Source organism: Carcharodon carcharias, chromosome 32 (genome assembly GCF_017639515.1).
Source record: "Carcharodon carcharias isolate sCarCar2 chromosome 32, sCarCar2.pri, whole genome shotgun sequence".
Taxonomy (NCBI): domain Eukaryota; kingdom Metazoa; phylum Chordata; class Chondrichthyes; order Lamniformes; family Lamnidae; genus Carcharodon; species Carcharodon carcharias.
In genome coordinates this window covers 18,119,326-18,263,504 of record NC_054498.1, presented here as the reverse complement: position 1 = coordinate 18,263,504, position 144,179 = coordinate 18,119,326, and the positions used below count along the sequence as shown (strand labels likewise).

Genomic DNA, 144,179 nt, shown 5'->3' with positions numbered 1-144,179 from the left:
AATTTTGATTGGCTTTGCTACATTTTACAGCCCCGCCCCTGCCCGACGGGGCCATGAAATTCCACCCATAGATTATTCATTCATTGCGATCTGGGGGGGGGGTGGGGGGGGGTGATGGAGGTTCCTCAGCAGTGCACCCCTGGAGAAGCATTGAATCACTCACATCAGTTTCTTAACTTCCACCCTGACAGAGAGGGTTCTGCCACTCCACTGCAGTCCACCTCCCCCCCACAACTACCCCCCCCCCCCCACCCCCCCACCCCCCCACCCCCCCCCCCCCACCGGCACTCCCCACTTTGCACAGTGGTGGCCTAGCCCAAAACTCATTCTTTAGTTTAAATTTTAGAAAGTGGGAGGGCACCTCCATTTTGAAGCGTCCTTCCCTCCCTCTCTCTCTCTCTCTCTCACTCCCTCTCTCCCTCTCTCACTCACCGTCCGTTCCACCCTGTTGGTGATGCCGCTGCTTTGACAATGGGAGGCCTCTGGTTTGCCCTCCAGCTTTGACAGCCCATCCGCTGTCTTTCATTGGACAGCGGGCCTGCCCTCCAGCCACTGATTGGCCATCCCGCTGAAAATAACGAGTGACAAGGATTCCCGCCCTCTTTTGAGCCTGATGGTGGGTTGAGAGGAATTCTCGTGAATTCTAATGAGAAATTCTCATCTCCATCTTAAAAGGGAGACATCTTATTTTTAAAATAGCTCTAGCCTCCCCCACAAGAGGAAACATCCTCCCAATATCCACCCTATCAACTCCCCTGAGGATCTTATATGTTTCAATAAGTTCACCTCTCATCCTTCTAAACTCCTGTGGGTATAGGCCCAACCTGTTCAGCCTTTCTTCATAAGATAAGCCCTTCATCACGGGAATGAGTCACGTGAACCTTTTCTGAATTGCTTCTAACACAATTATATCCTTATTCAAATAAGGAGACCAAAACTGTACACAGTGCTCCAGATTTGGTCTCACCAATGCCCTGTACAACTGCAGTAAAACTTCCTTACTTTTATATTTCATTCCCCTCGCAATAAACACCAGCATTCCATTTGCCTTCCTAAATCACTTTTTTGTGATTCTTGGACCAGGACACCCAGATCTCTCTGTACCAAGTTCTGCAATCTCTCTCCATTTAGATAGTATACTGCTTTCCTATTCTTCCTGCCAAAGTGAATAAGTTCACACTTTTCCACATTATGCTCCATCTGATAACATTTTTTGCCTATTCGCTTAGCCCTATATCCCTTTGTAGATTCTTTACCTCCCCTTGACAATTTACATTCCTACCAATCTTGGCACCATCAGCAAAATTAGCCACCATACATTTAGTGTCTTTATCCAAGTCATTGATGTAGATTGATCCCTGCGGCACTCCACAAGTTACTGCTTGCCAACCTGAAAAAGACCTACTCTCGCTCCCTGTTAGCTAACCAGTCCTTTGTCCTTGCTAATGTGTTACCCCCCTCCCCCGCAACAGCATGAGTTCATGTTAAATTAAAGGTGAGTTGGGGACAGCCATTCAACCTTACAGCTCTATTAATGCTCGTTGAACATAATTATTGTGGCTTATGCAGTCATCAGAGAAACGTAACTGTGTTAATACCAAGCACTTATTTTCCTTGCTTTGTGCAATGATTCATCAGACAGAGGAACATGAATGACAATAGACCTGGGAAACATCATTTACTCGTGGATATGGAATGAGTAATATACTTTGTAATATACAACCTCATGGTCGCAGGATGATGAAGTCCCAGGATAGTGTGAATACTCAACTGACACTAGTTCCAAGTGAATGGAACATGTGGTGCAATAGAGCTGGCCATATCATTCCCAGGGACAATCATGTTTTAGTGAGCCACAGAAGCTGGTATGAATTCTTAATTTGTGGCTCAATATGAAATATAATGGGTCATATTTGTTCGGACATTTCATCGCCCATAGAACAGAAATAAAACCCTTGAGTTACTAGTTCCTTTCCAGGGAGCAGGAGGTTATTGGGTTACACCAGCGACTGACATTTTCATAGCACCTTCAACATCCCAAAGCACTTCACAACGGCCTCATCAAAGAAAATGTTGAAATGTTAGAACAGGAGACCAAAAGCTTGCTCGAAGAAGTAGGGTCTTGAGGGGGAGAGTGAAATAGAGAAGCAGAGAGTTTTGGAGTTTGTAGGAGGAAGATGGGTGGGGACTCTGGAGTTTAGGGTTTGGGCAGCTGAATGCATGGCCATCAATTGTGCAGTGATGGAAATTGGGCCAGAATTGGAGGAGCACAGCAATCCTGAAGACATAGGAGCAAAAATTAGGCCATTCAGCCCATCGAGTCTGCTCCACCATTCAATCTTAGCTGATAAGTTTCTCAACCCCTTTCTACCGCCTTCTCCCCATAACCTTTGATCCCCTTACCAATCAAGAACCTATCTATCTTGGTCTTAAATACATTCAATGACCTGGCCTCCACAGCCTTCTGTGGCAATGAATTCCATAGATTCACCACTCTCTGGCTAAAGAAGTTTCTCCTCATCTCTGTTCTAAAAGGTCTTCCCTTTACTCTGAGGCTGTGCCCTCAGGTCCTAGTCTCTCCTACTAATGGAAACATCTTCCCCACGTCCACTCTGTCCAGGCCTTTCAGTATTCTGTAAGTTTCAATCAGATCCCCCCTCATCCTTCTAAACTCCATCGAGTATAGACCCAGAGTCCTCAAATGTTCCTCATATGTTAAGCCTTTCATTCCTGGGATCATTCTCATGAACCCCCTCTGGACCCTCTCCAGGGCCAGAACATCCTTCCTGAGATATGGGGCCCAAAATTGCTCACAATATTCTAAATGTGGTCTGACCAGAGCCTTATAAAGCCTCAGCAGCATATCCCTGCTTTTATATTCTAGTCCTCTCAAAATAAATGCCAACATTGCATTTGCCTTCCTAACTACCGATTCAACCTGCAAGTTAACCTTAAGAGAATCCTGGACTAGGACTCCCAAGTCCCTTTGCACTCCAGATTTCTGAATTCTCTCCCCATTTAGAAAATAGTCTATGCCTCTATTCTTCCTACCAAAGTACATGACCTCACACTTCCCCACATTGTATTCCATCTGGCACTTCTTTGCCCATTCTCCTAACCTGTCCAAATCCTTCTGCAGCCTCCCCGCCTCCTCAATACCACCTGTCCCTCCACCCATCTTTGTACCATCTGCAAACTTAGCCAGAATACCCTCAGTTCCTTCATCTAGATCATTAATGTATAAAGTGAAAAGTTGTGGTCCCAACACTGACCCCTGCGGAACTCCACTAGTCACTGGCCGCCATCCTGAGAAGGACCCCCTTATCCCCACTCTCTGCCTCCTGCCAGACTGCCAATCTTCTATCCATGCTACTACCTTGCCTCTAACACCATGGGTTCTTATCTTACTGAGCAGCCTCCTGTGCGGCACCTTGTCAAAGGCCTTCTGGAATACCAAGTAGATAACATCCATTGGCTCTCCTTTGTCTAACCTACTCGTTACCTCCTTAAAGAATTCTAACAGATTTGTCAGGCATGACCTCCCCTTGATGAAACCATGCTGACTTTGCCCTACTTTACCATGCATTTCCAAGTATTCTGAAATCTCATCCTTAATAATGGACTCTAAAATCTTACCAACGACCAAGGTCAGGCTAATCGGCCTGTAATTTCCCATCTTTTGCCTCACTCCCTTCTTAAACAGGGGGGTTACATTAGCGATTTTCCAGTCCTCTGGAACCCTCCCTGATTCGAGTGATTCCTGAAAGATCACCACTAATGCCTCCACTATCTCTTCAGCTATCTCCTTCAGAACTCTGGGATGTAATCCATCTGGTCCAGGTGATTTATCCACCTTCAGACCTTTCAGTTTTCCTAGCACCTTCTCCTTGGTAATGGCCACCATACTCACCTCTGCCCCCCCGACTCTCTTGAACTTTGGGGATGTTACTCGTGTCTTCCATTGTGAAGACTGACGCAAAGTACTTATTCAGTTCCTCCACCATTTCTTTGTTCCCCACTACTACTTCTCCAGCGTCATTTTCCAGCGGCCCAATGTCCACTTTTGCCTCTCTCTTACCCTTTATATATCTAAAAAAACTCTTGCAATCTTCTTTTATACTACTGGCTAGTTTACCATCATATTTAATCGTCTCCCTCCTTATTTCTTTTTTAGTTGTCCTCTGTTGGTCTTTGTAGGCTTCCCAATCCCCTGGTTTCCCACTGCTCTTCGCCACATTGTATGCTTTCTCTTTAGCTTTTATGCTGTTCCTGACTTCCCTTGTCAGCCATGGTTGCCTCGTCCTCCCTTTAGAATGCTTCTTCTTCCTAGGGATGAATTTTTGCTGTGTCTCCCAAATTACTCCCAGAAACTCCTGCCATTGCTGTTCCACTGTCTTTCCTGCTAGGCTCATCTCCCAGTCAATTCTGGCCAGCTCCTCCCTCATGCCTCTGTAGTTGCCTTTATTCAACTGTAATACCGTTACATCTGATTCCAGCTTTTACCTCTCAAATTGCAGGGTAGATTCTATCATATTATGGTCACTTCTTCCTAAGGGTTCCTTCACTTTAAGCTCCCTTATCAAATCTGCCTCATTACACATCACTAAATCTAGAATTGCCTGTTCCCTAGTGGCTCCACCACAAGCTGCTCCAAAAAGCCATCTCGTAGACATTCCACAAATTCCTTTTCTTGGGATCCACTATCCACCTGATTTTCCCAGTCTACCTGCATATTGAAATCCCCCATGGTCACTGTAACCTTGCCTTTCTTACACACCTTTTCTATCTCCTGGTGTATCTTGTGCCCCACATCCTGACTACTGTTCGGAGGCCTGTACGTAACTCCCATTATGGTTTTTTTACCTTTGCGGTTCCTCAACTCAACCCACACAGATTCTACATCATCTGACCCTACATCATTTCTTGCTATCGATTTAATTTCATTTCTTACTAACAAAGCAACCCCACCCCCTCTGCCAACCTGCCTACCTTTTCGATAGGATGTATATCCTTGGATATTTAGCTCCCAGTCCTGATCCCCTTGCAGCCATGTCTCCATAATGCCCACCACATCATACCTGCCAATTTCAATCTGCACCACAAGCTCATTTACCTTATTTCTTATACTGCGCGCATTCAGATACCACACCTTCAGTCCTGTATTTCCCGTCCCTTTTCTCATTGTCGGCCCTTTATCTGATGCGCTTGAAGTTAGATTCCTAGCCCTTTCCAAACACTCTGTCCTATTTTGTGTTCTGGGGACTTTAATAGCCTCTCCTGGGCTCTCCTTTCTTTTCAGTTTTTTCATAATTTTCCATGAAGTTGAATCCACCCCCCCCACACATGGGTTATAGGGCTGAGGGGGGTGACAAATAGTATATTAGCTCAGGTTTGTTGATGGTGAGTTGTAAACACAAAAAATCCTGGCTCGTGCTAGCTTTGTAAGCGAACTGGGGTTTAACAGTCAACATCCAAGATTGCAAACTTGTCTGTAATTTGTCCTACATGCTAGAAACACTGATTGATTAACCCATCTTGAATGTCACCTAAGTGCAATCGCTCATGGGAAACATCAGTTTGTTTATAATTATAGGGCACAAGTCTTCATAATTAGGAGAATCAATGAACAGAATCTCCTTTAAAAAGGCAGGGAAGCCAGATGCAGTAAGTTGGAACTCGATTTCACCATTGTAGCAACTTGGTGTATTGTCCCGCTCTCCTGGCAATCACTCATTGTGTGATGGGATTGGTGGGGGGGGGTTGGCTTCGACCAATGAGCTTATTGCGCGGGTAATCCAGTGGGCGGGGATTCTGACACAGAGGACCACGTCTAAGGTGCAAGGACCTCTGCACATCTCCTCAATGAAGTTTAGCCTTTTCTTCACCAAACCTGCCACTCCATCAAGTTATTACATTCGGCAACGAGGAAAAAGTATTTTGCCTTGGCTGATGGGAGTAAAACAAAATTGGACAATACTCACCAGCTGTTTGGAAGAATCAATTCATACGATGCTAACGTTGAAGGTTGGAGTCCGTACGTCGAGCGACTCGGGTCCTATTTCGTGGCGAAGGAGATTACTGCTGAAAAATAAACGTCAAGCTATCCTGCTGAGTGCATGTGGAGGCAAAACGTGTCACCTGATTCGAAAGCGGCCAGTTCCAAGTCGTACGGTGAGTGACCGGAACTCGTGAAATCAGCCTACACCGCCTGCGCATCACGCAGCGCTTCAAGTTCAATTCGAGAGCTCGTGCTCCAGGAGAGTCCGTTGCCGCCTTCGGCGCGAATCTGAAACAGTTAACCGAATACTGCGAGTTTGGAGATGCCGTGGATGATGTGGTGTGGGACAGACGTGTAGGCGGAGCCAAGGATGGGGCCATACAGCGCCGCTTGCTAGCCAAATCCCACATCGGTTTCAAGCGCGCCCTGGTAGCTTTCTCTCGCTACGGAAAGCGCCGCAAACGACTTGCAGTCTTTGCAGTGTGCGGATAGTGGCGCCGCACTCCGTGTTGGGTGGGAACCTGCCACTGAGCCTGGTGTGAAAAACAGAACAGCAGATTTCAAAGACAATTCAATGCCCACCACACGAAACCTTAGGAAGCCCAAGGGTAACACGTCGGCCAATAAGATACGTATCTGCTACAGATGTGGAGGAAATCATGGACCTGAATTTTTTGTTCATCGGGTGCCTGTGTCCAGGAAACGGACCCCCCACCCCCACCCACGATCAGCCCCCGACTGCGATTTCACCCTGACCGGCCAATGAACGGACAGCTAGCGGGAAAGGCGTACTGAAAAGCTCAGCGCTGCTGGGGTGGGGGTTGGGTGAGAAGGCGGGCGGTGACATCACTGCGGGCATGGGTGAGCGCTGCGTGAGAGAGAGAGAGAGAGCTCCCCGAAGGTAGGCAGCTGCCTCAGGGAGCTGCAGGGCTGCAAATAATGAAATGAAGCTCTAAAAAAAGCTGGGAAAAAAAATGTCCACCCATCGCAACCGAGCACCTGAAAGCACACCTCATCAAAATGCTGCCCCCAGATGTTTATTTTGATTTTATTTGTGACGGAGGTCTCACCCCAGCCTGGGATGAGATTTGATGAACAACGTAAAGGCCTCCCGGCCGATTCGCCCATCCGCCAACCATAAGGTTGGACCATGAAAGATCACAGACAATTGCGCCATCAATGGGCATCGTTGTCGGCGGGCGCGCTTCCGAATTTTGTGCGCCCCCACCAAACGAAATGTCATGCGAGTGCCCGATGGCGTCGGGACGCTCGCCCGGTATCATCTCGCGTGATTTTGTGCCCGCCCGCAGGGCGTAAAATTCTGCCCATGGAGCAGACATTTCTAGATCCAAAGAGGCAAAATGTAATTATTGCCACCGGAAAGGACACCTGGTTAGGCAGTTCAGAACAAAGTATAGGGCAGAATTTTCCCCTCCTTGGGGGGTGTGACCGGGGGGTGGGGTGGGGGGGGGTGGGTGGGTAGGGAGGGGATGTTTAGGAGCAGGCGGGTGGAGGTGCGCCTCCGATCGGGGGTGCGCCACCATTTTACATAGGTGGGCCAATTAAGGCACGCCCAGCGTGACGTCCGCCAGGCAGCGCTGTGCACTCCCTCTGCAGGCGGTGGGGGGGGTGGGGTATCTCTGAGCCGGGTGTGTGCTCTTTCACGCATGCACACAAAATAGCGCCCTCATCTCCCTGAGGCTAAGTGCAGCCTCAGGGAGATTGGCTCCACGTGAAAGAATTTTAAAAACAGAAGAAATAAATTCCCCTGACATGTCCCCTCTTGTGACACTGTCACATGAGCTGGGAATGTCCATCACTTTTATTGACAATTTTATTAAAAATGTTAAAACCTACATGAAACCCCATCCTGTCCGTGGATGAGGTTTTCACGCTTTCTCTGAAGCCCACCAGGGCTCCGGGCCTGTCCGACAACCTTAAGGTTGGACGGGCAGGTCCATTAATCACTTTAGCTACTTTGTCAATGGCCTCAATTGGCCATTGACAGGTCGGCGGGTGCACAGCTGATTCAGCTGAACCCCCACTGTCCTGAAAATTGAAATGAGGCGGGGTGACGTCGGGAGTTCCGTCCGAGAACATCCTGCGTCATTTTACGCGTTGGCGAGCGGACACTGGGAAATCCTGGCCATAGTGTAATAAACTTGGAGAGTGCAGGATGAGTGCAGACTTCGGGGGAGACGACATGCTTATTCCAAGACCAAGGCTAAAAAGCTCCACCCCTAAGATTGTCTGATTGGTCAATACAGTCACATGATCCCCATAAGAGTAAGAAATGGTTTAACTTACAATTATTACATTCCTCCCCCTTTGCTGTCTTATTTACAAAGTTTTACCATCTTATTTACAAAACATCAGAATCCATATTATGTACAATTACATATAGCTCATGCCATTCTAAATTTAGCCTTTGAGGGGGTTTTCAGATTCTGGTGGAGCGACGCTACTCTCCAACAGGAGGTTCTTCCATTGGATCGACAGGCACAGGAACTGCAGCCACAGGGATATCCCTAGACACTGGCAGGTCAGAATGATTTACTTCAGCAGAGATATCCGGTACGTTTATTGTTTGTCGATCCGGCACCTCACGTGTCAAAGCTTCAACTTTGATTTCAGGTGGACTAACTGGCTTTTGGAGGGTTTCTGGACTTCTGAGATAATCCACGTGTCTTCTAACAATCCCCTTTTCCACTTTGACTTGATAAGATAAAGGTCCTGTTTCAGAGACGATTGGACCAGGGACCCATCTCGGTCCAGTTGCAAAATTTTGTACGAAAACTGTCTCTCTCTTTTCAGACTTGTTAATGAAGCGCTGACTTCATACGAGATTGTGTCTAGTATTCCCTAATACCACAGGGATAACTGGCTCATGGGGGCAGCCACACATTCATAGCAATGTTGCTTTTTGCTCCTTCGGTGTCGGCTCTTCCTATCGTTGTGAGGCAGAATTCACCAAGTGTTGGGCTGTTCACCCACTAATAGGGAACGTGAGCTGTTCGACCTTTACTGTGCATGTCATGATTCACTTTCTGACTCCCCTGGTTTCTCTCCACCTTCCCTCTCTCTCCACCTTCCCTTTCTCTCCACCTGCAGTTCCTCTCGCGCTGAGCAGGATTACCGGTGCGACTTTTAGGCAGGATTCTGACTTAGAGGCATTCAGTCATAATCCCACAGATGGTAGCTTCACACCATTGGCTCCTCAGCCAAGCACATGCATCAAATATCCGAACCTGCAGCTCCTCACGTACTGAGCAGGATTACTATTGCAACGACACCATCGTCAGTAGAGTGAGACTAACCTGCATCAAGACAATCTGAACCCAGTTCACATTCCCTATTAGTGGGTGAACAGCCCAACGCTTGGTGAATTCTAGCTTCACAACGATAGGAAGGGCTGACATCGAAGGAGCAAAAAGCAACATCACTATGAACACTTGGCTGCCCCTAAGCCAGTTATCCCTGTGGTATTAAGGAATACTAGATTCAATCTGGTATTGTCGGCACTTCATTAACAATTCTGAAGGTGTTAAACCAGTGGTCACATGAGGAGTTGTGTGATTGCTGAACAGGTATCTTGATATTTGAGTCTCTGATGTTCCCTCTCATTGTTTCTTCATACCTGTTTTAAAGGTTTGTAACCGTTCTTTCCACCAAGTCATTAGAAGAGGGATGATACGGTGCTGTTCTGACGTGTTTAATCCCATTTAGGTTCTCGAATCTTAGGAATTCAGTGCCAGCGAAAGCCATGCCATTGTCTGACACAATAACTTCAGGTAACCATGAACGCTGAAACTCTGGCGCAGTTTTTCAATGGTTGCAGAGTGGGTGATCTCACTTCAAACACGTACATCCATTTGGAATGTGCCTCGATAATCACCAGAAATATGGTACCTAGAAATGGACCGACATAATCCATACGTTGTCTAACCCAGGGTTGACCAGGCCACTCCCACAGATGCAGTGGAGCTGAAACAGACAACTTCTGCTATTGCTGACACTGGAGACAGTGTTTCACCATCTTTTCTATATCACTGTCTATACCTGGCCACCATAAATAACTTCATGTGAGCATCTTCATTTTTGAAATGCCAGGGTGCGCACCATGCAGTTCTTCTAAGAATGGCTCTCTTCCTTGGACAGGGATGATGACTCTCGCTCCCATAATAAGATACCATCCTGACAACTCAGTTCAGATCTGTGCAAAGAATGGTTTCAATTCTTCAAGGACTTGTGCATTTGACCATTCTTGTAACACTTGTTCACGGACTCTTGCTAAAATTGGATCCTGATTTATCCAATTCTTTATCTGTCTCGTGTAGACTGGTGAGGAGTCCAGGAAATTTAATCCAAGTGCTACTTCTCGAGGTACTGGTATGTGTGTAATACTACTGGGAAAAGGGAGATGACTGAGGGTGTCTGCATTTGCTATCTGCACACCAGGAAGGTGCATAAAACTGTAATCATATGCCAGCAAAATTAAAGCCCATCTTTGAATTCTAGCAGAACCTATAGGTGGGATGGTCTTATCTTCACTAAACAACCCTAACAATGGTTTGTGATCTAACGCTATGGTGAAGTGTAAATATTGATGGAACTTCTTTACTCCATATACGATAGATAAGCCCTTTTTTTCAATTGGCAAGTAACCTTTCTTGGCTGCAGAAAAGGTTCTGGATACGTATCCTACTGGTCTTTCAGATCCATCATCCATCGTGTGTGACAATATTGCTCCTATTCCATAGGGAGGTGCATCACAAGTAGGCATCAATTCCTTAGACAGGTCATAGTGCATGAGCAGACACGACCGGTGTAAAAGTTTCTTGACTCTTGTGAAGGTTTCCTCCTGCTGTGCCTTCCAGGACCATCTGTGATTCTTCTCCAATAATAAATGCAAAGGGGCTAATACTGTAGATAGACTGGGCAAAGTTCGACTGTATTAGTTTATCATGCCCAAAGAAGACTTGATCTCTGTGACGTTGATAGGAGAGGGAGCTTCCTTGATTGCCCTGACTTTCTCCTCTAGTAGATGCATTCCTTGGGCATCCACTCGATGAACCAGATACCCAACTTCCTTTGCTTGGAAGGTGCACTTTTCCTTTCATAAATGAACGCCAGCCCCTAAAAATCTCTTGCTCCTGTGGATCCTGTGATTAAGACGTTGTCCAGGTACACAATGGAAAAATATTCCCCCCCAACCCTGTTGGGTGGTGGGGGGAGGGGGGGGGGTCATGCGGGGTCGTGCGGGAGGGGCAGGGGCGGGGGCCGGCGCGAACCCGATCGGCGCTGCGCCACCATTTTATGTGGGCGGGCCAATTAAGGCCCGCCCATTGTGATGCTCGCCCAGAAGTGCTGTGCGCTCCCTGTGTGGGTGGGGGTAGAATTCCCTGAGTCGTTACCTGGGCTCTTTCACACATGCGCGTGGAAGCGCACAGAAATCTCCCTGCATTTTACATGCGTTACTTTAAATAAAGGTGAAAAAAAAGCTTTTAAACACTGTCACACGAGCTGGGACATGTCAAAGAAGCAAAGTTAACATTTTTATTAAATTTTTAAAATACTTCATGAAACCTCATCCCGCCCGTGGATGAGGCTTCATGAAAAATGCGAAGGCCCCTTGTGCTCTTCACCTGCCCCCCACCAACCTTAAGTTTGGATGGGCAGCTCATTTAACTAAGTTAATGAGGTTTTGAATGGCCTTAATAGGCCTTTGACAGTTCAGCGGGTGCGTAGCCAAATTGGGACGCGCGTTAAGTTTGAGACGCATGCCCGACATCACCGCGCGTCATTTTACGTGTCGGCCAGCAAGCCCCGCCCCTCGCTCGCCGACCGGAGAATCCAGCCCTATAACTCGGGGGAGTCCTTGTAATGAGCTTTCCATGGTTCTCTGGAAAATCACACAGGCTGAGGACACACCGAGGGGTAGGTGTGTATACTGGACCAGGCCCTTGTGTGTGTTTATGGAGACAACACTTCTTGAGGTGTTGTCCAGCTCGAGCTGCTGATGGCTCATATCCAGTTTGGCATAGAATCTTCCTCCCGTGAGTTTAGCATACAGATCTTCAATCTTTGGGATTGGGTATTTGTCTAATTTTGCAGCCTTGATAACCATTAATTTATAATCATCACAGATGCGAATGGTTCGGTCTGGCTTTAGCACAGGGACTATGGGTGCATCCCGTACTGAAAACCGGACTAACTGTATTATCCCTAACTTCTCCAAACGACAGAATTCCGTATCAATCTTTTCTCTCAGAGTGTAAGGCACAGGTCTTGCTTTAAAAAGCCGAGGTGTTGCTTCACAGTCCATGTTTATCTTAGCTTGCAGACCTTTGATTTTTCCCAACTCCCCCCATGAATACCCTGTCATTTTTTTTTTAGCAACTCTGGTATTCCTCCTGACCTGAAAAATTTTGGACCAACTTAGTTTGATTTCCTTCAACCAATCATGACCCAGAAGGCTCAGTACTTCCCCTGTTGCAGCAATCATTGGGAGCTAAGCCATCTGTTTGTCTGTATGATACAGGCACAGAGGTGATGCCTTTCACCTGTATTGCTTCTCCTCAATATGTTTTTGCAGGAAGGATGTTCCCGATGGTGGGGGGGAGTCCAGAACCAGGGGTCACAGTCTGAGGAGATGGCGAAGGCCATTTAGGACTGAGATGAGGAGAAATTTCTTCACCCTGAGAGTGGTGAGCCTGTGGAACTTGTTACCACAGAAAGTAGTTGAGACCAAAACATTGTATCCTTTCAAGAAGGAGTTAGATATAGCTCTTGGGGTGAAAGGGAACAAAGGGTATGGGGAGAAAGCGGGAGCAGGCCATTGAGTTGGATGATCAGCCATGATCATAATGAATGGTGGAGCAGGCTCGAAGGGCCGAATGGCCTACTCCTGCTCCTAGTTTCTATGTTTCTATGTAACTGAGCAGCGGTTTCTCCAAACTCAATGGCTGGGTACCTTCTCTGAGGTATTTAAAGATGTGTTATGCCACCACTATGGTCGATGCTCCTGTGTCCACCTCCATGAGCAGAGGCTTCCCATTCACTTGAAGTGTAAGAGTGATTGGTTCGGTGTTCCTGGCCTTCAGATTGTGTAGGGAATAAACATTAGCCTCAGTAACTTCTGGCTCATCTACATTGTGCATTTCACTTAATGTGACCTGATGTCTGAATGGCTGCCTGGATCGAGTCCTGCATTGTTTAACAACATGCCCTTTTTTTTGTGGCACTAGTGATATTCTGCCTCTTTAAATCTGCAGACCTCGGCTGCATGATTTCCCCCCCACAACGGTAACGCTTTAACTTCTGGGTTACTGGTGAGCTGCTTCCAGCATTTCTTTTTATTTTTCTAGCGCTGGGGACCGTGTCCTGCTTCGCAGTAACCTCCCTGATCTTGGCAGGTTCCCACCCTAACTGTGAAACAGTTAGTGTTTGCACACTCTGCAAAGCCTGTGAGGCCCTCTCAGCGCCCTCCATTGCTAGCGCTCTCTCCATGGTGCGCTTCAGGTCTATCTCAACCCCTGCAAGCAAATGAGCACTGAATGGCATCGTCATTTATCCCACAAATTAAACGACATCGCATCATGTCGTTTGAAGTATCGCCGAAGTCCCTCTGCTCCGTTAACTGTTTTAACTTCCTGATGTGCGTTGCAATCGACTCATCGGGAGCCCTTACTCGAGAGTTAAACTTGAATCTTTGCACGATCACCGAGGATTTAAGATCATAAGACATAGGAGCAGAAATTAGGCCACTCAGCCCATCAAGTCTGCTCCACCATTCAATCATGGCTGATAATTTTCTCAACCCATTCTCCCGCCTTCTCCCCATGACCTTTGATCCCCTTACCAATCAAGAACCTATCTATCTCGGTCTTAAATACACTCAATGACCTGGCCTCCACAGCTTTCTGTTGCAATGAATTCCATAGATTCACCACTCTCTGGCTAAAGAAGTTTCTGCTGAAAATGTTCCTTTCACGAGGTTGACTAGCTCAGTGAAGGATTTGGAATTTGGCGCATTCGGAGCCGTCAGATTACGGGTTAGGTTACAGGTTTTGCTCCCGCGGACAGTCAGGAGAATTGCCCTTTGTTTCTCCTTTGCTGTTATTTCATTGGCTACAAAATAGAATCCTAATCACTCAAAGTGCTGACTCCAGTCCTCAATGGGTGAGTCGTACGGGTCAATTCTGCCAAAGAGAGACATCGCTGGTGAGTATACTTCCTTTCGGTTCTTCCCTTAAAATATCGGAATACTCACAGTCACGGGGTGAGGTGCTGCACCGGTGCTATACATAATCAGCACCAGCTGGAATAAACTTGGAGAGCGCAGGACGGGTTTCTTGTAAGAAATAGTAAACTTCATTAACAGACTGCGGAGGAGACTACATACTTGCTCCAAGACCAAGGCTAAAAAGCTCCGGCCCTAAGATTGGCTGATTGGTCAATACAGTCGCATGATCCCCATAACAGTAAGAAATGGTTTAACTTACAATCATTACAGATAGGCAAACAGAAAAACAACAAATATATCTGATTGAGCTAACTGAGACAGCAAAGGTTGAGGCTGCTACTACTGACGTATATTCTCTGTAACATGTGACTGCTGTTAAATCTGGGCCCATTACAGTGATAGTGCAAGTGAATGGCAAGCAGCCGCAGATGGAGCTGGATACTGGTTCTTCAGCTACTGTAGTTGGGGAGCAGACGTTCAAGTACCTCAGTGAAGGGATTCGGCCATTGACATTGGAGCGGACCTCTGCCAAGCTGAGAACTCACACTGGAGAATCCATTCAGGTCAAAGGTGTTGCTGCTGCCCCAGTCTGCTGCACACAACAGACAGCCTGTGATAAGCTTAACGGGGGAGGGACCTGGTCTTCTGGGTCGAGACTTGGCTGCAGGAGATAAAACCTGACTGGTCAGAAATGTTCCACTTGAAGTCCGATGGAATTCCAGAGGCTCTTGAAGAAGTGACACTGTTTTTCAAGAGGAATTGGGGAAAACTGAAGGACATGCAAGCAGAAACGCACCTCGATCCCCAGGCAACACCACACTTCATCCAGGCCCAGTCCAGTGCCTTGCTCACTAAAAGAAAAAGTGGAAGCAGAGTTGTGTAGGTTGGAAAACCTGGGAATAATTCAGCCTGTCCAGTTTTTGGAGTCGGCCGCACCCATAGTCCCGGTTGTCAAGCCAGACCAGACTATACGTATGTGCAGTGACTACAAACTGAAGGTCAACAAAGCACAAAGTTAGATAAATACCCCATTCCTAGAATTGATGACTTGTACCCCAAGACAAGTCATGTACAAAGCTAGACATGAGTCATGCCCATCAATAATTGGGATTGGATAGCACATCAAGAGAATAGATGACAATTAATACACATAAAGACCTCTCCCAGTACACCCAGTTGCCTTTTGGAGTTTCATCAGCACGCGCTATTTTTCAGCGCACCATGGAGAGTCTCCTGCAAGGACTTCCATATGTGGTTGTGTACTTAGATGACATCCTCATCACTGGACTGATGGAAGCTGAACATTTAGCCAACCTTGAGGAAGTGCTGAGTAGATTTATGGAAGCAGGTGTGTGTTTGAAGTAAGAAGAATGCACATTTCAAGAATCGGAGGTAACCTACCCGGGTCACAGAGTGGATGCTATGGGGTTGCATCCTGTTGAAGATAAGGTCCAAGCAATTAAAGATGCACCATCACCCTGTAATGTGACGGAGCTTAAATCTTTCCTAGCTATGATTAATTACTACAGCCGTTTTTGACCTGATCCATCCACTGTACTGGCACCACTACACTTGTTGAGGAAGAGCCACCGCTAGTTATGGGGTTCAAAGTAAGAAGAAGCCTTTGTAACAGCTAAGAAACTGCTTCATTCATCAGGCTTGTTGGAACATTATGACCCACTTAAAGAGCTGGTGTTGATGTGTGGTTCTTCTCCATATGGAGTAGGAGCCGTTTGATCACATCAAATGGAAGATGGATCAGAAAGACCCATTGGCTATGTTTCAAGAACACTTTCCCAAACTGAAAAGGGGCCGCTCTTAGGTGGAAAAAGAAGGATTGTCGGTTGTATTTCACATCAAGAAATTTCACCAATACCCACTCGGACGACATTTTACGATTGTGTCTGACCATAAGCCGCTGACAGGGTTGTTCAGTGAAGACAAAGCTATTCGGCCGACAGCTCCAGCGAGAATCCAATGCTGGGCTTTGACGCTATCAGCTTATGAATACACATTCATGTACTGCTCTGGCTCACGTATAGCCAATGCAGATGCACTTAATCATCTTCCATTACCAGGTAGTCATGTCAAACACCCGTTCCACCTACTGCCTCATCAAGTTATTACAACCGTGATGCCCTTTTGCTAAATAGACTGATTCCTGGGATGGCGGGAATGTCTTATGAGGAGAGGTTGAGGGGATTGGGCCTGTCTTCTCTAGAGTTTAGACAAATGAGAGATAGGCTCAGTGAAACAGGCTAAATTCTCATAGGGCTCGAAAGGGTAGAAGGGTAGACGCAGCTGTAATGAACTCCAATGCTTACCTCAAGTTTAGATCGGGACTTTGGGAACCACAGTTCCCATCGGCCCTCTGGACTTCTGTGCAGGAAAGGGCTGCACATGCACAGTTTGTCCCTTTTCACGCCTTCAGGCCAGGAACCAGCCCTGCACGCGCAGAAATAAAAGGAGAAAAGTGAAACAGCGCAAAACTGCAGGTCAGGTGACCTGAACAGGAGCGTCATTAGAAGGAAGGTGTCCAAGGGAACAAGGACACGGGGAAGGGGACAAGAGGTCCCAAACAAAGGTGAAGATCCAAGACCAGGGAGTGGGGCAGAAACCAGGGGCAGAATTTTACAGCAGGGGGATTTTACGTTCCCGCTGAAGTCAATGGGGTTTAGAATGTCTCGCCGCATTTTACAGCCCTGTCCCCAATGAAACAGGGCTGTAAAATTCTGCCCCAGGTCCCAGAAGACAGTCCCATGTAAGGGACAAGGACAGAGATCAGAAACATACCCTGTTGGGCAAAGTTGAGAGAAAGCAGCAGAGCAATAGGCTCCAAATTAAAGAGGGCACTGCGGGTAGCAGACTTGAAGCAAAGCGGTCTTGAGAGAAGCCTGAAGATCCAAGAGGACAGCTGAAGATTGGTGATGCTGTGCTGCGGGCCTTAAGAACAAAGGTACCCCTTTGGAGCATTGGTGCTCTGCTTGGCACAGCGGAAACTCTGAAAGTGTGCTTGGAAGGTGAAGCTTGAGTGTATGTGGAGATCCAGGAGGAAAGAATCTCAGGAGGCGAGATTGAAACCCTAGGGGTGGGTCCTTGATGAAGCCGTCCATGTGGGAGTGACGTTTGAGAGAGAATTCCAAGGCAAGTTCTTTGAACATGGAGAGATCAGAAATCCTCATGAGAAAGACAGAGTTTCAGTGAGACTGGTTGGTTCTCAATGTGACAAGCGTCTGGATGGGTTGATGAGAAATCCATGGAATCTGTTTTGGTTGCGTCTGTCACTTGTTTTGGGGCTGGGATGCCCAACCATATTTCATCTGTTAATTCACATGCACCATGTACTTAACCTGAATATTAGAGTATAAGATAAATATGATAAATTGTTTTATCTTTCCAAATTTGTATGTGTTTATAAAGCAAAAGAGAGGGTGAAGGAATAATGGATATTTGAATCATTTTCTTGTGTTTGGATTGAGATCTTTCCAATCTATTTGTCTGGTGTAATATCATTCATTTTTTTTTGTCTAATAAATGATTTGTTCTTTGTGTTGAAGATTCATGTGCAGACTCCTGTGAACGTGTTCATTAGCTACCTCCACAGTTTCTACAAAAATATAAAAGTTAGGATCTACCAAGCCCGGTTTCATTCTGGGATCTGACTTGTCTAGTGTTGACATCAGCTGGGATTATGGCACAGGAAGGATGTTTCCCTTGGCTGGGGGGGGTCTAGAACCAAGGAACACAGTCTCAGGGTAAGGGGCAGGTCATTTAGGACTAAGATGAGGAGGAATTTCTTCACTCAGAAGGTGGTAAATCTTTGGAATTCTCTCACCCAGAGGGCTGCAAAGTCTCAGTCATTGAGTATATTCAAGACTGTCATTGATATATTTCTAGATAGTAAAGACATCAAGGTATATGGGATAGTGTGCAAGCGGACGTTGAGGTAGATGATTAACCATGATCTAATTGATTGTTGAAGCAGGCTCGAGGGGTCAAATGGCCTACCCCTGCTCCTATTTCTTATGTTCCTATGGATACAAAGGTGCACCAATGTAATCCTAAAACCAGATAATGGGAATGATGGAGTATCATAAAATTGTGTGGAGTAAATCTGATAATATGCCCATTATAAATGAACAACATTACCTGGTCATTCAAAGTCTTTTCTTACCCGTTCATGGGATGTGGGTGTCGCTGGCTGGACCAGCATTTATTGCCCATATCTAATTGCCCTTGAGAATGTGGTGGTGAGTCACCTTCTTGGACCGCTGAAGTTCGTGTGGTGTAGGTACACCCAGGTTGCTGCTAGGGAGGGAGTTCCAGGATTTTGAACAAGCGGCAGTGAAGGAACGGCGATATATTTCCAAGTCAGGATGGTGTGTGGCTTGGAGGGGAACTTGCAGGTGGTGGTATTCCCATGTATCTGCTGCCCTTGTCCTTCTTTGGAAGGGATGTCTACATCATGGAGGACACTCATGTTTGGTCTTTTGTCCTCCCAATTGACTCACAAGATCTTTCTAAGATAGCGTTGGTGATGTTTTCTAGGGCCCATGGGCGTGTATAAGTTGTCCAGTCTTCAGTACTGTGAGGGGCATCAGGAGAACCATGCCCAATAGACTTTTGAGTATTGTGTCGGGTCTGATACCATGATTCTCGAAAGTGAAAGTACATATTTTACCATAGGCTGAGTTAACACGCTGGATTTGGTGGTGTATCTCTTCGTCAATGTCAGCTTTTCAGGATGGATAGCTTCTGCAATCTGGGGATTTTAGAACATTCCTAACACCTCACCATGAATCTTAATTGAAGGTGTTGAATTTGATACATTTGGCATAGGTTGGTCAGAAACTTTGGTCACCCTGGTGGGAAGTCCCATACCCTCGTAGGCTTCGGAAAATATACCAACTGTTATTCAGACTAAACACTACCTTGTGCATCATTACCATACTGCAGTTCTACTGCAGACACAGTCATCCTGCTTTTTGGCCTTCAGCCAATTGAGAAAGACTTACTAATGTTTTATGTACTAGGCTGTGCAATTTCAATCAGTTAAACTTCCTGTGCCCACTTGAGGATCCCTAATCCTTGGCCGTAGCCAATTTGTATCTCTTCTCTCCAGATTTGGTAAATCACTTGTGTTCCAATAGCTAAACAGGGACTCTATCTGAAATTCCAATTTACTTAAGTTTGGAGGCTTCTTTAGCGTGGGAACAGGTTTTGAAGTGATTCAGTAGTCTAGCCGACCAAAAAAAAGGTTAAGTTTCAATTCACCAGGAGCTGGAATCTTCTGAAATGAGTTTTGGCAGAGTCAAAACAGCTGTGAAGGCACAAGTTCACAGAGACACAATTTAGCGTTAACATGCATCAAATTGAAGTCCCGACAAGAAAGGCAACAGTGGCAGCTGGTTCACCGAAATGGGAAAATATCACACCGATGCAGCATGGAGTTGGGCTTGGCTCAGTGGCAGCATTCTGCATCAGAGTCAGCGAGTTGTGGGTTCAAGCCATACTTTAGCACACTGCGCAATCTAGGTTGACACTTCTGTGCAGCACCCAGGAGGTAGGGTTGCCAACTGCGATTTAATGCATTCCTGGAGGTTTTATCACACGCTCCAGCCATTAGTCAGCCACACGTCCATCCTTGTGACGCACTGCTTTCCTACACCAATTGGAAAGCAAAAAGACTCATTGCCCAGTTGGATGGATGATGCTTGACTCAGCCAAACAGCCTTTATTTTTACCCCCATTTTCAATATTTCTATATCTGGTAAAGAGAAGCATTCAAAGAAAAATTTTAAAAAGAACAATCTTTTTTAATATCCAAATGACTTTTCTCCAGGGCTTCACACATCCATGTCCTGGAGATTGATCTTCAATTCCTGGAGACTCCAGGCCAATCCTGGAAGGGTGGCAACCTTAAATAGCCCTCATGATGTTTATCTAAGTGAACACTGAACTCCTCCCCAGCACCCATGTGGTTCAAATCACACATGCTGGACAGTGTTGAATGCTGCTGATCAATCAAAAGGGAAAACAATATTGGCCAATTGATTTAACAATATGGCTTATCATAGTGTGTGTGATTTTATAAGCCACTGGCTCTTATACACACATGGAATTACTAACCAAACTTCTACACTGACTTCAATAAATGCCACAGAGATTTATAGAGGAAGCCCCATTGACTTATATTAGTCTTACTCAGAAATGCTGTCCTTGGCCCCAGTATTTGACCATCCGTTCAGATTACACTGTTTAATATGTAGCAATACAGGGGGAGATTAAGGCAAGTTAAAGAAGGACTTGCATTTATATAGCAATTTCCATGACCACCAGGCATTTCCAAGCACTTTACAGCCAATGAAGATCTTTTTGAAGTCACTGCTGCAATTTAGCAAGTGTGGCAGCCACTTTGCACACAGCAAGCTCCCACAAACAGCAAAGTGATAATGACAAGATCATGTTCTCTTGTGATGTTGATTGGGGGGTGAATACTGGCTAAGACACCCGGGATAATGCCACTGCTCTTCTGTGAAATAATGGTATGGAATTTTATACATCCACCTGAGCAAGCAGATTAAGTTTAATGTCTCATCCAAAAGGGAACGCCTGCTTCAGTGTAGCATTCCCTCGGTGCTGCCTTGACTTTGTGGTCAAGCCCTAGAGTTGGAGTTGGATTTGAACCCAAAACCTTGTGACTCAGAGGTAAAGATGCTGCCAACTGAGCTTAAACTAACATTCAACATAGTGATTTCTTTTCAGAGTTGCTTGTTGTATACTTGGGAAATTCCACTTCTTACAATATTTATTAGACAATTGTGGAACTGCCGATCTGTCGTAATCCTCCCACATTGTGTCATTAAGTTGCTTATAGAAGAGCGTTATTGTGAAATCAGAATACAAAAGTCAGATTGTCTTTCTAATAATTTTAAATTACTCAATATGTTTGTGTTGTGGGGGTAGTTTGTTATGACACTCTCCCAGTCAGATGAGCCTAAGTTTGCGCATTCATCCAATCCCTAAATGATCTATGGACAGCATTTGTGCAATCCGTCTACCATCTTTGTCTAAGTGAGTATATTTCCGAAGTAATTTGAAGGTTGTGAAGTGATTTAGAACACCCCAATTTATAGGTTTGGTGTCAGTCTAATTTCTTTCCTCATTAAGAAAGAAAAGATAAAAATGTACATTTCTATAGCACCTTTCATGACCACAGGATGAGCCAAAGTGCTTTACAGCCAATGAAATACTTTTGAAGTGCAATCCCTTTTGTAATGAAACTCAGCAGCCAATTTGTGCACAGCAAACTCCCACTATCAGCAATGTGATAATGGCCAGGTTTGTGTGATGTTGTTTGAGGGATAAATATTGGCCAGGACACTGGGGAGAACTCTCCTGCTCTTCTTCAAAATAGTGCCATGGAATCTTTTATATCCACCTGTGATGACAGGCTGGACCTTGGCTTAATATCCAATCCAAAAATGGTGCTTCCACCACTGTGGCATTCTTTCAATATGGCATTGAAGTGTTGGCTTTGATTTTTGTGCTCAAGTCTTTAGAATAGGTCTTGAATCCACCTCTGATTCAGAGGCGAGTGCTGCCAACTGAGGTCAATGTACAGGACATAAAGGCTGAATTATTGGTTAGTAAAGACAATGATAACTTGCATTTATATTGCACCTCTGACAAAGTAAAACATCCTAAGGCACTTCACAGGAATGTGAGCGGATAAAAATTGACACTAAAACACGTAAACCACTGTGGGCTGACAAGTGGCAAATAACATTCGTGCCACACAAGTGCCAGGCAATGACCATCTCCAACAAGAGAGAATCTAGCCATCGTCCCTTGATGTTCAATGGCATTACCATCACTGAATCATCACTTCAACATCGTGGGGGTTACCATTGACCAGAAACTGAACTAGACTAGCCTTATAAATGAGTTCTGTTGAAGGGTCATGAGGAATCAAAACGTCAACTCTTTTCTTCTCCGCCGATGCTGCCAGACCTGCTGAGTTTTTCCAGGTAATTCTGTTTTTGTTTTGGATTTCCAGCATCTGCAGTTATTTTGTTTTTAGCCTTATAAATACTGTAGTTGCAAGACCAGGTCAGAGGCTAGGAACCTTGCAATGAGTAACTCACCTCCTGACTCCCCAAAGCCTGTCCACCACCTACAAAGCACAAGTCAGGAGTGTGATGGAATATTCCCCATTTAACTGAACGAATGCAGCTCCAACAACGCTCAAGAAGCTTGACACCATCCAGGACAAAGCAGCCGCTTGACTGGCACCCCTTCCGCAAGCATTCACTCCTTTCACCACTGACAAACAGTAGCAACAGTGTGTATCATCTACAAGATGCACTGCAGAAATTTTCTAAGGTTCCTTATGTAGCACTTTCCAAACCCATGACTGCCACCACCTAGAAGGACAAGGGCAGTAGATAGATGGGAACACCACCACCATCCTGGTTTGGAAATATATCAACGTTCCTTCACTGTCATTGGGTCAAAATCCTGGAACTTCATCCCTAACAGCACTGTGGGTGTACCTACACTACACGGACTGCAGCCTATGGTTATTCTTGAGTGTTGTTGGAGCTGCACTCATCCAGGCAAGTGAGAATTATTCCATCACACTCTTGACATGTGCCTTGTAGGTGGTGGACAGGCTTTGGGGAGTCAGGAGGTGAGTTACTCATTGCAAGGTTCCTAGCCTCTGATCTACTCTTGTAGCCACAGTATTTATACAGCTAGTCCAGTTCAGATTCTGGTCAATGGTTCAAGAAGGCAGCTCACCACCACCTTCTCAAGGGCAATTAGGGATGGGCAATAAAAGCTGGCCTAGCCAACAATGGCTACATTCCATGAACAAATAAATAAAAAGGAGGCAATTAATGTTATTGTGGTTATTTTGTTATACACTCCAGGTTTACACCATGTCACATGGCCAAACAGACCAGACCTAATAGACAGGTCCTGTTGAATAATACTGTATCAAAATTATGACTCCTTCTGTCATTCATGGGCCAAAATAACTTGGTTTCAAATCCCTCCATGACTTCAGCCCTCCCTATCTCTGTAATCTCTTCCAGTCCCACAACTCTCTGAGATATCGGATTAGATATCCTCTAATCCTGGTCTCTTGTGCATCCCCAACTGGAACTGTTCGACCACTGGTGGCCGTGCCTTCAATTGCCTAGGCCCCAAGCTCCGGAATTCCCTCCCTACACCTCTCCACTTCCCGACATCACATTCCTCCTTAAACATCTTCCTCTTTGCCAAAGCTTTTGGTCATCTAACCTGATACCTCCTTATGGTGACTCGGAGTCATACTTCATTTTATAATGTTCCTGTGAAACACTATGGGATGTTTTGGTGTATTAAAGGCGCTATATAAATGTAAGTAGTTGTGGGGCAGGAGGAGGCTATGGTGAGTTATGACAGAGTTTGACAAAATGGCAGATTCGGGATTAAGGAACAAAGTGAGCAAGAATCACTCTGGCAATGTGGGGCATTATCAGTTTTTAACTATTTTGACTACAATGCAAGCAGAGAGAGAGAAAAAATACATCGTATCCTGTGTATATTGGGAATAGTGTTTCGCTTCAGTTGTTACTGGACTTTGGGCTTTTAATGGTTAATGATTTGTACTTGGGGAGATACCCAACAGTGGTCAACAGAACAGGTTTCCATAGGAAAGAACCGTGTGGGGCGATTTTCGCCCTACTCTTTTTCCATTAATTATTTATTTGCATTTAAGTACTTAGGTAAGCACTTGTGCAGTGGACTGTACCGTCAGAGATTGTGCAGGAGCCCATTGCACGGCTGCATCATTTTAAGACATTCCGAAACAAGTCGGGGACCAATTTGGCGAGAGCTACGATTAAGGCGATTTTCGTTAAGTATGAAATAGTAACTAAAAATACTTGATTTCGTTCGAAAGCTTTGTATACAAACAGGTTCAATCTCACATTTTCCTTTAGTAACAGAAGTAACAGCGTTTAGGGAAATTAAAAAATATATATATATATAATCCTGTCAGTTGCAATGATTTTCCCTGGTTAATTTTGAAAATACTGTTCCACGTAGTCGCATAATTTGATTATATCTTTTAATTGTCAGGAATAAGTGTGGAATATTGTATAATCGCCAATACTTTAAAATACATATATATATATATATACACCGGCGAGATGTAAAAAAGGCAGCTGTTGACTAGGGAGTATAAAACTGTGGAGTGGTTCTCTTTAATATCTCAGCCCTAAAGGTTACCATACAGCCGGCTCCACGCCTAACACCTTATCTTGTCTCCTTGTGTTAATGTGCCCCGTCTAGAAAGCGGGGAAAACTTTCAAATGATGCAACCCCCCTCCCCCCAGCCCCGTTTCCAATATTGCTCCATTAGGATTTGAGAGTGTAGAAGAGAAAGTGGGACTAGGCTTGCCAACCCTCCAGGGTGGCCCTGTGGAGTCTCCAAGAAACTGGTGTGGGAAAGAGTCAAAGGAGTATTAGAAATTACATTCTTTTAAAAAAAAACATATTTGAACACTTTCGACGATTAGATATAAGAATGTTGGAGAATGGGAAAATGGGTGTTTGACTGGACAAGGCGGGAGTTCATCCGATGAAACCTCCAGGAATACGTCCAAGCAAGAGTTGGCAACCCTAGACGGGTCCTTCTCTAGTTTGTTATTGGCCACATTTCACACAGGCCCTTTGAACCTCACCGCCCCTGCTCCGATGATTATGATGGAAGGAAGTGAAATACAGACCGAGGACACAATTAACTTGGAACATTGACTATCCAATTAGGACTCCCATTCCTTTACAACATTGCTGTCCAGTTCTCTCGATGGTTTTATTTTCTGTTATTGCCCTCCCAGAGGCGCCCAGCCTTTTACTTCAATATTCAGTCGCTTGGACCTAATGTTAGGGCAGCTTTTGTTGGCAAGGACAGCGTTTTTTTTGATCTGAACAGATAAGGTATCTTTGAAGAACTTCCATGAATTTATAAAGTACAAGATGGAACCCTCAGCGGCCGTCTAAAAATAGGCAGACCACGCAATAACATTTTTTTTTGCTATTTCAAACTTCTAAATGGTACAAATTATTCGTGACCTCTTTGCTTTTCAATGACGCATTTTCTCTCCAGTGTTGATATTTACAACATAGTTTAGATCCCATGTTGAGTGGGTCACTATTATTTTTCTCAGCCTCCCTTTCCCCAATATTGCTTCTATTTTTTAACTGTTTCGGCTATTGTTCTCCCGCTGGGTTGCTCTCTCATCCCAATTCCACATTAAATGCCTATATTTGTCTCGCTGTGTGTTGCCACTACTCTCCTGGGATTAATCCAGACAGAAACAACGAGCTGTCAGGTCCAGAGCTTTAATTACACCTATATATGGACCTGGAGACTGAATTTTACTGTTTAATTAATCACGCGTGATCCAGGCATTCGTCTGGCAATCTAGAAACTTTTCTCCCCCTCAAATCTCCCAATGCCACTTTCTTTCTGAGGGATGAGAAACTAAACAGAAATCCAAACAGTCGGATTTGACTTTTTCTTAACGCATTGCAAACCGACTGAAGGTCAGAGAGAGAGAGAGAGAGAGAGACAATTAAAACATTTCGGTGTCTGTGAATCATTAGCCAGCGCAAACCTCGGGTTAAAGGGAACAGTTTGCAACCCTGTTTGAATAAGACCCTTATTTCTTAACTTTACTGGCCTCCACAGGAGTGACTTTAAATGTTCTTGCAGCAAAGATGGCATCTTACAAGCTTATTCCCGTATTCTTAACCCTTTTAGTTTGGCCCCGAGTTGCTATATTGGACACCCCTCCCTCTTAAATTATTTGGAAAATATTTTTATAGGTGACAATTATTAAACCAACACCATTTTATTTTTACATAAAATATCTTCCAGTGAATTAATCGCACTTAATGCACTTCATGTCATTTACCATAAACTGTGTAAACCCTGTATTTTTGCAAGTGCCTTGTGTAAATCTCTGACTATAATACTTACACTGCAACAGTTAAACCATTGATAAGCTGATGAGGGAGACAGTATACGGATTGCAGGTAACTGCAACATGACTGGATACAGCTTCAGAAAAAATGCCTCTGTCACTTATGGTCACCTTGGCAGGCTTGGACAGGGATGCGTTTGAAGCGTTGTGCACCCAGACATTCCCAGCACACTCCCCCTTTTCCCCAAAACCATTTTTTTTTCACCCAAAGTCCATGGGAAGGACGATTCGTGGATGGCGAGGGTTAACCCGATGACACCGGGAGTCGACATTCTCCCCTCCTTGTTTCATGTTATTCCCCGACAGGCGGTGTGTGTGTGTGTGTTGGGATGTGCGAGAGGGGGAAAAGGGAGAGGGAGGGAGGGAGAGAGAGAGACAGCGGCAGCCAACGAGTTAAACCAGGTGAGATACATTGGAAGTGATTACAATCGGTTTAATGGTTTAGCAGCATCTCTGCTAACAAAGTTGCCTCGCTTGGTTGAGGGGAGGAGGAGGAGGAGGAGGGGGGGGGGTAGAAAGTTCAGGCAGAAAAGCACATCAAAGTTAACTTTTTTTTGAAAAAAAGAGGTCCAGGACGCGGTCTGATTGGCGCCGGGTTTCCAATGGAGACCATGACGCAGGCGGTTTGGATAGCCTCCCAGCTGGAGTACATTGTTCCATTGAAATCCTGCTCTCTGCCCTAATTGATGATCAAATTGGAGAGGAGCCTCGCTGGGATCAGAGCTGATCGTCTCCCACCCCCCTCCCCACACCACCACCACCACCACCACCACCCCACCTTGTCCAAAACCAGCTTCCCAGCTCCCGCTGGCTTTTGTTTTAATTTTTTTGCCCCCTCCCCACCCCCCCCACCCCTATTTTTCCCCTCCCCTTTTCTTAAAACTGCGAAACACGTGGAACAAGGTTTGAGGTGAAGGAAAAGCAACGGGTGGCGGTGGTTGGCTGGAGAGACGGATAAAGCGGCCACTTCTTGCTTGTAGCCCCTCCATCGCGCACCTACAAATGCACTCCCAACACCTTTAGTCCCCCTTTTTTTTTTACATTTCTTTCTTTTTTAAAAAAATATATGGTGTTTATTTTTTTAAAAAAATACAACATTCCGCCCTTCCCCCTTTTTCCCCACTTCCCAGCACCAGCTTCACCAAGGACACTGGTCTAACTGTTTCGCCTGGACAGCAGTAGCGGCGGCAGCAGCAGCTCTGACCTTTCGCACTGCGGAGAGAGAGAGAGAGAGACCCCCCCCCCACTTGCCTCTTGGTAAGCGAGCGAGAGAAAGCGTCCAGCCCCTGAAGGAGGAACCCGAGCCATGAGTACGAAAAGTGATGAACCCAATAATAATAACAACGAGGAAGAGGTAAGAACTAACAAGGGGAGAGAGGAGGGGGGGTCTGTTTCAGAGGGCCCCTCTGTCCATTTCCACTCTTAATCCATCTCGTTATTAAATGCAATGGCCCTAAAAGTTTGTGTTCGACTCAAATCTACTGGAATATTCTTCACCAAAGCTCAAACGAATGAGGAGGGAGAGGGGAGGGGGGCAGAGAATCATGAAGAGTACAATTGTTCTGAAGTTCCACTTTCTTGAGGGCTCCCATTTCCTGGTGAGAGAGTTGTTTCTCTGACCCTGCCCCATTTAAAAGCCTATTTTCTTACCTATTTAATACGGAAGTTCTTTAATACTGGGGGGGGGGGCTAACGCGGTCTGTGAAAGGACGTGTAGTTATTAACTGAGCAGCTTAAATGCAGGCACTAGTTAAAGCTGCGATTGTAGATGCGATGGGGACACATGTATCGGAGCCTCATGTTGCTTTTTCTCTCTTTCTCACTTTCTTCCCCCCCCCCCCCCACACACACACACACACACACAAACACATACCCCCGGGCCACCCTCTGTCACTCTCTTCAGAGCGAGAATTTAGTTCGTGTCCCGAATTATTTTGTCATGGGATAAACGTCTCTTAAACTGGGACTGTCCCGGGCAGTTGAATTCTTCAGCTTCTGAGACCCCCCCGAGTTTGTTTCTGGGATGAGGAGGGTGAGAAAGACTCTGTATCCCAGATGTTTGGGGCCGGGAGGCTGGCATTCCCAGGCTTGCTAGAATGAGGCGGGCATGACCACTTTTGCCACTGTTTGGCATTCCCGTCCTCCTTGAGGAAGCGCTACACAATTTTGGTTGTCAAAGTGTGCCAACCTGGGTAACCTGGGCCAAGGGAGGGACGCCTGCATCCTCACTGCAGCCCTGGTGGGGCAAATCCATGTGGAGGAGCAAGAAGGGGTGGGAGTTAGTTCGCCAGAGCATGCAAGCAACTGAAAAACGTGCCCTAACCCCCTCCAAAGTATCCTGGAGCAACACACACACACACACACACACACACACACACACACACACACACACACACACACACAGAGTCTATCTTTACAGCTCGTGGCTTCTGGCTATAATATCGTCTCGTCCCTGCCCCAGCTGAAGTTATATCTCCATGATGTGGTGGGGCTTAAACTCCTGGGCTAAATTTCTCACCTCCATTGGGGTGGTGGGAGGGGGGAGAGAGTGGCATAGATGGTTATGGTGACTGGGGGCAGAGCTTGTGTTGAAGCCCTGTTTTTTTTTCGAATTCATAGAATTATGCAGGGCAGAAAGAGGCTATTTGGCCCGTCATACCTGTGCCAGTTCTGAAAAAGCTATCCCAATTGGTCCCACTCCACTGCTCTCTTACCCACCCAGTCCTGCATTTGTGTTTCTTTCCGAGCGTCTATGCAGTTTTGCCCCTTTCTGAATCTGCTCTCACCCACCATGGTAACTCGCTGTGTGACCTGCTCTCATGTGCCCTCTGGTTCTTGAGTGAATTATCTGGAGTTTGTGTCCTGCGGTTATCCCTCTTGCTGTTGGGAAAACTTTTTTCCCCCCCTCCTTGTCCTATCGCTTTTAATTCTCCAATTGATCCTGTTCAATGCCTTTTTAAAAAGACCACATACATTTTTTTTTGGAAGGGAAAAAAAACTTGCATTTCAAGCCTGCCTCTGTCTAAATTATTCCAATGTCTATCGCAATTAATTCAAGTCTGGACACACAAGTTGTCAGAATAATGATTAGTTGCTAGCTTCCATTTGAATTGATGGAAACTAAATCTAGATTGCAATCTTTAAACAACTTCCCCTTCCCTTGCTGTGAGAGGAGTCTGTAGGGATGGCGGAGAACTATTGTTGCCTGACCAAAGTGCTCTGGTTCATAGCAAGGGCTTGATTGGACATGTTAGCAAACTTTTAAAACCGGTGCCTGAAAGCTTTATGCTGCAAGTATGCTTAATGTCACCTTCCAAGGGCTTTTGATTCCGACTTTTAATTGCAGCAAGTTAGTAACTCATAATTGGTCTTGTACGGCAGGGTATTTGCACGGACCAGCTACCTGATCAGAGGGCATCAAACAAACCTCTCCACCCTGCATCGCGTGTTTTTCCTGGCTGGTTTGTTACTACCTTAGACTCGTAGTAGCTGAGGCAAATCGAGTCCAGAGCTGTTCAAAAGCGAGTGTTGAGGGCAGTGGACTCTGGAATGGTTCCGCTGTACAGATCTGGGAATACAGTTGTCTGTATGCAAACTCTCTCATTGTTTCCAGGGCAGGTTTTGAAGGTTCCTCTTCAATTGGGCCCTGTGTCACTCAGAACATTCAGCAAGAGTGTATAACCTCGAGCTGTGAGTGCAGCTGCATTGTAACAGTAATATTGGGATGAAAAGAATCTACTGTTGGAATTTCATTAGCAAACATGCCAGAGTTGTCATTCCCTAGAGGACCTCTTTCAATGACTGCCTCTACAGATGGCCCTCTAACGTACGCACTTAAAAATGCTTCTATTACTATCCTTCCCTTTCTCTGAAGGCCTCACTAGAATTAGTGAGAGTTTGTTTTTAATCTCCCAAGTATATGATACTAGCTTTAAGCTCTTAGCTGACCTCTGCATGTGTTTTAAAAAGTAGGACTTTTAAAGGTAGTAATCTCTGGATTACTCTTAGTGCCCCCCTCTCACTCACACACACACACGCTAGTGCAAGTAGAAATAGAAAGGTGGGAGGGTCAATGCCTGGTACAGGAGAGGGGGCTTCAGATTCTTGGAGCTTTGGGATCAGGTCTGGGGCAGCTATAAAGGGGTGGGTTGTACTGTACTAGACTGGGGCCAATATTCTTGTGGGGAGATGGGCACTGGCCTGTAGAAATAGAGAGGAGGAGTAAGGTGCACATTCTAACTTTGGAACACTAGGCAGTGCTAGGGAAGGGAATAGTTCCATATTAGACAGGATTGGACTAAGAGGAAATAGGAAGTTTTTAGGTGGGTTCAGTGTACCAGAGGAAAAGAAGCCTTAAGTTAGGGTTACAGTGCATGTATGTGAATGCGCGGAGTGTAGTAAATAAGATTGGTGAGTTACTGGCGCAGATTGACATGTGGGAATATGATACGACTATAACAGTGACCCGGCTTAAAGAAGGGCTAGTATTAAATATTCCTGGATGCAAGATATTCAGGAAAGGTAAGGAAGAAACAAAAGTGGGAGGGGTGGCATTATTGATTAAGGAGGACGTTACAGTGCTGGAGAGGGAGGGGGCCCCAGAGGAGTCAAGGGCAGAATCTATTTGGTTATTAGAGTGAAGGGGAAAAGAAAAGTAGCGATTACATGATCTGTATAGCTGAAAGGCCACCAACTAGTGGGAAGGATGTAGGGAAACAAAATTGCAAGGAAACGAGGTGCAAGAATTGTAGAGTAGTAATAATGAGGCACTTTCATTATTTGAATATAGACAGGGTTACTTTAGTCATCCAAAGAGTAGAGAGAGGCAAGAGTTTCGAGTATAGTTCATGAGAATTTTCTATAGTGTGCTTCCAGACCAATGAGAATTGAGGCACTGCTAGACCTGGTTTTGGGAATATTGTGGATCAAGTGTCAGTAAACAAACAGATAGGAGACAATCATTAGAGTTTATGTTGGCTAGGAAAAAGAACAAGGAACAATCCAGAGTAAGAATAACGTAACTATGGGAAATCCAACTTCTGTGGGTTAAGAATGGATCTGACCCAGATTAATTGGAATCACAGATTGACAGACAAAATAGTATCTGCACAATGGGCTGCTTTTAGAGAAGTGTGTGTTCAGGTACAGCCTAGGTATGTTTCTATAAAAGTGGAAAGGCAGGGTAAACAAATCCAGAGCTCCTTGCATGAGGAAAAAGAGATTAAGATGAAGCAGAAAAAGTGTGCTCATGAAAGATGTCAGGTGGACAATACAATTGGGAACAGGAATATAGAACGTTTAGAGTGGAATTGAAAAAGCAAATAAAAGGAGCAAAGAGAGAATATGAAATGAGACTGGCAGCTACTAGAAAAGGGAATCAAAAAGTCTTCTATAGGTTTTGAATAAATAGTGAAAGGGTGGTAAAAGGAGTGGGGCCCATTTGGGGCCAAAGAGGGAATTTACACGGGGAGGCAGAGAGCATTGCTGATGTATTAAATGCTGGCCTAGCTAGCGATGCCACATCCTATGAATGAATACTTTGTATCTGTCTTTACCAAGGAACAAGATGCTGCGCAGGTCATAGTGAAAGAGGAGCTAATTCAGACACCTTGAAGAGTTTAAAATTAGTAAGGAGGACATGTTGGATAGGCTGTCTGTATAAAGCACCAGGACCAGATGTGATGCTTCTAAGGATATTGAGGAAAGTGAGTGTGGAAATTAGAGGCACTGGCCATAATTTCCCAGTCATCCTTAGACTCAGGTAGCCTAAGAGGATGGAAGAATTTCAAATATTATACTCTCCTTCAATAAAAGTAAAGATAAGCTCAGCAACTGCAGGCCAGCCAGTTTAGCATTGGTGGAGAGTCTTCCAGAAATGATGATTCAGGACAAAATTGATAGTTGTTTGGGAGAATGCAGGTTAATTAAGGAAAATCAGCACTGATTTGAGGGGAAATTGTGTTTAACTAACTTGTTGGAGTTATGTGAAGAGGTAACAGTGGGTTGATGAGGGTAATGCTGTTGATGTACTGTGTGTGGACTTCCAAAAGGCATTTGATAGTGTCACACAACTGGCGAGCAAAATTATAGCTCATGGAATAAAAGGGATAGTAGAGACATGGATATGAAATTGGCTGAGTGACAGGAAACAGTAGTGATTAATGGATGTGTTTTGGACTGGAGGAAGGTTTGTATTGGAGTTTCCTAGAAGTCGGTGAAGGGACTTTCTTTTCCGGATGTATATTAATGACCTGGACCTTGGTTTACAGGGCACAATTTCAAAATTTGCAGATGATATGGAACTTAGAGGCATTGTGAATCATGAGGAGGATATTGTAGAACTTCAAAAAGATACAGTCAGGTTAGTGGAATGGGCAGACAAGTGGGTGAAATTGAATGCAGAGAAGTGTGAAGTGATTCATTTTGGTAGGAAGAATGTGGAGAGACAGTACAAAATAGAGGCTACAATTCGAAAGTGGGTACAGGAGTGAAGGGACATGGGTGTATGTCTTTGAAGGTAGCAGGTCAGGTTAATAAAGCTTATAACACCCTAGGCTTTCTTAATTGTGGTGTAGAGTATAAAGGCAAGGAGGTGATGTTAAACTTGTATAGAAGACTGGTTCTGCCTCAACTGGAGTATTGTTTCCAGTCCTGGGCGTCACATTTTTTTAAGAGGGATGTGAAGGCATTAGGGAGGTTGTAGGAAAGGTTCATGAGTGGCCCCAGGGATGAGGAGTTTTAATTATGTAGAAAGATTGTAGAAGTTGGGACTGTTTTCTTTGAAGAGGGGATTTGATAGAGGTATTCAAAATCACGAGGGGCCTGAGCAGAGTAGATAGGGACAAACTGTTCCCATTGGTAGAAGGATCAAGAACAGAGCACAGATTTAAGGTAATAAAAATAAAACTCTGGAGAAGATCAAGTCAGGCAGCATCTGTGGAGAGAGAAACAGTTAATGTTTTAAGTCCATATGACTCTTCCTTGGAACTTTTCAGATTTGAGGTAATCGGCAAAAGCAGGGACATGAGGAAATTCCTTTTCACGCCTAAGCTCTGGAATGCCTGTTGGATGTGGGAGTCCAGGCACTCGAGGGAATTGGGATTGTTATCTGAAAAGGAAGAACGTGCAGGGTTAAGAGAAGGCGGTGGCAATGTGGTATTGTTGCTGCACAATCCAGAGACCTAGGGTAATGTCCTGGGTTCAAATCCCACCATGGCAGATGGTGAAAATGGTAGAACCCTGGCAAGTAATGGTAGGACCCTGGGAAGTACCGAGAGTCAGATGGACCTTGGTGTACATGTCCACGGGTCCCTTAAGGTAGCGGGACAGATAGATAAGGTGGTAAAGAAGGCATATTGGATACTTGCTTTTATTAGTCGAGGCATAGAATATAAGAGTAGGAATGTTATGCTGGAACTGTATAAAACACTGGTTAGGCCACAGCTAGAGTACTGCGTGCAGCTCTGGAAACTGCATTATAGGAAGGATGTGATTGCACTAGAGAGAGTGCAGAGGAGATTTAACAGAATGTTGTCTGGGCTAGAGAGTTTTAGTTATGAGGAGAGATTGGATGCACTGGGGTTATTTCTCCTTGAGTAGAGGAGATTGAGGGGGACATGATTGAGGTGTATAAAATTGAGGGGCATAGATAGGGTAGACAGGAAGGAATTTTTCCCCTTGGTGGATGGATCAACAACCAGGGGGGCATAGATTTAAGGTAAGGGGCAGGAGGTTTAGAGGGGATGTGAGGAAGAATTTTTTCACCCAGAGGGTGGTGGGAATCTGGAACTCACTGCCTGAAAGGGTGGTTGAGGCAGAAACCCTCAACATTTAGGAAGTATTTGGATGTGCACTTGCGATGCCATGACATACAAGGCTATGGGTCTAGTGCTGGAAAATGGTATTAGAATAGTTAGATACTCGTTTAGCTGGTGCAGACTCAATGGGCCGAAGGGCTGCCTTCTGTGCTTAGACCTCTATGACTCTAAGGCAGAGTGGCGGCTACGGGCTTCAGAGAGCCAGCACAGACAGATGGGCTGACTGGCCTTCTGTGTTGTGACCTAATGCAATTCCTGTGCACAAAGGCCATCGATTATCTACCTCTCGCTTAGGTCTTGAGAGCATTTCAACGTAATCTGGAGAGTGTAATTGTTTCCACGTGTCAAGTGAGTGGACTGGCTGAGCTGACAGCTAGTGTTGGGAACGTGGACCTGTCTCCAATAACAACACTCGCAGGGATGTGGGGTTAGAGCGACCTGCACAGCAAGTGTACGTAGCCGGCTTCTATTAGACTAGGGGACATTTTCTAAGTCGAAAGCACGATGTAGAAGAAGCAGAGAAATTTTAACTCGAGTACAGGAGAGGTTATGTTTTTGCCTCCTTGGGGTTTGGCCAAGGAAAGAACATGGGTCGTTTTCCCTCGAGTGTCACTGAAGTGAGGAATTCCAGCAATCCATTTGTTTTGGGCTGGTATGGAACTGGAAAGGTTCCAACCTCTGTTCCTAGCAGGAAACAATTCATCAAGCATTAGTTCAGGTCTGTTCTGCTACATAAAGAGCTCCTTGGGCGGGCACTTACAATCCCTGCTTTGGGAGTTTAACACCAGTCCCTGGAAGGACTGATTCGAATTAAAGTTGAATCAATGGATCAGTTGTAAATCGGAGGGCCTGGGGCACAAAGCAAAGATTTCCACTTCGTAAACTTTTGATTTTCCATTGAAAGTTACTGCTTAAAGTAAGTTGCAACAGTAAATACTGGGTTTTGCATATGACCCGTCTGCATCTGATAAGATGATTAACATTTAAAGTAGTGATCTATTTATTATTAATATTTTGGCTAATTTTGACAATATTTTGGGATTTGGGACTCTTGAACATCGAGGGAGGAGCAGATCAGCTTAAACTGAAGTCCACCGACCTTGATGGCTGACTACTGTTGTTAAATTATTTCTGTGTGTCCTTGCACGTTTTTGGTTTTCCCACCTATTCAAAGAATATCCAAGGCTATCCATAATCTTTAACCGGAGGTTTACTGAGGGCGTACACAGGTAACCTGTGATACTTGCTACAAATAACACGCGTCCTCCCTGAACACTTGGAGGTGATGGGACAAGATTATACAGCTACAAGCTTTGTCACAATATCAACTATTTAACACCAGTTGCTTGTTCCCTGAAATAGAAGCTTGCTGAGACTGGAGGAAGCTTAAATTTGCTTCCAATTTTGTCAGGGGGTCTCTTTCTTCCCAGCCTCTGCACATTCTTGGTGGCTGGAAATGTGCGCAAGTACTCCGAGATGATCCCCTTTAAACTCTGAGTGGCCTCAGAGTGGTGTGTGAGTAGCTCAGCTGGTAAAGGGTGCCTCCTAAAGAGTTTTTTTTCATCACACTAGAAAAGAACACCATTAAACGTCAATATCTGTAAATACTGCACTGCGAAATACACACCTCCAAATGCACTTTGTTGGCGAGATTCCACAAAACACTTTGGTCCACTTGACCAAGTGGACTCAAATGACTCAGGTAGATTTTTGCAGCAACCAGATGTGTTTTGCTCTTGGTATTAATGTCCCACTAGGTGCCAGTATAACTGCCTCTTAAATCTACATATGGATTTCCAGCCAGACCCAGTTTTGACCCTTTGAATTGTTTTCAATAATCTGCTACAAAATGCCCCATTAATGGCTAGCATTTTTTTTATTGAGACAGACGGACTGCTATTGTTGTGACAGCTGGCAGACTTGGATGCGCTTGCCCAGTCAAAAAAACTGAGCTTGACATGTATGTGCAGAGCTCTGCACACCCCACATCCAGATGCGATGCTGATTTATATTTTTATTTCTGGCCAGGAACCAATGGGACGTTTGCTGTTGTCCACACACAGCTTTAAAGCCCAATGCTTCTGGTCTTTGGAACCTGAAGCTGCTGTAACCTGGAAAGCAGTGAATCTTGCCTCCATTGCAGATGGTCTTGCTGTCTAACTCCGAAATGATCCAAAAAGCCAAAACTAAGTTGCGCTGTTACAAACTGGTTTAGAACTGTCCTGTAATGCTTTAAACTTTTAGTTGTTGGTCCAATTAACAATGCAACATGCTCATTTACCACTCTGCTCTGCAAGATCTGTACTTGCTGGAAATCCTATAATCTAGGCAAATTTGCCAAGTGGTCTTGGTATTTATGTTAACCTTGTACATGTGCACGACCTGCTGTCTGAATAAAGATGCTGAGTAACTGTGGAAACACAACTGCTAATAGCAGAATATCTTTGGCCAGGAATTTAACAATGATTGGGGTTTTATATTTATAATATTGGAGTTTTATCTTTCGAGAGGATTAAAGGTCACTTTTTGGAAGGAGATTGAGCTGACTGTTACCAGTGATCTGCATTCCTTAAATGATTCCATTTCATTTAACGAAGCCTCTGAAATAACCTCCTGGTAAAATTTTGGAGCAACTTAAACCCAGTTTGACCTCCTACTGACTGACTGACTGAATAAGGTGCACTGCACGTTTTAAATCCTATCTGATTTTAGACTCCATGAAGTCAGTTAAGAGGCTTTGGCATGTTTTTAAATAAAAAAACATTCCACCCAATCCTGTGGGCTTTGTACCTTTCCTCCACCCGCTCCCCCCCACCCAGTGAATTGGGTTAAAACCATCCCTTCACACTGGACGTAGCATTATCATCGGATTCCAGCATGTTTTGTTTGCCTTTTAGTTGTGCAGACTTCATTCTCTGAAGTATCAGTACTGGGGAAATTAAATACTTTTGTCTTAATGAGCATACTAGCCTGTTCTTGTGGCCTCACTCCAGTTTCATACCAAATTTGCTATAAACGTGGTTCACTAGAAACTCACTTGAATGTTGGTTTGTTTTTTGACACATTCACCTTTGAAGTATCTTGACTCTCATTTTGAAGAATACATGATGTTGAAACCTATCATCACTTCAGTAACCTTCTTAAACTTGAGCTCATCCAGAACCCTGTTGTCCTTGTCCAGAGTCCCCCATTGCCTCTGTGCTTCAGATTTCTATTGGTTCTTTGTTTGACACCACCTCAACTCTTGTGCATTCCTAGATTTTCATTGCTCCACTATTGGTGAACTTGTCCTTCAGCTGCCTAGGCCTTAAACTCAGTATTTCCATCCCTCAACCACTCCACTTAATTTTTTAAAGCCACTTCTTAAAATCTAAAGTTATATCTGATTTTTTTTTAATGATATAAATAAAACATTTTCAAAATGCATGCATCTGGAGATTCTCTATTTCCCAGCAAGCTGGTAAATTCTCATTCCTAGGCAAGTTCAGATTAACTCTTAATTGTATTTCTCCCCCACCCCCCACCCCCCTCCCCTTATTGGAAGCTCTTACCACCAACCTTTGAAATGTTTCAATTGATAAAGCACATTATACTGATGCAGAGCTGAACAGCGTCTTTGCACTCTACCACAGTAAGTTTCCACTTCAATAGCTGGATCGAGTCACATGCTGCAGAAAAGGTCAGCTGAGAAGTTCAAGGGAGTGGAAGGTACATTCCGAAGGTGAGCTCTGTTGCTACAGAGCCAGCTGACATTTCAGTCTAGTGCACTGGTGCGCGCTGTTCACGTGGGAGTCACTCTCTGGTGCAGAGACTGACTTTTTTTATTGTTTAATTGGTGTACAAGGGTGGTTAACTGTCAGCCTGATGAAGTTTTGGATCCTTATAGCCCAGAGTCAGCACATGCAATGGGCCACATGGCTTCATTCTGTGCTGCTAGCCAGCTATATTGGAATTTCAATGCTGAATGTCCCTTCCATTTCATTTGTTCATCCTCCATTGCCCAGAAATGCAGTAAACAGTTTTAAGATTGCATACAGAAGACTTGTCTGCTCTGCTTTTGAAAAGAAAGCTAATGCTTAAGGTCCAGATTTTGATGCCAGTACTACCATAACTGGTAATGTTTTGGATCTTTAAGTCTTATCTACCAAACCTCCTTGTGTAACTGAAAGATCCATACATGGCTATATCTAGTGTGCATGTAAACTTGGCTGGGACTAGGCTGTCTGCTTATCGAGCAGAATAAGACTGGTACAGATGATTCACAGGAGATTTAAGCTACGCTGCCAAAAATGCTATTTTTGGATCAGAACTTCCATAAATTGACTTGCAAGTCTTAGCAGCTTTTTGAACTGTTGATTTAATCTAAATACTTGTACACTCAAAATGAAATAACATTTTCTGTTTTGGGTAAAATCCATATTGGGCTATTTAACATCTTGCATTGGCTGATTTTTGTTTTGAGCTGGAGTTGTGGCGTTACGCTGGATAATAGCATACGATTGCGCTTCACATTGTATGTGGGTGTGTTGAAAAGAAGTTGCATTTCTATGGCACCTTTTTATGAATTGGATGCCCAAAGCATTTTACAATGTCACAAGCAAAACAACCAATTTTAGCATAAACAGCAGCAAGTATAATTACCAGATAATGTAGCGAGTTGACTCAGGGAAATATAGCATAAATGTATTTCAGGGAAAGCTAGATAAACACATGAAGAAAGGAAGAGAAGGAAATGTTGATAGGGTTGGGCGATGATTTGGAGTTTAGACTGGTTCGGCTGAATAGCCTATTTCTGTGATGTGTAAGCCACAAACAACAATTGATAGCATTAGATCATGTGAAATAGGGGCAGCATTTGACCCATCAAGCCTGCTCTATCCATTAAGATCTTGGCTGATCTGGTAGTGACCTCTAACTCCCCTTTCCTGCCTGTCCCCATAACCCTTGACTCCATTGTAGATCAATACTTTGCCTAACTTGGCCTGAAATATATTCATTGACCCAGCCTCCACTGCTCTCTGGGGAAGATAATTTCAAACACTAATGACCCTCAGAGAAGAAATTCCTCCTAATCTGTCTTAAATAGGGGACCTCTTATTTTGAAATTTGTACCCCCTAGTTTTAGATTCTCCCACGAAGGGAAACCTCCTCTCCTCATTTCCACTGCACCCCCCCCTCCCCCAACCCACCCCCCCCCCCCCACCCCCCAAACCAACCTTCAAAACCTTCAATAAGATCACTTCTTATTCTTCTAAACTGAGTTTAGGCCCATTCTGCTCAACCTTTTCTCGTGAGACAAACACCTTCATCCCAGAAATCAGCTTAGTGAGCCTTCTCTGAACTGCCTCCAATGCAAGTATATTCCTCAAGTAAGGAGACTAAAACTATCTACAGTACTTCACCAGAACCTCTCACTTTCCCATATTATACTCCATCTGCCAATTTTTTTGCACACTCACTTAAAACTTATGTCCCTACACTGACTGTGTCCTCCTCAACTTGCTTGCCAATCTCTCTATGTATCATCAAATTTGGCTACAATACAGTCTGTCCCTTTGTCCAATTCATTAATCTAGGTTGTAAATAGTTGAGGTACCAGCACTGACCCCGTGACACCCCACTAGTTAGTTTGCCAACCTGAAAATGGCCTATTTATCCTGACTGTTTCCAGTCAGGTGCCAATCCTCTATCCATGCTAATATATTACCCCAACACCATGCACTCTTAACCTTGTGTAGTAATCTTTCATGTGGCACTTACAAAATTTTAATCAAATGCCTTTTGGAAATCCAAATACACTACATCTACTGGTTCCTCTTTATACATCTTACATCCTCAAAGAAATCTACATTTATCAAACACTATCATTCCTTTTAGTCTTTCTAAAGTTCAGTTAAATTTCATCTGTTATTCTCATTCTGTGAGCTGACTATCAAACAGGACCTATAGGATCTTTGTATTAAAAGATCTTAACTTCCTAACTGGAGGAGTTATTCTACAATATCTTGCAGTGCAGGATAGATTAATCTGTAGACTGCCATCCAGCCTGGTTCATTCAATCACTGCCAATTTAACAAATGCCTCTAGAATATCTGGCTACATTTGGTCATATGTTACAGTAATTGTGGAATTGAAGAATTCTTTTTGGCCTGCAGAATTACCAGTGTCGATATCCAGACTTATGTTTAGATAGTTGATGAATTTATTTCTCCCCAAGTCAATGTAACTTATTTATTACACATAGCAAGAACCAGAAAGATTAGTTATGTAAAGACATGGGTATGAGTTGGTTGACCACATGCTTAAATTCATTGCTACCATTTCCGAACTGCAACATCTGGTGCAGCACTGGATAGACAGTATACCCAATGTTTAGCATTCATTCTTCAAAAGTAAATGAAGCTAATGTGGTTAGCTTTTCATAAAACTCTGCTTTCCTCCTTTAGAGAAAGAGGCTTGATCTTTCTCTGAAATTTAGTCTATTTGGCGATGTTTAATCGACATTAAAAAAAAAAGGTTCATGGCACTGAATCCTCACTGCAACTCTTTTGTCAATCTATTAAAAATTAGCAATTACTCCTTGGCTTCCTTTTTTTTCTAATCTTATCAGTTAAAAAGCCATAGACAAACTTGCCGTCAAGATTAAAAGTAGCTTTAAGCTTCTAATATGTCTCTGATTTTGTTTCACTATGCACAATAATTGGCCTAGTTCACAACAGGAGTTAGTCTCTAACTTTAGTAGAAAATAAGTAAAACTGCATTTAATAGTTAAAGGGCAACACCTGAAATGTTTGACCCACCCCCATGAACATTCTAACCCAAGGAAGCAAGCTTGTTTAAGACAGCCTCTGCACTTCGTACCAAACCTTGATCTGAATGGTGAACCTGTTCTGAGTGCGGGCCGTATTCTCTTGTAAACTATTTAATCAGTGAGGCCGAACAGGAATTGTTCAAGTTATTGGATGGAATGATTCAAAGTACAGTTGGATATTGCCATGCGGCCTGAATGTAGGACTTTATTCTAACCCGTTTGTAGAATTAAAACCTCCTCTTGAAACTGGTGTGGCTTATTTAGACATTTTCGTTCCTTTGTGTTAAGTGATTCTTCACTGATCTCTGGTTCCAGGTTGATCACCCTTCAATATGTCATGCAAGTTGCATTTTAAGCCACATTCCCATAACCTCTGTTGGGTTTTAGGCTAGTGAGCTGGCAATCTCAAAGTTTTTGTTTTCACTTTCACCTCCTCTCCCCTTGTCTGTTGGATGCTACGGCAAATTAACGTTCCAACTGCTACCCTAGCTAAAATCAACTGGTGCAGAGCAAAGCTGGGACAATAATATAGAAGCTACACAAGTTGATTACTGGCAGATTGTGGCATTAGTTGGTGCAATAACTGCTTTCACCTAAAGTGTATTCAATTGTTTGCATTATATAATGTGCAAAGTGATTCTCAAACTTGATCATGTTCAAAAATACTACCAATGTGGATGTCCTTAACACTTTTGCATTCTGAACATGAAATAGCCTATTGGCTATAAACATCTTTTTCTTTTAATATTCGTTCAAGGGATGTGGGCATTGCTGGCTAGGATGGCATTTATTGCCCATCCCTAATTGCCCTTGAGAATTCCATAACGCCATTCGGCAATACTGTATTGAGCCCTTGGCTGATTTCAACAATGAACACTTCTGATTTTATGTTCACTGGATGTGGACATTGCTGGCAAGGGCAACATTTGTTATCCATTCCTGATTGCCCTTTGGTGAGCTGCTGCAGCCCCTGGTGTAGGTACACCCACAGGGATTTCCGGGATTTTGACCCAAGTGCGAAAGTAACCTAGTATAAAGCAGTTGATTAAAAGTGAGGTACAAATTTACTAATGTAGGCCATTGCTTGTACAGAGTGAAAGTTGATTTTAAGAATGCATGTCATTCTGCTCATGGATTGGTAGTTTAAAACATTGCACATTCCAATGTGGTCCTAAATTTGTTTGTATTAGTGATTGAGATGAAGACTTAAATGTCGTGACACTTAATTGAGGCAGAAGTGAACAGGGATGAGTAACTTCGATCGAAGGTTGCAAGTTATGTAAGGCGATTTGGGAGAGTGGACCTGTGGTTGGCAGTAAATTTGCTGCCTTAAATGGTATCATGCATTAGGAGCTGGAGAAATTCCAGGCTTCTTTGTATCATGCAGGGATGTCCATTTAAGGGTAATGATCAGGGGATTAATAGTCAGTCAAATACACAAGCAGCCTGAGGGCCCTATTGGATTTTGGGTTGTGTAACTAGGGCTATCAAGTAGAAAATGGATTGCTATAGTTAAGATCTTTTGGCAAGGCTGAACTGTTCGTAGTTTTGTTAGAGGTTAAAGCTCTGTAGAAGGTGCAGGAGGTGGTGAAAGCACTAAACTAAAGGCTTTAGTTATGAGGATAGGCTAAATAAGTTGGTACTCCAAAATGAAGATTTGGATGCAAGATTGAACATGCCGTTTGAAAGGGCTCATGGATATACCAGAGGTTTTTTGGACAGTTATCTTTTGAGCAGTCTACCTGAATATATTGTTGATAAACATTTTCATTGTTAAAACTCCTTGCCAGAGTGAACCACGACATTTCCAGTTACCAGTTGGGATGGGTGTAGCTATGAGTGACGTGTATGGACTGGAGCTTGGTTTGTCTGGAGTCTGCAGGAAGTTTCCAGATTATTTATTTTAATCCTGAATGGGCTTTGGGTTTCCATGTTGTGGCTGACGATTCCCCTTTGCTGCTGCCTTTGTTGAAGGGAGCAGGAGCCTGTATTTCTACACTCATGCCTTTTGGGAGTAGGGGGGGCTGGCGGTGGGAGATAAAGGAGAAAGATGCCTTTCGGTGACCGGGCACTTGGTCTGCCTTGAGACACCTTGAAGGTAGTCGCTTAGGTGAGTAAAGAACTGGAGTCTAAGTAAATAGCTATCAAAGCATAGTTCTGCACCCAACAGCTCGGTGCTACTTTAACCAAAAAAACATCATTATAGCACCATGACATCTAGCCAATTGCACTCGGGCAGCTTTATGCAGTTTGTACATTTGTGGTCCAATTGGGCATTCAAGATGCAGAATGAAAAGGAAATGTTACTTCATCTCTTTAGACGTAGATGCAACCTTTCAGTTTTTTAAATCTTGCATAAACATTGTTTACCTGTTACCCTATCCCTCCATACCTTTGAACCATGTTTCTCTCATATTCCTCCAATGCAAACTTTGTTGACTCGATGTCTATAAAATTGACATGTTTTCTTCCATTCAGAAATGTTGCCTTGTCATACTTACCAACTGGCATCGTTGTCTAATTGGCACAGCTAGGCCCCCATCTGGTCCTTCAGAGTCAAGTGGCCAAACCCATTCGCTTGGTGCCAATGACCCAGATAGTTCTGTACACTAGGACTAAAATGAGGTGGAATTTTATGCCCCCACCTCTAAACTGGTGGGGAGGGGCATGAAATCGGGTGCCATGGTAGCACTAAGCTGACCTGACTCTAATATTTTGTTAGTACCAGGTTGTCCACAAGCCGCGTGGTGAAGCCACAAGCTGAACACCGCCCCCCCGCCCCCACCCCCACCTCTAATCTGGCCTCCGCACTCCTTGTGCTGGACGGTCTGCGTCCCCAGCCGTGAACACTATTCCTGGTGGTCTGGCTGAGACTAGAGAGCTGACTGCCATCCGATTGGCTGGCAGCTCTCTTGAGGCAGTATATGCTCCCTAATGAGAGTGGAAGACCCCTGAGCCCATTAACTCCTGAGCCAATTAACAATCAGCCCTTTAAAACAGGCTTGGGTTGACCCAGCCAAGCAGATGTGGGCTTGACCCATGACCAAGGTCACCACATTCATGTAAACTCCAGCCCAGGGGGTGCCCACCTTCACAAAATAAGTCTGAGCAATCAGTGTGTTATGAGTCAGGTGGGGTAGAGAAATGAACCTTGGAAAACGAAAGAAGGCAGAATGTGAGCAAAGGGGTAAAAATGGCGAGAATTCTCAACTGGCGTGGAAGACAAAAACCTAGGGAAATGGGTGGCAATAGAGAAGTGTCAGTTTGAACAGGGGAAATGAATCAACTAAGCTGCGGGGTAAGTAGGAAAGCAGAAGAGCCAAGAGGTTTGATGAAGCTATGCTGTGGTTTAATGGCTATCCCGATCAGATGTTTGTGTACAATACGCAGCAAGCGGGCACAAATGGGGCTAAGGCCATTTTCTGCTGAACTACCCAGCCTACCTCAAATGAAGGGAAAGGCATCTTAAGTATTTGAGCAACAGGAGAAGCTAGTCTTTTCACACTGCTACAATGTAGTAGCAGCACCAGTGGTGTTTTCCGCTTCAAGGATGCTGCGTACTGCACATACTAAAACATTGTATGTCCTCATGAAGGAATTAGATATAGCTCTTGGGGCGAAAGGGATCAAAGGGTATGGGGAGAAAGTGGGAGCAGGCTTTTGAGTTGGATGATCAGCCATGATCATGATGAATGGTGGAGCAGGCTCGAAGGGCCGAACTCCTATTTTCTATGTTAAGTGAGTAATGTGGTATATGAATTTTGGTGGCACTGCGATGCAGGGTGGATAATTTGTGCGTCTCTATGACTGGCGGATCGTACCAAACAGCATTTCTCTTCGGCTGTTCACACTAGGCCGAGTGCTGACTGCATTCAAACAGCCCGTGCTTACAAAACTCCGAACACGTCTAACGTTACGACGTGTTTTTGTAATTTGCCAGCATTTGCTGAACATTGTGTGCTAAGAATTACACTAACAACCGATTTAAGATTCAGTCATGCTCACTTGTGCTTGCTGGGAGTTACGTATATTCATGCACGGGGGCCTGTCCCCTGCAGAAAAAGGAACTTGTCCGGATATTGCGCCCTTTTTGTTTGAATAATACAAGTGTGGAAGACAATAGCTCCTGGTGCATTGGCTGAGGCGTTGCCATGGAGAATTGACCAACTTGCCAACCAACCAATCGGCACTTTTTTTCTCTCGTGCAGCATATATTGTTGATCCCTTTGAAATTTGGCATTCTTCTGTTTGTCCTGATGAGTGCAAGACAAAAAAAAAAGCTTTTGACAGCGTGCCTCTGATTAGAGAATATGCCAAAAATGTGCTTCAATAAGTGAGAAAGTGATGGCACAGCTTTTTGTATATTGTGCCTTTTTTGGTTTGATCATCCCATTATGTTTCGTACTTTTTAATGGGAGACTGGGAGAAAGAAATGTCTTGGGTTTGGTCAGGTGGAGTGGAGGGAAGGATTTGAAGTGTGGGGCCTCGGTGTTGCAAGTTGTAGCTGCCAATGGTAAGGTAGAGGGCGGGAAATGGAAAGCACAGATTTAGGCAGGAATTTGGGGGTTATACAAACCAACATTGAGCAGGATAGGATGTCCCACACTGTTGGTTGCCAACTAGACCTGGGGCTCTGAGCTCTGAGGCAGCAATGGCTGCTGTGGAGCTCTGACTGGATGTTAACAGCTGCGAGACCCCTTTTTAAACCCCCCCACAGTTTTGTTAGTGCTGGGTTTGGCCTAACAGACTGATGTTTGTTTGAGGCCTGATTAATGCTCCCAATAATCCAGTGTAACGGTAGGTTTTTTAAAATTGGTCTGAAGATTAAACACTCTGTCCCTTTCTCCCCCTTTCCCAGTGCTCTCGGCTCCCGCTGACGGATTGTGTTCATTTTCAAGCCTCAGTGGGGTCACCAGTGGAGAAAAGGTTTGGGAAGCAGTGCAGTCGGATGCTTTATAAAAGTCAAATATATTTCTAGAATTACTTGTGCAGAAACAGGTCATATGGCTCAACAAACCCATGTTGACGTTTATACCCCCTCCCATCCTCCCTCATCTAACTCAACCGGCATAACATTCCATTCCCTTCTCCCTCTTGCGCTTAATCAGCTTCCCCCTCAAATGCAACCATGTTATTTGTCTCAACTGTTCCCTGTAGTAGCACAAGAATGAAACCTGTGCTGTGACTAACATGGCTTAATTCTAGTGCTAGGCTCTCTAACTCATGTCTAGTATAATAGCTAGCCAGACTGAGTCTCCAACAAAACTGCTAACCTTTCTAACCTGGAATATAAGATCAGGAATAGGCCATTGAGCCTACTCCACCATTCAGTAAGATCATGGCTGACCTGATTGTGGGCCTTAACTTCACTTTGCTGCATGTCCTTCATAATCCTTGACTCTCTCGTCAATCAAAAATCTTTCTTCACCCGGCCTTGTATTCAGCGGCCCAATCTTCATTGCTCTCTGCGGAAGGGAATTCCAAATGCCAACGACCATCAGAATAAATTCCTCCTCATTCCCATCTTAAATGGGAGGGCCTTTATTTTTAAACTGTTCCCCTCATTCTAGATTTTCCACCCACAAGGGGAAACATCATCTCAGCTTCTACCCTGTCAATTCCCCTGTTTGAATAAGATCATCTCTCATTCTTCTAAACTCCATACAGGCCCAACCTGTTCAACCTTTCCTCAAAGGCAGCCCCTTCACCTCAGGAACTGGCCTAGAAGTCTTCTCTGAACTGCTTCCAATTCAAGTATACCCACCACCCCATCTCAAGTAAGCAGACTAAAACTGTACACAGTACTCTAGGTGTAGTCTCACCAAAAACCCTGTACTGGTGTAGCAAAGCATTCCTACTGCATTCCCCTTGCAATAAAGGCCAATGTTCCACTTGCTTTCTTAACTGCTTGCTGCACCTGCATACTAACTTTTTTGTGATTGGTGTACTGGGATGCCTAGATGTCTCTCTACTAGTATCTTCATTTAAATGATGTGCTGCTTTCCTATTCTTCCTGCCAAAGTGGGAAACCAACCTCTCATATTCCCACATTAAAGTCCCATCTGTCAAACTTTTGCCCACTCACTTAACCTATCTATATCCCTTCATAGATTCTTTGTATCCTCCACACATCTTGCTCTTCTGTCTATCTTTGAATCATCATCAAAAAATTTGGCTACAACTTTGCTGGTTCCTTCATCCAAGCCATTAATATAGATTGCAAAATGGGTGAGGCTGAGCCTCAGCCTTCCTTGAAAGAGTTACAAATTTTGGTCTGGCACATCCCAAGCCCATTTTCCAGTAGGTAGTGACCAACCCAATTGTTGCATCCGTGTCTGTCTGAGTTCATTCTACTGTCCATGGTGCATCCCCACCCTCATGATGACTAAATCTAAGCTGTGCCTAGTCTACTCTCAGCTGCATGCGGTGTGAACAAGCCAAATCTCTCTCCTTCAAAAAAGTTGGCAATCAGTGAAGTAAACAGCCATTCTCCATTGCTTAAGTTATTTTCATCATCTGGAATAGCAGAGCTCATAGCTGTTATTTTATAGTGCAGCTGAATAAAAATTTGGAGGCTTGCCTCAATTTCCTTGATGCTCAAGTATAGGATTCTGAAATAACTTGCTTGACAAATGAAGGGTAAGAATGTTACAACCTGCAATGTACATTTAGAGCACACTTCTGGTAGCTTCATACTGAAACCAGTTAAAGGTTTTCTGGATGTTACTGCTCTAGAGAGTATTTCATGAGGGGTGATGTTGCACAAACTGTTTCTCGTTTGAGTCTTGTTGCACGTCCAGCTTGATCTGCCCTGCTTGAAATACTAACTTGTGTTGCATCTTGCTTGTATAGTTCATGCTTGGTGTGATCGCTACAGTTTTAGTCTGCTTACTTGAGATGGGGTGGTGGGTATACTTGAATTGGAAGCAGTTCAGAGAAGACTCTCTAGGCAAGTACCTGAGGTGAAGGGGCTGCCTTTGAGGAAAGGTTGAACAGGTTGGGCCTATATGGAGTTTAGAAGAATGAGAGATGATCTTATTCAAAGAGATGTGACCTCCCCCTGAAACTTTTATATGGTCCTTTTTGGCCCTGAAGGTACTTTAAATCTGATTATTGGCATTCCATTGTGTATTGGCATTGCTGTAACCATACAACCACAATGAATAAAGGTAACTCTGAAAGAGAGACATGCAGTCGAAGGTGATCCTCTTGCACCCATCTGGACAGATGCAAGAGTACTGAATTTCAAAGGGAACCACAATTTATATTGCATGAGAAGAGGGTGCTGATTAGTTGGCAAGTTGACTCCTGGTCAAGCCGTTGCCGTGGAGAATACAATCAAAGCCTACCTACCAACCAATCGGCACCCTCTTCTCATGATTGTTGCTCCTTTTGAAATTTGGCATTCTTGCATCTGTCCTGATGAGTGCCAGATTAAAACTTCAACAGCAGGCCTCCTTTTCAGCAATATTCAAGTTCTGTGCTACCCAGCAAATCTTTGAATAAAGGTATCTCTATATTGCTTTTACAATGCGTTCTCAATAGGATATAGTCACATGGTAAGTTTAATGCCTGTTCATAGTGGCTTCAATACTCTGACTGTAAATTGGGAGTTTTGGCTTGAATCGACTTGAAGTGTAGCTTCCAAGGAATTTTCTTCCAGTGAGGCCAGGACTGCACACCAGATTTTGGGCTGTATTCTCAATACTGCAGTAAACTGCTTAACACCTCTTGTAATCAAACTTTCATTTTGATAATCTTGTAATATTTCAATTGGCTACCAGACAGCAGGGTAGATATGAATCTGTTGCAAATGGATCAAGGAAAAAATTTCCCTTGCAAAGGTAACACTTTCACATAAGGCGTCTCGCCCATTTGCTTTTCCAGAAATGTCCTGGTTAAAGATGAATGTATCTTTCAGGCAGTTGAAGTTGAACTGGTGAAAACCACCTGCTGAGATGCTTGACCGAGCCTGACTGTGTTTCAGAGTAAACCCTACTGGAGTGACCTGGTTAGAAATGTCACATGTAACACAATGGACATGATATCATCAGAATGTTGACTACACGTGCTCCAACTAGTATTATCACCATCTGACTTACCACATCGTGATGAACTTCCCTGGAGATGTGCAAATTAGTTTGAAGGGCACTGTTGTGGGTAAATTGGTATTGAAAGCACTGTTGTGGGTAAAGTTAATCAAGTTGATGTGTTGTCCTTCTGCTAAGTGGCAGTTCATGCTTTTATAATCCGCTTGCATCAGGTTGAATGCTTCATAGAATTCTCACATAACACTACAGATGCGAAACTCAATTTTTCACGTTTTTAGAGAACACCAGAATTGGGAGCAGGAGTGGACCGCTGGGGCCCCTTTCTCCTGCTCCGCCAATCCAATAAGATCATGGCTGATCTGATTGTGGCCTCAACTTCTCTTCCCAGCATGCACCCTGTCTCCCACGCCCACAAAGACTCATTTGATCAAAAATCTATCTAACTCTGCCTTGAATAGGTTCAATGACCCAGCCCCTATCCACTCCCACCATTTTCTGGGGAAGAGAATTCCACAAAGTTATGACCCTCGGGGTGGGGAACTCCTCATCTGTCTTTCAGAGACCCCCCCCCCCCCCTTAATTTCGTAGTTCTAGACTTCTCGCCACAAGGGGAAATTTCCTCTCAGCATCCACCCTGTCAAGTCCTCTTGGGAGCTTTTATATTTCAATAAAATTAGCAATCATTCTCCTAAAATTCCAACGGGTATAGGGTCAACCTTCCTTCAAATGAAAACCTCTTCATCCCAGGAATCAGCTGAGTGAACCTTCTGACTCTGAACTTCTAATGCAATTTTATCCTTTTTTTTTTAATAAGGAAACCAAAACTGTACACAGTACTCCAGGTCTATTCTCGCCAACGCCCTGTACAACTGTAGCACAACTTCCTACTTTTATATTCCATTCCCCTTGTAATAAACAACATTCCATTTGCCTTCCTAATCACTTGCTATCCCTACTAACTTCTGAGTCATGTACCAGGACAAGCAGATCCCTCTGTGCCATAGCGTTCTGCAATCTCTCTCCATTTAAATCATATATTGCTTTTCTATTCTTCCTGCTAAAGTGAACAAGGTCACATTTTCCCACATTATAGTCCCCACCCACTTAACCTATCTATATCCCTTTGTAAATGTTTTATGTCCCCATGACAACTTAGTTTCCTACCTATCTTTGTCATCAGCCAATTTAGTTACCATACATCTGATCCCTTCATTCAAGTTGTTGATATAGATTGTAAATAGTTGAGGCTCCGGTACTGATCCCTGTGATGATCCACTAGTTACAGCTTGCTGACCTGAAAATTTATGTCTACTCTCTGCTCCCTGTTAGCTAATCAATCCTCTATGGATGCTAATAGGCCACTCCCTACACCATGAGCTCTTATTTGGTGCAGTAACCTTTTTGAGGCAACTTTTCAAATGCCTTTTGGAAATCAAAGTGCACCACATCTACAGGTTCCCCTTTATCCACCTTGCGAGAACTCTTAATTAGTCCAAGGCAAACCATGTTGACTCTGCCTTGTGTTGTGATATTTCTAAAGGTCCTGTTATTACCTCCCTTAATAATGGATTCTAGCATTTTCCCAACCATAGATATTTGGATAGTTGGCCTACAGTTTTCTGCTCTGCGAGTCTCCTTTCTTGAATACAGACAGGTGTTGCGTTAGCGATCTTTCTAATCCTCATGGACATTTCCAGAGTCTAGGGAATTTCAGAAGATCACGACCAATGCTCCCGCTATCTCCTGCAGCCACTTCTGCATCCTAGGGTCCTTAAAAGGCCATCAGGTCCAGGGGACCTGTCATTTTTTTTTATTTCTAGTAGTTTTCTCAGTACCTTTTTTTATTTCTAGTAGTTTTCTCAGTACCTTTTTCTCTAATAATGATTTGATGATTCTCCCTTTGTGAAAACAAACACTACGTACCTGTTCAACACTTCTGCCATTTCCTTGTTTCCCATAGTAATTCCCCAGTCTTGGCTTCTAAGGGACCAATGCCTCTTTTCCTTTTTAAATACTTACAAAAGCAGCAAGAGTTTCTACATTTCTAGCTAGCTTTCTTGCATACACTTAATTTCTCACTCATTTTTAAAATCATTCTTTGCTGGTTTCTAAAACCTGTCCAATCTTCTGACCACCTGCTAATCTTTGCAGAATTGTGCACTTCCTTTCAATTTGATACTATCCTTAATTTGTATCCTTTTAGTTAGCCATGGATAGTGCATCCTTCTCATATTTCATGTATCTTTTGACTTATAAAATACCCCCTTAAATATCTGCCATTGCTCCTCTACTGCCCTACCTTTTAAACCTATTTTCTCAGTTAACTTCAGCCAACTCCACATACTCTTACAATTGCCTTTATTTACTTTTAAGGCACTAGTCTTAGACCCACATTTCTCATCCCCAACTGAACATGAAATTGTGCCATGCCATATTGATATACACACTTTTCAAAGCATTTGTGAAGCTTCTGCTAAGAAAAAAACATCTCAGCTCCACTCCATACATGACAATGGGTTGCTGTGTTGTGCGCCCAATCGTTGAACTCCTTGTCTATTGTTATCCTCCTCTAAACCTCCCTGGTTATAAGGAGAGAAAAAATAACCCGAGCCCTGAGCTTGTTTGCTGCTCAGCACATTTCCTCACCTTCCTGCAAGGATGTTAGAGTTGTACCTCTCCTGTACCTCTCCTGTACCTCTCCTGTACCTCTCCTGTACCTCTCCTGTACCTCTCCTGTACCTCTCCTGTACCTCTCCTGTACCTCTCCTGTACCTCTCCTGTACCTCTCCTGTACCTCTCCTGTACCTCTCCTGTACCTCTCCTGTACCTCTCCTGTACCTCTCCTGTACCTCTCCTGTACCTCTCCTGTACCTCTCCTGTACCTCTCCTGTACCTCTCCTGTACCTCTCCTGTACCTCTCCTGTACCTCTCCTGTACCTCTCCTGTACCTCTCCTGTACCTCTCCTGTACCTCTCCTGTACCTCTCCTGTACCTCTCCTGTACCTCTCCTGTACCTCTCCTGTACCTCTCCTGTACCTCTCCTGTACCTCTCCTGTACCTCTCCTGTACCTCTCCTGTACCTCTCCTGTACCTCTCCTGTACCTCTCCTGTACCTCTCCTGTACCTCTCCTGTACCTCTCCTGTACCTCTCCTGTACCTCTCCTGTATTTCGGGTGAATACACCTTTAGAATAAAGTGTAATTTGGGTTTAGACTGGACTGATGAATTATTCCATCATTTCTCCCTCCTGTGTTGATAGGCAAGACTGCCGATAAATTGCAGTTCATAACATTGTCTAATCCTGCAGCCAATTAGAGCTCAGCTTTCTGGTTGACTGTTTACAATATCCGACTTAAAACAAGTAATCTTAGCACAATGTGTCTCAGTATGATAACTGAAAGAGGACAACTGTTTTAATAATTCCACTGGGTCTGACTTAGACCAAGTTCATGACTATTTATGCTTTAGTGTGCATCAGTCATAATGACTGAATTCTGCCATAGATTTCAATAGCATATGTACACCATGCGATCCTTTTTCACTCTGCATACCAGATTGGTGGTGATATTCTTTGGAAAGCTTAACATGGCCCTTGGGTTCACAGAAACTTACTTTATTCTGGCCATGAAGGTTTGACTGTGTTCCAGAGCTATCCAATGTTCAGGGCTGTTCATAATATTGATTCAGCCTCTGCAAATTGGCTAAATGACGTAGAACATGGTTGTCAGAATATTTGAGTAAACTGTACCAGTTTTTAAAAAAATTCTCAACCATTTTAAATAGCTTACTAATATAGAAATGATTTTTCAGATCAACAATTTGGATGAATGTTCCTTATTGCAAAATGCTGTCATAACCTTCAGTATAAATAATAATCAGATTGTTTGTTTTGGGTGTGAATTATCCAAAATTGGACAATGGATAGTGAAGGGGAGATTTGTGTTCCCTGGTAGCAGTTAAGAACCTTTGCTTCCCTATAGATAACACTCTTTTACTTGGCTGGCAGGTTAGCCTGCTCACTTGACAGCTCCGTTTGGGTTCTGCCAAGGCTACTCAGATCCTGACCTCATCACTAGTAGTGATCCAGACGTGGACAAAAGAGTTGAACTCGAGGGGAGGTGAGTGACTGCCATTCTTGTCATCAGGGCAGCATTTGACCTGAGTAGCATCAAGGAGTCCTAGCAAAACTGAAACCAATGGAAATTGGGTGGGGGGGGCGGTTGGTGAAATCTCCCACTTGGTTGTAGTCACACCTAGCACAAAAGGAAGATGTTGGAGGTCAATCACCTCAGTTCCAGGGCATTGTTGCAGGAGTTCCTCTAGGTTGGCTACTGTTTCAATTGCTTTGTCTCCATCATAATGTCAGAAGTAGGGATGTTTTGCTGATTGCAGTGTTCAGCACCATTGTGACTTCTCAGATATTGAAGCAGTCCCTGTCTATACGCAGTAAGACCTGGACTTATCTAGTTGGACTGATAAGTGGCAAGTAACATCTGTGACATGCCAGGCAATGACCATCTCCAGTAAGAGAATATCTAACCATCTCCTCCTTGACATCCAATGATATTACCATTGCTGAATCCCCCACTGTTAACACCCCACGGGTTACTATTGACCAGCAACTGAACTGGACTAGCCATATAAATACTGTGGCTACAAGACCAGGTCAAAGTCTAGGAATCCAGTGATGAGTAACTCACCTCCTGATTCCCCAAAGCCTGTTCATGATCTACAAGGCACAAGTCAGGAGTCTGATGGAATACTCTCCACTTGCCTGGATGAGTGCAGCTCCTGCAACACTCAAGCTTGACACCATCCAGGAAAGGGCAGCCTGCTCGATTGGCATCCCATGCACCACCTTAAACGTTCACTCCCTTCACTGCTGGCACACAGTAGCAGCAGTGTGCCATCTACAAGACGCACTGCAGTGACTTACCAAGGCTCCTTTGACAGTGCCTTCCAAACTCACAACCTCTACCACCTAAAAGAACAAGGGCAGCAGAACGCCACCACCTGCAAGTTCTGCTCCAAGCTTGGAACTATATCACTGTTCCTTCGCTATCACTGGGTCAAAATCCAGGAGCTCCCTAACAGCACTGTGGGTGTACCTACATCACATGGACTGCAGCGGTTCAAGAAGGTGGCTCACCACCACCTTCTCAAGGGCAATTGGGGATGGGCAGCAAACACTGGCCTAGCCAGTGATGTCCATATCCTGTGAGAGTGGGGGAAAAAAATTGCCCATCTCTAGCTGCCCTGAGGGCATTAGGTGGCATGAACCAGACTTGATGGATGACCATATTTCTCTCTCAACCAGAGTAAACCAGCTGGGGTTTTACATTTTGTTTGTTGGTCCACATGACCAGATTTTTAATTGATTTTCAATTGTTATGACCTCTTGGCTGCTAGTCCAATATCCTAAACAGAGAAGGCTGGCCGTACTTCCTGTACATGTGGACTTTCTTACCCTGGTGAGGCTGCCAGTGTAATTTGAGAAGCATTGCATGACTCCAAATGGGACAAGCATGGCTTTAAGTTGCTGCGAACCTAATTTCAAAGCTGCTTCCTGAATGGCGAACAAAAACGTGATTTCAGCAGTGTCCACCGAATGCAACAATCTTGTGGATAAAATGCAGTAGCTTATTATCCAATGCTGAACTTGTAACCTCCAGGCATTGACCCTGAGTGTATGTCATGATCTCTGTCCAGGCTGGTAAATTTTGAAAAGAAATTTTGAATTCCTTGTGTTCCTTATGTTCTATACAAACCAACATTTGGCTTATTACAAAGTTGATCCTTGACAGTTCTTTAAATTTTTTTAAAGACATTAAAAAGTAAATGCCACTTTGCTTCACGCAAGAGATGGTCATCAACCATACGGATATTTTAAAACCTACCTTTGTTAACCAGCTGCCTTAACCTTTGACCTGGAGAAATTACGCTAATTTGTGGGTGGCAGTTAGCTCAGTTGACTAGCGAATGATGCAAACAGAATGGGTTCAATGCCCATGCCAACTCGTGTCCCTGGAGGCCTGCTTCTTGTCTTACCCACACTGGATGTGAAGTGGTGTCCCTCAGACTATGTAATCAATTGTGCCTCTTATGGGGAGAGAGAGGGAGGTGCCTGTAATCCTTTGTAGATTATGGTTGATTATGGTTAATTACATGAATAACTTAAACCCCTTAATTTTATCATTTAACTTCAAACCCTCTGCTGAAATGCCAACAGACAGCTTGTCTCCTTGAACTATTCAGAAAGGCCACTCTAACCTTTGGTGTGAATACCTCTTGCCACCATCCCAGCAACACACTGAGTCTTCCCCTTTTTGATCTGCAACTCCTGGCCTATCTAATGAACTACAAACTGCTTTCCTTTCATCTATCCCATGTTTAAAATTAGTCTCTTGAACCAGAACAATATCTTACAAACCAAAAGTTAAACAATCCTAAAACATTTCGATCCTAATTATGCATTTGTAGCACATAATATTGCTATTGTAACTTGGTACTGCTAATCTTGGGTCTCAATCGAATTAGGGCTAATGAATTTAATACCGAAACACTCTATTGTAGTGCTTTGGGGCTTGGCTTTTTTTTTTTCTAACATGCTTTCAAAGTGTGGATCAACGTTTTGGTAAGTTACTGGATATGAGCAGATTTGTCCTTTTGGCATTAGAATTAAATACTCAATTACTCATTCTCAGCCTGTAAAGATTCAGTTGGACTATTTTTCTGTAGTAAACCTGCTCAAAAAATGTTACGATTAACTGTCCAAGCAGTAACAAGCTATTGCTATTGCCTTTTGATTTTCCTCACTGTAATGCATTCCAACTGCACAGATGGGCAAGCAATCTGAATCTCTATACAAGCCAAAACAGTGTTGAAAGTGACACTGGCTTTAGCTGAGCATTCAATCGAGCCTTTATCTTGGAAGGTTTTAAGTTTGGATATGGCTGCCTTTGCAATGACCTTTTTTAGAGCTTTTAAAAAGGAGAGGGTAGAAATAAGTTAGATTGAAGTTTTAATTGCATTATGTAGACTAAAGAGCAATTTAGTGTAAGTGAGCTTCTTTGACACCTTTCACAGTGTTGTTTTCAATGTACTGTGTTTCTAGGTGAGTGGTGGGAGCAACCTGTCTGCTCTGAAAGGAAGAATGGTGCAACCTGGTAGTGTTCAGGCCACATCAGGCCACTTTTTGTAGCCTGCCTTTTATAGATTCTCGTTTCAGCCACAACCTTGACGGTTCAAAGCTATTCATTGTCCTCGATAGCCAGCTGCAAGGATTGTGGCTATTAACCTGAATCGAGAGGTGAAATCTGCTAACCCACTCAAATCCAAGACAGTACGTGAGATTGGTCTTTCAGGTTCATTCTACTGGTCTTCACTGACTGGGATGGCCAGGGTATCCAAGTTATACTTGCGTTTACAAAGTGGTGGTAACTTGACCCAGTTGGGTACTGTTCGTGGGAACTCTGCACAACTTGGCTGTGCAGTTGCTAGTCATCTCGAATATGTTGGTTGTAATGCATTTTGTGATATGCTAAACAGATGGGTGCTTTTCTGGCCTACTTGATGGTGTTGGCTGTCTAATCTTGCTTTCGTCTTGACCCAGATTCAAGCATCCTGTGCAGAATGCAGTAAATTACGTTTTGTGGCTAATGAATCTTGTGACTTCCAGACATCGGTATCAGAAGTTTTCAGCACATTTTGAATCCACTGCTTTGTTGCATTTGAACAGTAGAGGATGACCTTGTACTCACCCTTGCCTGGTGGCTATGACTGGGGAAGGTGGCGATGCACTTTTACTCAGCTTTGCTTTGTTTAAATTTGCAGGTCCGCACCCTTTTTGTGAGTGGGCTTCCCATGGATATTAAACCCCGTGAGCTTTATCTTCTCTTTCGGCCATTTAAGGTAAGGACTTGTTATGATTGCAGGCTGGTGTCTAGCTTGGGATATATAAATGCCTCACTGGGTTCTGTGTTTGAGCAGTGCAGCCCTGTAGTTTGAGTTTTTGTAATTAATAAGAGGCTATGCATATTGATCTACATATGTTTTTTCTCCATTTTCTTGCAGTTTTGTGCAATGGCTCCTCAGGTGATGATCAAAGTTTAACCCCAACTTCCAGCTGTCTGTGTTTTTTTTTCCAGGGAGATGGTGTTGATGTGGCTGTGACATTCTTTTTAAAAAGAAAAAAATCCACACTTCTAATTTGCTCCTTAATGTGACCATCTCCCTTTGCGTTTCTTAAACCATTGCTCATAAACTTTGTCAGTAGGTAGCTCTCTCTCCCCTCTCCCGCTCGCTCGGTCTCTCTCCCCTCTCCCGCTCGCTCGGTCTCTCTCCCCTCTCCCGCTCGCTCGGTCTCTCTCCCCTCTCCCGCTCGCTCGGTCTCTCTCCCCTCTCCCGCTCGCTCGGTCTCTCTCCCCTCTCCCGCTCGCTCGGTCTCTCTCCCCTCTCCCGCTCGCTCGGTCTCTCTCCCCTCTCCCGCTCGCTCGGTCTCTCTCCCCTCTCCCGCTCGCTCGGTCTCTCTCCCCTCTCCCGCTCGCTCGGTCTCTCTCCCCTCTCCCGCTCGCTCGGTCTCTCTCCCCTCTCCCGCTCGCTCGGTCTCTCTCCCCTCTCCCGCTCGCTCGGTCTCTCTCCCCTCTCCCGCTCGCTCGGTCTCTCTCCCCTCTCCCGCTCGCTCGGTCTCTCTCCCCTCTCCCGCTCGCTCGGTCTCTCTCCCCTCTCCCGCTCGCTCGGTCTCTCTCCCCTCTCCCGCTCGCTCGGTCTCTCTCCCCTCTCCCGCTCGCTCGGTCTCTCTCCCCTCTCCCGCTCGCTCGGTCTCTCTCCCCTCTCCCGCTCGCTCGGTCTCTCTCCCCTCTCCCGCTCGCTCGGTCTCTCTCCCCTCTCCCGCTCGCTCGGTCTCTCTCCCCTCTCCCGCTCGCTCGGTCTCTCTCCCCTCTCCCGCTCGCTCGGTCTCTCTCCCCTCTCCCGCTCGCTCGGTCTCTCTCCCCTCTCCCGCTCGCTCGGTCTCTCTCCCCTCTCCCGCTCGCTCGGTCTCTCTCCCCTCTCCCGCTCGCTCGGTCTCTCTCCCCTCTCCCGCTCGCTCGGTCTCTCTCCCCTCTCCCGCTCGCTCGGTCTCTCTCCCCTCTCCCGCTCGCTCGGTCTCTCTCCCCTCTCCCGCTCGCTCGGTCTCTCTCCCCTCTCCCGCTCGCTCGGTCTCTCTCCCCTCTCCCGCTCGCTCGGTCTCTCTCCCCTCTCCCGCTCGCTCGGTCTCTCTCCCCTCTCCCGCTCGCTCGGTCTCTCTCCCCTCTCCCGCTCGCTCGGTCTCTCTCCCCTCTCCCGCTCGCTCGGTCTCTCTCCCCTCTCCCGCTCGCTCGGTCTCTCTCCCCTCTCCCGCTCGCTCGGTCTCTCTCCCCTCTCCCGCTCGCTCGGTCTCTCTCCCCTCTCCCGCTCGCTCGGTCTCTCTCCCCTCTCCCGCTCGCTCGGTCTCTCTCCCCTCTCCCGCTCGCTCGGTCTCTCTCCCCTCTCCCGCTCGCTCGGTCTCTCTCCCCTCTCCCGCTCGCTCGGTCTCTCTCCCCTCTCCCGCTCGCTCGGTCTCTCTCCCCTCTCCCGCTCGCTCGGTCTCTCTCCCCTCTCCCGCTCGCTCGGTCTCTCTCCCCTCTCCCGCTCGCTCGGTCTCTCTCCCCTCTCCCGCTCGCTCGGTCTCTCTCCCCTCTCCCGCTCGCTCGGTCTCTCTCCCCTCTCCCGCTCGCTCGGTCTCTCTCCCCTCTCCCGCTCGCTCGGTCTCTCTCCCCTCTCCCGCTCGCTCGGTCTCTCTCCCCTCTCCCGCTCGCTCGGTCTCTCTCCCCTCTCCCGCTCGCTCGGTCTCTCTCCCCTCTCCCGCTCGCTCGGTCTCTCTCCCCTCTCCCGCTCGCTCGGTCTCTCTCCCCTCTCCCGCTCGCTCGGTCTCTCTCCCCTCTCCCGCTCGCTCGGTCTCTCTCCCCTCTCCCGCTCGCTCGGTCTCTCTCCCCTCTCCCGCTCGCTCGGTCTCTCTCCCCTCTCCCGCTCGCTCGGTCTCTCTCCCCTCTCCCGCTCGCTCGGTCTCTCTCCCCTCTCCCGCTCGCTCGGTCTCTCTCCCCTCTCCCGCTCGCTCGGTCTCTCTCCCCTCTCCCGCTCGCTCGGTCTCTCTCCCCTCTCCCGCTCGCTCGGTCTCTCTCCCCTCTCCCGCTCGCTCGGTCTCTCTCCCCTCTCCCGCTCGCTCGGTCTCTCTCCCCTCTCCCGCTCGCTCGGTCTCTCTCCCCTCTCCCGCTCGCTCGGTCTCTCTCCCCTCTCCCGCTCGCTCGGTCTCTCTCCCCTCTCCCGCTCGCTCGGTCTCTCTCCCCTCTCCCGCTCGCTCGGTCTCTCTCCCCTCTCCCGCTCGCTCGGTCTCTCTCCCCTCTCCCGCTCGCTCGGTCTCTCTCCCCTCTCCCGCTCGCTCGGTCTCTCTCCCCTCTCCCGCTCGCTCGGTCTCTCTCCCCTCTCCCGCTCGCTCGGTCTCTCTCCCCTCTCCCGCTCGCTCGGTCTCTCTCCCCTCTCCCGCTCGCTCGGTCTCTCTCCCCTCTCCCGCTCGCTCGGTCTCTCTCCCCTCTCCCGCTCGCTCGGTCTCTCTCCCCTCTCCCGCTCGCTCGGTCTCTCTCCCCTCTCCCGCTCGCTCGGTCTCTCTCCCCTCTCCCGCTCGCTCGGTCTCTCTCCCCTCTCCCGCTCGCTCGGTCTCTCTCCCCTCTCCCGCTCGCTCGGTCTCTCTCCCCTCTCCCGCTCGCTCGGTCTCTCTCCCCTCTCCCGCTCGCTCGGTCTCTCTCCCCTCTCCCGCTCGCTCGGTGTCTCTCCCCTCTCCCGCTCGCTCGGTGTCTCTCCCCTCTCCCGCTCGCTCGGTGTCTCTCCCCTCTCCCGCTCGCTCGGTGTCTCTCCCCTCTCCCGCTCGCTCGGTGTCTCTCCCCTCTCCCGCTCGCTCGGTGTCTCTCCCCTCTCCCGCTCGCTCGGTGTCTCTCCCCTCTCCCGCTCGCTCGGTGTCTCTCCCCTCTCCCGCTCGCTCGGTGTCTCTCCCCTCTCCCGCTCGCTCGGTGTCTCTCCCCTCTCCCGCTCGCTCGGTGTCTCTCCCCTCTCCCGCTCGCTCGGTGTCTCTCCCCTCTCCCGCTCGCTCGGTGTCTCTCCCCTCTCCCGCTCGCTCGGTGTCTCTCCCCTCTCCCGCTCGCTCGGTGTCTCTCCCCTCTCCCGCTCGCTCGGTGTCTCTCCCCTCTCCCGCTCGCTCGGTGTCTCTCCCCTCTCCCGCTCGCTCGGTGTCTCTCCCCTCTCCCGCTCGCTCGGTGTCTCTCCCCTCTCCCGCTCGCTCGGTGTCTCTCCCCTCTCCCGCTCGCTCGGTGTCTCTCCCCTCTCCCGCTCGCTCGGTGTCTCTCCCCTCTCCCGCTCGCTCGGTGTCTCTCCCCTCTCCCGCTCGCTCGGTGTCTCTCCCCTCTCCCGCTCGCTCGGTGTCTCTCCCCTCTCCCGCTCGCTCGGTGTCTCTCCCCTCTCCCGCTCGCTCGGTGTCTCTCCCCTCTCCCGCTCGCTCGGTGTCTCTCCCCTCTCCCGCTCGCTCGGTGTCTCTCCCCTCTCCCGCTCGCTCGGTGTCTCTCCCCTCTCCCGCTCGCTCGGTGTCTCTCCCCTCTCCCGCTCGCTCGGTGTCTCTCCCCTCTCCCGCTCGCTCGGTGTCTCTCCCCTCTCCCGCTCGCTCGGTGTCTCTCCCCTCTCCCGCTCGCTCGGTGTCTCTCCCCTCTCCCGCTCGCTCGGTGTCTCTCCCCTCTCCCGCTCGCTCGGTGTCTCTCCCCTCTCCCGCTCGCTCGGTGTCTCTCCCCTCTCCCGCTCGCTCGGTGTCTCTCCCCTCTCCCGCTCGCTCGGTGTCTCTCCCCTCTCCCGCTCGCTCGGTGTCTCTCCCCTCTCCCGCTCGCTCGGTGTCTCTCCCCTCTCCCGCTCGCTCGGTGTCTCTCCCCTCTCCCGCTCGCTCGGTGTCTCTCCCCTCTCCCGCTCGCTCGGTGTCTCTCCCCTCTCCCGCTCGCTCGGTGTCTCTCCCCTCTCCCGCTCGCTCGGTGTCTCTCCCCTCTCCCGCTCGCTCGGTGTCTCTCCCCTCTCCCGCTCGCTCGGTGTCTCTCCCCTCTCCCGCTCGCTCGGTGTCTCTCCCCTCTCCCGCTCGCTCGGTGTCTCTCCCCTCTCCCGCTCGCTCGGTGTCTCTCCCCTCTCCCGCTCGCTCGGTGTCTCTCCCCTCTCCCGCTCGCTCGGTGTCTCTCCCCTCTCCCGCTCGCTCGGTGTCTCTCCCCTCTCCCGCTCGCTCGGTGTCTCTCCCCTCTCCCGCTCGCTCGGTGTCTCTCCCCTCTCCCGCTCGCTCGGTGTCTCTCCCCTCTCCCGCTCGCTCGGTGTCTCTCCCCTCTCCCGCTCGCTCGGTGTCTCTCCCCTCTCCCGCTCGCTCGGTGTCTCTCTCCCCTCTCCCGCTCGCTCGGTGTCTCTCTCCCCTCTCCCGCTCGCTCGGTGTCTCTCTCCCCTCTCCCGCTCGCTCGGTGTCTCTCTCCCCTCTCCCGCTCGCTCGGTGTCTCTCTCCCCTCTCCCGCTCGCTCGGTGTCTCTCTCCCCTCTCCCGCTCGCTCGGTGTCTCTCTCCCCTCTCCCGCTCGCTCGGTGTCTCTCTCCCCTCTCCCGCTCGCTCGGTCTCTCTCTCCCCTCTCCCGCTCGCTCGGTCTCGAACCTAGGCTGATGTTTTCAATGCCAGTGTAGGAGTGCTGCAACATCAGAGTTGCTGTCTTTCAGATGATTAGTAAATTAAGGCCCCATATGCCCCCTAGATTGCATGGCATTATTATTGAAGAGGAGGCGGGGCGTTCTGAGGTCCCTGGCCAAAATTAATACCCAAATTTGCTTTGCAAAAAAACAGGTTATTACGTTGCTGTTTTGGAAGCTTGCTCTGCACAAATTAGCTGCCAAAAATATGTCCGTGGCTGTAAAGTGCTTTGGGACGTGCTATGGTTGTGAAAGGCATTACATAAATGCAAGTTCTTTTTCCAAACATCTTACTAACATCTGGGAGCTTGTGCGGACATTGAGTAATCTCACAGATGAGTCAAGCAACAACCTGACGCAGCCATACTCACGGAATCGTACCTTGCAGATAATGTCCCAGATACCACGAGAACACGTTCTGGCCCACTGGCAGGACACCCCCATCAGAAGTGGCACCAAGATGGTATATAGTCGGGAGGGAGTTGCCCTGGGAGTACTTAACATCGACTCCAGACCCTATGAAGTCTCATGGCATCAAGTCAAACATGGGCAAGAAAACCTCCTGATTATCACCTCCCCCCCCCACCCCCGGCCTTGGCTAATGAAGCAGTGCTCCTCCATGTTGAACACCACTTGGTGTTCACTGAGGTTGGCAATGGTACAGAATGTACTCTGGGTGAAGGAATTCAATGTCCATCACCAAAAGTGGCTCTGTAGCACTATGACTGACCGAGCTGGCCGAGTCCTAAAGAGCATGACTGCTGGTCTGGGTCTGTTATAAGCAGTGAGGGGACCAACAAGAGGGGAAAATCTTACTTCACCTCGTGCTCATCAGTCTACCTGTCACAGATGTTTGTCCATGATGGCATTGGTAGGAGTGACCACTGTACAGCTCTTGTGGAAACTAAGTGCCACCTTCACATTGAGGATACCCTCCATCGTGTATTGCGGTACTACCACCATATTAAATGTGATAAATAGCAACTCCAAACTGGGCATCCATGAAATGCTGTGGGGCAGCCACGGAATTGTATGTAGCCACGATCTGTAACCTCATGGCCTGACATGTTCCCCACTCTACCATTAGCACCAAGCCAGGGATCAACCCTGGTTCAATGAAGAGTGCAGGAGGGCATGCCAGGAGCAGCACCAGGCATACTTAAAACCTGGTGAAGCTACAACACAGGACTACATGCGTGCCAAGAGCAAGTGATAGACAGAGCTAAGTGATCCCATAACCAATGGTTCAGACCTAAGCTCTGCAGTCCTACCACATCCAGTCATGAATGGTGGTGGACAATTAAACTCACTGTAGGAGGAAGCTCCACAAATACCCCATCCTCGATAATGAGGGAGCCCAGCATATCAGTGCAAAAGATAAGGCTGAAACGCTCACAACCATCTTCAGCCAGATGTGCTGAGCAGATGATCCATCTCGGCCTCCTCCGGAGGTCCCCAGCATCATAGATGCCAGTCTTCAGCCAATTCAATTCACTCTGTGATTTCAAGAAATGGCAGAAGGTTCTGGATATTGCAAAGGCTATGGCCCTGATAACATTCCAGCAATAGCACTGAAGACTTGTGCTCCAGAACTAGCCACGCCCCTAACCAAGATGTTCCAGTGCAACTACAATATTGACATCTTCCTGGCAATGTGGAAATTTTCCCAGGTACATCCTGTCCACCTAAAGCAGGACACATCCAACCTGGCCAACTACTGTCCCATCCGTAAAGTGATGGCGGGGTCATTGACTGCTATTGAGTGGCACTCACAGTGATAACCTGCTTGTTGATGCTCCATTTTGCACATGCCGGGATCACTCAGCTCTTGACCTCATTACAGCCTTGTTCCAAACATGGACAGAAGGTCTGAACTCCAGAGATGAGAGTGACTGCCCTTGACAAAGCAGCAAAGTGGCATCAAGGAGCCCTGGCAGAAGTGGAGTAAATGGGCATCAGGGAAAACTCTTTGCTGATTAGTGTCATACCTAGCACAAAGGAAGATGGTTGTGGCTGTTGGAGGTCAATCATCTCCATTTTGGGACATCACTGCAGGAGTTCCTCAGGATAGTGTCCTAGGCACAACCATATCCAGCTGCTCCATCAATGATCTTCCTTCCACCATGAGAGGTCAGAAGTGCAGATGTTCACTGATTACAGTGCTCAGCACCATTTGCAACTCCTCATACTGTAGCAGTTCATGTCTTTACACAGCAAGACTTGGACAACATTCAAGCTTGGGCTTATGTGACAAGTAACATTTATGCCAAACAAGTGCAAGTACTATCTCCCAACAAGAGAGGATCTAACCATCTCCCCTTGACATTCAATGCCATTGCCGAATCTCCTATAATCCAACATCCCTGGGGGTTACCATTGAACAGGAGCTGAACTGGACTAGCCATATAAATACTGTGGCTACAAGAGCAGGTCAGAGGCTAGGAATCATGCAATGAATAACTCATCTCCTAACTCTCCAAAGCCTGTCCACCATTTAATAAGGCACAAGTCAGGAGTGTGATGGAATACTCCCCACTTGCCTGGATGAGTGCAGCTCCAACAACACCAGCTTGATGCCATCCAGGACAAAGCAGCCCACTTCATTGGTACCCCATCCACTAAAATAACATCAACTCCCTCTGCCACTGACACAGTGGAACACCGCCAGCTGGAAGTTCCCCTCCAAGCCATCACCATCCTGACTTGGAAATATATCGCCGTTCCTTCACTGTCGCCGGGTCAAAATCCTGGAATTCCTTCCCTAACAGCACCATGGGTGTACCTACACCACATGGTCTACAGCAGTTCGAGAAGACAGCTCACCAACACATCGAGGGCAATTGGGGAAGGGTTATAAATGCTGGCCCAGCCAGCGAGGCCCATGTCATGTGAATAAAAAAAAAACTTTCTAGGATGACAGCCTACCACCATTACTCTGTAGGACCTCCAGGTCACCAATTCTTTGAACTGCACCCAAAAGGAGTTTGTAGTTTTTAAGTGAGGGGAGAGTTCCATTACTTCCGTTTAATGAGGTTGTATTGACATGGAGCTGCATTTAATATATTGTATCAACTAGATAACCAGGTACCTAATTTAATGCAAATACTTTTTATTTTAAAAAATCTTGTTTGCAAAAATACAATTGTAAAGTCTGCAGAATAACGATATGAATCCTTGGATAACTGACAGAACCTCAAATTTTACATATTGCAGGGGACCCTGCTAGGGGAATAGTTTCCTTCACTTTGAACAATGTTAGAATGACATGTTATTCAAGTGAATTACACTCCATGCACCTGGCTGTTTGTCCTTCTTCAATGGGATGCTTTTTGAGCCTGTTTTTCTGAAGACTGGTTCTGGTTTATAAGGCCACCCTCGAAAGATGTCTTTTTCTCACTGGTGTGTAAGAGTTCAGTCCGTTTGGCTGATCAGCGCGCAAGTGTTCTTGAAATTGGATAAAATGTTGAACATGGTTTGCTTCTAGCAATTAACATTTGAGTCTGAGGTGCTAATTTTTGTTTTGAAAGAATTACTGCTCAGCTTGGACTATGGCTTCCGGTAACAACTGCCGATCTTGCACCAGAGTTTGTGTATAAAGTGTGTTTTGATACTTGGACAAATTAGGTGCTGCTTGGTTTTATGGAATTTGATAAGCACTTAACAACCTTCAAGTGTGGTCCATAGACTCAATTTGGTTTGCTTAAGGCAGTTAGTGGATTGTGTGCGCCCATCTCTTTATTTTGGAAAGGAAGACTCCTCCCTAACAGCACCATGGGGTGTACCTGCGCCCCATGGATTGTAGCGGCTCGAGCAGGGTGCTCGCCACTGCCACCTTATGGGCAATTAGGGATGGGCAACAAATGCCTACATCCTGTGACAGAATTTATTTTGTGTGTGTGTGCTGTTAGCATCCATCATCGTTATTGTTTTGAATCTTCAGGATTTAGCCAAATCGCAGGCTATTGTAGAAATCCTGAATTGCTGGGTGTCTTACTCATGGCCCCATCACAGGCTGTGCTGCGGAACCTGGAACCCACCCCAGGCTGGTAAAATCAATCGACCTGGTGAAATTCCTCTTTTTCCACACCCCCCTGCCCCCAATATCGCTGTTAGAAACCCCATCAACAGTTAAGCCTGCTTGATTAGGTATAACCATTTCAAACAGTGATTGGAGTAATATCACTGCTGAACAATTTGAGCTGGTCTTGGAAAAGCTCATTTTTACATTTGGCTGTTAAGTGTTTCTTATGATTAATTGCTCACATCAAATTTATAGCACAGGAGGAGGCCATTCAGCTCATGCCTGCAGCAGCCAAAAATGTGTTATCCAGCCTAATCCTACTCTCCAGCCCTGTAGTTTACAGCCCTTCCCAAGTGCGTAGCCAAGTGGTTTTCTGCCTCTATGACCCTTTCAGGCAGTGGGTTCCAGACTCTCTCCACCCTCCGGGTGAAAAGAATTCTCCTCAACTCCCCTCTAATCCTTCTACCACTTACTTAAAAACAAAACTCTGCACCCCCCCCCCCCCACCCCCCCCAAGGTTATTGACTTCCCCCTCTGTTGAGGGAAATGGGACCTTCTGCTGTATCCAGGCCTCTCGTCATTTTTTTACACTTCCAATTAAATCTCCCCTCAACCATCCCTGCTCCAAAAAAAAGCCCTCGGCCCCTCTGATCTTTCCTGATAGCTAACTTTCTCCTGGATTATTAAATTGCTAGATTATTAAGTTTTTAATGTTCATGATGTGCCATCTATATGTATGGGCAATCTTTGCTTTTATTTTGGAGAGCATAATACAATTTTCGTTTCTTCTGGTTTGCGGATTCACAAGGATTAATTTTTTTTGATGTAAGTGGTCACCCTGGGCGATTTGAGCATCGCTACAGCTCAACGCCAAGAATTCCCAATAAGAAATACTCTACAATTGCTTGCGGAGAATGCTTTTAGTTTGCTTTTCCCCCACAAGTCACTAGATCTCTCCGCTCCCTTCAAGGGCAGCAGCAAGCACTCTTCCTTTACTACTGACTGCAAAGTCCCAGCCATTAAGTTTAGTATTGTAGACTAACAATACACAGACCGGTAATGTATCCTTGGGTTAATCCGTCAGCTGTTTGGCTGCAGTAGCAACGCATACATAAGTAAATTGATAGACTTGGGCCCAGCAGCTTTTGTGGGCAGGTTGACGAATGCTCTTGCGCAAGATAAATTCCTGATGAACAATGTAATGTAATGCTCTGTGAGCAATATCAACTTTGCAGGCAGGCACAATAAATGTGCTCTAAACTGAGCATTCAGTCTAATTGGCCTTTTTTCAAATTGCATTTTATCTTTTGACTTGAGTGACTCTTCATTCTAATGAGTCTCCTCAGCAACCCTGGTGCTGTTAAATCACTGGGTTTTATTTTAAGAAGAACAATAGTCTTGGTGCCTTTCACAGCTTCAGGGCACTCAGAAGCACTCTGCAGCCATTCAAGTGCTTTTAGGAGTATCGTCTTTGTTGTAATGCAGGGATAAGTGGCAGTCAATTGGCACACAAGGTCTCTCAAATAGCAATATGATCAGATACTAATTTGGGATGTTGCTTAAGGGATAAATTTTGACCAGGACATCAGGCTGAATTCTCACTCCCTCCTTCAAATTGTGCCAGGGGATGCTTTTCTGCTCACCTGAGAGCCAGTGAGTCCTCAACTTAACATCTTATCCAAAAAATTGCACCTCCAACTGTGTGCAGCACTTCCTTTAGCGCGGTGCTGATATGTTGGCCTGGATTTTTGTGCTCAAGTCTCTGGATTGGGATTTCCCAGAACTTAGTGACGCTTGAAGCACAAACACTATTCACTGAACCACATTAGCTCTCCTCTTACCTGGGCCTTGTAAAAGGATATGCTGCCAAAGTTGAGGACCCCTTCCACGTCTACCCCTTTAAAAATAGGAGGGGACAGGAGAGAAGCCTTGGGTGACCTACAAAGACCTTGACCTTAAAACATTGATATTGCAATCAACAGGCCCACAAATTTTTGTCAATCTCACAGCCTCACTTTAGGTCTCTGCATTGAAGTTTTGTACCCACTGGGTGAGACTTGTGCAAAAATCAAGATGTTTGTTTATAAACTTGAGACAATATGTTCAATTTAGTTGTACTTGTCCAAAGTGGTTTCCACTTTTTAAAATCTAGAAGTGTGCTTTTAGCATTTTAAATTCAAGGCTAGCTTAATTATAATCTCTCTACCATATGCCTTCGCTTTCAGTTGTAGTTTTTCCTTTTAGAGATTGAAACATGTCTTTTGGAAACCTGGTATTGAATTTGCCTATTTAATCTCACCTGGCATTGAACTGATTTAATTCAACCAGTTCAAACTGCGCGCTTCGTTTTGAGAAGTACTAACACCTTTTAATTGTAAAAATTCCATTATTGTAATGTATTTTTCCCCTACAGGGTTATGAAGGGTCACTGATCAAGCTAACATCAAAACAGGTAATTATTATTTTTATTTAACCATAAGTTAGCCAGATGTGGAATTTTCTGCATGTCCACTACTTCTAACTTGAGACACAACTTGAGACCTTTTCACATAAAATGGGGAATCTGGATCATGCAGATACTCTGACACGAGTTGCTAGCCTGCTTGGATGTATCAAGCTTGGGGGGTGGTAGTGCCACTTGAAGCAGGTTTTAATGTAGCAGGATTTGTATAACCTGCCACTCCAAACTGAATTTGACCTCTACCAAATTTTATAAGGGACAGTAGGTTGATTGTGAAAATCCAAGATGTACACGTAATATCGCTCAGTACGGCTTCCCTTTCCCACTTGGAGAGGGATGGAAGGTTGTGCTGGGCGGAGGGAGGTGTGAATGATATTTTGTGATTTTTTTTCCCTGCATGTTGTGTTAATAAATGTTAAGACTTGCCAGCAGGATGGGGGTGGGGGGGGAAGTTCATTTAGAGGTTTATGGACAAGGATTTTTGAATTTATGGGGAACTGATTGTATTTTTTTTTCCAAAACGTCAATTGGGGAGTGGGAGAGTTGGGTTTGAGTGGGATGGTATTGGGTAAGTTGGGAGTTTGTGTGAATGGGCTGCAGATGAGTTGTTGTTGTAGCGGTGAAGAATCTTTAACCATAAGAAGTAATTCTTGGAAAGGTTCTACCATTTTCTATTTCACTTAAGGAATATCTCACTACTTACAAACCTCAAATTGAGTGGTGTTGAAAGCAAGATCTTTCTAGATAGTAAAGACATGGAGAGCTATGAGGATAGTGTGGGAAAATGTGTTTAAGGTAGATCAGCCATGCTCTAGTTGAATGGCAGATCAGACTAGAGGGGTCGAAATGGCTTGCTCCTATATGTTTGCAAGTGCTTTTTAAAAGTTATTTAAAAAGCTGAGATGAATTGTACCTTTTTAAAATTGGCTTCAAGTTGAACTTCTTTGCCAATGACCAAACTAAAGCTACACTTATTCTCACCAATTATAAATGTTTGCCTTTTCAATTGGCAGATAGTCAATATGTTCAACTATTAAACCGCAGGATTGAATTCAAAAGTATTTATATTTAACATGGTTTTGTCAAACGTAGCTTAGCCTCATGATCTTCAAAAGCTAGTGCAACCAAATATTTATCTCTTGGTAATTCTTTCTTAGATGTAATTACTTAAGGTTTGGACTGTACATGGACTCCTACTCCTAACTTGGATGGTTTAGTGGACCTCTGTGTAATGCATCAAAGTTAATGAATGTATAACCTTTTCATTGACCCCAGAAATCTGCAGGGGGTTTCTGGCACTCATTTACAACCCTGGCCAACAGGGCAGTTCAGCAATAGAATTGTGCAAGTTTTAAAATCTGGCAATGATTTCTTGGGAGTTTATGTTCTTAATATTGGACGTAGTCTTCAGTCCAGAAACATCTACTGAACCGATCACTTGTGTAATTGGACTAGTTGCATTTAAGGCCTGGACCTTCTGCTAGGCTGTGCTGATTTTTATTTTTATTTTTTTGGGGGAACAATTCAACCAATCCAATGCATAAGGTTGGGGGTCGGTTGGGTGGGGGGGGGGGTGGGATTTCGAGAACAAATCTAGTTTTTTGCAAGCTTTTGTGGAAGTTTCCAAAAGTTTGGGAGCCGGACCCCCTCACACCTGGGCACTGCCTCGGATTAAATTGTCAACGTTTTCTGCTAATTGAGCATGTTTGAAGACCTTGGCTCTAAAAGTTGAGCTCCTAATAATGCAAGAACACTATAGGTACCCTATTTTATTTATTTTCTATAATGCACAATGTAACTTGTAAATGGTTCTGTTGTAGGGTGGCCGAGTTGTGCTGTTAGTGATAGAGTTGATCAGTCGCTTCTTGGGTGGAAACATTAAGTTTATTTACAATATACTCAGCAGCAACTACACGCATGCTTTCAACTCCAACTCTATCTCTACACTGACTGCTTAAGTAGCCTGCGCTACTCTATTGGTTATGTGATCTTTCCTAACAAGTATTATTCTTAAAGGTACATTACACACTAAATAAAATCACAATTCTGTCGGTTTAAAGTTATCTTCACTTAACTAAAATTGGGCGAATCATATTGGACTAGACTCTGATTAAAAAATGCTTTTGTGCTTAACCCATATATTTTTAATTCAAAACTTCAAAAACTACATTCTCACATTACCCAGTTGCACTTGTTCATGGCGAATTTTGTATGTGGCAATATGTAAATGAGCGAGCAGAAACTTGATCAAACACCTCTGTAAACAAGTGCCCTTTGTGCCCAAACCGGAAACTCGGGGCCTGTGTTTATAGATATCAACTGAATATCGTAGAGTTTTATAAAAAAAAATCCTTGATGTGCACCCCCCACCTCCCTGTGCAATTGTGATTATGATGTCCAGCAATGTTGGCTTACGCAACATTCTTAGCAACATGCTCTGCTTCCCACGAACGGGCATATAAATTTTAATCACCCTTGTAGTTTGCAAGAAGCATCAAACTTTTTATTTGGTTTTCGGATTTTGCTTCTCCTCCTTATCGCCTGAACAGAAGGAGCAAATAGCATTTCACCATCTATTGGCTGACTTTCCAGCTCACGTTCTATCTCCCATCTTTTAGGCAGCACACTGATAGTTCTGCGCTGAAGCATTGTGTGGGACAGGGACTTTAGAGATTTCGGTGTTAACTCACTGTATTCTGACTTGAGTACCACTGACCCCTGCTCTATAATGCTTCAGATTGATGAGGGCCAGAAGGTTGAAAAGCACCTTGAATATGTTAGCCTGAAGGGAATTGAGTTGAGATTGATCTCGGACTTTTAACACTGGTCACTTTGTCTTCACAAATACATAAATGAAAAATAATTATGTTTAGCCCTGGAGCAAACTGATAATTCATTTTGTAAAACTGGTCTTTTAAAGCAGAAATGCTAGAAGCATCCAGGGTAGCCACCCGAGTGCTTTCTATTTTTTTTCTTATTTCCAGCCTCCAACAGTATTTTGTGGGTTTTTCTTGTATTTAAACCACATTCTAACGTGACAAATATTGTTACTAGCTCATTATGCTTTTTAACCATAAGCTATTGATGGTGGCTAAATTCCAGCTGGACCTTCTTTCACAACGCTTTACCTCAATTAAGAGTCACCTCCTTGTCCTGGTTTCTGGCTCCAACTCCAAACTCAGGTGATATTTTGCACCAAAACTGCAGGACCTGACATGAGGCAAGTCCTATACCAACCAAACTGCTGCATTTCCCTTTCAAAGAAGCGTCACTACCTTTTTGTAAAATTCTAAAATGCAACACCGAATTTTGAGTATGATTGTTTCACCCCCAGCGATTGAGAAATTTGAAATAAAAAAAACAGGAAATGCTGGGGGCGGGGGGGTGAAAAAATTCAGACCTGGCAGCACCTGTGGAGAGAGAAACAAAAGAGTTTGTGTTTCGAGTCTATTTATCATTTACTACATTTCGGTGTGGTGAAATCTGTTTGGCCCTCCTAATTGAATGGGGAAAGTTACCTTGCTGTAGCGCCTAGCCTCCAAACAATGGTCATAGTTTCAGTCAGTGGCTTATGTTGATTGGAGTTGCTTTTCTGGTTGGGGAGATATCTCGAGCAAGAGCTCCTGGTTGCTATTTAGAAAAGCTCTGATAATTTATTGCAAAACATTGATTTCTAGGACACGTCTGTACCTGGGATTTATGTCCTTTGATCTGAAAGGAGCAATCCTTAATTTGAAATTTTGTTAAGAGTTTGTAGCATTGGTCGACCTTCCTTTTAGAAGGTTTCTGTATTGCAAAGATCAATCAAAATGGGCACAAGATTTACAGAAGTGTATAAGAAACAGTGTTGGAAATCAGAGCTTGTTGAATGAGCACTCGCTCCAAGCAAACCAGACTGTCTTGTTTTGTGCTGTCATATCCCGTGGGAGAGCAGAAGTGAGTCAGTTGGTAACCTTAACACAAGGGGTAGGATTCCACTTTGATCTAAAAGCAGCTGCCTTTTTTTTGGGGGGGGGGGGGGCGGGATACAATTCTTAGCAACTTGCAAAGTGAGTGCACTATTTACTGAACCATCCAAGGTACAGCCTGGCACAGGCAACTGATGGGTGAGTCATAGGTTAAGCAGGAAGCATTGCAGTAGAACAATCTACTTGCAATCTCCCTTCAAGGAACAGAAACCACTAAAGTAGATAAGTATGCATCCAAGAACATAGTGACCTTTTTTTTTAAAAAGTAATGGTATGAGCAAAACCCCTAATTTTTTGATTTTCCTTTTTTTTTGCCAGAAAGCGGCAACAATTGTACAAATCTATTCCTAAAGTGACGTGAAAGAGCAAATGTTTCTCTTTTCCAATTTGAAAAGTTAGTGCCAAATAGAAACTGCAAAATCTTTGCATGACCAATGGGCGTTTACACATCGATAAAAGCAAAATACTGCAGATGCTGGAAATCTGAAACAAAAACAGATAGCTGGAAAAACTCAGCAGGTCTGACCGCATCTGTGGAGTGGGGGACAGTTAAAGTTTCGAGTCCGTGTGAACTCATCAGAGAAATAGAAATGAGGTGAAATATAAGCTGTTTAAGGGTGGGGTGGGGACAGGTGGAGCTGGCAATCTCTGCTTTGCCTCCACCTATCACTGGCTGTCTATCCAGCTCCAGGCTCGATTTTTATCATGAGGGTTGAAATAGAATACTTAGCAATATGTGTTTATCAATAGGTGTTGACACGTTCTTGTCCATCAAGCTTGATTTATTGAGCGTTAAATGGGTTGGAGCATCTTTTAATTTTATGCCATTTTAATATAATTACCATTTTTCTGCAACTTTTGCCTTTGATATCTGGCGCAACATGCCCTGATGTGTTTCACCATACAACTGCAAAGGCTCGTCACCTTTTTAATATGAAAGGGGACAGCACTATTTTAAATTCAAGTAAGCTAGCTGCTTTCTAGTGTCTGAAATAAAGGCTCACTTAATATTGCTCAATGCACATTGAAGCTTATCAAGTTCTTACAAAGGATACAGGAAGGACGTTTCCCCTGCCTGTGGAGGAAGTGGGGGATGCTATTTCCAGGGGGATAATCTCAGATTAAAGGGTAGGCCATTTTGGACTGGGATCAGGAGGAATTTCTTCACTTGAGGGTGGTAAATCTTTGAAATCCTCTACCCCAGAGGGTTGTGGAGGCTCAATCATTGTGTATGTTTAAGACAGAGATTTATAGGTAATAAAGATGTTGAGGGATATGGGGATGGTGTGGAGAAAATGGCATTGAGATAGAAGATCGGCCATGATCTAGTTGAATGGCAGAGCAGGCTTGGGGGGCTGAATGGCCACCTTCACCTATCTCCTGTGTTCTATATTTGAGTGACCAAGCATATTGTATACCTACAAGAATAGTTCATTCATGTGAAGAAACGAAGCAATGAATGACAACATACCTTGCAACACAACTAACACAAGTTAAACTCCCTTGCTTTTCAAATAGTTCCATAGCATTATGAAACCTTGTCTGGCCTGAAGTGCATGTTAACATCTTGGTCAAATGACAGCTGGTGGTGATTTCTGAATTTTTCAGATTTTGGATGCACAAAAGCTTAACACCACATTTGTACTTAAGCCTCCAGTTTACAGCTGAAACAAATAAATGACTTATTGAACTGTTCCATGAAACCTTTCTCACTACTCCTGTCTTTTTCTTCATTTGTGGTTTTATGAGATGTGGGTGTTGCTGGCAAGGCCAGCATTTGTTGCCCTTCCCTAATTCCCCTTGAACTGAGGGCTTGCTAGGCCAGTTCAGAGAGCAGTTAAGAGTCAACCACATTGCTGTGGATCTGGAGTCACATGTAGGTCAGGTAAGGATGGCAGATTTTCCTTCCCTAAAGGACATTTGTCACAACCATCTGGTTGACCTATTGACATTCGCTTCATGGCCACTATAACTCCAAATTTTATTAATTGAGTTTAAATTCCACCAGCTGTCGTGGTGAGATTCGAACCCATGTCCCCAGAGCATTAGCCTGGGCCTCTGGGTTACTAGTCAAGTGACATTGCCATCTTCCTGAATTCCCGGTTTAGAAACATTGCTGATAAGAAAGCTTATAATGAGTCAAAGTATGTCATAACTCTTTTGGAGGGTATGTGACACTTCTACTATCAGTGATGCTTTGATGACCTTAAGAGTTGAATATTTATACACTGCCCTTGGCTTTACACAAAGTGACAGGCTCAATTATATGCTCCAAATTCTAGGTTTTGAACACCCACCCTTGTAACCCAGGCAAGAGTGCTATCACTGATAAGGCTGACTCCATTCATTTCTGGAGCCATACCTAATCTTCAGGCCCTGATGAATTTAAATCCATTATTTGCAGATAGGCATCATCACAGCGTATTGATCCTGTTAAAGCATAAACTAGATTTGATCCAAATACCTCTTGGCCTCGTCCTGTATTAAGATTGACAGGATGAATTGAAATTGGAGACTTGAGTTTAAAGCCCAGCTTTTGTGCATAACCTGTTAATGCATGTGTGCATACCCGAGGTGTTGAAGTGAGCTAGTTGCTGGATTGCTGTTAGCAAATGAATAAAGACAAGTGATCCTGCAAATATAAATTGGCTGCAGTTTTACCCGCATCTGTCCATAATGTAAGGCTGTTGACATATATTTATTCATTGACTAACGTGAGTCTCCAGTTTATTTTCAACAAATAGTGGTAGATTGTGCAGTTAACGTGTACTGTTGTGTTCTGGTCACTTTATCCAGGAAGGGGTTTTGTCCTGTAACATTTTCTGATGAAATTTGTATTAAACACTTTAATTAAGCACACGAACAGTGTGGGGAGAGGGTAGCTCACACAGAGAACCATGGTAGTTGTTAAATGTGATGGCACTTGTCATCCAACCCGACGATTGGCTGCCCTACCCCAACCTTTCCTTATTCTGCCTGCCTATGCCCAGGATGGGTGTAGTGATATAGAAAACCCATAACAAAAACAAAAATACCTGGAAAAACTCAGCAGGTCTGGCAGCATCTGTGGAGAGGAACACAGTTAACATTTCGAGTCCGAATGACCCTTCAACAGAACTTAGTAAAAATAGAACAGAGGTGAAATATAAGCTGGTTTAAGGGGTGGGGTGGGACAAGTAGAGCTGGATAGAGGGCCAGTGATAGGTGGAGATAACCAAAAGATGTCATAGAATGTCATAGAAAACCCATGCTGTGGCACAATGCTAGCTCACTGGCAGAGAAGCGAAGGGCTGAAGTCAAGGAAGGCCTAAGCTCAAGTTGGCTCCTCCGAGTACTGGGTCAAATTGTAGGATAGTAGTTTATTTCTTTGCACTCAACAGGTATCTCCCCCTACCTTTTCCACCCAGCTGCATAACCTTTGCTAGGGGTCCATTATCTTTGAGGAAAAAATACTTGTACTAAAATTCTGGATTGGCAAGCTATCCGAAGCAGTTTTAACGAACCCTCGGCTTCTTAGCTTTGAGCTGAATGTTGGAAATTAAAAACAATAAAACCATGACAATTCTACTACAAACTGAAATCCCCTTCACTTCAAGATAGACTTGAAATTTTGGGAGACCACTTGATTTTCTATGCACGGGAACTAAGTCAACCTGGTGGTTTTGGGTGAATAGACTCGAGCCGTTTAGTCTATGATGGTGATGTTGTACCAGTCATGTTTCTATTTGAAACAATTGGGTTTGGCCAGATGCCTGCTGCAGTGCGTTTTGCCTGTCAGTTCAGTCACCAGTTCACAATGAAAAACAAAATCCTGGGGAAAAACTCAGCAGGTCTGACAGCATCTGTGGAGAGAAAAGCGGTGAACGTTTTGAGTCCGTATGACTTGTCAGAGCTGAAGAAGGGTCATACGGACTGGAAACATCAATTCTGCTTTACTCTCCTCAGATGTTGTCAGACCTGCTGAGTTTTTTCCCCCAGCATTTTCGGTTTCTCTTTCAGATTTCCAGCGTCCGCAGTATTTTGCTTCTCAGTTCACAATGCCTGTCTATATGTCATACCCCAGTTTTGTAATGAGTAGTGCTTTGAATGATCAGTAATTACAATTAATGAAAACTGGATCTTCACTGTGGTTTCATGATTTTAAAACTCATCAGCTTTTCCATCAGTGGTTCTTTTGAGTGCTGGATCCTAGCTGTACTTCTAGATGTTATTACGACTTCTGCTTTAAGCTATGTTAAATTTTGAATATAGACAATGAACTGGGGTGAGGAAAACCAGCCATATAAAAATTCACCTTGGGTCAATAACAAATAAATAAAAGCATCCCATCAACATCCTGAGGGTTACCACTGACCAGAAACAGAACTGGACCAGCCATATAAATACTGTGGCTATAAGAGCAGGTCAGAGGCTGGGAATTCTGCAGAGAGTATCTCACCACCTGACTCCCCAAAGCGTGTCCACCATCTACAAGGCACACACGTCAGGAATATGATGGAATACTCTGGAAGAATGCACTTCCAGCAATAATTAAGCTTGGTGCCATCCAAGGCAAAACAGTCTGCCTGATTGGCACCCCATCTCACCACATTTCATTATAGGGTGCCAATCTCAAAAATTCACTGCCTCTGCCACTGACACACAGTGGCAGCAGTGTGCCATCTAGAAGATGCATAGTGACTCACCAAGGCTCCTTCAACAACACCTTCTAAACCCGCAACCTCTACTGTCGAGAAGGACTAGGTCAGCAGGTGCATGGGAGCTCCACCACCTACAAGTTCCCCTCCAAGCTGCGCACCTATCTGACTTGGAAATATATTACTGTTCCATCACTGCTGTTGGGTCAAAATCCTGGACTCCCTCCTTAACAGCACTGTACCTGAAGCAGTTCTAGAAGGTGGCTCACCACCACCTTCTCAGGGGCAATTGGGGGATGGACAATAAATGTTGGCCCAGCCAGCAACACCCACATCCATGCACGACTCAATAAAAACAAGTTGATCTCCAACCCAAAAACAGAATTACCTGGAAAAACTCAGCAGGTCTGGCAGCATCGGCGGAGAAGAAAAGAGTCGACGTTTCGAGTCCTCATGACCCTTCAACGGAACTAGGTGAATCCAAGGAGGGGGGTGAAATATGTTATTGGGCAGGCAATAGATTCCAGTCCAGATCACATTCACCCTGCATGTGCAGCCATCGTACAACCTGGCAACTCCTTCCAGAGGCTTGTCTTTCTGGTGAAACTAAGAACCACTTAACATTCCTCCTGTAGTTACTGATCTGGCAGGACTGCATCTGAAATGAAATGCATGTGGGCTCTTAACCTTTCAATATAGTTGTGATGGTAGGTTCAACTGTTCAGTTTTTTAATAAATCTATTAGTTGTGATTTTGGTGTATTCTGCAGCAAGGGGAGCAATGTATGTTAGAGCAAGCTTAACACATTTCTAGTGACTGAGTGAAAATTCAGCTGGCAGTAAGCCAAAAATTCCTCCTCTATCTCGTAAGGGTTCTGAGAGGTTTTTGTCCCTAGTTAACAGGGTGAATGTAACTTTTAGGAATCCTGAATCCTGTATTTTGATTTGAAATTGAGCTATATTTTAGGTAAACACAGCATCGTGTCAGTGCCTTGATGCTAACACTGTGGTGGAAAATTCCGCTTTCCTGATCTTAAAGCTTGCTTTAATTTTTTTTCTGTCTCGATCACTCATTTCAACCTAGTCTATTGTGCCAAGTGATTTGCTTTTTATGATGACTAGGAAAATGCTGGAAATACTTCCAAGGCAGGAGCATCTATAGAGTTAAACTTTTCAGTTTGGTGAATTCCTGTCCGAACGCACTGACACAACTTCAACCGAAACATTAATTCTGTTTATCTCTGCAGGTGCTGCCTAACCTGGGTTTTCTGTACATTTCCAGCATTTTGTGCTTTTTCATTGTGTCCCTGGAATTAACAGGAGTTTCTGAATTAATTCCCTCAGCAAGATAACACTGGCTCAGCGTTTGTGGACTCTACTCTCTGTAACAATGATCTGTATCTGGGTGGCCCATTAATTTTTTTTTTTTGAATGGGGAAACTTAATTCCCAGCTACCGCAGAGCATTAAGGATCCCTTTTTTATATAATAACGTAACATAAAAACCATAAATGCTTGAAATCGTTCAAGTCGGGAAGTGGACCTGGAGATAGAAACGGTCAGTGTTTCAGGTTGGTGGAACGGTTCTGACGGGTCATCGACCTGTTTGCTAACTCTGTCCTTTTCTCCACAGATGCTGCTAGGCCTGCTGAGGGTTTCCAGCATTTTGCTTATTTTAGATTTCCATGGTATTTTGCTTTAGTACTGTGGGCCACCTCTTTGTATTCTTGCATGGCACCTGTACATAGGCTTGCAACCCTCAGGGAACTCATTTCAAGGACGCTGCTTAAAAACCTTGCGATTTTTTTCTCTCTCTCTCTCTCTCTCTCTCTCTCTCTCTCTCTCTCTCTCTCTCTCCTGGGGCCTGTTCAAGTTACAACTATATTGGAAGGGTGGTGAAAGGTTGTCCCTTGCCTGATTGGATAATTCACTTCCCCTTTCCCGTTGGTACAGGAAGGTGGGGGTGCCACAATTGATGCGTCAGGTAAGCAGGGGTGGGCGCATGGGTTGATAGTGCGATCACACATGATAGAACCCATTCCAATCAAATTTGGCAACTCTACCTGTGCCTGCTGGCTGACGGATGGTGAAGGGAAAATCGAAGCAGCCTCCTGCCCTGAGGAGGGGTGGGGGGTGGGGGTGGTGGAGAGAAGAGTGCTGGTTCAAGAGGAAAGGAAGATTAAAATGGAAGAAATTGCAGAGCACTAATGCCCTACATGTTGTATAAATGGATAGCCCTGAATTGTTAACCCTGGGTTTTATTTGCTAAAGATCGATTGTGGTCTCTCCAAGCATCTTTTCTACATGAAATAAACTGACTGCAGTTAACACTGGTGCAATGAGCAGACCAGTGCACCATTTCATCAGGTTACATATTGACCCACCCTTTGAAAACCTACCAAAATTGACACACTTGTGTATTCTTGGCTGCTTCAATTAGGCGCATTCAAATGGTTGCGATCAACTGTAAATGGGTTGTTGACTTTGAACACATTATCTCAACTAATCAGGATTGCTGCTAAATGAAATGTTTCATGAAGTTGTTAGTTGAAAAATGTCTGATTCACATAAAAGGCCTGTGACACCCAGGGGGGTGGTGGGGGGGGTGCTTGATAGTGGAACTCTGAAACACTCAACTGGAGACTAGGTCAAGTGAATATTTCAAAACATAGGTTGTTGGAAATTGGGATTCAGATCACAATCTAATTGAATGGTCATGTAGGCTGAGTGGCCTTTATCCTTCTATGGGATTTTTTTTTCTAAATAAATGAATAAAAACCCTTTTCGCTTCATGTGGTTAAGATGAATCTGCTCAACTTTGATCAATTCCCAAATAATTGACACTTAAATGACAGATCGCTTGAGAATTCCCAAATCTTCCAATTGTTCCGACTCTGATCGGACAAAAATAAACCACCCACTTTCCTTCGGGCCAATCTTCCAATGGAGGATCCTATAAAACTCAACTCAGGGAGCCTTGGAGGGAGTAGCAGAGAGAATCTGTGCAGAAGTCATGTTCCTTTTCGCAGCACTAGTTGCCATATTCTACTAAGACTTTATGTCCCAAAATGTTGGTGATTGTATTGAGTGCATATGTAGGGAGGGGGGTGGGGGAGAGAAAGAGTGGGAAAATTGGGTTAGGAACGTTTGTAGCGGGGGGGCAGGGGGAGATGGTGGGGAGTTGGGTGGTGGGGGCTTGTCAGTTGGTAGTCGGGGGAGTCAAGGGAGAAGGGGAATGGTATAGTTACCTAGGAGTTGGACTAGGATTCTTCTAACATTTCCTAGGCAATTATTCGGGTAAGTCAGAAGTGTCTGACTTTTTTTGGGGAAGTTCTTGGAGAGCAGGGAGTTGTCCATCGCAAGTTCAAACTTCCCAGGCAATTTCCATTGAGTCATTGCGTTGGGACTTCCCAAGGTCCAGTGGGACATCTTTGGTGGGGGGTGGGGGGGAAAACACGTCTATCCTCCAACAAGCTGGAGGCTGGAAGATCTGGGCCATGCTTTTATGCTGAGCACCATTGGAACTAAAGTCCAGCATTTACATATTAACATAGTAAATGGTTTGGTTTGCCTGGATTCAGAGTGACGAATATGTAGCTGAACAGTATGGTCTCATCAATAAGAGTAATAAAAATCTGCACACTCAAAGCACAGGAAAAACCAACAATGTCACTCAGCAATCTCACCACAATTAATGGTGCAATTATTGTGAAGTCTTTGAATATCTTAGTTTACTAATTCTGTAACGAATGTTTCAAGTTGCCCATTGGAGGATTTAAGGGTTCTTGTTGCATTTTGACCAGCTGTCAAACAGCCGTGGGATTTATGAGTAACTTTAGTTGCGTTTCCATGTTGCAGAAGACAATTAAAGCATCTCAGTTGCTAAAATATTACAAACCAGGATTTAAAGACATGTTGGCTAGTAGAAAATGACTGTGAAAAGCATTTGGGCAGATGTGTTTGAGTTTTGGCAGAGCTTTTGGTGATTGATTTTACAACATTGTGGACCACATTGTAGGTGGAGGGAGTGCTTCTGAAGTAGAACATGTAATAGTGCCAATGGGTAGGCAGTCACTAATCTAATTCATGCATAAAAGATGGAACAAGCTCAGGGAATGATAAGCCAATTAGCTTCCATTTGGGGCAGGAAAGATAATTGTTTTTCTATTACACCTTTTTAAGGATTCTAAACTGGAAAATATAGCCTGCATAAAATCCAGAAGGAGTTTGTTTGAACAATCTTAAGTGACTTTCTTTGAAGTTACAGTAAAAGTAATACAGTCCTTGAAGGTACCTCAAGCTTGTGACTGAAGTTAGGATAAGTCTAGAGCCAGGGAACACAGTCTCAGAATAAGCAGCAGGCCGTTTAGGATCAGATGAGGAGGAATTTCTTCACTGACTGGTGAATCTTAGTCCTTTGAGCCTGCTCCACTATTCAATGAGATCATGGCTGATCTTTTACTTCAACACCATTTTGCTGCACTACCTCTGCATCCCCTGATGTTTTTAATATGTAAAAAATCTATCTATCTCAGCCTTGAACATACTCGATGATCGAGCCTCCACAGACCCCTGGGGCAGAGAATTCGAAAGATTCACCACTGTCTGAAGAAATTCCTCCTCATCTTGGTTCTAAATAGCTTGCCCCATTTTCTAAGACTCTGTTCCCTGGTTCTAGACTCACTCGGCAAGAGAAACATCCTTCCTGCATCTACCCTGTTGAGCTCTTAAGAATTTTGTATGTTTTGAATGAGATCACCCCTCGTTCTTCTAAACTCCAGAGAATAAAGGCCCAGTCTATTTAATCTTTCCTCATAGGACAATCCTTCCTTCGCAAGAATTTGATTTAGCAAACTTCATTGCACTCCCTCTATGACAAGTATATCTTTCCTTAGTTAAGGAGACCAAAACTGTACACAATACTCCTGGTGTGGTCTCACCAAGACTCTATACAATTGCAGGAAGACATCATTGCTCCTGTACTCAAATCATCTTGTAATAAAGGCCAACACACCATTTGCTGCCTTAGTTGCTTGCTTCACCTGCATGTTAGCTTTCAGTAACTCAAGTCCCTTTGAAATTCAACACTTGCCAGTGTGTCTCCATTTAAGAAACCCTGCTTGTCCTACCAAAGTGGATAACCTTGGATATCTCCATTTGTGTATTCCTTCTGTCAAATGTTTGCCCATTTGCTTAGCCTCCTCAAATCCCCTGAGGCATTTTTGCTGCATCCTCGCAACTCACTTCCTGCTAGTTTGTGCCTTAACTTGGAAATATTATGTTTAACCCATATATCCAGATAATTGATGTGGATTGTGAATAGCTTGGACCCAAGCACTGATCCTTGTGGTACCCCACTAGTTACAGTCTGCTAACTTAAAATGGACCATTTACTCCTGTTTTTTGTGTTTTAAAATTCATTCATGGGATATGGGCTTCGCTGGCTGGGCCAGCATTTATTGCCCACCCCTAGTTGCCCTTGAGGTGATAGTGGTGGTGTAGGTACACCCACAGTGCTGTTAGGGAGGGAGTTCCAGGATTTTGACCCAGTAACAGTGAAGAAACGGTGATATATTTCCAAGTCAGGATGGTGTGTGACTTGGAGGGGCACTTCCAGGTGGTGGTGTTCCCATGTGTCTGCTGCCCTTGTCCTTCTAGGTGGTAGCGGTTGTGCATTTGGAAGGTGCTGTTGAAGGAGCCTTGGTGAATTCCTGCAGTGCATCTTGAAGATGGTACACGCTGCTGCTACTATGCATCAGTGTGGAGTGAGTGAATGTTTGCGGGTGTGGTGCTAATCAAGTGGGCTGCTTTGTCCTGGACAGTGTCAGGCTTCTTGTGTTGTTGGAGCTGCACTCATCCAGGCATGGGGGGAGTATTCCATTACACTCCTGACTTGTGCCTTGGTAGGTGGACAGGCTTGGAAAACTCAGGAGGTATTACTTGTCGCAGGATTCCTAGCTTCTAACCTGCTGTTGTAGCCACAGTATTCAAATAGTTAGTCCAGTTCTGTTTGTGGTCAATGGTAACCCCCCAGGATGTTGATTTTGGGCGATTCAGTGATGGTAATGTCAAGGGGCGATGGTTGGATTCTCTCTTGGAGATGGCCGTCTATTCACCAGTTCTCAATCCATTCCAGTATACTAACCCCAACCCCATGTGCTCTAGTTTTGTTATTAACCTCTTGGTAGGGGCCTTATCAAAAGCTTTGAGAATCTAAATAGATCACATCCACCAGTTCCTCCTTATCTATTCTGCTAGGTGCATCCTCAAAACTCCCAACAGACTTGTTAAACATCATTTCCTTTTCATAAACCCATGTTGACTTTGCCCAAATCTACAATTTCTAAGTGTCCTGTTATCACATCCTTTACTATGGACTCTAGCATTTTCCTTACTAGTGACATTGGGCTAGCAGGTCTGTAGTTCCCCGTTTTTTTTTCCCCCTCCCTCATTTATTAAATAGTGGGGTTACACTTACCACCTCCCAATCTGCTGGAACCATTCCAGAGGCTATAGAATTTTGTAAGATGACCATCTAGCATCCTGATTTTGATATTGTGCTGTTGCTTCTTTACCCCTCAGTCAGAATCCTAAAAGTCCCCCCTTTAATCACACCACTGTTTTTGCTGGCCTACATTATCTCCGGTCCTATAACCTTCAGACCGCTACTCCTCCAATTCTCGCCTCCTGCACATCGCTGATTTTATTTTTAAACTTGCTTTCGATTGCCTGGGCCCAAAACCGGCCTACATGTTGTTACTATCCTGTTGGATTTACTTCCAGATGGATTAGTTGGAACAAGGCTGTAAAGTTCATAATGGGCCTTCCATCCAGATTCGGATTGGACTGCGGTACAATATCTGTTCTGCAGGTCCTAAATTAGATTTCTGCTCCCAAATACAGGTTCTTGCATAACAAAAAGAATTTGACCTAAATGCAAGTCCCCCGGGTCGTCTCTAAGCACTATGCAAATTAATTACTCCCTCTGCCACTGACGCACAGCGGCAGCAGTGTGTACCATCCACAAGATGCACTGCAGAAATTCACCAAGGCTCCTTCAACAGCACCTTCCAAACCTACGACCGCTACCATCTAGAAGGACAAGGGCAGCAGATAGATGGGAACACTGCCACCTGAAAGTTCCCCTCCAAGTCACTCACCATCCTGACTTGGAAATATGTCACCGTTCCTTCACTGTTGCTGGGTCAAAATCCTGGAACTCCCTCCCTAACAGCACTGGGTGTACCTACACCACAGGGATTGCAGCAGTTCGAGAAGGCAGCTCATCATCACCTTCTCAAGGGCAATAAATGCTGGCCCAGCCAGTGAAGCCCACATCCCGTGAATGAATAATAATAAAAAAAGCAAGTACAGCCATTTGTGTAAGCAAAAATAACAGCTCATCAAGAATATTTTTATGGGGAAATGAGGAAGGCTGACTGACCAGAGCAGGGTGAAATCCTGCCAATCGCGTTGTGAATTGTCTGTCGTCAATTAGAACCTTTTTAATTGAAGAGAACTCACTATTCTATATTGCACTGAAGTGTGAACCTAATTTGAAAGACCAGTCAGTAGTTTGATTATTGTGAGCTACGCATGCTTTCAACTGAATTGACTGAGGGATCTCAAATTCAACTGAAGCTCTTAGTCTGCAAAGTAAGACTTTGGTTCTGGAACTGCAGTTGAGCTAAAATGCCAAATGCAAGACCACAGTGTTCAAAGTACAGAAAATGAGTTTGTTTGGCTTGCAACAGCTGGACTTGGGAGCTGTCAGCTTGAAATGGTGTCTTGAGGAATGAGTTGCTGCCGATGGTGCAAACAGCAGACAGATGAGATGAATTCACTTTGACACATCGTTTTCCAAGCCATGAGTTTTATAGGCTGTGAAATAAAAGCCACATGACTAAGGTATGGTTTTGGGTATTCTTTTCATTAAGGATAGGAAAGCAAAACATGGACTTGATCAAAACTGAAATGCAGACCTGCACGGACTGTTGGATAATTCGACGTTTGAGCAAGGCTGCACTTCAGTAATCTTGGCCTTGAATCTCCCAACGATGAGCCATCTACAAATCGTTTTGCAAAATGCCATTTAGGTGTAAAACAGTGGGATCGCAGGACAAGATTTTTGGGGGTCGTTAGCTCAAAGGCCACAATGGTGACCATGGAATGGAGACTCTGGCCAGGAAAGTCCTTGGATCGAGGCCCCATGATGCACGTGTTGTTTCTCACCCTGCCCATCGCTACCAACTCTGTTCATTGGGAGGCACAGGCAGCCTCAGTGTCAGCCTGCAGCATGTCTTTTTTGCCTCTCGATGCATGACAGGGTCACATCAATGTTGCAACATGATGCTCTTGTCTCTCATTAGGCCCAGTGGATAAGGTAAAATTTCTACAATAGTTTAAATTTAGAAACTGTTTTTCTTGTATGTTTAACTTTAATTATTAAAGGTTACTATCCTGCTGTTTTGTGTTTATTTGGCACTGGCCAACCACTGCCCTGCCCCCCACTTTACTCAACTCTGGAACCACTCACCCCAAATTTTCACTGTGGGGTCACACCCACTCGAGCATTAAAATGGGATCACACCAGGGGAAGCATTGGTGTAAAATCATCTTCATTCCTCTTAAAATATGCTTAATGCAACAATGTCTTGCTTTGAGAATGGAGCTATTACCTTGGTGAGTCGTATTTCACTTTTACAAAATCCAATTTTGTTTGTTTGTCTGATATTGGTGCTAGTGAATGGCTCCTGAGCAAAGCAGTGTTTGGACTTTACTGGAAGAACATTAGACCTTGAAGTGGAATTAGTCTCTGATTCAATGTCTCTGTCTGGATTTTCTGTTCTGGAAGGTGTTATAAAATTAGTTAACTCGAGTGATCCTAAGCATACATTGGCTTATTCTGTTTTCTTCACTTCCCAAGCCCATGCAGATGGACAGAATATTCTATAGATGGGATGTAATGTTTTCACATTGATCTTGTTAAATAGAGAATGGACATGATCTAGGAAGTGCTATAATTTGCAAATCCTTGGCCTGATTTGAGGTGTGCGCTGGAGTTGATCCACTAGCTTTTTGCAGTGTAATTGCTTGGATGATACTGACTGTGGATAGGGGCACTAGGTAATGTGTGCTCTCCTGTTGCTCTGACTGTCCTGTAACTCACGAGAAGCTACGCCTGGTAGGATTGTATCCGAGCTGGTGTACCCGGCAGTCCCAACTCCTAATTGTGTGCAACAAAGGCCGAAAATACTCTGCAGGTCCGACAATATCTGTGAAGATGGAAACAGTTGACCCTTTGAGTCAAATGAATTTTCAGATGTTCAGGGCACCAACCTGAAATGCTAACTCTGTTTGTTTCTCTCTCTCTCTCTCTCTCTCTCTCTGCACAAATGCTGTCGAACCCTGCTGAGGTGTTTCCAGCATTTTCTGTCCTTATTTCAGATTTCCAGGATCCGCAGTATTTATTTTGCTTGTCTCCATTGTCTCAATTTCCCTGCACGCTATAGACTGTGTGCGAGCAGGAAGGGGAAGTGGGGATTGTACAATCACCCTTCATTTCCTAAAACAGCATAAAGTGCACGTTTTTAACTTTTTTGATTAAATATGCATCTTTTTGAAAGTTGTGGGGGATTTCTGACTTCGGTGACTGACAATTATATTAATGGCAACTGCAGGCTTGAATTGTCCCCAGCACATTTTAGACCGCTTGACCCTGATTATATTGCACAGAATATAAAGCGAGTGGATGATTGTGATTTCTATTTTCTGGAAGTTGGAACCCATGTTAACGTTATTATTTGCCTTAAACTAAGGGGCATATAATTTAGCACTTTTTTTTAAAAAAAAAAGTTAACATTTAAATATCCAGCACTTAGTTACCTGACCATTCTGTTTTTTTTCCAGCCGGTTGGTTTTGTTACATTTGATAGTCGAGCTGGAGCAGAAGCAGCAAAGAATGCATTAAATGTAAGTACTAAGTAATATGAAGACCTGTCTTAATGTATCCATTGAGTAATCTAGCAGAAAGTCACTGTATAACTATCCCTTTCCAATTCTGGTAAAACCTCTGAGCTGGAAACCAAACTGTCCCTCTTCTCAAAAGAGGTAGTGTTGCTATTTCTCTAAAGAGTGATAATTCAATGTTGAGTTTGCTTCAATATTCACTTGTTCCTCCTTTCTTCCCATCCTCAGTTTTCATGGAGTCGGACCCAGTGTCTTGACAACCTCCTAGTTCCAATGGAACCTTGATTTTAAAAGCTTTGCAAAGCTCCGAGCCGGTTGTTGCGTTAATTTTCCATTGCCCTCTTCCCATGCCCGTTTTAAGAATACCTAACCTATTTGGCTGAATTACACAGGGTGCTGTGCCTCCCCCCGCCCCCACCGCCACTCCACACAACCCCAACGGTTAGTTGGGGGGGCAGGGGTGCCCACCCAGGGGAAGAATGGCTGCCCTGTGGTCGCCAGTTGGTCATTCGTAGGCTGGACGTGAGGTTTCTGACCCTTAACAAGAAGTCCTGCTTCAGTGCTGCCAGCCAGTGCCAACACCACCAGTTGAAGTGGTGGCCACTGCCAGTGTTGCACCCGGGTGATGATGTGAGCTGCGATGGATTGTAACTTAAGCATTTTGGGAGTCAGCTCGGGGGGGGAAGGGGGAGGAAGAGATAGGGGACAGGGTTGAGGTCTTGAGGGGGAGGACAACCTTGGTGGGGCTGCACCTTTTTTTTTTGGGTGGGGGAGGGCGTGACCTTCTGATGAGCCTAAGAGGCCCATTAAGTGGGGACCCCCACCCCCCCAACCCCCGCCCCTGCCCACCACCAACCTGAGCAGGGAAGGCTTCCTGGCTGGCTGCTCGGCATGGGCCCCTCCTGATGCTGGTGAAGTGCCACCAGTGGCTGGATTGGCCCACTGCCAGGCAGGTTGCCTGATGCCAGCCCTGCCACTGGTATGATTGCCGTACGGGAAGGTGGCAGAAGGACAGGCCGCCTGCTGGATTTAACATGCTCTACTTTGAAACCTGCCAGGGGCAGTGTTAAATCCAGCCCAGGGTTAAGTGTGCTCCCATCTTGAATGGGAAACATTCATTGTGTTGGAGCTGCCTAAATGTTTAACAGGAAATGGATAGTGATCTGCCTGTTTTTGAATGTGCCCACCATCTCTTTCCCTTTTCTCTGTCCTCCCTATCCCTCGACCATAGAGCCCGTATAAGGGCATTCTCAATTGATCCCAGTACGAAGCGTGTGGTATCAAATCAGCCAATGCTCCAAGTCTTTAAATGAGCTTTTCATAATGCAGGGTGCCCAGCGCCAATTTAATTAACATCACCCTGAGCTTTGGTGGGGCCGCGAGAGGATCTTGCAGGTGTTAGAACAGATAACCATGTTCAGACCCTGCTTGCATTTTTCTTTGACTAATGCTGACATATTGGCAGTGTAAGTTGACAAATGACTTCCTTCAGGCCCTCCTGATCGCTTGCCAGGTCCAGTATGGCTAATGGATTACGATGCAGATTATAGCTTTAACTGTTGCTGAATTTGCCTACATTAAGCTCAATTCCCCATGAAAGATATGCAACACTGTTGTGGCTGCCTTTTTGAAATTGGGGACTTGCCCAACATGCTCGAAATACCTAATTGGTATGAAGACCTTCCAATGGTAGAATGATACAGTGCAGAAGGAAACCATCTGGCCTACTATGCCTGTGATGACTCTTTGGATAAGTCTTCCAAACAGTCTCACTCCATTTTTTTTTTTATCCCAAATGCCAGCAAGTATCTATCCAATTTCCTCTAACAATGTTATTGGGTCTGCTTCCCACCCTATAGGCTGCGTAGGCCAGATCGTAACTTGCTGCATAAATCTTTTTCCCTGTTTGGTCACCTCTGGACCATTTTTAAAAAAAAAATCTGTATTTTCTGTTCATTCATGGGATGTGGGGTGTCAGCATTTATTACCCATCCCTAGCTGCCCTCTTGTTGCTGTGGGTCTGGAGTCACATGTAGGCCAGACCAGGACAGTAGATTTCCTTCCCTAAAGGACATTAGTGAACCAGATAGGGTTTTTACAACAACCAACAATGGTTTCGTGGTCATCATTAGACTTTTAATTCCAGATTGTTATTGAATTCAAATTCCACCATCTGCTGTGGTGGAATTCGAACCTAAGGTCCCCAGAACTTTACCCTGAGTCTCTGGACTACTAGTCCAGTGACAATACCACTGCGCCATTGCCTCCCCAATCTGTATTGCCTGAGTTCCAACCCTCCTTCCGCTGGAAGCAGCTTCCCCTTATTCAATACATCAAAGTTCTCCCCAGCTTTGATCAGCTATCAAATCTACCATTTTAATGTTTGAAGGAGAACAATCCCTGCTTCTATATTTTCTCCACCTAATGGGAGCTCTCCATCCCTGACACTGTATGGTAAATGTCTGTACCTTCTCTAAGGCCTAAACATCCTTCCTGAAATGTGATGCCCAAAATTGTCTGCAACACCCCATCTGAGACCTAACAGGAGTTTTATAACCATGTAAGGTCAGGTTTTTTTTTTTTTTTTTGAAAGCTTTGGTTAGCGTATTCTCCAGCAAGGGTTCTTAATCTTCCTTATGTCTTTTAAATTTTTCATTGCTTCCTTCCTTTTACTCGCTTATGTTCTAGCTTGCCCTTCTGATCTGAATCATGAGGCATGCACAAATCACTTGAGTGCTAACACGTTTACTGTTCCTGCGCTGCAAAAAAAAAGACACAGCACCATCTGCGCAATTTGTTTTTTTGGTCCAGTGGCTTCTGAGTGCTGTTCAAGCCAATTCGTGGACAAGGCCCTTAGAAATGGGATAGTAATAGCCGTTTGCAAGTACAGAACTTGAGTATTGCTGAAAAAGAGACTTTTTTGGTCGAAGCTTTTCATCTTGCACTCATCAGGACAACTTGCACGAAAATTGTGAATTGTCCTGATGAGTGCAAGACTAAAAGCTTCAACAACAAAAGTCTCTTTTCCAACAATTCTCAAATGGATAGTGTTGGCTTTCTCTCTTGGTGGCCAGTTAGACTTCCTGCCATCTTGCAGGTTGGAATGAGCAAGGGCAAAATTCCCTTTGCACCTGATTTCTGATTCCATTACTGGAGGCTTAACTATTGGGCATGTCCAATTTTGTCTGCTCCCTCTGAAACACCTTGGCACATTTTTTTGTTATATTAATGGTGCTTTATAAATGTAAATTGCTAACTGAATTACTGAAACTCTTGATGGATCATGTCCTAATGCCCACCTGGGTTATACCGTGATAGATTGTTCATAAACATCCAAGTGCAGAGTACTCTAGCCTCTGGAAGATCCTGACTGTAATTGACCCTGAATATTGCTGGTCTCTAGCCTCTAACTTTGCCACCAGGCAACTGCTGCTAATACTATCCACGGAGAATAAACCTGAATGTACTACCAGCAATCAAAAGTCTGGTGGAGGCTTGCCCTGTTAATGTCTGCTTGTACGATATGAGGCTGAACGTTTTTTAAAAGATTTTGGTATTGTTAAATGTAATGAATCTTATTTTGGGAAGCCACTTAAGAGGCTTATGGCCTAGATAGTCATCCAATACAGACAGTTTCTTTGAGTTTTCAAGAGCACCTGGTTGAAACCATGAACCTGGAATGGACTCATTCCCGGCTTTGTGTTTAAACCAGGCTGGTTTTCAATGGTGTCGCTTTGAAATAATATTTACATTGTTTGCCTACTTGAGTTTGTGACTACTAGTTCCCTTGAATAGTCATGGTAATTGGGAGACATGTTGGCCAGTTTGGAGAGAAATGCAAGCTAATCAGTTTTATTGTCACATTGTTGTATAATTCCCCTGCTGGAGGATTTGGCGGTATTTCAGGTGGGGGATGATTCCTGACACCTGCATTTCAGCCCCTTACACCCCCTCTGCTGGATCACCGCCAGCCTAAATGTAATTGGGTGGCACCTTTTCTACTAAGGATGGAACCAGGTCTGTACTGCTTCGTCACCAATTTAGACATGGTGAGCTTCAAGCCTCTACTGCAGCAGATCATCTGTTTGCTTCATGATTCAGAACCATTTTAGTTTTGTCAAGTGTTTAGGCTCTGACTTTTTTTTAAAAAAATGCAGCTTCCCTCAGTGCTGGAAGCCTAGTGTTCCTAAAAATTTTTGTTTTAGAGTCTGCAGTCTTTCCTTGGGAATCTTTGTTGCTGTCAAGATTAAAGTTGGGGGCTCTTGCGAAAGAACCAGATACCATGTAAATATAGTAGCTCTGACACTCTGAACAAGTGCTCCACTTTGCCAGCTGTTTTGCCAAGTGGAAAATTCATTGAAGCAACATTGCTACTTCTATGCCCTGGAAGATTGGCACAGTAAAGCTGTACATTCTAGGTACAATAATTCAGTATTGTTTTTCCTTTCATGTCTTTGCATCTTCCTAGTAACCTTTTTGAGATCTGTACACATTCCCATTTTTGTTGCCTTGCCATTGGCAGCTGTACTGTTGTCTGTCACCGCCCCCAAGCTATAACATTTCTTCCTTCAACCTCCACTGCTCTACCTCTTGAGATGCCCTTTTAAAATCTACCTCTTTGACCAAGTTTTTAGTCACCTGGCCTAATCTCCTTATGACTCTGTGTGAAACATTGGTTTAATGCTTCTGTGTAATGGCCAAACATCTCGAAGCACATGTTAAAGATGCTATGTAAATAGTTGTGGTAGTCCTCGTCAAAGATATTCTACTGACAACAGGAGATTCTCTACCTCAATTGTTGAATCTAGAGTTGGACCTTAAAATGGATCTCCCTGTCCTTGGCCTATACTTTTGTAGGCCATCAACCATTGAATTCTAATGCAAAGTGGAAATTTGTAATGCCACGCCACTGATTTACAAATCTTTGAATCAGTGTTACAATATGATCCTTTTGGAGGGATTACCTGTTTGTTTACAGTGCATCTAGAAATTAGTCAGACAGGCCTTTGGCTAATGTAGAATTACCTTGACCCTATCAAGCTGCTAATCTAACTCCTCCATTTTCATTTTGGACAATCTGTTGCATTTTGCATGCTACTCTTGAATTCAGCCTTTGTTTTAATTTTGTGCAGACATTCCATTCTATAGTAAATTGGTAACTAATGTGCATCTTTCTGACCTGCATGCAAGTTGGTCATGTAGTTAAAGGTTGCTCTAGCTGCCTTCTACCTACTCTCTGTGCATCATCATTTGAATTCCAACTAATACTTAAAACAGCCGTGCTTTCCTCTTACTAACCCCTTCACAGGTCAAATTCAGCACGCATCCCTGAGAACTGTCCTGGCTGTATATTTTCCCTCCCAAGTCGTGCTACCTTTTTTCTCATGTTCGAGTGCGGCATGTTAATAAAAATGTCTGTGCACTTTGCTCCAATTGTGACTCTTGAATTCAAGTATACTCTTGTTTTGGCTGATCCTGTGAGACCCTGCCAAGTGATCTTCTCATGTCTCCACCCACTTTCCAACTTGGATTGAGTTCCTAGCGTCAAAATGAACCAACAACAGTTTGGTGTCAGCATCCATAGAATTGTGTCCAAGCCACTCCCCGCCTCCATCTAGACAAGGCAGTTGTTTGACGTCCATCATGTCCTGTGGACACCTGCAATTCCAGGTGGAGAAACTGATCCATCATCAGACTGTTCAATTGTAAGATAATGGCTTGATTGCAATTTCAGAATTTTGTCTGAAATTACTACGTCCATTTCTCGGCCGATTCATGATCACCCCCAGCTTGTTTGAAACAGAATGTTGATTTTTAAAAGCTTTGCTGAAGTTGTGGGCAAGAACCATTTTTGAGTGCCGTCCCCATATGGAAATGATAGGGGAAAAACCAGCCTAGGTGTGAAGAGTTTGCTAGGTTTGCTTTGCAGAACTCTGCCTTTTGCAGAAATGGGGTGGGATCTCTCCCTATCAAGAATTGGCAAAACTGAATTTCACATCACTTGCTGGGGGTTCTCACCAACTCTTGAAGCTGGTTTGGCTTTGCAGCGATTGCAATGTGTAACTTGCCTAAAGCACCTAACTGGACAATCTGTGTACTCCATCCAAGTTGCTTCAGTGGCTTTAGAACATGTTGCCTGAAATGCTATAGCTCTTCGAGGGAAAGATTGTTCCTCAGTAAGATTTTGCAAGTTGCTTTTGTAGTTAAGTCTTTCAGTGTCTTTGAGTGGTAAACGTCTAATTTTATAACCTGAGTTTTGAGTCCTAGCATTTAAATTCCCATAAGACTAAACTCTGCCTACACTTCTTTGGACGCCATTTAGAAAGTTAATGGTGTTGATAACTGAGTTGCTGCCCTTATTCCCTCCTTAGGGCATTCGATTTGATCCAGAAAACCCTCAAACTCTCCGGTTGGAATTTGCAAAGGCAAACACAAAGATGGCTAAAAGCAAACTGATGGCAACACCCAACCCCACGAATATGCACCCGGCCTTGGGGGCACACTTCATTGCACGGGACCCCTGTAAGTATCCACTCTGGAGTTTAAACTTCATGCCATGATCTAATCTGTGTTTAAATACTTGTGTCAAGCAATCCAATAATGAGGCCATATACCATGATGGCTGCCTTAGCAAGAGTTGCAGAGAGCAGCTTGTGTGACATTTAATCTGAGTAATGCATTGCATCGATATTGGTATCACAGTAGGAAATTAAGGAGCATTCATCTTTTTTTCCACCCTTAGGTCCCCACTGCTGCCTCCCACCACCATGCTTCCTCCAGCCGTTAGGATGGGATGCTGATCACGGATTTCTCCAAGGCCAGTCAGTACCACCCCACATGTGGCTGAGAGGTGCGCTTCTGTTGTGGTGGACTGGTGCTCTTTTAAACTTCTTCTCAAGCCCCTCCTGCCCAACCCCCACTCTTTTCCCCCCAACCCAGCCAACCCCCAACCATATCCCCAAGATGGCACACTTCCAACCACAGTGTGCCGTCTAGAGGAATAGCCAAAGTGGTGAAACGTGTTCAGCAGTCAGATGACCTTCTCTGCCAGTCCTTGAATGGAAGCCTCCACCATTTTATTACTAGGCTTCTCATTTTTTTTTTTTTGAGAGTATATCCCCATTTATTCCATGTAGCTTCTAGCAATGCAAATCTCCATGCTTGGTTGTCTGAGAATGGTTCTTGGAATGTCTATTCTAATTGAAGCATCAATTTTACAATCTGCAGTGTGGGAACAGCCAACAATTGCATGCAATAGTTGTAATGGTTTTCCCCCAGCCTCTATCGGAAAGCACTGCCTCTTGTTGGATACACTACTTCAGTTGTCAGCTAGTCCCCTCATACCTTGTCCCAGTTGCTACTGAGTCCAAACAAAGATGATGACTTAAATGTGGGGAGTCACAAGTTCATGCTAAGTGTCCCTCCAGCCAAGGTTTTCCAAAGCATTTGCGACAAGAACCTTGCTTTTACTGCCTTCTCCAACAGGGAAGACACTTAACTCTGCAGGATAAGACTTGAATCTAGGACCTCTTGGCATAAAGATTTTTGCTAATTTTGAAATGACCTTGTACTTCCAGAAACTTTCTTTTTGAGTTAAGCAGCAAAGAATAAGTGGAAGAATTCAAAAAAGTTTTAATCAACCCTAAGATTAACCTTGCACAATTTTTTTTTTTGTTGCCAGTGTTAAGGTATGTGGGCAATAAGAGAAAATTCTCCCCACAGACTGCGGATTCCCATTTGTAATTAGTCTCCAAATGCCCAGTTTTTGATATTAATTCTTGCGTGTGACCAGAATGAAATAATTGTCTCTCCTGAACTAACAGTCTGGATTTTACAAATGGCAGGAGGAGAAAGAGGTCAGACAGAAATGTTCCTACCCCTTTCTATAACTAGATCACTTTGAGATACCAAGTTGAGAATTAAATATACTCGTTTGCTTTGTTTACTGCCTTGACTTTCCTTTATTTATCCTGGTATAATTGTGTTTTGGATTTTTGGAGGAGCAGTAATCTGTTCAGTCCCGAGTTTCTCCTGCCATTCTGTTAGATCATGGCTGATCTATGCCTCAATTCTCAACCCATCCATTTACAGGTCACTATATCGATTGACTGGCACGCTGTAGGAAGTTGGTGAACACATCGGTTACTATTCTTAATATGATGCTCTAACTTTAGTTCCTCAATGCAGAACAACTAAAACAGTGCCAAATTCTTTAAATTTCAGTACAGAGCTGAAGAAAGTTGAGGCAAACCCTAGAGAATGGTTGCTTCTGCGTGACATTATTTCTGATATTATTTCTAATGTTAAAAAAAATAACTCCACTGCTTAAAATGAAGCCCACCCACCTCATCCTTGCCCATATAAGGCAAAGTGTCAGGCCTAAGACCATAAATAGGAGCAGGAGTAGGCCACTCAAGCCTGCTCCACCATTCAAAACCATCAGGGCTGATCTTGGGCTTCAACACCCATTGTCCCACTTGCACCCTGTACCCTAAGCCTACAGAGACACTTGGAGCAGGAATTGGGTATCTGCATTAGCTGAACTGAATTTTTACTGGCTAAGGCACACATTTAACTGCAAAGAGTTTTTAAGCTCCTGAACTAAAGGTTAGGGTTGCCATGACTGAATTAGATCATTAATAGGAGCAGGAATAGGCTACTTGGCTATTGAATAAGATGGTGGCTGATCTGATTGTGGCCTAATTCCACTTCCCTACCTGTCTTCTCCCCACCCCCAGCCCCCCATAATCCTCTGCTCCCTTGTTGGGAAAGGTACCCAATAGGAAATTTCATTTTAAAATTTCAATTTTATAAAATGGCTTCATGCCTTTAAATATTTACATTGCAGCTTGCTGCTTTTGAAAGCAACTCAAACGTTGAATCTGTCCTCTGGCTGTGGCTTTGATCAGGAATTTACCAATTACTGAAGTAGTCAAACAGGAAAGTTTTCCCTTTGCTGCAGTGGGAACCTGAGTAAGAGATTCAAATTGAAAAATGGAAAAAGCAACATTCAGTAAATGCACCTAAATATTTAGTTGTCCACTATCTCCGTCAGCATCTTATTGATGACCCTTTTTGTTAACTTTTTTTTAATGGAAAATCCAAATCTCGGAAACGCTTGCACTGGGTGTTATGCTAGCGGGAGAGATGGTGACGCAGTGGTAATGTCACTGGGCTATTGATTCAGAGGCCCAGGCTAATGCAATGGGGACACGGGCTCAAACCCCACCATGACAACCGGCAGAATTTATTATTGAAATCTGGAGTTGAATGTTAGTCTCGGCAACTATCGTCGATAGTCATTTTAAACAAAGAAACACCTGGTTCACTAATGTCCTGGCCTGGCCTATGTGTGACTCCAGACCCACAACAATGTGGTTGACTCTTAACTGCCTAGCAAGCCATTCAGTTCAAAGGCAGTTAGGATGGACAATAAAGGTTGGCCTAGCTGTGCTGCCCGTGAATGAATAAAAAGCACATCCCGGCTTATTGCATGGGATTTATCGAAACTGATCATGGAGCTTAATAATCCATCTTGCTCAACCGGTTTAACTAACTATTCTTCCACTTGGAGTGGGATATAGGGCCGTGAAGTCTATATTCTGTCTTAGCTAAACTAGATTTTAAAATCGTTGGGAATGATGTAACGCTTAGCACCAATTTTGCCATTTAGTGTCATGACCTGTGTCTGGTTTTTGAGAAATCTGGAGTTGAGAACTGGATGAGAATGCCAGTCTGCCTCTGCTTTGAGCTTTGGACTTTAAGTAAGACTAAACAAATTTAATGGGCAGGATTTTCATCCTCCTGAAGTGGCAGGAGGACAAGCCCATCATTTCCAGCTACCAGCTGACATGCCAGTCTCCTGCTGTGCCCCACCCCCTCCCCATGAGCTGTTTTCATTCAGGTAGGGATCAGCAGGGTGACAGCCCATTAGGACAAATAAAAGGCCTATTAGGGCCAAAGTAGATGCCGACTGGAGTCTTCCCAGTCAGCACGTGGGCCTCCATGAGGCTAAACGTGGCTTAGGGATGAGGCAGCCTCCTAGCTATCCAGGAGGAGCTACCCCCTTGGTATAATGGTCCGGCAGCTGTAGATTTTTTCAAATGTAATTTATAAAAACTCGGTGCCTCCATTTGAGGTGTCCGCCCTCTCTCCTAACTACATTGACAACCCTGATAGTGGGGCTGCTGCCGATCTATCTCCCAGCTCTGGTAGGCCTCCTGTTGGCACTCCAGCCTCTGCAACCTGCCCTATCATCCTTTAGTTTGACAGCAAGCATGCACCCTGGCCACTAATTGACATGCGCATCAAAAGCTGCATTGGTCCCCAGACCCTGATCCAGGACAGGACCTCAAAATGCACCTGACATCAGAGTCCCAGCCCCACAACAAAAAACTCTACCCTATGCTTCTAGAGCCTTGCATTCCTAGTAAATTTTGGACATCCTGTAGGGAATTGAAAACCAAGGAATCAACTTTTGAACTGATGCAGTAATAGCTGGCTAATACCGTACTGGCACAAGCTCAAGTATTTGCAACCTAATATCCTTGTATCTCCCACCTGCTGTAGTAATGGAGACAACTGATACTAAGATTGCACTTCTATAAACTCTGAATTGAAGCTTTCTTTAGTCGTTTTAGCAAAAATTTACTTGAATCTGAAGAGATCCATTGTGGTAAACTATTAAATATGTAGTATCTGCTTTGGGAGGCATTCTGTTAAGTGGAATAATGTTAGCCCAATGAGCTGTATTTGGCCTAGGAAAGGGGATATTCATCTGTTGCTTGAACCATTGTCGTTTGGTAGTAATGGGAAAGGATTGCTTTCTCTATGAATATGCAGGCCCTTAAGCCTGGGCTAATAACTAGATGTTGAAAGTGAAGGGAGTTCCTGTTCTAGTTGCCTTTTTGTGTACCCAGTACCATAAGCAATGGGATTAGATACTATAGGCAAGATAGTTTTCAGAAAACCGGAATTAACCTATATTTTCAAATATATGTTGGCTCTTTTCTTTGTGAACCTCAGTCTTGGCATCAACAAAAACAAACTAATTAGGCTAAAGATTGGATGAATTGAAATCCTGGATTTTGCTTGCATGTGATGGCCCATCAGTATATTGAGCTAAACAACAATCTGGCTTCAAAACGACAGAAGCCACCATTTTGGTTCAGCCACTTCCACCTCATCCCAGACTCCTATGTTGTAGGGGGTTGCCAACCCTCAAGGATTGGTCTGGAGTCTCCAGTGATTGAAGACCAATCTCCAGGACACTGCTGTGTGAAACCCTGGAGAAAAATCATAGGGACGTGAAAAAAATTCTGTCATTTCCTTTTAATATTTCTCTTTACTGGAGATAAAAATGTTGAAAATAGGATGGGGGGAGAAGGTTACTTGGCGGACAAGCGTTATCCAATTGGGTAACGAGTTTCTTCGCTTTCCAATTTGTGTAGGCAGGGAATGTGTCACGTGAGGGATGGGCTGGCTGGCTAATGGCTGAAGTTGTGGGGCCAAGTCACGTGGTAGCAGCCTCCAGGAATAACATTTACAGTTGGCAACCCTACTACATATGCTATGGAGGCGCAACTCGTGTATAAAGTTTATGAATACAGGTTTCCATAAAGTGGTGTACACCAAGTTGTGAGCTCTCAGTAAGAGGCACCAGTGCAACCAGTGACTTTTTAAAACAGCCACTTAAGCTGATGGGGGAAAAAAAAGCAAATATTAAGTGAAGTTGTCTGGACTCGAATCAATTATTGCCATAGCTTAGATGTTGCATTGCTAACTTTTTTTTTCGCCTCCCCTTTTGAAGGTGACCCGACTAAACGTGTGAATCTGTTCTCCATATTTCAGATGACCTTGCAGGAACAGCACTGATCCCTGCATCTCCAGAGGCCTGGGCTCCTTATCCACTGTACACAACAGAACTGACCCCTGCCATTCCACATGCTGCGTTCACCTATCCTGCTGCTGCTGCTGCAGCTGCTGCACTTCACGCTCAGGTAACTAACGGTAGCTGTGTCAGCAACCGAGCACTCCCAACACCTCTCTGCACAGGTCCTGATTTCTTCCTTTGAGTCAGTTTTTTTCTCTCTCTCTCCCTCTGCTCACGTAGCAACCCTTTTTTTTTTACCTGATCAACCACGGTTTTCTTACTAATACACAGGCCCTATTCAATCGACTGCCGCCTCGCCAATCCTTACTGCATTAAGACAGATTTTTGCATGGATCACTCTACTTTCATTTTGGATCTAGGGGGCAGTAAAGTGGTGCTGTAACTAGTCTAGAATGAACTAGACACGCCTTATTTTCAGGGGTCAAAGGCTTGTGGTTGTGCAGGATAACTTCAAGCAAGAATGGATTATTAGACGAATTGAGTAAGTAAATCTAGATTTTCTTTAAATGTGAATACATTGTTATTTAATGATCTTTTGCCTATGGTGTGTATGCTATAGTGTGCTGCTTTTGGGATTTTCTAGGAGACGATGTTTCTTAAATCTGTGCTCGCTGCTTAGAAAAGGGCATTAGTGACTTGGAGCAGTAGCCCACTTAAAAATAGCTGCTTTGCAGCCAGTGTTGACCCCAAGATGGTCATACCCCAAATCAGTGCACTGAATTCTCGATGGGGAGTGCATATTTCACAGGGTAGTGCCTGAAAGTGACAGTCCTCTATCTCTGAGCAGTAAGGGTAGAGAGAGATGATCGCTATATACTTCCATTGTACTATATGAGGGAATGATTACTCTGCTTGGACGTGCAGAAACTAAGGTAGGTGGGTTTTTTAAATCCGTGGAATATGATGCCCTGGTGAGTTGGACTGCAAGTCAGACTCTCTATCTCTTTGTAAGGTTGCCAGAAATAAGCATTCCCAAGTTGAGCTTTCAAGCATAACGTCTGCTTTGCAGTGTCAAAACTATATTGCATGGTTTGGCTTCTTTATTGGGTTGCAAAATTGTCCAATTTTCATAATCCCACTTCCTTGTACACCTACCATTGAGCTTGCAGGAGAGAAGAGAAACCTTCAACAGAAACATTGGCCCAACTTAGTGCACAGTTCGGAGCAAATAGTGAAAATTGGAATGGGTAGACTGCAGCCTCAGTCACTAAAGCTGCTGTGCTGATTGTAAGTCGGCAAGCAGATATACCTGGTGCAATATGTAGAAGTGTAACTTCCCCTTTTTTTTGTTTTTGAATCATTCTATTGTGTGGCCGATCTTGTTTGGCTTGTGCGCAACAGGCTGGAGGTAAAAACCAAGGGTTTGGCTGGCAAATAATCTGAATGGGCAAATCACTTGAAAGAGGAATAATATTGGGTATCTAGTGTGCTGTCCAGGTATAACTATATTCTCTGGTTACATATGGTTAATGCGTTCCACTAAAACAAGAACCAGGTCCACAGGCTAGGATTTGAAGGGTACAATCTTGTCCAGTAACATCCTCGTAAACATGCAGCACAATAACCAGGACACGGCTTCACTTCATCTGCATGGCCACGCCTACTACTTTCCTCCCCTCCCCTGTGCTTTTCATCTCACCACCTCCGTTGGTTCAACACTTGGGCATGAAGATGGTACCCTTTTACTTGCAAGTAAACTCCACAATCTGGCTGCTTTTTGAAACTCCCATTATTTCCGTGATTTGAGTCTAGCTTAGAACGTGGTGGTCCTGGTTCCAGGTTTAATTAGCTTTTTTGTAAATTAAAAAAAAGCAAGAATTCCCTGCTTCAAAAAAAAAATCGTTTGCTATCATCTGGACACATTGTAAGCAAACATGAGGGATTGAGCTAAGGTTTTCCTAATTCTATCATTTTTATCTCGGCCTGATTTGATCATTGGCGTTTTTTTCCGGAGCTATGCTTTGATGCTGAGCAGAGTACAATTTGGAAGACCTTCCTTGACGGCAGGTGTCAGGTATTGCGTTGGGAGTTGAGGAGGAGAGATAGCACAGTTCATAATTGATTCCTCTGGCTGTCTGGAGCTTGTATACCCGCCAGCTTTCTGCCTGTCAATTGCTTACAAGTAATTTGTTCAGAAAGTGTTCGCGCTTCAAGAGCTCCAAATAGCCCAGTTGCGGAAGAGCGTCTCTCTCTCTCTTTCAGTGGGTCTGGGTGAAAGTGGGCAATAGTTCAAAGGAGAAATGTTGGCTCAACCATTGAGTCCTTTGTAGCTCAGCAAATTTGCTTGCAAACACTTGATGCTCCTGATGAAGACAATTTATTAAGCGATGACCACTTGTTATGGACTGCAAATGCATTTCGATATGGCTCTGCCCTTGAGTAGACAATAAGGGAAAAGAAATTAAAGGCTCTAGTCCATGATCCCAGAAATGCAATATCTGCTACTTAGCCTTGGAGATTGAAATATTCCCATTTTTTTTCTTCCTGTCAATCCCTCACCCTCATTGTAATAGTTCCAAATGCTGAGCAGCTTAAACTGGACAACCTGGGAACTGAATTGATCCATTCTACTGAACCGGGCCCCTTGCCTCAGGAGGTGGTGGGAGAGAATACTTCTTACATTTGAGGTCAGGCTTGACTTAAGTACATTCAGCTTCAAGAGAAGAAGCATCAGATCCAATTATAATTACATAATCTATACATGTGCAAAGTCCCTGCGATTGCCTGCACCCTAAATATCTTTGGCTTGCTGTCAGTGGAGTTGCTAGTTGAAGAAAGTCTGGGGGCTCCTTTTCTTCCGCTCTGTTACCCACCTTTCCTATTGTTTCAGACCTCAGATGGGTTTTTATAGGTAACACTTCTAAGGACCATGTCAGATTTAGTGATGAGTTTCTTCAATAGCTTATTGGGAAGTGCTGTTATTGTCACGTTTTGGTTCACTTGACTGGAGTTTGTTGAAATGTCTGTACCTACTAACTAGAGGCCAGAAGGTGGCTGCTGTTGTTCCTTTTTGCCACTAAACACTAAATTGAAGTTGTCATTTACTGATTTTTGGCTTGGGGGTTACAAGGTTATTTTTTGGTTTTGGTTTCAGATTTCTGCTTCCCTTTGTGTAGTGAGGGTTGGAGGAAGTGTCTCTTATTGCCAATTATTTGGATGAGAGGTGAACAGAAGTTATGTATTGAGGTCACTTGATATTTAGTTCAATTAGTTTGCAAAGTAAAAATTAACTCCCTTCCCGAAGTTTGTAAATTAAACCAAAATTCAGCCTTGCCTAAATGTGGTTCTAAAGTGTCTCCCCAGGCTGTCTAATGCATGCTGGTTGTTGGTGTTTCCATACATTAAATTGAGGGGGGGAAACAATTATGAACATCCTTAAATGGAGCAGATTTGTGATACAGTTTGACATACCCCTGCCCTAAATAGAGTGCCCACATAAAATCCAGCTGTGCTTGGAGTTGCTGGTTGTAGATGGGATCTTGCAGTTTGCATTATGCTTTGTACATTACAGTGGGAGACAACTTGACCTTGTGACAAGCCACTTTAGGAAAATTGGACATAGCTTAGGGATTGGGAAGGGGGAGAAAGCCAAAAAATCAATTTGTAACTTGTTTTGAGGTTTTGTCTCATGTTTTGGCAACGTTTAACTGCCTTGTTCAGGAAATGTTCACATTAAAAACCCCAAACAAGTTCGCATAGCCCATTTGTGGAAAACACTTTTTCAACTCAATCTTCAAGTGACATGGGCAACAAGTTAAAAGTTGGGCAATAATTAAGAGTTCCATGAGGAAACTCTTCAGTTCAGCTATTGATCCTTTTTAGGTAACTAAGATTTTGTGTAGAATAACTATCTCTGCCCCCATGACTATCTCTGCCCCCATGTAAACCTCCTGGCAACACAATTTATTAAACAATCTATCAAGTTGTTATGCAATGCAGATTTCATCTACTGAAACCTTCCTTTTTGTTTCCTGTGTTCTAATATTCTCCTGTCTGACTTCCCATCCTCCACCTCTATAAACTTAAAACTGATTCAAAATGCTGCTGCCCATATGTTCCCTTCATCACCCCTGTTCATGTTGGTTGGCTCTCAATCCAGCAACACCTTGCTTTTTTTTTTTAAATTATCTTTTTGTTAATTCTTATCCTTTTCAAATCCCTCTGGCAACAGGCCTCCCCATCTATGTAACCTCTTCCAGCCCAACAACACTTCAGAGATCGCATTCCTTTGGCCTCCTGCACATTCCCAATCTTATTCTACCCCCACAGTTGGCAGTTATACCTTCTATTGTCTATGTCCGAGGCTCAAATTCCACCCCCTCACCCCCCCTGCACTTTGACCAAGTGAAAGATACCAGCCATATCCTTATGGGCCAGGCGGTGGTATAGCAGTAATGCCACCTGGATGAATAATCCAGAGACCCAGGCTAATGACCAGATGTCCCAGGTTCAAATCCCACCAGGGCAGCTGGTAGAATTTAAATTCTGTTAATAAAATCTGGAATTGAAAGCTAGTCTCATTCACAGTGACCATGAAACAATTATTGATTGTCACAAAAAAATCTGGTTCACTCGTGTCCTTTAGGGGTAGGAAATCTGCTGTCCTGCATCAGTGTGGTTGACCCTTAACCATCCTCTGAAAGAGCCAAGTAAGCCATTTGGTTAAGTCACAAAAGAATGAAATCAGATAGACCACCTGGCATCAACCAGAAACAACAATGGCAGACCCAGCTATACTGACCCAGCAAAGCCCTCCTCACTAACATTTGGGGACCTGTGCCAAAATTGGGAGAGCTGTCTTTCTCAGACAATTCAAGCTCACCAAATCCCAGGCACCACCATCGCCAGCCCTGGGTATACACCCTGTCCCACCTGCAGGGCACATCCACCATATTCGATGACACAGTGGGGAGAGTTGTCCTGGGAGCTCTGAGCATTGACCCTGGACCCCATGCAATCTTCACGGCATCAAGTCAAGCATGGACATGGATGATGGATCAATGCTGCTCCATGTTGAATGTTGAACACCCTTGAAAGAAACACTGAAGGTGACAAGGGCACACAACCTGGGTGAGGGACTTAAATGTCCACAGTTAAGATTAGCTTGGTAGCAGAATTACAGACTGTGCTGGCCGAGTCCTGAAGGACATAGCTACTGGACTGGATCTGTGGCAGGTGGTGAGGGAACTAACGAGGGGGAAAACCTACTTTACCTCATCCTCCCTAATCCACCTGTTGCAGATGCATTTGCCCATGATGGAGTTGGTAAGACTGACCACCTCAGTCCTTGTGGAGACTAAATGCCATCCTCACATTGAGGATACATTCCATGTTGTGTGGTACTACCACTGTGTTAAGGGAGATTTCGAACAGATCTAGTAACTTACTACTGGGCATCCATGAGGTGCCGTGGGCTATCAGCAGCAGAACTGGGTACAACCACAATCTGTAACCTCATGGCCTGGCATATACCTACTTTTACCATCAAGCTGGGGGATTAACCCTGGTTCAATGAACAGTGCAGGAGAGCATGCCAGGAGCAGCACTGGGCATACCTGAAGATGGTACAAAACCAGAGGACTTGCATGTCAAACAGTGGAAGCAGCATGTGGTAAACAGAGCTAAGTGACCCCACAGCCAGCAGGTCAGATCCAAACTCTACAGTCTTCCACATCCACATCCTGTCGTGAATAGTGGTGGACAATTAAACAACTCAGTGGAGGAGGAGGCCCTCTAAGTAGCCCCTTGCCTATCCTCAATGAATGGTTGCTCTACGATTAGCTGCACCCCTAGCCAAGACATTCCAGTGCAGCTCCAACTCTGGACATGTGGAAAATTTGCCCAGGTATGTCCTGTTCACACAGGACAAATCCAAACTGGCCAATTACTGCCCCATCAGTCTACTCTCAACAACAAAGTTTATGGAAGATAAAAACAAAAAACTTTGTTGACAGTGCTATCAAGCAGCACTTACAACAATAACCTGTTCACTGGTGTTCAGTTTGGTTTTTGGTGGGGCCACTTGACTCCTGACTTCATTATACCCTTGGTCCAAGCATGGGCAAAGAACTGAAAGGTGAGGTGTGACTGCCCTTGATGCCACACTTGGTCAAATGCTGCCTTGTCAAGGTGCATTAGCAAAACTCAAGTTGATGGGCATCGGGGGGGAAGCTGGTTGGAGTCATGTGGAACACAAAGGAAGAAGGTTGTGAATGTTGGAGGTCAATCATCTCATTCTCCACCCCCCACCTCAGGGACAATATGTCACCATTCACACTGTGGCTGCTGTCAGTAGCCAGGCACCCCTGGGACAGCTAATCATCCTACCAGCGGCCTGTGTTGTAGAAAATTAAAGGAATCTGAAAGAGTTGCCCTTGTGGACCCCCAGTTCCCCTCAGAACCAGCAGACTCCACATTGAACAGTCCTCTGGCTTTATGGCAATAGGGCATGTTCTCTGAATCTTTCAACTTAATGTTGAGGGACTGTCAGCCTCCAAGCATGAGCTCATTGGATGGATGTATTGCCATGCAACACCATCTGCCTACAAGAGACCCATATTGGAACTGAAGAAGCAGGTCATTATTACATCAAAGGCCTACTCTGCTATTCCCCTCGTGCTCAATACCGTGCCACCCTGTCATCAAGTGCGTTCTGGGGGACGGTTTTGGCTTGGTGGTTTCCATATTGCAAACTTATACAGGCCTCCCCAGCACCTGCTGGGAACAGTAAGTCCTGCCAATATTGCCTCTTCCAGCCATCTACACAGAAGACTTCAACAGCCACCACACTGACAGGGGTTACTCAGCACCAGACAGTCATGATGAACAGCTCCATAGTGGGCCTCCAGGAATGACCCCTCCCTGATACGTGGCCCCAAGGAACATTTTTTTTAAATTCGGCCAGGTGAGGTTGGAAGTGCTCACCTGACCTGCGCTGGGTCAATTCCCTTGAATATCAGCCCCAACCAGCACAGCGTCTAGTCCTGGACAACTTCGACATAGTCAATATCAATGCTCATTGATATTGGCCTTTGCCTTCCAGTCAACAACAGTGCAAAGATGATGTAATGGAACGCCCATAAAGCAGATTGGCCAAAATACAGTGAGACCTTGGACCACATCATTGTAACTATAGCTGTTCATAATCTATCTCTGGACGTGTTTTTTGTGCTACCGTTCACGGCTGCTTGCACAGCCACCCCTCATGGCTATTGACCTATCTACACCTCATGCCCTCACACTCCTAACGGAACATGAATCATCTCATGACCCTGATGTAACAGACCACCGCATTGAATCTCTCAATACTGCACGTCACACCAGGAGGAAAGGACTGCAAAGGTCTATTTCACTCACTCCAGTCCGAAGTGCTGGAGCCACATTTTGAGCAGCCATCTACATCAAATCGCCCATCAGTCACCCTGTGCCAAGTTGCCAGCCACTCACTCCATATAGCGAGGACACCACTAGAAAAGATGAACCAAGAGTCCTAATCCCTTCAAGATCGCAGAACTGGAGAAAGCATTAAGGGGCTTGAGATGAGGAAAAGCAACGGGATATGACATTGGCAGCAGAATTCCTGCAACAACTTGAGGCTGACCCCCCCCCCCCCCCCCCCCCCACCCCCCCCCCCGCCCCACTGCCTCACCGCCTCAACACATGTTTGTCTGCCTAACTCTGTTCTACACAAGAATCATCAGCTCAAAATACACTCCCAAAGATGTGGCATATGGCAAAAAATCACTGGTAAATATCTGATTAGCAGCCAGCCATCAAGCAGTTTCACTGCTTTGTGTGTGATTGGAGATCCTTTGAGCGTTCTCCTGCGGCACCGATATCTCCAGAAGTAGAGACTGTCCCTGTTGAGCAAGCTGGTTTCTGTAAGGGGTGCAGCACATGTGATGCAGAAGAACCTGAAGACTGGCACGGTGCCAGAGTGTGGCACACCGACCAGCTCCTGAAGCTGCCCGGAATGCTTCTAACCTAGAAGTTGTCGGAACGCTCGCTCGCAACAGAGGATTGAGTCCACCTCGGGCAGGGGAGAAGGGTATGGAGAAGACAACGGGCTACCGCAGGGCTCGGTGCTAAGCTCCAACCTTGTTCAACGTATGACCTGCTAACAACCACGTCCTGCAAGTTCATCTCTGCTGATGACATCTGTTGTGCCACCCAAGCTGCATCCTTCTGTACACTGGACCAGACTCTTAACGAAGACGTTACAACGTTGACAGACTACAGCAGCACCCGATGTTCTACGTTAAAACCATATCCAGTGTATTCCACCTCCACAATGCTCGTACTAAAATAAGATTGCATACACACATGGATGGCCAGAGACTAAAGCATGATCCCAATCTAACATTCTTGGGAATAACTCTGGATAGGACTCTGTTCTTCCAGGAACATCTGAAGAAAACAGCAAAGGGCAAAACCAGAAACTACCACCTCACTAAATTTGTTGGATCTACATAGAGTGCTGGTGCCACTCCAGATCTCAGCACTTGCCCTGTCATAGTTAGTAGCAGAGTACTCTGCTACTGTCTGGCAAAGGTCCGACCAGCAGGGCAGCCCTGCTGCTACCACCTAGAGGACAAGGGGGAGGCAGATACATGGGAACACCACCACGTGGAAGTTCCCCTCCAAGTCACTCACCATCCTGATTTGGAAATATATTGCCGTTCCTTCATTGTCACTGGGTCAAAATCCTGGAACTCCCTCCCTAACAGCACTGTGGGTGTCCCTACACCACAGGGACTGCGGTGGTTCAAGAAGGCAGCTCAGCACCATCTTCTCAAGGGGCAATTAGGGATGAGCAATAAATGCTGGCCCAGCCCTGTTGTATGTCCGGCCTCCTCCAATTGGAGACTGGAAGATTTGGCCCATGTGCCTCGAGGCACCTTCCTCTTGAAGCAACTGGGGAATTGTTCCAACTCTGCATCTTTTTAACTAAAAACCTACTCGGCAATATGGTGGGTTGGCTAGATTCCTCCTGAAATCCTGGAGCAGAAATTTACAGATAGACTAACCTAATTTGATTAACTCGGAGGCCTCCTGGTCTCTGACAATCCAGAAGCTGGAGATACCCTGAAGGATGCATGCAGGACCTAGTAGAAGTCCTGATGCAAGCACATCCCTGCTACTTGCACAGGAAGTTTAAACTTCGGATTTTGTTATTTTTTCCCCCCTGGTTTTAACCTGCCTAAATTGCTCTGTGATTGGTCAGAACCCTACAGACTTGGGCTGTTTGCCCTTGCAGCATAAAAACCAGCAATCAGCTGGAGTGTCAGAGCTCCGATACCCACAGCAATTTTCATGTTTTCAACACCCCCCCCCTCCAAAACAGACACCCACAGACAATACTGACCCCCACCTCTGACCACCTGACTATCGCGCCCCTGCCACTACTGGCTTAGTGCTGTAAAAAGGGATGGGTGGGGGCGAGGTGGGAGAATGGGGTTGAGAAACTTATCAGCCATGATTGAATGGCGGAGTGGACTCGATGGGCCGAATGGCCTAATTTCTGCTCCTATGTCTTATGGTCTTTTACTCCCCCTGATGCTGCTGTCCCTCACTTGAGCTGCTGCACATTTCTCACCAGGGCCCAGGGTTGAAGTCCGGGCTAGGAATATGCATTTCCCAGTCTCGGGTAAGTAAAAAGGAACAGTGGCAATCCGATGGTGAATGCCATTCCCCTTGCTAAGATTGTTCCAGCTTAACCTGCCGACTTTCTAGAGGGGGGGAAGCGCACTGATCGAAACCTAACGTTACAAAACCTGATGCACCTGAAGAATGTGTTGATTATAAAACTCTGCTTGTACAAAAGGGCCGGTCCCAAATAAAATCCTGTAATACATTTGTGTAAACCGACTGCGTAAGGAATAAAACTTGTCGGACTCTCTTGACCTCTCTGCCCACTGACCTCGTTGAAAATTAGCTTGGAGTGGCAACTTTTTTTCGAAACTTTCAAAACAGTTCCAGGGACCTCGTGAGGGACCAAAGTTCGTCCTTATGTGACACCTAAGCTCTTCAGAAATGAAGGTACGTCAGTTTAAACAAAAACAAATGAACTGGTTGCCATAGTGATTAAAAGCACCAGATTAAAAGATAAACATTTTCGAGGTTTTAAGCATCATAGCTTCAGAGCTGGTAGCTAGTTCCGCTTCATTAGTTTGAAGCCTAGTGAAGCTGATAAACTCGTGCTCATAGGCTTCACAGCTATTGGCAAAAGTATGAAGCATTTTACCCAAATCTCTCTTGGCAAAGGGCTGCAGGAGCAAAAAGCCTAGGGTTGTATGTGTACATAATGTTTGAAGGTGACAGACCAAACCAGCATATGGGATCCTTCTCTCTATTAAGAGGCAGAGCGTGCAGAAGCAAGCACGTTATGCAACATGTCTAAAATGCTAGTCAGGCCTCCGGTGTTCAATTCTGGGCACCGCACTCTTAGGAAGGATGTGAAGGCCTTGGAGACCAGCACAAAAGAGCGTCACTAGAACAGTACCGGATGTGGGGAAGTTGGGGTGGTTCTCCTGGGGAGTAAAAGTTGGGATTTGATGACTAGGTTCAAAATAAGGAATTGTTTGAACGGGACAAATGCGAACTCTTTACCTGATCAAAAGTGGCAATGGTTTGTCTCCCCGCAGATCTGAATTTTAATTTGGCTTTTCTTATGGAGGGACAGGGAAGAAAACGAGTAGGTGCCACTCTGACTGAAACCCGTTATTGTTGTTGGAATAGGCTTTCTGACTATTTTGCCTAAATGCCAGAGCTGTCAGAAATATTACCCCCCTGCCAGCCCACCCCCACTCTCTTTTGTTTTAATGTTCAGACCATGAGTCCAGCCCCCCTCTCCCCCTATGAAATATTCTCTCAGAATTGCTTGGAGGTTACTTTATATAATTCCTGGTAGAAAGAGATCCTGTTAGCCCCTCCCCCCATGCCCAGGCCTCCTTCAATAGCTATCCAAGAGAGAGACACATCTTTGCAGGAACATCTCCCTTGAAGGATCAGTGTTCCTCGAGCCCCAAGTTCACTTACACATGCCTCCCACCTGGCAGGGGTCACTAATAACAACGGTAATATTTTGGTTGCATCCTTTGACTGTGCTTGCCAAAAGTAGTGGGATGAATTCTTCTGTGCAATATCCGCTGGCACTGAGCCACTTTCTCACCAATTGTACAGAATAGTCAATGTTTACTCTTGAACAACTCCCAGAGCCTTCCCTGGGTTTTGGCTAATGGGTTTCTTCAAATTACTCTTGTGTTACGTTGGAAGTACATTCTGTGTTGCTGACCCTCTGGAGAAGGGTGACCATCAGAACTGTGCTCCTGTGTTCATGGGTACTGCAGTTGTTTGCACTCTTGTCAGTGTTGGTCATATGGATGAATCCGACTAATCCCTCAGAGCTGCTGAACTCCTCCACCTTGCCCCTGGTGGTCCAAATCTAAAAAAACTTGTGGCAGCAAACGCTGAACTTTTTACAGTTTTGTTTCTACATTTCTAATGAAACGTTTTCCCACTCGGTAAACCACGAGGAGCAGGAGGAGGACATTTGTCCCTGAAGCCTGTACTCCCATTCAATGAGACCATGACTGGCCTGTGACCTAACTCCACATGCATTCCCCTGTGCTATATTCCTTCACACCTTCTGATAGATTTGTGTTGTTCATCTCCAATCTTTTTTCGATCAACAACTGACCTAGCCATTGTCGGAAGAATTCTAAATGTGTGCCACCCTTTTGTATTGAACTATTTCCTAATTTCACTCCCGAAAGTTTTTTGGCTTTAATTTTTAGACTGTGCCTGGTAGTCGAAGATTCCCCAATCAGGAGAAATAGTTTCCCTCAATCTGTTCTCCTTGATAAGTTAAACTGCAAACAACTCCTTAACCTTCAGGTAAAAGCAAAATACTGCGGATGCTGGAAATCTAGAACAAAAACTAAAATACCTGGAAAAACTCAGCAGGCCTGACAGCATCTGCGGCGAGGAACACAGTTGAAGTTTCGAGTCCGTATGACCCCTCATCAGAACCCTTAATCTTCAGACCTAGTTTGTCGGTCCTTCTCATTTAATGCTTAGCAGCCAGGTGGTATTTTAACACATTTTATTTTTATTTTTTCTTTCACAGGATGTGGGCATCGTTGGCCAGGCCAGCGCTTAATTGCCTTTCACTAATTGCCCTTACACTCCTTTTTTAATGCTCACTATCGCCTTCCTGAAGACTGGGGTTGTTCTCCATGGAAGAGAGGAGACTGAGTGGAGATTTGATTGACATGTACAAAATTGAGGGGCCTGGATAGAGTGGATGGGAAAGGCCTATTCACCTGGGCAGAGGGGTCAGTGACTAGGGGACATAGATTTAAAGTGATTGGTAGGAAGATTAGAGGGGAGATGAGGGAAGATTTCTTTTCATCCAAAGGGTTGTGGGAGCCTGGGACTCGCTGCCTGAAAGGGTAGTAGAAGCAGAAACCTTCAATTCATTGAAAAGGTGATTGGATATTCACCTCCATTGCTGTAACCTGCAGGGTATGGACCAAATGCTGGAAAGTGGGGATTGGGCTGGGTGCCTCGCTTACCGGCCGGCACAACATGATGGGCCAAGTGGCCTCTTTCTATGCCGTAAACTTTTTGTGATTCTACATATTGAGAAGTTTTTAATAACCTTAAATTATGGGGATAATGTTCACTTGGTTTAAGTATTGTCCACTCTAGTCTCTCATCAAGCTGCTTGACTCCAGTATTCAAGTAATGGCACCTCGTTGCCTATAGTAAAGTCTAGAAAAGAAAGACTTGCAATTGTGTGGCACTTTTCATGACCTCTGTCTCAAAGCACTTCATAGCCAATGATGTACTTCTGAAGTCTAGACACTTACAGGAAACAGGAACAAGTACCCTCAAACAACAATGCAATAATTTTGTTCATTCATTCTGGAGTGTCACTAGCAAAGCCAGCATTTCATGCCCATCCCTAATTGCCCTTGAAGGTGGTGGTGAGCTGCTGCCTTGAACTGTCCCAGTCCATGTGCTGTAGGGACAGCCACAGTGCTGTTACAGAGCTTTAGGGTTTTGACCCAGTGACAGTGAAGGAATGGCAATTATAGTTCCATATCAGGATGTTGAGTGGTTTGAAAGGGAACCTGCAGGTGGAGATGTTCCTGCTTCCATGCCTTTGACCTTCTAAGCAGTAGAGGTTGTGGGTTTGGTGAAGGAGGCTTGGTGAGTTGCTGCAGCATATCTTGTAGATGGTGTACACTGCTGTCACTGCGTCAGTGGTGGAGGGAGTGAATGTCTAAGGTGGTGGATGGGTGCTGATCAAGCAGGCTACCTTGTCCTAGACGGTGTTAAGCTCCTTGAGTGTTGGAGCTTCAATCAAGCTGACAAGTGAGAGGATCTTCTATTACATGATGTATTGTACTGGGCCATTTAATAAATTCAAGGCTGTGAGCTAGATTTTTGATCAAGGGTTATGGGGGAGTGCAGACAGGAAAGTGGAGTTGAGGCCAAAATTGAATCAGTTATGATCTCCAGCTCAAGGGGATGTATAGGCCTACTCCTGCTCCCAGACTTTCCCCTTGTAGCCGGTGGACATACTTTGAGGAGTCGGGAGCTGAGTTAATCATCTCAGAATTCCCAGCCTCTGACTTGCTCTTGTAACCACAGTATTTATATGGCTGGTCCAGCTCAGTTTCTGGTCAAAGGTAACCCCCCAGGATGTTGGTAATGGGGTGATTCAGTGGTGGTAATTGAATGCCAAGAGGAGGTGGTTAGATTTATTCTTGGAGATGAGATGGTCGCTGCCTGTCATTAGCCACTTACCAGCCCAAACCTGAACATTGTCCAGGTCTAAGGACAGGGACTGCTTCGGGAGTAAATGGTACTGAGCACTGCAAAAATTGGCTATCCCCACTTCTGACCTTGAAGGGAATCAGCAGATAATCTGTTTTGTGAGGTCGATACCCACCCCCCCCACCCCACCCCAATCGCCCCTGTCCAACACACACACACACTCCCCCCCCTCTCTCTCTCTCTCTCTCTCTCTCTCTCTCTCTCTTGGAATGGTTTCACGAGATATTCCAATCCCATCTAAGGGCAGGTGGGGGCTCTGTTTAACATCTTGGCTAAAAGGCAGCACCTGAGAGTGCAGCACTCCCTCCGTACTGCACTGGAGTTAGATTTTTTTTTGTGCTCCAGCCCTGGAGGGGAACTTGAACCCAGAACTAGTGACCTTGGTGAGAGTCTATAAATTCTTCCACAGTTGAGAAACTACTGGAGTGCCTGATCTTGGCTGGGGATGAAAGCAATGTCTCTGACTAAATGGAGCCCAGTTGGAAGATTAAGGGTATAGAGCCAGATGCTATGCCAGGACACATTCTTTTACTTTTCATCTTTGTACCTTTTTTAACATTTGATTTGAGAAGCAAAGCATATCTGATTTCTGTACTGTTAGCAATCTAATCAGCTGATGATCTCTGCCAGTACAATGTAGAAGTGTTCCCCTCTAGTGACGAGACTATCATAGTTCATACTATCCAGTTGATGTATTCTCTTAAACACTTAATCTTTTAGACCCCATTCTATGAATCTTTTTCCCTTTGCCTTCTGCTGCATTGTATTTAGACATGCACGAGTTTACTGCTCCAACATCAACACTAATTCATTGTAGGCCATTTTTACCTGTGGATGAGTAGGCTATTTAGCATCAAGCCTGTAGCACTATAGGCTGAGCTGTTGACTTGATTTAACTCCATGCCCCATATCCCTCAATGCCTTCAGCTAACCAAAAAAAAACTATCGGCCTAAGATTTAAAATTAACAATTGACCTAGCATCAACTGCCTTTGACCAGCCTCCGGTGTGAACCATCTCCTAACTTCACTCAAGTCCCTGCTGCAATTTTTGAGGTCATGTACCCCCCACCACCCTCACTGCCATAGACTCTCCAATCACCAGAAGCAGTTTTGTTCTAGCTACCAGATTAATTCCCTTTTAACATCTCAAACTAGGATCAAATCCTCAACTTTTCTAAATTCTTCGGAATCCATCTCGTTGTGTAATCTGTCGTTCTACCCACGGAATCGGATGTAGTTCCGGTAAGTCTACACTGCAATCCCTCCCAACTCCAGCACATCCTGCCTGAGATGTGGTGCCCAGAATTGAACACTACTCCAGGTGTGGTCTGACCATGGCTTTGTTTCAAAGAAGCCCCATCCTTCTACTTTAGTCCTCTAGACGTAAAGGCCAGCATTCTGTTAGCCTGTTATTTTCTGTACCAATTCATTATGTTTTAATGTGGGCACATGGGCCCCTAAGTCTCTTTGAGACTTCCCTCTTTCCAGATTTTCACTATTTATAAGGTATTCTGATCAAACTTCTCTTATGGTCCAGATTGGCTAACCTCCCATTTGCTTACGATGAAATCCATTTGCCACAATTTTACCCATTCGTTTAATCGTGAGCAATAAATGCTGGCCTAGCCAGCAACACACACATCCCATGAATGGGGAAAAAAATCTCTTTATTTTTGCTTCCATCTACCCTGCATACAATACCACATATCTTTGCCAACAGTAGATTTGGATGTGTGACACTCTATCTTGTTGCCTTCAATAGCGGACTTCTGAAACCCATACTCTTCTGGATGCTATGATTTATTTCCAAATCCAGTTTGGCGCTCCCTCTGATTTGGGTTAAATCTGCGTGGTTCCCTCTTGTTGCGTACCCCTCAGCCACAGTCACATCTTGATGCCACGCTTCATGCCTCTGTCTCTGACTTAAATATTTTCCCTCTTCCTATCCCCACTTCCCAAAAAAAACCTGTTGCCTCAATGTACAGTGTTCATTGCTTGAAACAACTGTCAAATGATTTGGCTGGTTGTTTTTGAGAGTTTTCAGATGACGGAAGGCACAGATACTTGACTCTTCAACTTGGAAGATGAGCGCCTGTTTAAGTAAACTGAAATGCCAAAGGCAGTCTGCCCAAACTGAAGTCATACAGCACCGAACGAGACTATTTGGCCCATCAAGCCTGTGCTGTCTGAGCTACTAATTAGTCCCATTTTCTGGCTCTATTTGCAGCGTAGTCTGGCAAAAGTTGCCTTCTCAAGTCTAAGTCCAATTTCCTTTAGAAAGTTCCCATTCAATCTGCTTTCACTACCCTTTCATGCAGTGAATTTTGGATTGTGAATCAGTAAAATTTTCCATTCCCCTGCTTGGTGCTTTGGCTATTTGTTGTTTATTAATTTGTAGCCTCCAGCTGGATAGTGTAGTTAACTTGGACTGTCCAATTTGGACTCGCTATCATTGTAGGATGGTGGTGGTTCACTGGTTGGGAATCGCTTAATCCAGCATTATCGATCCAAGTTGAACGCAAATCCAAAATATCCAGTAACAATTCACCAGTCGTCAAGAGCTTGACACTTTTTTTGTTTAACAACATTGCAATTTTATGGCCCAAATGCCGATAACATCTGTTGCATTTATTGGCAGTTGATTTTAATTAAAACCTGTGTTCTTCCAAGGTTAGTTTTTGTTGATTGAAACCACTTATCCAATTCTTGCATCTTTTCAAGAAGTAACAGAGCTGGAGATTTTCTCTTTTTTGCGTGAAGCTAAACTAACTGGTGCTTTTAGCTTAAAGTAAGCCTGAAGTAAGATTTTTTTTCACTTAACGAATAGCACTTCATTTGCAACCTACAGCCTGACATTGGGCTCATAACTTTGAGAAATGATTTCTGTTGCAGCAATCAAATTTTTGAAACACTCTGGTTTGTATTCTGCCTTTAGTCAGATTGAGGTCACCAAGTCTTGGCTGATGTCAGGACAAATCTGGCTGGATGTGTTGAGTTCCCTTTCCCACAGCCCTTGGAGCTCTTCTGGTCTTGAAATTGATCACCTGCACATGACCTACATTAGTGCAGCTGAATGGATAAAGAAGATTCATGTCCCCTGACCTAAAAGGCCTCTATTTTCCATGATTCGCTGCTCTGAACCAAAAATGTATGGATTGAGTGAATTTGTGTTTAAAACTAGTTTTCCGATTATCCTGGAGCATTGCTCCACATCAGTTAGGGGAATGTTTTGCCCTTTACACTTTGGCTAAGGTGAGCTGTTGTCTAGAAATATAAATGTTTTGTCAGATAATGTATGTCCTCTCTTACTGCCCATAATTGATGTCTTTTGTATGGAAAGAGATGTAATTTCTTTTCTTTTTTGAAATATGCATTCCAATTAAGTAACTCAGCAGCAACCTTTTGAGAGTTTAAAAATAAAGGTTATTTGATTGTCTCTCACTCACCCCAAATTAACAAGACGTCAGACACTTGTGCACGTGCACACAGATAATGCACTTTTATCAATTAGTTAATATTGCTGAAAAACGCTTTAACTTGCAACCATCAGGACAATTTGCAACAATACCCAAGAATTACAGGGACAACCAATTTAAGATTCAGTGTGGATCGCTCATGCATGTTAGAAACTACTACATAGTACACAGGGTCCTACCCTTTGCAAGCAGACAGAAAACATACACACTAAGCCTTTTACAATTGAACAAAATAGGCAACAGACATTCTCTGGTTCACTCCCAGGGCAATGCCTTGACCAATCAAAATTGACCAGCCTAGTTTGAATTTAACCAAAACTTGGCAATTAACTGTCAGTCATCAGCTAACTGGTGCATTCTCCATGGAGATGCCTCTCCCAATCAGAGCCTACTTGCTAACCAATCAGCACTCTTCTCGTGGTGTAAATTGTTATTCCCATAACGTTTTGGTATTCTTGCAAATTGTCCTGATGAGTAAAAGACGAAAAGCTTCAACAACATGTCTTTCAGCAATACTTGAGTTCTGTGAAACCAAATGACCATATAGATTAGTTAGTTCAGCCTCCGGTTTACAATTTCTGGTCTCCTAAATGCAGGCTTGTGGTTTCTTGAATGGATTTGTTGGGCAGCAGTGAGGCAGGCTAATGTAGGCAATTGTGGACAAATTTGGGAGGGGTAAATAAGGTACTGCATTATAAAGGGGTTGGCAAATCAGCGTCTACGTTTTTAAATTTAGGAAAATTGTCTACTTTTTTGATCACCTCTGTCCCTTTTGAAAGCACAATAATTTGATCAAATAAATTTAAACAGTAAATCCGGAAGTCATAAATCTGATTTTAAAAAGTAAAATCAATTAGATTTAAACCTATTAGATTTAATTGTTTTATATTAAATCAACCCATTTGAACTTTTTAAGTATTAGTGATTATCCCTTGCTAGCGAGGATGATTGTCTTCCAGAAATGCAAAGATGGCGGCTGAGACCAATTCGGGATTTGCAGACTGCAGAGCATTTGTTGTCATGTGGGATGTCTGGTTATGTAATATATTTGGGTCGTCGCTTGTTCTTTTTGTTGCTCTTCGCTTTTCCTCTTCCTTTTGGCTGTTGCTGGGCCTCAAAATGCTTGGGACCCTTCCCTCAGTCTCTGCTGTCATCTGGATTGATCCAGGGTGATGGTCTCCCAGGAGCTGATGTCAGTGTTTTGCGTCTCTTCATGTCGGCTTTCAGCACGTTCTACTTTTCTGTCATCTTTTCTGCCCAAGCTGGGAGAAGGCGACCTGCTTTGGGATCCTGATATCTGACATCTAGACTGCGATTGACCCAATGAAGCTGTAGGTGGATGACCATAGCCTCGATGCTTTTTTTTAAAATAAAAAATGGCTTTAAGTATTTTGCAAATAGGGAGGAGGTCACTTATACAGATTTTTAAAAGTATAATTCAGGATAATTGGCCAATAGCCCAGATTGGCTTGGGCTCCTTAGTGTTTGAAGTAGCGGGCCCTTGGTTAGCCCATTGCAACATTTAGGTTTGGCAGCTTGTATTCCAGAAGTTGCAGGGGCTGCTCGATGTCCAGGAGCAGCAAAGGCTGAACACATCACATCTTCTGACGCTGCAAAATGTGCCTTAGCAGCTCCCACAGGGGCCAATGGATGTCCCCTTTCTAAACTTTATGCGAAGGGGTAAATTCCCTGAACTTGACAAAGTCCAGTATCCCTTAAGGTTTCATGGCTTGATCTGCATACGTTGTGGTGATTTAGATTAAATATAACTGACTATTCTCACTCTTTTTCCCCTGTACCACAGGAAGCTTGACCAGAAATTATTTCAAATAATTATGAGCTTTGTATTGTGAATCCATGCTTGATTCAATTTATTCTTCGGTCAAGAAACCACTGCCCAATTCATATTGTTGTACTTTGTAACTGTAAAGCAATGCTTTGGACAAGGTGTATAAGGTGGGCAACTTTGTAATCAGTTTGAATTTGCCTTGAATTCAAGAGGAGAGCTCCTGTGGGAATTTTGTTAAGCATGTTGTGATATCATTCCCCTCCCCCTGGGCCCTTCATGTGCATTTCTGAAAATCGGAGTGCAGATTTGGCTACAACATCGAAACACCCTTTTTAATGATTTATATGTTAATCTAGAGATCACTATTTAATTTTGAATGTGGATCAAATGTAATGGGAATGGATAAAATGTCAACTGTTCCAGCAGTCGCTGTAAAGACAACACTCCTATCTAGCATTCGTTGATCACTTCTGTCCCAAAGAAAGCCAGATTCTTGCAATTCGATGTATTGAGACACTCTGGTAAATTGCTGGTTAATTTCCCAATGTCTCAAGAATTGAGAAATGGCTGCAATTGCCTGGATTTAGCAGTGGCCTTAACGATAGGTGAGATTAGGCTCCTTAGGCAGCACCTTCCAAACCCATAACTGCTACCATCTAGAAGGACAAGGGCAGCAGACACAAGGGAGCACCACCACCTGGAAGTTCCCCTCCAAGCCACTCACCATCCTCACTTGGAAATATATCACCATTCCTTCACTGTCGCTGGGTCAAAATCTTGAACTCCCTCCCTAACAGCACTGTAGGTATACCTGCACCACAGGGACTGCAGCGGTTCAAGAAGGCAGCTCACCACCACCTTCTCAAGGGCAATTAGGGATGGGTAATAAATGCTGGCACAGCCAGTGAAGCCCACACTCCATAATGATTTGAAAAATATTAGCAGCCAATGTTCTTAATACTAAGTCCACAGGAGGTTTAGGGTGTCTGTGTTAGTTAGTGAGTTACAGATTGTGCTTCTCCATGATGCACAACGAGCCAACCAAACCATGACAGAAACCAGCAACTTTGTTTCATCCAGAATGCTACTTGGGGATAACTTAACATGTTAGAATTGAGTAAGAGGGTTTACTAATGAAACTTGCTTTAGTACCATGGGGGGACAGTAGGTTTTGGAGTTCTCTTGTACCCACATATACCTGATGTTCTAAATCAGGACCATGCTTTGAATCAGTGGTCAAAGGGACGACTTAAAGAATGATGTTCAATAAAATGTCCACCGGTTACTGCAACCGGTATACTGTGAAAATTTAATTGGTGCATTGAAGGGGAGCCCTAAATACTGTACCACTAAATTGATTGTCTTGCAAATACAATGATTTGCTCTTCTTTGTTTCAGATGCGCTGGTATCCTCCATCTGAAGCTTCGCCGCAAGGATGGAAGTCCCGTCAGTTTTGTTAAGTATTTAGTAAGTACCTTGGATCGTAATTAAGATGGTCAGCATCCTGTTCTTCTCCCCTTTATCTTGCTCCTTCCCTTCATTGTCCAGGTTTAATTCTGGTGCTTGTTACAAGAAAGGACAGGAATGTGATCTGAATGCTTGTTTGACATTGACCGAACCAGCTCAAACTTGGCAGATGCATCCTTGGCCACCTGGAGTAGGTGTTGTACTTGATGCAAAGCCAATTGCTTTCTACGCATTACCCTCACTAGAAAGCCTCTCCACTTACCCATGTCTTACCTTTTGCATTAATTTGACTCTTGGCTGCCCTCTGAAATGGCCTAGCAAGCAACTCAGTTCCAGGGCAGTTAGGAATGGGCAGCTAATGCTGGCCTTGCCAGCGACGCCCACGTAGCATGAAAGAATAAATAAACTTCAGAAAATTGTCTAAATGATTTTGGATAATTTAGAAAATAGAAGATTACTCCTTCCAAGGTGAAAAAAGCTGTATATGCAAAATTCCTGAAACCATTCTCCTGAGCCAGTACATCTGCAGGAGTGGCAGGGCGGGGCTAGCAGCCTGCATGTGACATCACCGGTAAAGAGGTAGGTGATTGGGTATTCTCACGCTCTTCTCCTCCCCGCACCCCCCCATGCCATCTCAATTTCAATCAGGGTAACTACAACATCAATTGAAATAGTTTTTTTTTAAAAAGTGCAATGCAGGGTTAGAGGATTAAACATTAAAGTAATTCATTGCAGCTGGATTATGTTGGAGCACATGGCCACCAGTGTAGCCAGAGGTAAACAAGCCGCAGTAAGTGCCTGTTGCTGGAGGAACTTTGGCTCAGAGTTAATGAGCCGGAGTCTGAGCTTTGCAAACTGCGATTGTATCAGGGAGTGGCAAGATAGCTGGACACCTTAATCACACCCCTTAGGATAGGGTTTCCAATTTGGTCTGCAGTCAGAGACAGGACGGTGTGACTGCAAGTGATGCAGGTATAGACTTCAAGTAGGCACAAGTGGAGGAGCCTCAGTCCTTCCAAACGTCCAGCAGATTCATGTAGTGCGGGCTACAGGGTGGATGAACAGACAGTGACCATGGCACTGTGGTACAGGAAACCATTCAAGTGAGAGAGTTAATGGGAATGTGATTGTAGTAGGGAGACAGTATAGTCAGGAGGGTAGACAGTTCTCTGTAGCCGAGAGCGAGAGTCCAGACAGCTGTGTTGCCTGCCTGGTGCCAGGGTTTGGGACAGCTGCTCAGGGCTGGAGCGGAACTTGCAGTGGAAGGGGGAGGGTCCAGTTGTTGTGGTCCATGTCGTTATCAGTAACGTAGGTAGGACTAGGAAAGAGGTTTTACTTGGAGTGTGAGCAACTAGGGGCTAAATTTAAAAGGCAGCACCTCAAAGGTAATCTCCAGATTGTTACCTGAGCCACGAGCTATTTGGCGTAGGGCTAATTAAGATTAGAGTTAAGTTTGAGGCTTAATGACTGTTGTGGGAGAAATGGGTTTCGCTTCATGGGGTACTGGCATCAGTACGGGAAAAGTGAGAGCTGTACCGTTTGGATTGGCTTCATCCAAACAATGCTGGGACAGGTGTTCTAGCGGATTGTATAACTAGGGTGGTAGCGAGGGCTTTAAACTAAATAGTGGGGACAAGGGATTAAGTGAGGGAAGATGTAATGAATTTGAAGGAATAGAATGAGGCGAGAGCAAGATAGCTATAAGAGAAGTGGTAAACTGAGCATTGCAGGAAGACAGTGTACAAACTCTAAATGTGCCAGCAGATAAGGCTAGAGGTTACAAGTTGATAAAAAAAAAGACCAAACTAAAGGCTTTGTATCCAAATGCATATAGCATTCATAACAATATTATGAACTGTCAGCTCAAATAGAACTAAATGTGCATGATTTGATAGCTATTAGAGACGAAGGCTAGGATCTGAATATTCAAGGGTATATAACATTCGGATGGCCAGGAAGGTAGGAGGAGGGGTAGCTCAGTAATTAAGGATGCCATTAGCACAAAAGAGAGAGAAAGAGTCTTACTTCTAAATATCAAGATATAGACTTAGTTTGGATAGTGATAAGAAATAGCAAAGGTAATGAGCCTTGTGGGAGTAGTTTAGGGCCCTTAGCAGTAACTACACTGTCATATATAAGGAGAAATGAGGGCTCGTGAGGTAGATACCAGTGATAACCATGGGTCACTTTAATCTACATTGGACAAATCCAATGGTAAATGTAGCCTGGAAGATGAATTTATAGTGTTTTTGGGACAGTCTCTTGAAACATCATATTCCAGAGCCAACCAGAGAGCAGGCTATTCTAGATCTGGTAAGATGCAATGAGGCAGGATTAAGTATTGACCCAGTCATTGTGCCCCTAGGTAGCAGTGATCATAACATGATTGAGCTTCGCATTCAGTTTGAGGGAGAGAAGAGCAGTTCTAAGGCTAGTGTTTTAAACTTAATTAAAGGCAATTATGGTATGAGGGCAGAGCTGGCTAAAGCAAACTGGGAAATTAGGTTAACAGGTAGGTCAGTAGAGATGCAGTGGCAGACACTTAAGGAGCTATTTTGTAACACTCAGCAAAGATTCTTTACAGTGAGAAAGAGACTCTAGAGGGAGGATGGATCATTTGTGGCTAACTAGGGAAGCTAAAGGTGGTATCAGATTGAAAACGCATACAATTTCTGGAAGATTAGCTGAAGTTCAGAAGATTGGACAGGATATAGAAAACAGCAAAGAATGACCAGCTAAAATATAAAGAGTAAAAGTTCTTACAGGCATTTTAAAAAGGAAAAGTGAGTAAAATGAGCATTGGATGTCTGGCGAAGTATTAATGGGAAACGAGGAAATGGCAGATGCATTGAACATACATTTTGTATGTCTGTACTGTGGAAGATGCCAGTAACATCCCAGAAATACTTGTAAATCAAGAGGTGGAAGTGAGGGTGGAGCGTTGTCACCAGGGAAGTGTACTGAAGAAATTATTAGAACTAAAAGCTGACAAGTCCCCCAGACCTTGACGAATGTTACCCTGGAGTCTTAAACTAAATGGCTGCTGAGAGAGGCAATGCATTGATTTTAATTTTCCAAAATTCCCTAGATTCTGGAAAGCTCCTATCAAATTGGAAAATAATGAATGTGACTTCTCTTGTCTCTCTATTCAAGAAAGGAGAGAGATGGAAAGCAGGAAGCTACAGGCCAGTTAGCTTAACACCTGTCACAGGGAAAATGCTGGAATCTGTTTTTGGGGAGGTTTTAGCAGGGCACTTAGAAAATCTTACTGACATAACTTTGTGAAAGGGAAATTGTGTTTTTGCTAATTGAGGAAGTAACAAGCAATGTGGATAAAGGGGAACCTGTAGATGTGGTATACCTGGATTTCCAGAAGACCTTTTTAAGGTGCCATATCAAAGGCTACAGCATGAAATAAGAGCTCACGCTTTAGGGATTAACATGGGTAAATGGCTGGGTAGTTGACAGGAAGCAGAATGTAGGGATAAATGAGTCTTTTTGGTAAGATGCAGCAAATGGAGTGCCACAGGGATTGGTGCTGGGGCCTCACCTATTTACAATCTATAACAATGACTTGAATGAAGAGATGGCTGCTACCTAGGTAGGAGAGCAGGTTGTGAAGAGGACATGAGTCTGCAAAGGGATGTAGATTGGTTGAGAGTGGGCAATAATGTGGCAGATGACGTATAACGGTGATGAAAATAGAAAAGCACCATATTTAAATGGAGGGAGATTGCAATGTGGTACAGAGGGATCTGGGTGTCCTGGTACATGAATCACAAGTTAGCATGCAGCTACAGCAAGTGATTAGGAAGGCAAAAGGAATGTTGTCATTTATTGCAAGGAGAACAGAATCTAAAAGAAGGGAAGCTTTGCTATAGTTGTATAGGCTATTGGTGAGACCTCATCTGGGGCACTTTTGTACAGTTTTGTTCTCCCTTATTTAAAGATACAACTGCATTGGTGGCAGTGCAGGAAAGACTCTCTCAACTGATTCCTGGGGTGAAAGGATTACCTTATGAAGAATGGCTGAACGGGTCAGGCCTATACCTGTTGGAGTTTTGAAGGATGAGAGAATCTTATTGAAACCTTTTAAGGTCCTGAGGGGACCTGACAGGGTGGATACTGAAAGGATGTTTCCCCTTGCGGGAAAGACTAGAACTAGGGAACACAGCTTTTTTTTTAAAAAAAAAAAGGGGTAAAAACAATAAAAGCCGGAAAAACTCAGCAGGTCCGGAAGTATCTGTGGGGAGAGAAACAAAGTTAACGTTGAGTCCAGAATGACTCATATTGATTCTCTCCACAGATGCTGCCAGACCTGAGCTTTTTCCCTACATTTTCTGCCTTTATTTCAGATCTCCAGCATCCGCAAGATTTTTGCTTTTATTTTTAAAGGGGTCTCTCATTTGAGACTGAGATGAGGAGCTGTGTTCTCTGAGGGTCATTTGTCTGTGGAACATTCTTTTCCCCAGAGGGCTGAGGAGGCGAGATCATTGAATGTTTTTAAGGCTGAGTTAGATCCTTCACTGACGAGGGAGTCAAAAGTTGTGAGGGGTAGACAGGAAAGTGGAGTGAAGGCCACAATTTGATCGGACGTGATCTTATTGAATGGTGGAGCAGGTTCAAGGGGCTGAATGGCCTACTCTCCCCCAAATCATATGTTTGTATGGAATTTGTCCAAACCATGTTTTCTTCAGTTTTATGTTGTTTATAACAAATTTTCAGCACTGTACTAATGGTGGGCTGTCCAGGCATTCATTCCTCTACTTGAATGGAATAAGGGATTAATAATGCACAGGAGGTTATTTGTCCAGTCACGTTTCTATAGACACTTGTGAAAGAACTGTTCAATTCACCCCACTCTCCTGCCTGTTCCTCAGTCCTGCAGTTTTTTTTTCTCTCTATCCAATTCCCTTTTTGCAAGTTGCTAGCGAACCTGCTCCACCACCCAGACGGGCAGTGAATTCTAGACAATAACTTGCTGCATTTGATTAAAGAAAAAGAAATTGAGATTTCATTTCTGTTATTTTTGCCAATAACGGTGGTCTCTGGTTACTAACCTTTCTGCTTCATACTTTTTATATAGTTTATTTACTTTACCAAATTGCTTCATGCTTTTGAATATCTTATTAAATTGCTGCCTCACAGGAGTACAGTCCCTAATTCTCCAATCTCTCCTTACATAAGTTCCTCATTTCCGGTACCATTCTAGTAAATATCCTCAGCATAATCTTGTGGCCTAGACCTCCCGAGAGTGTGGCATCTAGATCCAGGGCACCATATCCCAGCTAGAGCCTTATTGGTGGCGTAATTACATTCCTTGGTGCTGCTTAAAGTAAAATTTTGTTTTTCATTCACAAGATTTGGACATTACTGGCACGGCTAGGATTTATTGCCCGGCTTTAGCTGCCATGAGAAGGTGGTGATGAGAAGCCCTATTGCAATCCATGTGGTAAAGATCAGTTCCAGAACTTTGACCCAGCAACAGAGGGAAGCTCAATTGTAATTCCAAGCCCGAAACGATTTGTGACTTGAAGGCAGTGTGCTAGTACCCTGCGCCACCAGCCCTCGTTCTTGTAGATATGGTAGAGGGTCACAGATTTGGAAGGTGCCCCATATTTGTGAAACCAGTTGCGAGGCGGGTGCAGAGCAAGCAAGCATTTGACGTGGCCCGCCTGATTGGCTCGCTCAGCTCTGGGTGTGGAATTGCTCTTCCATTTGAAAAATGTGTTGTGCACACAGCGGCTGAACATACTATCTAATCTGTAAGATGTGTTTGTTTGTCTCTTTCCAGACTGCCCCTATCCAAGAATTCAAGTTTCTCCATGGAGTGATGTGCAAGGACAGACTGGATTTTGTTTTCGGGTTCAAGTTGCTGAAGGAGATTTTGGGCAACTAGCTCGCTTCCACTCAGCTTGAGGAGTGGTCACCTGAGGACTGTGGATTTAAAGAACTTTACTGGTGAATTATCATGTGGGAGGATCTATAACCTGGCAGTCTGATCTATCTAGTGCAAGGACCAGCAGTAAAATGGCACCCCTGCTGTGAAACTTCAAAATTAAAGGCCGACATTGATGGAACTGTGAAGTACAATGACTGGCACATGAACAGCACGTCTAATGTATTTTGTCTTTTGTAAATGTATTTTGTAAATGCATCCATTTGGTCTTGGTGTTTGACCTTTGCCCCTACTCCCCTTTTCTATAGACCGGGACTGACCATTTTGCGAAGGCAGTTCCGCAAAGTGGAATTGAGCTGTTACCAACTAAAGATCCTCTCTTAAGAGGAGGCTTTTATCATCAGATTCTTTTGTCGTTGGAGGGATCTCCATGCTGACGCTTAAGGATGTCCACCAGTATACTTTTGAAGTTGCCACAGCCTATTTTGTTTTGTTTAGTGCCCTTGGATTGTTAACTCATCTCTTCTGGAGAAAACCTGTCTTGCCAAATATCAGCTGTTCCTGTTAAAAGTATTTTGAACAATATTGAGTACAAGTATTTTTGTACTGGTGTAATGAAGAATATTTATGCATCAAGGATTTTTGTGCAATTAAAATTGTAACCTGTATTATAACTTAATGTTAGTTCAGTTGTGTTTTGGAAATGCTGATTATAGCCCATATGGTAGTTTAAGAAAAGGTGCAATTGTATTTTTTTGCTTACTTGGCGTTAAGTACTTAAAGTATTAAGAGTGTGGTTGTTTTGCTTGTACAAGGACTGCAAGATTTCAGATGTAAGTTGCTGATCCTTCTAGAATGTGAAACTGGATTATAAAAGACCGAATGTTAAATAGCTTTTTGCAGTTGTGTATGATTCTCTCTTAAGGTGCACTGGAACTGCAGGTTTCTTGCATTGGACATGACTTATGGCTCTAATGCTGCTATATGGTGCTCGTAACTAGAATAGGAGACAATAAAAACTGACTAGTGATATGCTGCTGTATCTTTTGCTCTGGTAGAATGGACAGTGTCCATTGGCCCCTGTAAAAGAGCATAAGCTGAAAGCTATTAACCTTGTGCAATATTTAAAACTGAGATTTCCCAATAGGCAGTTATTTAGCTTTTATCAAGTGTAACTCTCTTTTCGCCACCACCCACCCCCAGAATAAATGACTGCCTGTGACTTATTCATTGGGTTATGCTAGAAACAAGAGTTTGGGGCTGCCATATTTAGAGTTACATTTTTCTCAATGACTTAAGTTCCTATCAACACTCCAGTTTCCACTGTGTTAAAGAATCAACTTAAAATGATTTCCATGAGTCTGCTTCTGTGCTGTACAATTCTACTGCCCATTCACTATCCCCCATTCAGCAATAGGTGCCAAACACATTTTTCTTGGTGATGTATGTACTTGAGCGATCCAGGATGATGGGTTTCTAGTTTCTTCGAAGGACTTGATATGCTTCATGTAGTCCACATGGTCAACGTTTCTCTCTTAAAATCAGTTAAATGTGCAGTAACTGGAAACTGCCAGTCATGAAAGCAGATACCTTCTGATGCAATATTTAATACAACTGTTGGATGTTTTTTGAAAGTTGATATTAACTGTTTAAAATTGCTTGCAAGATTGTTTTATCATTTCCAGGTCAAGTCGTCATTGAAATATTGCAAAAGTTAAATGTACTTTTCCTATTAGCTTCTGAGAATTAAAACTGTTGGCTTTCTAAAAGGAGCATAAGAACTGCTAGATGAGTCCAATAAATGGCAATACAATAAGAATTTACAATAATCTGTCTTGGGACAAATGAGAATCGCACATGAAAGCGTCCATGTTTATAACTTTTTATATTGCGATCTTTCAAAGCCAGAAAGGCTGTAGCCCGTATGTCTGTGAATATACACTTGTTGCACCCTTGTGTTTAACCTCAATCCACATTGAGTGGGGAAACTGATCCTCAATTTAATGAGGAATTTGGGTCTACCTTTAATTCAGCAATCCATATTTCCTCTTAATGTCATCCCATTGTAACACGTAATTGTTACTTGGGTTTTTGCCTCTAGTTCTTCACAGTGTGAAATATTTCTTACCAGTTCTAAAATTGTCCTTCCCTCCTGTGTTCAAACTAGTGGAGTTTGCACTTTGGGAGTAATCAGTAATTGGAGCATCAGTTGCCCAACCTTTCAGAAGTTATTTTTGTTCACGTTTCCACTTGCTGCTCAGACACATTGGCATATATCGAACAGCCTCCAATGAACCCCGTGCAATTAAGCAGTGTTTTTTTTAAAATTGGAAATATTCCTTAATCTAGAATCATAGAATGGTTACAACCCATTCAGCCCATTGTACTCTGCCAGAGCAACTCAATGCCACTCCCCATCTTTACCCCATAGCAAAGTTATATTTATCAAATTGATAAACTGGTGCAGTTTTATTTAGGTAGCTAAAAAAAAAATTAATGAGCATCTAATGAGAGTAACGTGATTTTTAATAGATGAAAATGTCTTAAGCTAAGGACTGTTTACTAGCTACAATTCAAGATGATAGCTGACAGCAGTTTTTTTAAATAAAGCTTTCATGTGTGTCTAAGTTTTTTGGGGCAAAGCTTTATTTTGTGCAATTAGAAAGTGCTGTGGAAATTGAGTCAGTTTTGTGGACAGAGCCAAGTTTTTCCTCTTAAACTAGTGTGAAAGTCAAGGCAACTGTGTTTTATGCATTGTAGAGATGACACCAGCAGTTTGTGTTGCAGGAGCTTTATTTAGTACTTTTTATATTTAAAAATGTTTGCAGTCACAAGCTTCCAGCTGTTTTCAGTTTAGTTTGTTTCCCTCTCTCTAATCGCACTCCAAGCTTGACAAACAGCCCCCAGAACAGAGTCAACTGACACAATTGAATACTACATCTTTCACCCTTGTAAACCTAAAGGACCTTTTTTATTTTAAATTAAGCCATCATAAGCAAACATTTTCTTTAAGAAACAACTCAATCTGAACTAGGTACAGAAGTAGCCTTTGAGATATAAAGGTTGTTAATGATGGTGCTGAAGTATACAAACTTGAGGTTGTGATTCTGCATTATCAGTTGAGGGGGGCGGTGGGATGACAATCAATGTCATGGTCACTTGTTGGAACGAGAAATATATCCTCTCAATCACTGTCCTCAATACTCTTGGCCTGCTCACTGTCAAGTGTCTTTGTGTTGTCATCCAACAAATTAGTTACCAAGCAACTGCTTGATCTGCTTTGGTCCTGATAAATGTGATGCGAGGTTGTGGTTTGACTGTTTACGATCTGAATCTCCAACTTCAAATTGTGATTTCCTTGCACGCATTTGCTTGAAGCCTTTGCTTTACCATACCACTTTGCAATTTCTTTTGCTTTCTGACATTCTCGTTGAAAGGCAGTGATGGTTTAATAGTCAACAGCATGCAAAAGCTAAGAGTCAGATGTTTGGCTGATGTCTTTCTGGTCAGTGTGTGTGGTGGATTGATGAGTGTGATTTTTGTACAAAATTGGAACAGTTCATTAGAAACTGACCTATTGCTGGGTACCAGACTCTTTCATGGGGTGATTGTTTCATCTTAACACCCAGATGCCCTTCATGGGCAAGATGCAACACAGATTGCTCAAGTTCTGTGGGTGATACAGTTAGTGCCAAACAATGTAGGATCATTGCGCACTCAAATACGGGGCCAGTTCTGTCTGTGTCTTGTCACGTGTGAAATCATGACAATCGCAGTTTTCAGTATCGCTTCACTGTAGCTAACGTGTCTGTGATAGCGCAGCTATCTCAACTACTCTGAGTGAACCTGCCAAGATGCTTGACCATTGCAGTTATACTGATGAAGACAATCTGACCATTTGTACATGGGGATCTATGACCAGATTCTGAGGTGGCTAACTGTAGTCAGGGCTTGATGATTAGTGTGGAGAGTGAACTTTCTACCATAGAGGTACATGTGCTAGTGTTTACGAGCATTGATACAGGCAAATGCTTCTCATTCTTTGTAGTATTTGTGGTCAGTTTCTGGCAGCTGATGTGATGCGTAAGCAGTTGGTCATTGAAGGAAATAAATGTGCGGAGTACAGTCCCAATCTTATTTCTTGATGTTTAAGCAGCAATTAACTGGTGGGCAATTAAACAATTAGCTGGAGCAGGCCATGGAGAAGCCCAGCACATCAGTGCAAAAGATCAAACTGAAGCGTTTGTAATAATCTTCAGCCAGAAGTGCCAAGTGGGTGATCTATCCTGGCCTCCTCAGGCAGTCCCCAACATCAGAAATGCCAGTCTTCAACTACTTCGCTTCACTCCATGTGATTTCAAGAGATGGTTGAAGGCATTGGATACTGCAAAGGCTAGGGGTCCTGGCGTTAATACTGAAGAGTGGTGCTCCAGAACTCGCCGGCCCCCTAGCCAAGCTGTTCCAGTACAGATACAACACTGGCACCTACCGGCAATGTGGAAAATTGCCCAGGTATGTCCTGGTACACAAAGAAAACTATCCAACATGGCCAATTACTGCCCCACCAGTCTAATCTTCATCAGTAAAAGTGATGGAAGGGGTCACTAACACCTATCATGCAACATTTACTTAGCAATAGCCTGCTCCCTGATGCTCGGTTTGGGTTCTGCCAGGGCCACTGAACTCCTGATATTACAACCTTTGTCCAAACATGGACAAGAGAGCTGAACTCCTGAGGTGAGGTGCGAGTGACTGCCCTTGACATCAAGGCAGCATTTGAGCAAGTGTGGCATCAAGGAGCCCTAGCAAAACTGGAGTCAATGGGAATTGGGGGGGTCAATTCTCTGCTGGTTGGAGTCATACCGAGCCCAAAAGAAGATGGCTGTGGTTGTTGGTCAGTTATCTCAGCTCCAGGACATCACTGCAGGAGTTCCTCAGGGTAGTGTCCTCGGCCCAACCATCTTCAGCTGCTTCATCAATGACCTTCCTTCCATCATAAGGTCAGAAGTGGGGATGTTTGCTTCTGATTGAACAATGTTCAACACCATTCGCGAATCCTCAGGTACTGAAGCAGTCCATCTCCAAATGCAGTAAGATCTGGACAATATCCAGGCTTGGGCTGACAAGTGGCAAGTAACATTTGCGCCAGGCAATGACCATCTCCAAGAAGCGAAACTCAAACAACTATTTGGTGCTCAGTTTTTGTTGGAATATTTCCATTTATTAATTATAATGGTGAACTCAATTGCTTCCCTACCTCTATAATTTTCCTCCTTGATTTTACTGCGGCAGCTGCCTGGCAATTAATTCCTGGAGGCTCCAGGGCTATCCTGGAGGGTTGGGGTGACCTTTATATGTGCTCTCGATCGTAATGAGTGAGCTGAGAGAATGGCCTAATTGTACAGTGCAGCTATCGGATTGCTGGAGGTCCCTTCACAGTTTTTCTAGGGCAATCCTGGATTTTCTTTTTTTTATTAAACACCCTGGTGTCCCCAAAATTTCCCAAAATTGTTCAAAAGTTCCAGTTTACAGCTTTTCCATTTTTGGACAATCTTTAAATGATGCCAAAGGGAACAAGGCTGTAGAAAATTACCAACACAGCCAGAAGGTAAACTGTAACAATACAGCGAGGCTAGGTGGGATACCCCAGGATGATTGACACCTGATGCCAGGAAGACTCTCCCAAGCTGGGCTTGCGCTCCGGGAGCTCTCGCAAGATCTGTCCAGCCCACTCTCCCGGACCTGGCCATTGACGGCGCCTCTTAGCAACCATGAGCTCGTTGATGGTGGAGGGTGTGTGGCAGGTGGTGCAGCTCCAGGTGAAAGTGCTGAATGAGGGGGGGTCATGGAGAAAACAGCCCAGTACCACGCAGGAGTGGGGCACAATCACACAGACTCTTTCCTTTGACAGCAACTTCCAAACCCGTGACTTCTACCACCTAGAAGGATCAGACTAGCAGCTACATGCGAACACCCCCATCTGCAAGTTCCCCTCCAAGCCACTCACCATCCTGACTTGGAAATATAATCGCCGTTCCTACTAGGTAATCCCTAGAACTCCCTCCCTAACACCACTGTGGCTGTACCTACACCACAGGGTCAGCAGCATTTCAAGAAGGCAGCTCACCACCACCTTCTCCAGGGCAATTAGGGATGGGCAATAACTGCTGGTCTAGACAGCGCTGCCCATAAATGAATTTTAAAAAAAACAACTCGGTGGTTTCGTTTATTTGTCAGTTCTTGCACATTTCAATACAAGTGGAAATATTATGTTGGTGCCAAATACTGTGTCCTTTGCGATTGTGCACTCCCATTGCACAGATGCGTGGTAGCTGTCGAAGAGGCTCTGCAATCTGTGTACCTGGGAATCATGATTAAGAGTTGGTAATGCCGAGAAATGATGCCACCTCTTGTTAGATGGGGTCAGAGCACATGAATGGCTTTGGAGGTGTGTATAGACTTCAGTTGCTATCACTCTATATCCTAGCAAGTCAATTTTGAATGTTGCAAATGAGCATTTGTCTTTGGGCATCAAATTGTGCTGTTGGGAGTTGAGTAAGCATCGCTGATCACGTTCTGTTTTACCCCTTCCATGGGTAACGCTGTCAAGTATATATGTCCCCTCGATTTCTTACAAGAAATGATCTTCTGCAATGTGCTATGTGCTGAACCCCTTCAGTAATGCAGAATGCCCTGCAGACTAACACCTTTTTGAGTAACAAAAGCTATAAGATATTGGCTTTGCTCTGCTAGCGGTGTGTGCAGATTAGTTCCATAGCGTGTCGAGCTTCGCAAAGACTGTGGAGTCATGAAACGATGTCGGTAGTTTTTGGATTGTAGGAAGTGGAGGTGTGTCTGAAATGATTGCTTTGACTGCCTAAAGGTTGATGCATAGTCTTCAGTGCACAATGTGAAAATCGCAAAATGACTCATTCTAATACCCACGGCCATCAGTCAATTCGGTCAGTGATACCTTCTGCTTCTAGTCCTTTCAGCTCCTGTGATAATTCAGAGGGCAACTGACAAACATCGCTAATTTTGCAAAATTGACATGTCAACACGAGGACCCTGACAGAACCATTTGTTTACCAAGTTTGGGGAGATTAAGGAAGGATGTCATTGTGCATATCGATCACACTAACATGCGGGCCTTCAAGTTTGAAGCAAAGCTTATTAAACAGGTTTGCTCCCATTAGGCCATGTAGAACATAAATCTGTCTGGATGACATTTTTGTAGCATACAGGAGCTGTGGTTCTCGACTGGAATAGAGTTATTATAAACTTGAAGAATATCTGTCACAGGAGTGAGAAAATTGCAAAGCAAAAACAATGTTAGAGTTTGTCACTCTAGATACTTTCATGTCAACATTGAGAAGTGACACAAATGCGGCAACCTCAGATGATTTAGTGGATAGTATGTGTGTGCTGTACCTTTACCAGGTGTCAAAACGATGAAACTCTCCTCTTCCACAACTTGCACACCTTCTGTAGAGTGGTTTCACTTTAAGCAAGAGTTTCACTTTTTTTACCCTCCGGCTGGTCATGGTGTTGGGAACCAATGGGCACCTCCCACAACGTGGGCACATCGGAGCCTCTCACCATGATGGGCTCCCTGACATCTCAGGCAAAACGGATACGGCTCTAGGCCTGAAGTAGGCCAGTGTCTAATGTAAACGTGTCTTCTGTGAGCTGCTCCATTATTCGCTGGCTTTCTGTTCTGAGACAACATACACATATTGCCATCTTGTGGATCACCGTAATGAGCAATTGGGCCTTGAACCCCATTGATCCCGTGGCATAGATTTCCCAGCAATGAAAGGAAAAGTACTGAAGCCAGTAAATTTAAACTTTTTTCCATCCTCGTTGCCTGTTGTTTTATACCTCAGAGATACGCAGAGATGACATTAGTTTCTACGTGTGCAGGAGTTATTTTCAGTGCTTTTTAAAAATGTCTATAGTTACCAGCTTCTAGCTGTTCCTTTCAGTTTGGTTTTTGATTGTGCTTGTAACCACACCCAGGCTTGACTAACAGCACGTACGACAGTCAGCAGCCGCAAACAATCAAACACCAAACAACTGAATGTAACACTCTTTCTGCTTAAAATTCCTCTTGTGCTGGTTCGGCTGAGTTTTAGACTAATTACAATGAGAAAAATGTCAACTCCAGGTACAGTTTAATCAAAGCAGGCATCAAGTGATTTGGTCTATTATGCCTGTGCATGTTTAATATTATCTAAACTTTTTCGTATATCCTTAATCTTGCATCCCTTTTATAACATCACCCCTCAACCTCCATCACAGATTGAGACTGCAAAGCAGCCTCAGATATTCGGTGTTAAAATCCTGGCCTCTTGGCAGCCAGATGTTGACAACCCCTTCAAGCTGCAATCTGACCACAGTCAACTATATTGTGGTCATTATCACCTGACCATATTCAATTGTTTGGCTTATGTTGTTCAACATGGATCCCAAAAAGCTAACATACAAGTTCAGCAGGTGATAGGGAAGGCAAATGGAATGTTGGCCTTTATTTCAAAGGGAATGGAGTATAAAACATAGGGAAGGCATGCTAAAACTATACAAGGCACTAGCTAGACCCACACGGAGAATACTGTGAACAGTTTTGGTCCCCTTATCTAAGGAAAGACCATACTAGCAGCCCAGAGAAGAATTTCTTTTGAGGAGAGGTTGAGTAGGTAGGGCCTGTACTCATTGGAGTTTAGAAGAAGGAGGGATGGCCTTATTGAAACATGAGATTCTTAGGGGCTTGACAAGATAGATACTGAAAGGTTATTCTCCCTTGTGGAAAAGTCTAGGACCAGAGGGCATAATCTCAGAGTAAAACCGAGATGAGGAGAAATTTCTTCTCTCAGAGGGTAGTTAATCTGTGGAATTCTTTACCACAGAGGGGCTGTGGAGGCTGGGTCATTAAGTATATTCAAGGTGGAGATAGATTTTTAATCAGTAAGGGAATCAAGGTTTATGGGAAAAGCGTAGGAAAGTGGAGTTGAGGATGATCAGATCAACCATGATCTCATTGAACGCCAGAGGAGACTTGATGGGCCGAATGGCCTACTTCTGTTCCATGGTCTTATGGCCTAACATCCTGTTGGTTTTGATTCACTTTGCACATATTTAGCATCAAAAGTCCACCAAAAATCTTAGCCGCAACTTCATCTTTTGGCTACATCTCCACCTCCATGACATGCCAAATATTCCACATCTACTTCCATTTTCCCTCCCAAATTATTCAAAACCTAAGTTAATCGGAACTAACGGAGGACCGGGGCTTGATCCTGCTCACTTCTAGGTTTCAAATATTCTCGATTTGTAAAGCGAGCAGTACAATCTGCAGTTAACTCTTGCTGGTCTATTCAATGCTGGTTGTAGCTTTGAGAGCTTTCTGATGCAGATGGAGGTGATGAAAGATGTGTTGGGTTAACCAACAGTGCCGTCTACTCATCACTTGAGGCAAGTGAGCTCCGTTGCTTTATTTTCAACACGCATGAGGTTTCGTAGCTTCCTGGCCCTATTGACAATGTTCGGCAGAGGGGCTGGCAAGTGGTCAGAACTGAGAGGGTACAAAAATCGGGAAAGGTTTGAACAGACTGGGGCTCTGCTATTGACGACCAAGAGGTCTCTCCCGCTTGGAGGTCTCTTTGGTGGTATATGGAGGGAATTGATAGCGAGTTGATGTAGAGAAAGTTTTCTGCTTGTGGGAAAATCCGAATCCAGAGCCTATAAATATAAGATTGTCACTAAGAAATCCAATAAGGAATTTAGGAGAAAGATGGAGGTGAGGGTGTGGAACTTTTATAGAGTGGTTAAGGTTTGTGGTTAAAGGGAAGCTTGATGAGAGAGACAGGAGATGAAGTAAAGTGAGAGGAGGTTTATACAGAGCGCATGGAGGCAGAGAGCAGTTGGACAAAATGGCCTGTTTTGGGCTGTACAACTCTACAACAGTAGTATAGTGGTTCATATCAGGTGATCAATCCAGAGTGTGTGCAAAACTAGAAGCCAAAAGCTTCACTTCAAGGCTCTCCAAACAACTGTTTAAAAAAAACCATTCTCCTTTGTACTCATTTTCCCTATGTCAAAATTACATGTCTGCATCAGATCTCCAGACGTACCTGTCCCTCAATCCTTTGAGCAGTCTGTTCATATAAACAGTCAAAGATGTTTATTTCAAAGATACTTCTCTCCAACTTTTCCCAACTTAACTGTTCTTGGATTCTTTTGAAGAGCTGACTTAGTTAACCATTTCTGTCCTATAGTTAATAGATCCCTCTGCTGATGTTTGTTAGCCTGGTTTAGTTGACTGTTAGTCACTCATAGCTGGTGGCTGATCCTTAAAATAAGCATAGAAAACACTTAAACATCTAAAGCAGAAAATGCGCTATTCTTTTTCCTTGTGGCAGCCCACAGCTACCTGGTCATGTTGGGGAGGGAGTGGGAGTACGGCATTGAGATAGAGGATCAGCCATGATCATATTGAATGGTGGAATAGGCTTGTAGGGCCGAATGACCTACTCTTGCTCCTATTTTCCGTGTTTCTATGTTGAGGAAAGCCTACTGTTCTAACAGGTGAGGAAATTTGGCTATTGCCTGCTAGCTCGTCAAGATATTCAATGTATAATTCTTCACGATGTCCACCAGAATTCCAATTCAGCCTGTTTCTGTGTAACCTCCCAGTGGAGGTTATTTTGAGTTAACCATTTAACTTTGGTGAACATTGAGTTCACCATTTTTGGAGGTGAATTTGAGTTAGCCAAATTCACTTGAATCATTATTAGTGGAGGCGAGGGGTGGATTTGCTGGGTTATGGGGAACTGGGGCTAAGTGGCTGGCTCATTCAAAAGTTGGCACAGAAACAATGGGCTGAATGGCCTCCTCCGTGTTCTGATTCTATGAATTACAACATGTGTGTATCTTTTATTAGGAATTCTCTCTACCCCCCAGCTGCAGCTGTGATCTTAAACGTTGAATGGCACGTTTTCCTGACTGGTCTCCATAAACTTCAGAAGATTGGCAGGAACCCCAGTTAGACATGTAAACAGTGTTCCTGCTGAAGGCATGGAACTGAGCTGGAGAACTTGAGGAAATACCTGGCAAAATTCCCAAATGGCCTGACTGGTGTAAAGCCCTAATAGAGCTTTGAGAATTATACCGCACTGCTCTGGCTAGCTACTTCCACATTCATTTATTAAAATTGTTTTCCTATTTTATATTGTTTGAAAGCACTAAGTCATCCATCATTTGCAAGTATTTTTTAATTAAGCTCTTTAAGCTGCCCTTTTAATTCAGAACCATTCCTTAATTTTTTTTTAAAGTGCATTTTTGGAAAATGTGTCATGCTTTGCACATTTTATTAATAGTCGTTTGGTAGTACAGAACTTGAGTATTGCTTAAAAAAAAAGAGAGATGAGTGCGAGACAAAAACGCTTTGATAGCATCAGGGCAGCTTGCAAGGAGATATCAACAGTAAAGGGAATAACAAGTTATACTGCCTTGAGAATTTATACTGCATTTCCCATGGCAACAGCTCTACCAATCAGAGTCCACTTGCCAACCAATCAGCACTCTCTTCTCATGCAGTATTAATTGTTGTTCCCTTTACCGTTGGTATTTTACCTTGTGAGTAGTCCTGATGAGCTCAAGAAGCAAAGATTTGATAGCATGTCTCTTTTTCAGCAATACTTATTTTATTATTCAGTCCCTTGGGTGATCTATCTAAATCATGCTGTAAATCTTCTCCTATACTCTGTTTCCATTGCTCTGGCTGTTCAACACATTTACCACAATTCCATCCAGTCTCCATATCCCTGCCATAAGTGTAGGTTGGGAACAGAATGTTTTGCGAAATGACCCCAGTGGGATCCCACCCCCACCGCACAAGAATTCTTTCTGCCTCTGTGATCTTGTTCCTGATTCAATCCCATATTCCACTCTGGATTTCATTCACTTTTGACTAAACTGGGAGGCTTTAATGTCAAGCTGTTGTCGAAAATGTTCCAAAATCTCAAATTGAGGGAATTTGGAACTCCCTCCGAAAAAGCCACAAGAATCTTGACGGGCAGGGTCAACTAAATCTGCGTTTATGTTTTTATCTGATGCTGGGATGCGAGCATTGGTGGAAAGGCCAGCGTTTACTGCCCATCCTAAACTGTCCTTGAGCAGGTGGGAGTGAGTTTGCCGCTTTGAACAGCTGCGGTCCATGTGGTGTAGGTACACTCACAGTAGCTGCTAGGGAGGGAGCTCCGGGATTTTGACCCAGTGACGACGCAGGAACAGTGGTATAGTTCAGTATCTGGATGGTGTGTGGCTTGGAGGGGAACTTACAGGAAGAATGTATAAATTCACTTTAAAACAAAATTTGACACCGAGTCACACAAGCAGAAACTGAGACATGTGAACAAAAGCTGGGTCATAGAGGTAGGTTTTAAAAAGAAAAATTGGAAGAGTGGTGTTTAGGGAGGGCCTCAGTAGCTGAAGGAATGCCCACCAATGACAATTAAAATCAGGGATGTTCAAGAGGCCAGAGTTAACTGAGTGCAAATATTTCGAAGGGTTGGTGGAGGTTACAGAGATAGGAAGGGAGTGAGGCCATGGAGGGATTTGAAAACAAAATTATGATTTGAAAACCCCACTGTTTCCGGCCTAGCTTTATCTCTGGATTCATTGGCTTCCTACTTGGGAAAAGATCTTGCAGTGGTCTTTTGTTCAAAAACACTTAGTTACATGCTAACTATTTACAAAGCAAAAACAGAAACAGAAATACCCGGAAAAACTCAGCAGGTCTGGCATCATCGGCAGAGATGAAAAGAGTTGACGTTTTGAGTCCTCATGACCCTTCAGTTCTGTTGAAGGGTCATGAGGACTCGAAACGCCAACTGTGCTCTTCTCCGCCGATGCTGCCAGACCTGCTGAGTTTTTCCGGGTATTTCTGTTTCTGTTTTTGTTCTGGATTTCCAGCATCTGCAGTTTTTTGCTTTTATAACTATTTACAAAGGTTCAACTCAACTCAACCCTGTGACATGGCTTTTTCTGCACATTTAAAAACATTTATTCGTGGACTGTGGTTGTCACTGGCTAGGCCAGCATTTATTGCCTGCCTCTAATTGCCCTTGTTCAGAGGGCATTGCTGTGGGTCTGGAGTCATGTGTAGAGTCACATGTAGGCCAGACCAGGTAAGGACAGCAGATTTCCTTCTCTAAAGGGAGCTGGATGGGTTTTTATGATAATCAGCAATGATTTCAGCCTTTTAATTCCAGATTTTTATTGATTGAAATTTCACCAAGTGCCGTGGTGGGATTCAAGCCCAGGACCCCACAGCATTACCTTCAGTCTCTGGATTACTAGTCCAGTGACAATGCCACTACATCACCACCTCCCCTCAGTAGCTGTCATTGGAGTTAACTCTTTACTCTACGTGGACCAATGTAGACCCAAGATTGTGCAAAGTTCGATTTGTTTTTCAGTTAAAAGGCAGGTCAATCCTAAGGTCTGCTTTGCTGCCCTTTTTTTATACACAGACACTAAATTAATTTGCTGCCAGTCCTGAGCATTTTTGCCTTGTCCTGTGATGCCTGACTCATTGTCACACCTGCAGTATCATTGCTGTCCATCTCAAGCATTTGTTAATTTTGAAATCCTTTGACTGTAAGAAGCACGCCGACCTCACAATCTTTCAGAATGATCCACATGCTTCCTTATTTTTCTGAAATTCCGTTTATTCTTCAGTCACACTTTGACTGCTTTGACTGCCGGTTACTGGGCCCAGGGATGCCCCCAGAGCTTCGGTTATTTTGTTCCAATGGTCAGAGAGAAACGGAGAGGGCTGAATTCTCCTGGCCTCCCTTGCAGCGGAGGAGTGGGGGGGTGGTGGTGGCGGGGTTGTGGAGGGGAGCTGGGAGATGGAAGGCTAGCGATCTGGCAGGAGAAGGTGTCAAGAGCTCGCCGCCACCCCCCCCCCACCTTTCTGCCGTGCCACATTGCCATGGCGGAAGAGCTGCCCACCTGGCCACCAATTGATGCAACCGACTGCCCAATTGAGGACCACCTCGTGCCCCTTCAGAGATTTTGCCCACATCAGGAAAGCTGGCTGCCACACAGGGTGACTGCTGGGTAAGCACTGGCGACCACTCAGCAGGTTTCTTTGGGGGGGAAACGGTGGGGGGAGGGGGAAATGGGGGGAGGGGGGGTCTCTTGATGGGCACTTCAAAAGAAGGCCCCTGGCATCAACGGCAGCCCCCACACCCAATTCAACGCTGCTGGAGCGTATAGCCCCTCGTTTCGCACCCCACCTTACCTCAACAATCACTACAGCCTACCTGCCTGACCTCGGCTTCCCAGTAAAACTCGCTTCTCTTCAAAGGCGCATTAAAGTGATAACAGCATAAGCAACAGCCCCCCCACTGGTGGTGATGGCTGCCATGACTGTTGAGCTGCCAGCCCTTTGGGTGGCCAGCTCAGGGGGTGTGGGAAGGGGCGTTGGGAGGGTCACCTTCCTCAGCAGAATGGCAGGCCCGGTGATGGCCTCTTAATTGGCCACTGCTGGCAAAATGCTGCCCCCCTACCCACCCCACCCCCCAACCGGATCCCACAGGAGTGGGACCGCCTCCTGCCTTTAACTGTGGCCCAGCTCCTCCAAAAACATCCAGTCAGGTGTTAACGTTCCAGGTGTGTGACCAGTTCTGATGTAAGGCCGCAGGCCTGAGATGTTAAATCTCTTTCTCACTCCTGCTGAGCATCTCCAGCGTTCTCTGTTCTTATTTCTGATTTCCAACATCTGCTGTTAGTTTGTCTCTGTACTAAAGGTCATTCATTTGTGGATCTGGATGACGTTGACCAACTGTTTGATTTAACTCCCTCTCTGTCCTCGTGCCGCTTTTCCTACAGGCAAGTTTCTCCACCCTCACATGGACAATTAGGAATGGACAACAAATGCTATATTCTATTTTATATTCTATTTTGGTGCCAGCTCCAATGTTGGCTTTTTAATAAATGTTAGACTCTCAAAATATTTCGATAGGAGCTTTAGTCGTTCGTGCCAGCATAGACAACCCACAAAAATAACAATAGCAACAGCTTTCATTTATGCAGCACCTTTAACATAATGAAACGTCCCAAGGCACTTCACAGGAGCGTTATAAAACAAAGACACTGTACACCACTGAGCCTCGAGATGAGGTTTTAAGTCAAATGACCAAAAGCTTGGTCAAAGAGGTAGGTTTTAAGGAGCATCTTAAAGGAGGAAAGGGAGGTGGAGAGGGAGGGAATGTCAGAGCCTGGGGCCCAGGCAATTGAAAACACGGCCAGCAATGATGGAGCGATTAAAACTGGGATTGATTGAGGCCAGGATTAGAGGGACCCAGGTATCTCAGAGGTCTTTGGGGCTGGGGAGGTTACAGAGTTGGGGATGGAAAAGACCACAGATGGATTTGAAAACAAGGATGAGAGGCTCTAAATGAAGAGGTTGCTTGTCCAATGTAGATCAATGAGTACAGGGGTGATAGGAGAGTGAACTTTCTGCAAATGAAGGCATGGGCAGCAGAGTTTTGGATGACCTCAGGTTTATGGAGAGTACAGTGCTTTTTCTCATCTTTCATGGTATTTGAGCACTGCTGGTATGGCCAGCATTTATTGTCCATTCCTAATTGTCCATGTGAGGGTGGCGATGAGCTGCTGTCTTGTTTCCCTGCAGTCCATCTAGTGTAGGCTAACCCTCAGTGCCAAGTAGGAAGGGAGATCCAGGATTTTGACACAAATCTCAAGCTAGGTTGGTATGTGGCTTGGAGAGGAACTATCAGCTGGTGGTGTTCCCCTGTGTCTGCTGCCTTGTCCATCTCGGTGGTAGAGATAATGCCTTTGGGAGGTGCTGTGGAAAGAACCACAGTGAGTTTCTGCACTGCATCTTGTAGATTGTTCACGCTGTTGCCACTGTGCGTTGGTGATGGAGGGAGTGAATGTTTAAGGTGGTGCACGGGGTGCTGATCAATTGGGCTGCTTTGTCCTGGATGGTGTTAAGCTTCTTGAGTGTTGTTGGAGCTGCACCTCACAGGTTCACAGAATTGTTATAGTGTAGGAGGAGGCCTTTCGGCCCATCTTCTCTGCACTGGCTCCCTGACCATTTTAACTTAGTGCCAATCTCCTGCCTTGTCCCTGTAACTCTGTACATTGTTTCTATTTAAATAATCATCCAACGCCCTCTTTAATGCCTCAGTTGAACCTGCCTCCATCACACTTGCAGGCAGTGCATTCCTATTAATGAAGCCTAGAATACTGTATGCTTTAGAAACAGCTCTCTCTACTGGTCCTGCCACCTTTAATGACTTATGTACATATACACCCAGGTCTCTTCCCTCCTGCACACCCTTTGGAATAGTATCCTTTATTTTATATTGTCTCCCCATGTCCTTTGTACCGAAGTGTATCACCTCACACTTCTCTGCATTGAACTTCATCTGCCACCTATCTGCCCACTCCATCAATGTGTCAATGTCCTTTTGAAGTTCTACACTGTCCTCCTCACAGTTTACAATTCTCCCAAGTTTTTTGTTATCTGCAAACTTTGAAATTGTTCCCTGAACACCAAGATTTAGATCATTTATACATATCAGGAAAAGCAAGGGTTCCAATACCAACCCCTGAGGAATTCTACTACAAACCTTCTTCCAGCCCGAAAAATACCCATTAACCATTACTCTCTGTTTCCTATCCCTCGGCCAATTTTGTATCCAGATTGCCCCTGTCCCTTTTATTCCATGGCCTATAACCTTCCTCACAAGTCTGTTGTGTGGCACTGTATTGAACACCTTTTGGAAGTCCATATACACCACAACAACAGCCTTGACCTCATCAATCATCTCTGTTACCTCTTCAAAAAACTCCAGCAAGTTAGTTAGACACAATTTTCCTTTAACACATCCATACTGACTCTTCCGAATCAATCCACATTTTTCCATGTGACGCAGTCCTAAATAAACGATTTACCCCTTATCCTGAGACTGTGCCCCTGTGTTTTAGATTCCCCGGCCAATGGAAACAATCTCTCAGTGCCCACCCTATCAAGCCCCTTCAGAATCCTATAGATTTCAATGAGGTTGCTTCTCATTCTTCTAAACTCCAGAGAATATGAGCTCAATTTACTCAGCCTCTCAATATAGGACAACTCCCTCATCGCAGAGACCAATCTAGTGAACCTTCGCTGTACCACCTCCTGTGCTGGTATATCCTTTCTTAAGTGTAGAGACCCAAAACTGCACATAGTACTCCAGATTTGGTCTCAACTAAACCCTGTTCAACTGTAGCAAAACTTCTTTATTCTTGTACTCCAAGCCCCTCGCAATAAAAGGCCAACTTACCATTTGCCTGCTTAATTGTTTGCTGCACCTACATGTTAACTTTCAATCCAATTAATTAATTCCCAGTTTTCAATTTTTTTTTAAATAACCTATCAGCTCCACGATGAAGCTCTCTTGCTTTGGTGTCTTTGATGGCAGCTGTGGCTCAGTCAGTAATACCACTGCCTCTGAGTTATGAAGTTCGTGGATTCGAGCCTTACTAGAGAAACTTGAGCACAAAAATTAGGACTGATGCTCCAGTGCAATACTAAGGGAGTGCTGAATTGTTGGAGGCCCTATCTGCCCCCTCAGGTGTATTGTAAAAGATCCCTTGTCTCAATATCAAAGAAGAGCTGGGGAGTTCTTCCTGGTGTCCTGTCCAATATTTAGCCCCCATTTTATAAGAAAACAGAAGATTTGATCATTATCACATGGGGCTTGCTGTGCGCAAATTGAATGCTACATTTTCCACTTTGCAACAGTGACAATACTTCATTGGCTGTAAAATGCTTGGGGATACCCTGTGAATGTTACAGGTGCTTAGGGCCCAGAAATCTGATGGCATGGTCACCAAGGGTGTAATGATAACAATCGTAGACGTTCAAGAGGCATAGAGTTGTCAGAGAGTTGTAGGGCTGGAGCCGATTAGAGACAGGTCGGGGGAAGAAGGCTATGGTGTGATTTGAAAATAAGGGTGTGAGACTGTTACAAATCGAGGTTGTGGTGGACTGGGAGCCAGTGTAGGACAGCTTGCACAAGGATAATGCATGGATGGCACTAAGTGTGAGTTAGGATGTGTGCAGAAGTTTGGATGAACTCAAGTTTACAGACAGTGCAAAGTGGGCAGCCAGCCAGGACAGCATTGGGATAGCTGAGTCTAAAGGTAACAAAGGAATGGATGAGGGTTTCAGCAGCAGGTGAGTGGAGCCAGGGTAGGGTTGCCAACCGTGATTAAATATATCCCTGGAGATTTCATCACATGACTTGCCCCCACTTTCCAGCCATTAGTCGGTCAACACGTCCATCCTTGTGACACCCTGTCTTCCTACGCCAACTGGAAAGCAAAAAAACTCATTGCCCAAATGGATGGTGCCTGACTGTCAGCCAGACAGCCTTACCCCCGACCTCCCCCACTTCCCCCCAACCCACCGTTTTCAATATTGTTACATCTGATAAAGAGAAATCTCAAAGATTTTTTTAAAATTTATTTAACGTCCCAATGATTTTTCTCCAGGGTTGCACACAGCAGTGTCCTGGAGATTGATCTTCAATTCCTGGAGTCTCTGGACCAATCCCGGAGAGTTGGCAACCTTAAACCAGGGCCAATGTTACAGGGTTGGAAGTATACAGACTTTGCCTTTATTTATAAAGCCTAGGATCCCATATGCTTTATTTTTCAGTTTTATCAACTTGTCTCCAGCTTTTAATGGTTGCTGTATCACTTCAGGAAACAGATGTGCCTACAGCCCTCCTATAACATCAGTCATATCTTGAAACCAAGTCAACATAAGTTGCGATATAAACAAACAGATGCTGAATGTGTTCATTCCTCGCGCCAGCTATTTTAATGAAGACATTAACCTGTTTTATTTTAAATGAGATTGCAGCTCTGTAAAGTGACAGACGCACACAGGAATGCCATATGAAGGTGTTAGGCTTTGTTCTGCTCACTTTGCTAGGTTACAGTGTGTTCTTCGTGCCTGAGTAGTGCCA

The 144,179-nt window shown here is 44.5% G+C and overlaps 1 protein-coding gene across 3 annotated transcripts; it reads left to right on the top strand.

The window, feature by feature from the left end:
* Positions 1–27,107: 27,107 nt before the first annotated feature.
* LOC121271977 (RNA-binding protein with multiple splicing 2) lies at positions 27,108–126,016 on the top strand. Of its 3 annotated transcripts, none has more exons than XM_041178243.1 (9): positions 27,108–27,635; positions 56,794–56,871; positions 68,134–68,172; positions 86,694–86,756; positions 93,125–93,275; positions 93,496–93,603; positions 98,604–98,752; positions 119,156–119,225; positions 125,020–126,016. In XM_041178243.1, exons 1-8 carry the CDS (start codon positions 27,588–27,590, stop codon positions 119,216–119,218), a joined length of 699 nt encoding a protein of 232 aa, XP_041034177.1. In that variant the 5' UTR covers positions 27,108–27,587; the 3' UTR covers positions 119,219–119,225; positions 125,020–126,016. The 3 variants fall into 3 exon arrangements, with proteins under 3 accessions (XP_041034177.1, XP_041034179.1, XP_041034178.1); XM_041178244.1 differs by lacking the exon at positions 27,108–27,635 and adding an exon at positions 34,925–35,014; XM_041178245.1 differs by lacking the exon at positions 93,496–93,603 and having other exon boundaries at positions 27,118–27,635.
* Positions 126,017–144,179: the final 18,163 nt, after the last annotated feature.

Coding starts and splice junctions, on each gene's coding strand:
- LOC121271977 (XM_041178243.1), top strand. CDS start 27,588: ATGAGTACGAAAAGTGATGAACCCAATAATAATAACAACGAGGAAGAG. Junction 27,636..56,793: donor ATAATAACAACGAGGAAGAG/GTAAGAACTAAC, acceptor TTAAATTTGCAG/GTCCGCACCCTTTTTGTGAG. Junction 98,753..119,155: donor CTGCTGCACTTCACGCTCAG/GTAACTAACGGT, acceptor TCTTTGTTTCAG/ATGCGCTGGTATCCTCCATC.